The sequence below is a fragment of the Maylandia zebra genome, linkage group LG13 (genome assembly GCF_041146795.1).
Source record: "Maylandia zebra isolate NMK-2024a linkage group LG13, Mzebra_GT3a, whole genome shotgun sequence".
NCBI classification, from domain to species: domain Eukaryota; kingdom Metazoa; phylum Chordata; class Actinopteri; order Cichliformes; family Cichlidae; genus Maylandia; species Maylandia zebra.
This window is the reverse complement of record NC_135179.1, coordinates 15,012,636-15,156,814: the sequence shown is the minus strand read 5'-3', so window position 1 is coordinate 15,156,814 and position 144,179 is coordinate 15,012,636. Positions and strand designations below refer to the sequence as shown.

Genomic DNA, 144,179 nt, shown 5'->3' with positions numbered 1-144,179 from the left:
ATGTAGGAGCGGTGCTGAGCAGGATCAATGTCCACAAGGCTGCAGGCCCTGATGGCATCCCCGGGCGTGTTCTCAGAGCGTGTTCTGGGGAGCTTGCAGGAGTGCTCACAGACATATTCAATCTGTCCTTGGCCCACGCTGTGGTACCGGCCTGCTTCAAATCCACCTCCATCGTCCCGATACCCAAAAACTCCAACCCATCTTGCCTCAATGATTACCGCCCAGTAGCACTCACCCCCATCATCACTAAGTGCTTAGAGCGACTGGTCCTAGCACACTTCAAATCCTGTCTCCCCCCCACCCTGGACCCCCACCAATTCGCATACCGCCGGAACAGGAGCACAGAGGATGCAGTCTCCATCGCAATGCACTCTGTCCTCTCACACCTGGACAACAACAACACCTACGCCAGAATGCTGTTTATAGACTTCAGTTCAGCATTCAATACAATCCACCCCTCACAACTCATCAGGAAACTGACAGACCTGGGTATCAGTTCCCTCATCTGCAAATGGTTACTGGACTTCCTGACCAACCGCCCCCAACATGTCCGGCTGGATAACCGCTGCTCATCTACCATCACAATGAACACCGGTGTACCACAAGGCTGTGTGATGAGCCCTTTCCTCTACTCCCTCTTCACCCACGACTGCAGACCTGCTGATGGTTCCAACACCATCATTAAGTTTGCAGATGACACCCTACAGGGAGGAGGTGGATCGTCTGGCTGAGTGGTGCGACAGAAACAACCTGCTGCTTAACACCGAGAAGACAAAGGAGCTCATCGTGGACTACAGGAGGAATGCTGACCCACATCCACCCATCCACATTAAGGGGACGGCTGTGGAGCGTGTGAGCAGCTTCAAGTTCCTGGGAGTCCACATCTCCGAGGATCTCACCTGGACGACCAACTGCTCCAAGCTGGTCAAGAAGGCTCACCAGCGCCTCTTCTTCTTGAGGACTCTGAGGAAGAACCACCTGTCCTCAGACATCCTGGTGAACTTCTATCGCTGCACCATCGAGAGCATCCTGACCAACTGTATAACAGTCTGGTACGGGAACTGCTCTGCCTCGGACCGGAAGGCGTTGCAGAGGGTCGTGAAAACTGCCCAGCGCATCGCCGGAGCACCACTTCCTGCCATAAAAGACATCTACAGGAAGCGGTGTCTGAAAAGGGCTGGGAAAATCATCAAAGACCCCAGTCACCCATCACATGGACTCTTCACCCTCCTGCCCTCTGGGAGGCGCCACAGGAGCCTCCGGACTAAGACCACCAGGTACCGGAACAGCTTCTTCCCCACAGCTGTCAGACTCCTGAACTCTGCCTCCTGACATCTGACCCACGTTAAACTCATGGACTGAACATACACACACCCACAATGGACAACTGTACCCTCAAACACAATAATAACATGGACTGAACCACCACTCACAACCACTAGCACTTTATATAGCCTCTGTAGAAACTATCTACACCCTCACTTATCTTAACTGCACTACTGTATAGCTCTGTGTAAATAATCATTCTGTACATTCGATAATCTTTAATCCTACAACTGTTTACAACTTGCATAGTTCCCATTTCTGTATAGCTGTATATCCCAGATTCTGTAAAGTTATTTATTTCATATTCTGTATAGTTTTTCATATTTATATCCTGTTCATATCCTGTACATAGCTTGTACTCACTACAGCCTGTACATACTTATAGTTATAGAATATTCACAACATACTTCATACCGTGTACATTATAACATACCATAATAGACCCATTTCTGTAATATACTCACATATCTATATTATTGCTAATATATATTGTAATATATCTATATCACTAAAGCGCTTCTGGATGGATGCAAACTGCATTTCGTTGCCCTGTACCTGTGCATGTGCAATGACAATACAGTTGAATTCTATTCTATTCTATTCTATGTGACGACATAAATTAGACATTGTGGGAACACATTGATTTAAAGAGAAAAAAGACACAAACAAATGGACAAACCAAAAAACACAACGACACCCTGTCTTCCTGGAGTTAGTCAGCTAACATTAGCTGACTAACTCCAGGAAGACTAACTGTTTGGTCAAAGGATTTGTTCAATTCTGCAGACAATGATAGTCCATGTCCACTTTTAAATATGAAAATATTCACAAAACTTTATTTCCTATTCTACAGTGTATACAATGTATTCTTGACATATACCATATTTAGATAAGTGTGATTATCTCGATTCTTACATTTATAAACAATATAAGTTACTGTTTTTATATAACTGAATAACACAGTTTTGCAGGTGAGCCAATTTCATCCGAATTGCAATAACTCTTGAATGCATTATCTATTTTAAACCAAGGTCAGGTGTCCAGTGCATTAGAGACCTTCAGTGACCCAACAATATTTCATAATGTTTTAGGAGAAAACGTAAATTTAAAATTTTGTCAATTTTTCTGTTCTTGATAAACAGTTGCATTTGTTTTCATTCTGCAAAACTTTCATGTTCTTCTACTTCAGTATGCTTAAAGGCTGGAAACCCACTACTGCTTCTAGCAAACAGCAGCTTGTAATAATCCCAGTGTGTTTACTCCAGGAAATGCACTTTCTAGTTGAATTTGCTGTCTGATGCTGCTTTTAGAGTTTCAATACTCCTTCTAGTAATGACTTCAAATGAGGTCTTTATTTTTAATTGGACGTTTTGTAAACTTTATGCAGTGTAGATGCTGTACCAAATTCTGCAGGTCAAATGTAAAATGTTTGGAATATTTACTAGACTTAATATTTATTGAATACAATAATGTATTTCTATACATTTTACATAAGATGAAAACTTTGGTTGTAAGATTCAGATAAATATTTATTAAAAGCTAGACATTTTAAATGAGAATAAGAAAGAAAAGTATGGATCCTGGTGTTATTTGGCTCTCAGAAATGGTTCATTTCTTCCCTTCAACTTCCCTTCAACTCATTCATGTCACCTAAAATGTAAACCTGTTTCTCCATCACCTGTTCAGCTCTGATGATTCAGTAAGGACATCTCCTGGTTTCATCTTCATGTTTCCCCCTTACCACATATCCAAACCGATATCATGACCAGCAGCTTTACAGCTGTGGCTCCAACAAACATCAGCTGATACTAGAAATGAACATTAAATAAATTCTACCGACAGCTGATCAAGCTTAAACGTGCTGCTGTTGTTTAGCGCGACATCTGCTGGTTCCCTCTTTCTGGCGCAGAGAGAAAAGCCGATCAGCTGATCATTGATCAGTTTCATGATTGAATTAGCAACTTTCTAGCTGAAATAGTTATGAAATCGCGTTCCTTTTCACCTCAACTGTAAAGTTCGACCTCCTTTGCTGTAACTGGTCAAGCCCAGAGTCGATCATGACCAACTGGCCAATCCACCACAATTCATTTATATCGTAAAAAAAAAGAAAGAAATAAAACCCCATCGGCCCATAAAAACGAAAAATGACAAGCCCGGTGGGCCGGTACAGGATGATGTACAGGATGATGTGATTCATCCTGTACATGCCCAATTCAGTTCTTCTATCACATGTGAAAAATCAGCACATTTTGTCAAACACGGACAATTTAATAAGAAAAAAAGTAATTTGTATGCCAAAAAGTAAGTTTTTCTACTTTATTTCAATTTCTAATAGCATTATCTGCTTTGCAGTTAAACTCATCAAACTTAAATTATGTTTTTTGTATGTCTGTGGGGATATATTCTGTGTAGGTCTTTAGTGCTAATGTTTTAGCCGTTGGCTGCAATCTTAGCTAGTTCATGGCTATAGGAGTCTGGGTCAGTTGTAACAGCAACAGTCTGGGTTAGTTGTAACAATATTGCAAATGTTACAACTTACCACACTATTACTTTAACTTATATTAAACAAGTTGGGGCAACGACATCAGCAGAGAGAGGTTCACTGGTCACCTTTGTATATGCGGTTAATGCCATTGGCAACACAATTCCTCTACTGTTTGTGTTCCCACACAAACATTATACAGACCACTTTGTCAGAGATGGACCAGTAGGAAGTACTGGTAGTGGAAATAAATCCGGATGGGTGCAAGAAACAGATTTCCTCATCTTTCTGAAGCACTTTGCAAACCACACCAAGGTAAGCCATGAAAAAAAGTAATGGAATTGCGATGCTGGTGCTTCATTGTTATGTTCAAAAGTTGGTGCAAGAGTTGTAGGTTACAATGCCCACTGAACCACTGAAGCCAAACTCAAGGAAGACCAACCAAAATTAATGAAATATTCAGTTGCAGAAAACTCCATAATTTGTCTTTTTTGGGGGGTTGGAATATGTTCAAAAGCTAGATTTCTGCATTCTGTCACACACACACATAGCTACATAAATGGCATTCATTTATTCATGTGCTGAATAAAAAAAGATTACATGTTAATGTTTTTCATTGTGTTGCATTTCACCCCAGGATATGTTACAACTAACGCAGGCTATGGGGTTGGTTGTAACATTTTACTCTTTGTGTTTGAGACCATACCATGCAATGAGTAATTGTGCTGCAGAGAAAATAGCTGTACTATTTAATAGCAGAGACATGTAAATACTTTGCATTACATTTTGAATCCACTACCTTAAAAGAGCTCCAATTTACAGACAGAAATGTAAAAAATGTTACAACTATCCCCGTAGAGAGTGATATTATACCCCTTTCGTCAAAAAAAGTGACAGGTTGCTTCCGGAGCTCATTAATTATTCATGAGCTCCGGAAGTCCGGAAGTAGGAAGTAATTAAATTATCCCCTAATTAAATTATCCTCTAATTAAATTAGCTCCGGAAGTCCGGAAGTAGGAAGTAATTAAGTAATAAAAATATGATATTCATAAAAATATGATATTCATAAAAATATGATATTCATAAAAATATGATATTCATAAAAATATAATTGATTATTTAGAAAGTTTCTTATATATCAAATTAGCATTCTTTTATTTCTTTAAGCAATTAAAAAATTTATTTATTTTTTTATGCTCAAAAAACGCCATCTGGTGGTGGGTCAGTGTGTGCGCGCTCCCGCGCGCGCCCGAGGCTGTGTGTCTGGGCGCGCGGGGGCGCGCCCGTGTCTCCGGACCGTGCTCTCTCGGGCTCTGTGCTCATGTGTTTAAAAATGTATTAAACCATATTAAAATTGTTTAGTTAAACTTGTGCTTTTGTAACGTTCAGTATGGCCACAAACACATGCTGCATGCCTTGGGGGAAAACTTTATTTAGATTTATATGCATTTGTAGATTTAGAATAAAACTCATACTCAGAAAAAACAACTCGCGATCCCCGCAGCCCCCTTAACCTAATCCTTAGATACATAAGCAGGGAAAACTCCTTAAAAAACCCTCCGCTATTTCTCCAAAACCCTACAATAACTTGTTAGGGTACCCCCTCTATTCCCAAAACCTTATATTCGATAACAGGGAAAATCCTGAAAAAATCCTTAGTCTTTTTTTCTCAAATTCAGCGCCCCGCGGCTCCCTTCATGCTCAGCCAAACAAAGCCAAAACTCCTTTTAAAAATTTCTCCGCGATTTCTCCAAAACCCCTAGAATAACTTGTTAGCTACCCCTCTATTCCCAAAATAAAAAAAAAGCGCTATAATCCAAAAACATTGGGAAAGCTCCTTACTCTTTTTTCTTCAAAAACTTGCCTCTTGCTAGCTACCTCTAAAATTCTACGCAGAGTCTAAGTTCTACCTCGCTCTTAATCGCACCGATCCCGCAACAGCTTCCAGAGCACAATTTTTTCCTGCTTGTTCGCTCCCCGCTCTGGTCCCGAATGCGCTGCTTACCTCGTTTGAAAATTCCCCCCTTAGACCAACTCCGCCTCACTGCGCCCCGCTGCCAATCACATAACCCTTGCACCGCTCCCTTCGCACCCCGGTTAGCCAATCCGCTCCAGCTCTGATTTTACGATCTCCCGCTGATGTTAAGACTATCTTCGAACCCCAGAAGAGATCTGACTTCAGACGTATCAACAACTGGCGCCGCTCAGACTGCTTGCGAGCTCAACAGCCATGAAACCAGGGATCAACAACTACCTTCGCGTGCCCTATGTGTATATCACTCGGTAAGTGTTAATCTTGCTCTCTAACTACATTTTCGCATTTTCCTTTTTACCATTCTGTCAATCCTTTCATCTTCAAAAAAGCCATGCAAATAGGCTCTGTAACACTTGGAATACACTTTTTAAAACATATATAAGCTCCCCTCTAACACTCAGAGCTAAAAAGTGTGTTTGTAAGTTAAACTATAGCAGCGATCATGGCCTCATCAGGTACCTCATTTTTTCTCACTCTTGTTCATATAATGTTTATATTTTTACTGTTTTTTCCCCGTTTGTAAATACTCGATGTTATTTCTTTTCAGACTCTGAGATAAACCTGCTCAACTCCTCTTTTTTTGAGTCTCTCGATCGAATTGGTAGGTTTGGTTCATTCTTGTTCCCCTTCTTAACAGCTAATTGTACAAGAAAAACAAAACATTTACCCTCTTTTTTTCATTTTTATCAAACTTTCTAGATATCTCTGACTTGGACACCTTTATTTTTTAGACCCAGATGTGTTAACCTGATCCCTGCGAAACACCAGCTCTGCGTGGATTTTGACCGCGAGTGACCGGATGTTGTTTCTGGCCTGAGGTTGCCTGAAATGCCGTGAGGCTCGTTTGAAAGATTGCGCCCGAGACCAACTCCGCCTCCAAGGCATGCCTACCTTTAGCTGCCACCAGTGAGATATCAGAGCCGGGCTCCACATATCCAATCAGGAGCACGAGCAAGACAGCTTTTGCAGACTCTCCAGAAATATACAAGTCCTTACCAACTGCTCTGCAACCCAGTGTTTCTGGTCCCCTCACTAACATCGCTTTTTGAGATATTTTTTATGAACCACCAAAAAAGCAATTTTACCCCACAGACTGGGTCTGAGGGCAGCAGCGGGGACAAATGATTGTAATGAAGCGACGGACATTTCATGGCTGGTCTTGCATAATCGTGAGTTATTATGTCATATGGTGATAAGTACATAGTTTTGCAAGAGGCATACAAGCACTGTGGAAAAAGTAATCATAAAACTGTTTTTGTGAACACCCTACGTTATGCTTTAAAAAATGTGATACATGTAATGTGATCATCAAAGAACATGATTTTTAAAAAAAAAAAAAAAACTTTTATTCTTATGCTTTTAAAGTATGTCAGATTATCTTAAAACACTTATTTGTATGTTATAATGTTTTTCTTACACCATGTGTAATTTTTATAGACACCTTATTCATTGTATCAATGTGTAATTATGTATCTTTGATAAATAAATAAAATATTTAATCTTGTATTTGTGTACTTTCTGGTGATTCAATAAAAAATTTGTCACATATCGCTCTGATAAACACAGATGGCTGAAAGAAATGTTTGATTGAACAAAGGAAACAAGTGTCTTGCTGCTAAACTTTTAAGTCACCATGGTTTAAATGAGAAAGTCTGTATGTAAAACATGAAAAACTCCATATCAGTGATATCTACAAAGGTGTACTCATTTCTTTGTAATGGTACTTTACTGTTCCAATGAAACAAAAAGAAAATCTCATTTTTAAAGTACATTTTTCGGCCATCCTGACCTATTTTCAGGGGCAAGAATGTTGATGTTAGACTGTGTTTTAAATCAGGTTGTGATCTTAAACTAACTATCACAGCACTGATTTCAGTTGTAATGTCAATTAGAATCCCAATTTGGCTTTTCTCCAGTCAGTGTTATGGTGAAATTTAACTTGTTCTTTGGTGTAATTGCACATGGCCCAGCAAAGGACCCCTTAGTAAACTGTACAGCATAAGTTTTCAATTCACTTTTGTCAGAAAACTTCACAGTATGAGAAGTTACAGCACAGTTTCTCCAAACGTGTGGTTCTTTTTCAGCCAGCGTGCTTTTAGAGCATCTACATTAGCTCATGTAGTAAAAGTACAATCAGTAAGTGTACTTTAACATTTGAGATTCCGAGTCACTCTTGCTTAGATCATGTGAACTATATCATGAACCTTTTTTTGTATAATGCATCAAACGTGTTCAAATCAGTTTATTTTCAATTTATTTTAACTAATCTAGAGACAAGCAACTCCTTTTTAGCTTCTGTTATGTATTTACCTCTCTCACCTTAATCTAGATGTTAGTGTTCTCAGAGTTAACATGTCTCATGTTGCCATGTTGTATTTCTAATACCCAGCCTCAGTGTTCGCCCTGTTGACCCTCAAATCCAAACACCAATGATCTAGATATTCACAACATTCATAAGGAGATTCTTAAGGTCTTAAGTTTTGTTGTTTTTATGTTTTACAAAAAAAAAACTTCACATTTTTTATATTTTTAAACGAAAGTGACAGGTGAGAAACTTATGAGAAACTTATAATTCTCACACTGCCTTGCTATCTTTTACAGTGGAGAAAAGACAAAAAGACTCTTCCTGTGGAGTTGTCTGCTTCCCCCCAACTTCCTTACCAGACCCCACTATCTGTTAAACTGTTTAAATGGAGTGTGAGGCAGACATGCTAAAACAGTGACCTAAAAGCATTACCAATAAACAATGGGATCAATACATAAATGAAAGAAATGCAGCTGATAAAAAAGCCATAAACTACTTTCATTTGTTTAGTGGTAATGCTTTTAGGTCACTGTTTTAGCATGTCTGCCTCACACTCCATTTAAACAGTTTAACAGATAGTGGGGTCTGGTAAGGAAGTTGGGGGGAAGCAGACAACTCCACAGGAAGAGTCTTTTTGTCTTTTCTCCACTGTAAAAGATAGCAAGGCAGTGTGAGAATTATAAGTTTCTCATAAGTTTCTCACCTGTCACTTTCGTTTAAAAATATAAAAAATGTGAAGTTTTTTTTTTGTAAAACATAAAAACAACAAAACTTAAGACCTTAAGAATCTCCTTATGAATGTTGTGAATATCTAGATCATTGGTGTTTGGATTTGAGGGTCAACAGGGCGAACACTGAGGCTGGGTATTAGAAATACAACATGGCAACATGAGACATGTTAACTCTGAGAACACTAACATCTAGATTAAGGTGAGAGAGGTAAATACATAACAGAAGCTAAAAAGGAGTTGCTTGTCTCTAGATTAGTTAAAATAAATTGAAAATAAACTGATTTGAACACGTTTGATGCATTATACAAAAAAAGGTTCATGATATAGTTCACATGATCTAAGCAAGAGTGACTCGGAATCTCAAATGTTAAAGTACACTTACTGATTGTACTTTTACTACATGAGCTAATGTAGATGCTCTAAAAGCACGCTGGCTGAAAAAGAACCACACGTTTGGAGAAACTGTGCTGTAACTTCTCATACTGTGAAGTTTTCTGACAAAAGTGAATTGAAAACTTATGCTGTACAGTTTACTAAGGGGTCCTTTGCTGGGCCATGTGCAATTACACCAAAGAACAAGTTAAATTTCACCATAACACTGACTGGAGAAAAGCCAAATTGGGATTCTAATTGACATTACAACTGAAATCAGTGCTGTGATAGTTAGTTTAAGATCACAACCTGATTTAAAACACAGTCTAACATCAACATTCTTGCCCCTGAAAATAGGTCAGGATGGCCGAAAAATGTACTTTAAAAATGAGATTTTCTTTTTGTTTCATTGGAACAGTAAAGTACCATTACAAAGAAATGAGTACACCTTTGTAGATATCACTGATATGGAGTTTTTCATGTTTTACATACAGACTTTCTCATTTAAACCATGGTGACTTAAAAGTTTAGCAGCAAGACACTTGTTTCCTTTGTTCAATCAAACATTTCTTTCAGCCATCTGTGTTTATCAGAGCGATATGTGACAAATTTTTTATTGAATCACCAGAAAGTACACAAATACAAGATTAAATATTTTATTTATTTATCAAAGATACATAATTACACATTGATACAATGAATAAGGTGTCTATAAAAATTACACATGGTGTAAGAAAAACATTATAACATACAAATAAGTGTTTTAAGATAATCTGACATACTTTAAAAGCATAAGAATAAAAGTTTTTTTTTTTTTTTAAAAAATCATGTTCTTTGATGATCACATTACATGTATCACATTTTTTAAAGCATAACGTAGGGTGTTCACAAAAACAGTTTTATGATTACTTTTTCCACAGTGCTTGTATGCCTCTTGCAAAACTATGTACTTATCACCATATGACATAATAACTCACGATTATGCAAGACCAGCCATGAAATGTCCGTCGCTTCATTACAATCATTTGTCCCCGCTGCTGCCCTCAGACCCAGTCTGTGGGGTAAAATTGCTTTTTTGGTGGTTCATAAAAAATATCTCAAAAAGCGATGTTAGTGAGGGGACCAGAAACACTGGGTTGCAGAGCAGTTGGTAAGGACTTGTATATTTCTGGAGAGTCTGCAAAAGCTGTCTTGCTCGTGCTCCTGATTGGATATGTGGAGCCCGGCTCTGATATCTCACTGGTGGCAGCTAAAGGTAGGCATGCCTTGGAGGCGGAGTTGGTCTCGGGCGCAATCTTTCAAACGAGCCTCACGGCATTTCAGGCAACCTCAGGCCAGAAACAACATCCGGTCACTCGCGGTCAAAATCCACGCAGAGCTGGTGTTTCGCAGGGATCAGGTTAACACATCTGGGTCTAAAAAATAAAGGTGTCCAAGTCAGAGATATCTAGAAAGTTTGATAAAAATGAAAAAAAGAGGGTAAATGTTTTGTTTTTCTTGTACAATTAGCTGTTAAGAAGGGGAACAAGAATGAACCAAACCTACCAATTCGATCGAGAGACTCAAAAAAAGAGGAGTTGAGCAGGTTTATCTCAGAGTCTGAAAAGAAATAACATCGAGTATTTACAAACGGGGAAAAAACAGTAAAAATATAAACATTATATGAACAAGAGTGAGAAAAAATGAGGTACCTGATGAGGCCATGATCGCTGCTATAGTTTAACTTACAAACGCACTTTTTAGCTCTGAGTGTTAGAGGGGAGCTTATATATGTTTTAAAAAGTGTATTCCAAGTGTTACAGAGCCTATTTGCATGGCTTTTTTGAAGATGAAAGGATTGACAGAATGGTAAAAAGGAAAATGCGAAAATGTAGTTAGAGAGCAAGATTAACACTTACCGAGTGATATACACATAGGGCACGCGAAGGTAGTTGTTGATCCCTGGTTTCATGGCTGTTGAGCTCGCAAGCAGTCTGAGCGGTGCCAGTTGTTGATACGTCTGAAGTCAGATCTCTTCTGGGGTTCGAAGATAGTCTTAACATCAGCGGGAGATCGTAAAATCAGAGCTGGAGCGGATTGGCTAACCGGGGTGCGAAGGGAGCGGTGCAAGGGTTATGTGATTGGCAGCGGGGCGCAGTGAGGCGGAGTTGGTCTAAGGGGGGAATTTTCAAACGAGGTAAGCAGCGCATTCGGGACCAGAGCGGGGAGCGAACAAGCAGGAAAAAATTGTGCTCTGGAAGCTGTTGCGGGATCGGTGCGATTAAGAGCGAGGTAGAACTTAGACTCTGCGTAGAATTTTAGAGGTAGCTAGCAAGAGGCAAGTTTTTGAAGAAAAAAGAGTAAGGAGCTTTCCCAATGTTTTTGGATTATAGCGCTTTTTTTTTATTTTGGGAATAGAGGGGTAGCTAACAAGTTATTCTAGGGGTTTTGGAGAAATCGCGGAGAAATTTTTAAAAGGAGTTTTGGCTTTGTTTGGCTGAGCATGAAGGGAGCCGCGGGGCGCTGAATTTGAGAAAAAAAGACTAAGGATTTTTTCAGGATTTTCCCTGTTATCGAATATAAGGTTTTGGGAATAGAGGGGGTACCCTAACAAGTTATTGTAGGGTTTTGGAGAAATAGCGGAGGGTTTTTTAAGGAGTTTTCCCTGCTTATGTATCTAAGGATTAGGTTAAGGGGGCTGCGGGGATCGCGAGTTGTTTTTTCTGAGTATGAGTTTTATTCTAAATCTACAAATGCATATAAATCTAAATAAAGTTTTCCCCCAAGGCATGCAGCATGTGTTTGTGGCCATACTGAACGTTACAAAAGCACAAGTTTAACTAAACAATTTTAATATGGTTTAATACATTTTTAAACACATGAGCACAGAGCCCGAGAGAGCACGGTCCGGAGACACGGGCGCGCCCCCGCGCGCCCAGACACACAGCCTCGGGCGCGCGCGGGAGCGCGCACACACTGACCCACCACCAGATGGCGTTTTTTGAGCATAAAAAAATAAATAAATTTTTTAATTGCTTAAAGAAATAAAAGAATGCTAATTTGATATATAAGAAACTTTCTAAATAATCAATTATATTTTTATGAATATCATATTTTTATGAATATCATATTTTTATGAATATCATATTTTTATGAATATCATATTTTTATTACTTAATTACTTCCTACTTCCGGACTTCCGGAGCTAATTTAATTAGAGGATAATTTAATTAGGGGATAATTTAATTACTTCCTACTTCCGGACTTCCGGAGCTCATGAATAATTAATGAGCTCCGGAAGCAACCTGTCACTTTTTTTGACGAAAGGGGTATAATATCACTCTCTCTCCCCGTTCTCCCCTATTTGAAAGATAAAAGTAAATTTTGTTCAGAGTTGGTGGGTGTGTCTGTGGGACTATAAAGGCTGCCTGGAATCAGTAAATACCTCCTACAATACCTATTGTAGATTTGTTGCTTTTTGTTGCACTCTTTTCCTATTTCAGCAGTTTTAAAATGCTGTTTGAAGATTCTTTGACTGAGTTGTACTGAGGGAAGAAAGAAAGTGATAAAACTAAATACTTTTGATGTTAAGTAATGCCACGTAATTACTTTTCCAAATGAGAAATTTTTCAAATAACCCTTAGAATCACTAGTGATTGCATTGATAGACACAGCTGCAAAATAAGAAAATTGAAAAGTTCACGGGTGGCACAGTAGCGAAGTGGCTGGAACCTGCTGATCGTCTGGGGAATGTCTTTATTGGTTTCCGCCCACGTCACATCCATATAAAGCTAATCACTGATGTTAAATTGGCTGTAAGTGTGGATGTGAAAGATTGGATGTAGAAAGATTTCGTCATTCATCAAAAAACAAAAACCTATGAGTGATTTATATATGTACTCAAAAATAAGCTAATTATATATATTTTAGGTTAACACTGTGGCTTTACCATTTGTTGAGTGTGAATTAGTAATATATAAATGTGGATTTAAACATGCAGGCATGTCATTACCGAATGAGGAATCGGCTAATTGTTAGCATGAACTACAATCCAGTTTTCAACATCACCTTTGAAGTGTGTCTTACAAAATATTATCTACAATGCCTGAACCCTCGTTTCCATAACCCTGATTCTGCATCATGCTAATGTGTTTCTATGAACTTAACCATCGCTTCATAGCTAGCCACCAGGAATCACAGCATCATCAGCTAGCCCAACTTTTCACGTTCAAACTACAGCTATGGTTTCCAGTTTTATGGTATATATATATATGGTATAATATTATATAATATTATAACATCACTCACTCACTTGGACACTTGGACACTAGAAGGGGGAATTATGTTAAAATGCTCTTCATAGACTACAGCTCTGCATTTAACACCATAATTCCCTCCACACTCACCACCAAGCTGGAGCATCTGGGACTCAGCTCATCTATGTGTCAGTGGATCTCCAACTTCCTAACTGGCAGACCACAGGCAGTAAGGATGGGCGGACATGTCTCAGCCTCCACCACTCTCAGCACTGGAGCCCCCCAGGGGTGTGTTCTGAGCCCCCTGCTGTACTCTTTGTACACATATGACTGTGTGGCCACTATCAGCTCCACCACCATCATCAAGTTTGCTGACGACACCGTCGTGGTGGGCCTGATCTCTGATAACAACGAGACGGCCTACCTGAAGGAGATTAGGAATCTGGAGAACTGGTGCCAGAGGAACAACCTCCTTCTAAACGTCAGTAAGACAAAGGAGCTGATAGTGGACTTCAGCACTAAGCAGGAGAGGAACTACCAGACCCCCGTCATCAACGAGTGCCCAGTGGAGAGAGTGGACAGCTTCAAATACCTCGGAGTTCACATCACGCAGGACCTGTCATGGTCCTGTCACATCAACACCGTGGTGAAAAAGGCCCGACAGCGTCTCTACCACCTCAGACGCTTGAGAGACTTCCAACTGCCCTCCAAGGTGCTCAGGAACTTTTACTCGTGCACCATAGAGAGCATCCTGGCGGGAAACATCTTAACCTGGTTCGGGAACAGCACCATGCAGGACAGACGAGCTCTACAGAGGGTTGTGCGGTCAGCTGAGCGCACCATCCGCTCCGAGCTCCCTGACCTGCACTCAATCTACAGCAGGCGGTGCTGGACCAAGGCCAGGAAGATCGTGAAGGACCTCAGCCATCCCAACAACAGACTGTTCTCTCTGTTGAGGTCAGGAAAGCGATTCCGCTCCCTGAAGACCAACACAGAGAGACTGAGGAGGAGCTTCTTCCCGCAGGCGATACGGTCTCTCAATCACACCACCACACAGTACTGACCCACACATATGGTTCTTACACACACACACTGGACTTTCTGGACTTTGGTTTTGCACAACACTGGTCACTATATTCTTCATTTCCGGTTAATACTTGTACAGCTGCTGTTATTGTGTATATATTTATTTATATTTAGATTTCTTCATACATTCTTATATAGTTCTATATTGTGTATTGTGTATTTTGTTGTACAGTTATTTTATTTTCAACTTTAATTTATATATTTATCTTTATCTTATTCTTCCCAGTTAAATTTACCCTTCATTCTAATTTGTGTTGTACAGTTATTTCATTTTTAACCTTAATTTATATTTTATTCCTTCCTAGTTAAATTTACCCTTTTTAATTTTTCATATTTATTTCCTTTCTTATTCATAGCCTTTTCCTTTTTTGTTTTCTTTAGGTCACGAGCAGTTGTCCAAGCATTTCACTACATATCATACTGTGTATGACTGTGTACGTGACAAATAAAATTTGAATTTGAATTTGATATGGCCAGAGGGGCCGATGGCGCGATATGGCAGCCTCGCTTCTGTCAGTCTGCCCCAGGGCAGCTGTGGCTACAACCGTAGCTTGCCTCCACCAGTGTGTGAATGTGAGAGTGAATGAATAGAGGTATTGTAAAGCGCTTTGTGTGCCTTGAAAAGCGCTATATAAATCCAATCCATTATTATTATTATTATTAATATCTTTTAGTGGAAACTAGACTTTCGTGGATTCTGCAACAGCAACACTGATCATTGTTGTGAAGCTGAAAGAATTTGGATGATTTTTAATACACAGTAGTACCTCTGAGTTTGGAAGAGTGTTTGGACCCAGAAACTCCCAGTGACTTCAGACTTAACAAACAGATTTTCCCGTGTCTCACGTGTCAGTCCACCTCACACTATTTTTGTATCCCATAGTTTTCCCCTGCATTCTGTGCAGTGGTAGTGTTACCAAAGAAAAGTAATGTATTACACATTACTCATTATTTTTTCGTAAATGTAATGCAGTACATTACTTAATTACTCGCTGGGAAAAGTAATTTGTTACACTACTTGTTACATTGTTTTGTTGTTACTCGATAAAATCACCTGAAACACACCGTCTCATAATAACCAGTTAACTGTATAAACTTCATGGCTACAGCCGACACATCACTACCAAGTAACAACATAATTGTAACTGTAATGTAATTATTGAATTTAGTACAGTAATGTGTTACATTACAACATTACCGAAAAATGTAATGTGATTATTTTGTAAAGCATTACAGAAAATAATTTTTTTTCCTTTTGTTGTTTTATCACCTTTTGGATTTAAGTTAAATTTAACTGGTACAATGAACACATGGTCCACGTCAACTGAAACTTCTCTTTTGGGTACTATTTTATGAATCACACAATACTGCACATTTACTGCACTTAATGATTTTTTAACAAAAGAAGATGTTTTTCACATTTTACAAGCCTTGGGTCTTGGCTGAATTATCAGTAACTGTCCAGTCTGGCACTAAACCTGTCTGTTTCCAGCCTAATCCTGCCCTTAGGTTCTCCGGTAACCATCTGCTGGCAATACCTGGAGATGAAATTGTAGGTCACATCACAGCTGTACCTTGTAGCCACAAAGCTCCTTGCCTTTATTATCACTCAGCTCCTCCCTCTTACAGCTGCCCAGCTCATCAGCCCCCCAGCCTCTCTAGAGATTCTGCTGGTTAGTACTGTAGAGGTCATGATGTGTCCTTTTTTAAATCTGTTCAGTTCAGCCAGCCAAAGATCAACCACTATTTAATCAATTCTGTATTCCCTGTTGCTGAATCTGCTCCTGGTCTTTGGTCATCTGATTCCTTGTCCATTCATAGTTAAGCTGTCTCTGTTTCCATGCTACCATCATCCCTGTTCCAGAGTCTACTGGCCAGTTCAAATATTGATTCTATGACGGTTATTTCTCCACATAAGGCAAAGGAAAGTCTGTCCTGAAGTCTCTCTGATGGAGCTAGATTCAGAGTGACAAAATTTAGATTCTGTCATAATGTTTATCATCCCTGATGCCATGGGGTATAATGCATATGTCTATCTAGAATGCTCACAAGTTGCATCTGTCGGAAAACATAAAAAAAATAGATTTTAGCCAAAATATAAAGACCCAGAATATAATAATAACTTCCAGGGTGAAGTGGACAGGATGAAGATACGCACATACAGAGAATCCTTCATTTCAATAAAACAAACAGCACATACTCTCAGACCTGCTGAACTGTATTTTGCATGTGAGCAGAATGAGCTGTACTGATCCTCAGCTGCTTGATCATAGATTTCTTTTTTCCTGTGTCCTCCCTTGCATATCTTCAAAAGTGTTTATATTTTGTGTTATCCTAGTACATTTTTTTGCACATTTTTGTATGTGCAGTGATGCACAAGATATTTTCATATGGCTCTGTGCATGTAACATACAATGGCCTCTACAGATGAAAACCAAAATCATTTCTCACATCACGCCATGCTGGGCAGTGTAGATTTTTGATTAACAGCTGTAATCGAACTTGAGCCCCTCTTTCTGAGCCATTTCCCCTTGGCTGTCCAAAAAAGAACTGCGTAGGATTTCGAGCTGTCTCAGACTTCAAAAGGAGTGAGATGGGAAAGAAGTGAGGAAGTGCAAGTGGAGACACATAGACCGAGAGCGAATGGGTTGGGGTAGGGGGGTGGGAATGTACTTGAAAGGAAGACAGAGAAACCAAGAAACACAGGGAGACAAAAAGGAGAAATGTGTGTGCGCTTGTGTATGTGTGGTGGGAGAAAAAGTGTGGTTGGTGGTAAGCAATTGCCTGCCAATGGACCCCCCAAAAAAAGTACGGGAGCAGAGAACGCATCACCTTTGGCCGAGTTCTAAAGTGCTCATTTAAAAAAAAAATCTCACAAAAGTTGCAGAGGGGTTTAAGCAGTATTGACTTTCCTTTCAGCCTGTGAGGAAAGCCTAAAGGAAACCCACTAAAAGTCCAAGTTAGCCCACATAGCTGATGTGTAAATGTAGGACGAAATCCATAATGGGGAAGACATTTCTTTCCCTTGGCCTCTTTCTTGTCAGCGTAAAATATGACACGACAGTAAACTGATACAACCATTACTTGTTTATGATGCTGGAGCAGGGGAGATGGGATAGCTACTTAGATATTTATTTATTTTAATCAGTTGTCAGTCACAACACGTACTGGTTCATTTTAATTTGCTATGGTATACCACTGTGATAAATCTGTCTTAACATCATCGTGATACTAGCAAGGTGGGGAATGGATTTGGATGATGTCAAGTAGGTTTTATCGCTTCTATAGTCTAATCTAATCTTATCTTATCCTGTTGGTATTTAATCATATTTGAACTCACCTAAATAAGAATATGAAATGATTTCGGTATTTATACATCTAAATATATATATGCATATAAATATGGTCTGATTTCATAAGCAGTTTATTTGCCTACATAAAGATGACCTAAAGCTCAAGAGCATAGAATTAAATTTGAGTCCAGATGAAAATTATATATGAAAATGAAATGAGCTGCACATTGACTGCAATGTGCCAAGTACACAAAAACTAATAGTAGTGGATGAGCATAATGATCACAGATTCATCTGATTTATTCAGCATACTGTACTGCAATTATGCCTAATACAACCACCGTCACTGTGTTAAGGCCACTTCACTAATACTGGATTTCACACCCTTTTGCCTTCAGAACTGCCTTAATCCTTCATGGCATCAATTTCACAACACGCTGGAAGCGTTCCTAAGATTTTGGTACATATTGACATGATAGCATCACATAGTTGTAGGCTGATGTAAATCTCCTGGCTGCTTTTTAGAGCTTTTTTCCCCCTTTTGTTCTTGTTTTTTTTAACTATATGCTCCAAAGTCTGCCAAAAAATTCCCCCCGTGCAGTTACACCACCACTGTTGATACTGACGTTGTTACAGGCAGGATGGATCCATGATTTTACCAGACCAGACGATGTTTTTTTGCTATTTTCCAATTTTTTGCTGAGCCCATGTTTCCTGTTCTTAGCTGACAGGGTTCACACCTGGTGTGGTCTTCTGCAGCTGTAGCTTAAGGTTTGATGGGTTGTGGCTTCGAGAGACCCTTTTGCATACCTTGGTTGCAACCAGAGGTTATTTGAGCAGCTGTTTTCGTCCACATTGTTCACATGCTTGAAAGCATTGACTTGCTGCCATGTGATTGAGCAGGTGTACCCAATAAAGTGACTACGTAATATGAGGTCACTCCCTATGCCAGTTGTTATCAACTTCAAACTAAACTGGTAACAAGTGTGCTACGATTTAAAAGAATTCACATGTTAATTTGATCAAGTAGAACAGTATCTGCAGAAAATGGCCGGCTTTTCTGTAGGAGAAGGATCAGGTATTTACAGTGTGGGTCAAAGAATTTCTCTTTGATAACAGATGGTGTTCACTCTCCAGTGGCAATAAACAAACATGTTTAATAAGAATGAACAGACCAACTTTATAATTATCTGATTATGTTTTTGGTCATATTTTATAAAGGCCTTGAAGAGTATGGTGACATAATTAGGCAAAAAGAAGTATTCGGAAACATTACTGAGAGCCTCTGTTCATACACAGATTCTCCCCAAAGTGATTAAGCTGATTCAATAATTTATTCATGTATTTTCTCTTACATCTTGAAAGTTGTTAATCCGACACGTGGTTGGCAGAAAGTCACATGCCTTCCCAGTTAAATATGCTAATTTCTAGCATGAATTTACCAATATTGATGCAACATTCAAACTTAGTTCTATTAAGAAACAAAGGCATGGTATTTTTTTTCGACATTTTTACAACGATCTAAAAAGAAGTCAGGTGCTCAGATTTTAAATAATCCTTTAGTTTTTTTTAAATATATAATTGAGAATGCAGTCTTTCCTAATTGATTCAACTTATATTTATCATGGTAATTTGCTAATACAAGAAAAAATGACACTGAAAAATGTAAAATAAACATTTTACATTTTTCAGTTTTCCTAAAGAATGAATTTAAAAACGTTTCCTATATTTCAGGACTACTGTGTAGTGCAATTGATTTTGCTTTTTAAAAACATTGTGCAGCAAAACCTTTATCATTTTTATACAAGCAGCCTGTTGCAAACATGTTTGTCACATTGTGTTGAAGAGCAAAGATGGTCATACCAAATATTGGTTTTCAACTTTCTTATAAATATATTATCTCTTCTTGCCTTAAATGCTGTATTTCCACATGAGTTTAAAAATGTTTCAAAAGTTGTTGCACCTATGTCCCATTTTCCTAACAAACTATAAAGAAATGAAGGGGTAGCTCAGGACTTTTGGGCAGTATTGTGGGGATCATAAGAGCTACTGGTTTAAAACCTGACTGATAAATAATCAGACATCTTTTTATCCCAGTGTTCCGAGATACAATTTGATCAAGACAGGGAGGCACAATAGCCAAACTGATGTCAATCTAAGTTGTGATTAATTGGAAATGAACTGCAATGATGATGCATTATGTAAATGTATCTAGCTAAAGGAGTAACGCCAATAACTGACCCAACACATTTCTGCTGAAAGTAAAACATCACCGCTGTGCGTGACAGATGAACTACAGCTTTAAGAGATCAAGTAAATTGTATTGATATCCTGCCAAGCTGCTCCCTGTGTTCATCATGTACAGGAAAGAGGCCCAAGAACAAATATGTCAAAGCGATAATAGTAATACAGTGATTCACCATTGAGGCCCGTTTTCAGTGACAGGGCCAGTTTATAGCAGTGGCAAACTGTCCTAAACTACTACTCCCACTGTGATTTTAAAATCCCTTTTATTTCATCTAGACGATGAAGGAGGTACAAAATAAGTGTTTTGCCATCTGCAATAAAAGAAAGTTTCCCTTTTTAATGGCATGGGTATAGCAGTGTGGGGAGTGCACCTTGCTGTTCATCTCTTGCATGCGAGTGTGAGCTGTCTGGGTGATGGCCATTATGGTTCCTGCTACTGCCTGTGCGTCTGCTCCGCCGGGATCACTGAAGTGTTGGAACTAACAAGCTTGGGATGCAGACAGCGGATGCACAAATGGGATTTTGTCCTGAAAGCTTTAGAGTTTGCTCCCTGTCTTCGGTTGAAACAGGAGAGAGGATGGTACCGTTTGCAAGGATTGTCAGAGTTATGTGCCAAGAGAAATGAGATGATTACATCTGATAATCTTGCTAATGATCTACACTGGGGAGGGGAGCATATAAAATTAAATGAGCTCCACCGATGTACACAGTTTTCAGTCTTGTCCTCTCATCTCTCTTTTTGCCTATTCTCTTTCACTGTAGCTAAGTTTTATGCAGAATTTGAGATGTTCTCCACCCAGGAAGATATGCAATATTCCTTGTCATAGTGAAAGCACACACAGGATGTAGGGCACAGACACATTAAAAACTCTCCCCCTGATACTTCTTCATAAAAGTACAAATGCTCGCCTCTTCCTCTTTCTTCCTCTCTGTCTTACACAGACGCACACATGAACATGCACAATGAGGCAAACAGCGAATTCGCACAATGCTCCCTGCCCAAGGTTAGTATAGATTAAAAGATGTGTCATTGATAGAAGAGGCTCCTCCTCCCTCCCTGGCCTGTCACAGTGTGTTTGGGAACAACCCACTTCATTTTAGCAGCATAATGGGTAAACAGAGTGTGATCAGTCCAATTACCCCCTCATTGCAGGGGCGTTCTGGCGGGAATGGCCTGTAGAGAGAGTTAGCTGTCTGGCGTGCTGTGGAGATGCAACAGTAGCACCTGCTGCCCTGAGTACTCACTTGTATGAATCTCAATTTGTTTGTACAGCCGTGCCAAAAGCTGATGACCAAGAATTGAGCCCTCTGAGGCGGATGGGACTGCCGGCTTACCTTCTGATTGCTGTTTTCACTGCACTGTCTGTGAATGTGTGCATGATCCGAAGGTGCTGTTCTCAGCACTGAACTCATGTCGACGTCAGTCCTTCTAGCGAATTGTTTTGCGGTTGTTCTTGCTGCACAGTTTTCAAGGGCTGTAAATTTTCTCAACCCCCAATTCCACTATGTTTTACAGCTGAGCAGATGCATGATTTTGCTGCTGAGAGTTGTAACAGTAGAGTAAAAGGCTGCATTCCTGAATATGAAATCTGAAAATCGTTATGATTTGATTTTACTTGTTCTGAAGTACTTTGTTCACTATCAAATGAAGAATAAGATGGGACAGTTGGCTTTTTTCTCTATTTTTCATGTTCATGCAACCGTGGGATCCATTTTTAAGCATCTCATGGATTTTTTTTTAACCTTGACGGGTATTATTGCTCTCACTTTATCTCAAAATGTAAGTAACATACAAAAACATATCTGGTTACTGCTTTTGTGCTGTGCTTGTCGTCCTTGGAAAAGATGAAAATACTTCTGTTTATTGTTATCCTTTGGGCAGCTGTCTGGCAGCAGATGTAAACATAGGCCTATCACTGTGTCTCCATTTGAATACATCTGTGGACTACGCTTCCATGTAGTGCACTGTGTATATGCATATTTATTAACATAGTGCGCAAATTCCAACAAGATGGTGTTATTTCAAATTGAATGATGCAAACTGTTCACTTATCAAAAATGAAGACAGGAGAATCAGACTGTGATTATCACCACAGCTGTCATATTTTTGATCCTCTCATCAAAAATGTAGTACTAAATTCTTCTACACCAAAGACAGCTATTAAGACATGTAACATTAATAGCTGATGAAAAATGCCACCATTAATTGCCTAGATAGCACTGACGATCTCCTTTGCTACTGGCTGACATTTGGTTGGTCAGCCCTTTCTTTCTGTTTTGTTTCAATTCAATTCAATCCAGGTCTACTTATAAAGTGCCAACAACATTCAACATGCTTTATGCTGAAAGGTCAAGACCCTACAATTTCCAAAATTGCAACCGCTGAAAGGAAGAAGAGATCAGTTCCATGTTCAGCATGACTGTTATCAGAACTGATGTGCTGCATGTGTAGGCCAAGGGACAACCCCTGAAAACTGCATTTCTCTGGGTGCTTGTTTGAAGCTTGCTCCCCATAGACTTCCATGTTAAAGTGGCCAAATTTACAGAAATAAAAGGCATATATAAAAGTCTGTTAAAAAACACACACACACAATAGTTTGGACATACATAAACACGGTACTTCAGATTTTAAATCCAGCATTTTTACAATGTGATATCCCTTTGTTGGTGTGACTCCTGCATAGGGCTGCACGATTTTGCATAAAATGAGAATCACGATTTTTTGGCTTAGAATTGAGATCACGATTCTCTCACGATTTACTTTTCCAGTATAAATATTTATTGCACTTATTAACTTCACATCAACTTCGTAACAGTTGAGACTGAACATAAAAACAATAAATAAACATAAAAACAACAAATGTCTCACGTTTTGTTGTTGCCGCAAAATGTTGTACTGCTTGAAATTCCGTCTCCACCGTTGCTCGACGCTGCATGTATAGAGCAGGTAGTGCAACAATAGAAAAATAGTTGCGGGACGGCACTGTGTAGCGTTCGTCGTCGTCTTTTTTTTTTTTTTTAAATCGTTGTCATTTGGAAATGAGATCGCACATAAGTATGAATCGAGATCGCGATTTTCTAACAATTAATCGTGCAGCCCTACTCCTGCATCACTATAACAATGATGGTCCAGGATTAACCAGTTCAGTTAGCAGTTCAGTTAGCATTAGCCATGAAGTTAGCTAATGCTATTTAAGAGTAGCTAATGCTATTTAAAACCAACATGGAGCCAACCATACTTGCCAACCTTGAGACCTCAGAATTAGGGAGACATTGAAAAGGGCTGTTGGGGGTGGGGGGTGGTATACATATATATATATGTATATGTATACAAAAAACTTGAATTTTACAGTTTTTATTTATCAGATAAAATAAGTTAAATGTCATCGTTATTATTGGCTGGCCAGAAACAGCGGGGGCATCCAAATTCAGAGGCTGCATCCTCCTGAGGACCTCCGCGGTCTGTGGGCCGGGTCCTCTGAAAGCCGGGCAGGCCGGAAGTGAGCGACTGTGCATTTGGACGGTCTAGCCTTCAGAATTACGTCACGAGCTCTCTCGGTGGAGTGAAACTCTGCCGTCTGCTCCTTCTGTCAAAAATATAACCGGACGCTAGCATAAATTCTCGACCATCTCACACTTCTGTTTAATCAGTTTTCTGTTTGATGTTTATTCGGCTGTGTGAAAATCCCGGAGGAACCCTCCCAAGAGATTAATAAAGTTAAATTTAATCTAACCTGATCTAATAACTTTAATCTCATCCAAATCGATTTCTCGCCTGAAAATATATTAAAAGTTTATTTTGCGACCCAGAAAGAGTAATAAGAGTAATATTAAAACTAAGTAGCTGCCGCCATTGTTGGAAACTGGAATTGGCTGGGCCGCGCTATGAATTCTACGATATGGTTTTTCAATTTTGTTGTCCGGGTGAAAAATCAATAGAAATTTGGGAGAATGGTGACTCCAGGAGATTTTCGGGGGGGGCACTGAAATTCATGATTCTCCCCGAAAAATCTGGAAGGTTGGCATGTATGGAACCAGCATGAAACTTGGTTGAAACATACATGTCTTTACCACATAGCAAAGCTCCGACATCACAACAACATGATTGGTCAATTGCAGTGCTGATGCTGCAACAACATTATGATGATGATGCAGAAACAAGACCAACATGGAGATACACCTTTTATTAGTCTATTACTTTAGGACTAATTAGCCAATGTGTGTTTCACCACTCAAATGTAGGTTACTAGGAAACCTTCCTAAATAGCACAACTTATCACTCCATCCTTTCATCCATATAATGTAACTTCTGGCTTAAAAATCAAATATGGTGCCAGCCAAAATCCTAATGTTAAGGTTTCAAAATGCAGAGATCAAAGCTAAGGGTGACGTCACAGTGTGTACTTTTAGGCTTGCTTGTGCAACTGTGAATGCACTTATGCACTCAAAATAGCACAAACAAGTATTTCAGGAGTACTTTTTAAAATATTGACACACAATTTCAAGAACTGACAGACAGCTCAGTCAGCAGGAAGTTGGAATTGCCTTTTCGGGATTCATTTAGCTGCACTAATTGAAACTAATACCTTTTAAATTGCATATTGATTTGGAGGAAACTCAGTTTTCAAATGTACACTCTAAAAATGACGGAATAATAAAAACTGTCGAAGTGCTAAGATTGAAAGAGCTACTTGATCCTTCTTGCCTCAGTGGGAACACAAGTCATGAAGATGGTGCCAAACATATCATTATATGACTTCAAAGCTCTTCTTCTATCCTGGGCTGTTGTGCAGTAGAAGGCCTGAGGCACACCGTGTCTGTGGCGTAATTGGAAAAAAAAAGTTACAGTGTCAACAGACAAAGAAAGGTAGATAATTCCGAATCTCTGCTGCAATGCATTTTAGAATGATATCAGTCATGGATGTTTATCAGAAAGTCCATCTGAATTTCCCCCAAACGCACCCTTACTCTCGCGCGTGCACATTTGACAAGTGAATCCGGTGTTGATTGATGCAAGCAAATGATGTTTTTTTTTCCTGCCATTTCAAAGGCAAAACGTTGCCACAGAATGAACAGGGTACTGCAAAGCACAAATTACTTTTGCTGTCAACAGCTCTGAGTCATTCAAGCTCTGTTTTGGACAAATTGCACAGGTTTAGGCAACATAAAGAGTCTAAGATGTTACTGAATAAAACACAATAGAATTGTGGAATAATTTCGAAATGATTTCGGGTGATTACAGCGTTATAAATGTTTTCTTTCTTCAAACGTCCTCATGAACAATGAGCTCCAACCGTTCCCGCAGTCACTCACCGTCGGTGCGTTTGTCTGATGCGCAGCGCCTCCCAAACTGGTCCCTCACTTTGACAAATTCTTGGACGTGAGCGGGTCTCCTGAATGGCTTCTTGCTCATAAAGATGATGCCTTGAATATTTTAGAAGTTGAACAGCTCTGCCGCTCTCTGTATTTTCCCCCCACTGGTGGACTGTCAGTTTGGAAGACCACAATGGCACTTTGGTCATTTTGGGGGTTTTCTCTTTTGGCTTTGGTGTTGCTCTGCCCCTTTCACCCCAAGTTTGTGGCTCGCGCGGAAATAAGTTTTTCCACAAAACTCGACAGATTTTATCGACTGGATGTAACGCCACTGGACGCACGTGTGGCCAGAAAATCGGCGGAAATCAAAGTCTCACTGAAAATCGACAATAACACGAAAGTTTTTAGCGCGTATGAAACAAACACAGCCGGGGCTTTGAAACGAAACCATGGTCAGCAAGTGTGGAATGAAACACAGAGTGGAAATGAGGCACCGATCGACATCAAAACAAACTATAGCAGCGGTCTCAACATTCCCGATAAAAAGTATGATAACATTTTCGAGGACAAAGAAGGACGATTCAAAGCGAATATAATGTTAGAAAATACATTTTCTGCCGGAAGAAAGAAGGCAAAGAGGAGTGTGGGCGCAACATACAACGAAAACGTGGATAGGAGTATAAGTGGAGAAGCGTATTCAAGAGAGAGATTCGTGCAAACTGTCCAAGGTGTTTCCAGCGCAAGACCCGAGTATCGGCGCAGCGGAGAGGAAGCAAGAGTGTCAAACCCGAGACAGAACGAACCTCACCTGGACACTTCTACTTTTGCTCTGTCGGGAGACTCGGCACACAACCAGGCTATGGTGCACTGGTCCGGGCACAACAGCAGCGTAAGTTTCAGTTTTACAAAAATACACTTTATCATATTTTTAAAGGTGTAAAGAACATAAAAATGCCCCACACACTGGTGATATTTAACTTTGTTTCTACCTGATATAGACGTTTTTATTATTCAGTCGATGCGCATCAATCTGTCACATTTTTACGCACAGCTGATTCCGTGCGCACAAAAAGAATTCGTTCCTGCAAATAAATTCCACTCTAACAAAGCATTTAACTTGGAGCATTTAACCACAATTGTGTTTTCTTTTATTACCTATAAAGAGATTATTAGTGTTTGCGCATTGCGCGCCTGTTTGCTTGGACGCCAGATGGATATAAGTGTGCACTTGGAGGATTCCCTCGTGTTTTTTCAAACAGTAATGGAATCGGTTATCTCAACAAACTGTTCGCCACCTGAACTTTAAAATAACAGTTAACCCCTTAGGTAAATTTGATGTGACAGTGCCGTGGGAAGGTGCAGGCTGTTTGGCAGCAATCAAAACACATTAATAATTTATGAAATAATCAAGTAATGCCTTCCAGGAAGGTGTAGTAGCTACAATTAAAAAGGATTGTGTCCAACCTGGCCCTTTATGTGATGCTGATGAGACACTATCTGACATTTTTGGCAAGTTGAACATGCTTTTGTCACTGACATTTACTCACACTTAGCTGATACTTGTTCAATTGCCCGTCTAAATACTGTATTGCAGTATGATACACTTCAACACGTCTTGATGGGACTATGCACAATTTAAATGGATGACAAGACATTGCAGTAAACATCCAGATTGCCCGCATCACAGTCACACACCCTTACAAACACACACATCCACATCCTCACAAACGTGCACATAGACGCACAAATGCACACACACACCTACACCACAGCTAAATGCACATGCACTTTTTTTTTTACCATAACAAAGACAAAGCCATGGAGATTTTATCTCTCTTTACATATCCACCATGCAAAAATGTTTTCAACTGGCAGCATTTATCAGGAACAAAGATCTTTAAACTACAAACAGCCTTGTTCAAAAGAAACGAGCTGCTCTGCATTTTTTACTTCAGGTAATTTGAGTCACCTTAGTCTGCTGGGCAAACGGGTGTGCGGCTGAAACATTAGTCTGAGACCACATCTAAAGATCCCTGTGTCCCAGAAAAAATGCAAATATTCATGTGTTATCCCAAAATGCAGACATATTTCACTTGGTGAATTATATTATTTTGCATGTTCCTGATAAGCGTTTTCTTATCTGGTGCAATTTCTTTTGTGGTGTATGTCATAACATAAGAGGCATCACAGACGTTGGTCATTGAAGAAGGTCCTGAAATATAACTAATAATAACGTTGATTCATGGATTGCTATGTGAAATATGCTTCTGGTCTGAGATGTCTTCACCAACGATGGCCTTTGCTACTGCAGGACACTGTTCACTGGATTATCGCTGATGGGGTTGTCACTGCAGCTGTCAACATTTGAGATTTATACAGTCTGAACTCCTTTCCATGGTCCCAAAAGTATGACTGAAACAGTAGAGTTTAGATTGATGGCATTTTATGACTAGATGTTATAGCTCAGGCTATATTAGATGTAAATGACTGATAATAAATCCAATCTTACAGGGACATTTGAAGGAAAATTACTTCATTTCTGTGGTGTGGGGTAGTTCTATCAAATATTCACCTCAAGACTTTGCCTGTGATCTGACCAAGATGTAAAATTCCACAGGGAGTAAAATGAAAAAGATGTAGAAGGTGATGGTGAAAACTCCAGCGGGGTATCCTCAGAGTACAGATTTGATAAAGAATTTTATTGCATAAAACCCCAAAATCTGTCCACAAATCAGTCTCTCAACTATTATTAGATTTCAGTGATTGTCTGAGACATCAAAGCCTAAGTCATAGCTCTCTGGTCTCTGATTTTAGGAGAGATAACATTGATTGGAGTCGACCATGGGAATAAAACATGTACTAATTCCCTTTGAAATGAATGGTTCTTAGCTACATGTATCGATTGGCTGTGCATGTTTCTTACTCCTTAAGTCTGTGCTGAATGTGAATGGGGATGGTGATAAAAAAGATTCATGATTTGTAATGATGTGTGCCATAAAAACAGAAAATAAACTAATTAAAAACACTAATAAATACACTTGGCTGTTGATGGTCCTATATGGCAAATCAATATTTCAGTCTTCTCCTCACATGGGTGTTCAAGCTATTGGTAATCTTTCTAAACAGCCATTGCACCACATCCTACACTCAAGGGATGCAGAGAGCCCCCTCTCTACCCCACTGAAGGCAAAAGTCTTAGTGTGCAAGCCAGCTGGTGATCATGGAGTTATTGGCAGCCAAATGATTTTAGTCTCCTGATTGACCAAGCTCCTCACAGATAGCTGACCAAACTAGGACACTGTGTTGAAGCTGCAGACAGTAATGAGTATCTTTATTGACTTCACTTCGTCTGAGCATTTGCTTCAGAAATTATACTGTGTGTCATTGTAAATAAAGTAAATATATACCATGACAATAAGGAGCTGGTCATCTCTATGAAGCTACTGTTAAAAACTTGCTTTAGGACGGGCCATGCTCCCACTGGGCACCTTTGGACTTGTTAAGCTCTTATTTTATTTATTTATTTATTTTTTTTTTGGGGGGGGGGGGGATTGTTTCTTGTGAGGTGGCAAGGCTCAAGTCAATCTGTCAGCTCTGTAACATCATCGTCCATTGCAGCGGCTGATTGGGAATCAGACTGGCCTCCTGAGTCATGCTGTACGCATGCCTAACCAGAGAAAGGCCGTTATTGTTGCACATAATCTTATCAGAATAAATAGACAATAAAAAGGAGGAAATGGCATGGCCCTTGGGGACACCTGTGTTTAAAACTGGTTCATTAGATAGACAGCCATTCCATTTAACATGCCAAAGCTGGTTGCATGGGAGCTCCTTGATCCATAAAATCAAATGTAATGGGTTCCCAATTCACAGGGGAGTTTGACTGGAGTTTGGCGCTGTTACAGTATGATGAAAAGTGTATTAAAAAGCCGCCACTGGTGAGGTTCTCAGATAAAATAAAGAGGAAAGTTATAATGTGTCTTTTAAAATTTTCTCATAACTTGCAACATTTCACTTTCCTATTGTACACAAACAAGAGAACTTTTCTGCTTTTGCAGTTCTAGTTTCATGCAAAATTCCTCTATTAAAAAAAACATTACGATACTCAGTCAAAGAGACAGATAAAAGGCCTGTTTTTCATGAACTTTTCATCATCCTGCCCCCGATTGCTAGCTAAGGGGATTTTGATCCATTGAACGTTTGATGAAAATCAAAGTTGTCTGTTGTTCTCACATTTAAGTACAAATTATTTCCCTCCTGTGGTACACTTTGTATTATAATATTGGCAGCACTTCAATCTTTAATTTGTACTTAATATTTTCTTTCAATTATGTCTCTTTTTTCATTTTTTTCCTACTAATTGATTTTAACATAGATGGTATATTTAGAGTTTTAAAATGCACAAAAAAGAGAGAATAAAATTCAACATAAAAGAGTTTTTCGAACAGCCGTTTTTGTCCTTTACCTGCTTGTCCCTTGAGGTGTCAACACCACACGGCTGTTCATTAATCCCGCCCGTCTCAAGTCTTTAGGGGTGTGCTGTCCACTGATGTGATTGTAAGATGGTGATAGAAACTGCACCAGTCTTGTTGGCTGTGTAAAAAGAGACCCGTCTAGTTCCCACTGAAATACCGAGCCACTGGTTGTGACCAGAGCGTGTGACACAGTTACCTGGTTACTATGGTTTATGGTTTACTCGTACTGATGGCACAGAGCTTCTAGTTTATTGGAGATTGTTGTTGTGGAGCTATAAATAAAAGGTAATTAGATCCAAGTCCAGCTATTTCCCATGGTATTAAGACCGGTTAATAATGCCACATTTATGAGCTATTGACCATATTCCATTTTCCTCTGATGCCATCCTCTGCATTATTGCATAGAAAATGTGCTGCTGTGTTGTAAAAAAGAATATTGTGAGAATGTTCCTGGAACTAGTGATTAAATATGAGTAGCACTTAGACTAAGTAACTACTCTAAAAGAGTACAAGGAAAACATAAATGGGGGAAAAAAGGCGAAATTGAACACAATTTAATGCACCAAGTTAAAAATTGTCAAGAAAAAAAGCCCTACATTATTTTCATTTGAGAATCTTTTTTTAAAATCACATTAACCACATCTTATTTTCCTGTTGAGTGATGGCCACAACCACTTAGCAGTCATCTAGCTGACTTATTACACATCCCTAGGTTTAATTTGTATTAACAAAGGGAATAAAACTCATTCCAGATCGGTAGAGAGCTGAAATGACACTGGATAGTATAAATCCAGAGAGACATCATGACATTTTGCAAGGTAAAAAATATTTAATTTAGCTTCTCTTAGTATACCTGCATACAAGTACTTTGCCAGCCTGTGCAGAGGACTGCTTTGATGGCTTGAATCAAATTATCAGCATAGAAGTGCTTGTGCTACTGTTCAACCCAGCAAAAACCCATTGAAAACATACTGAAGATGACTTTGCCAAATTTCTAAACAATGTTAAAATGTGACCTCTAATCAACAGAAAATGTTCAGGAGGATAAACATGAATTCAAGTCCAGCAATAGACTGAAACAAATTACTTTTGATCTTTTACCTTTAAACCAACTTTAGACATAAAGGGTTCTCTTTTTAAAGATCATGACAGTCGTTTAGTCCAAATTTAGTCAAAAAAGCAATCTCCATGGACAACTTAGGCTGGGTGAGATAAATCCACAGTAATTATAAATGCAAAGCATGTCCGTAACAACTCATAACAATTACTGAAAGATAGCATTAAATTGCAGTGACAATGAAAAGATTTTCAGGAGTATTATCATCTGTAAAAATGTTTTGTTGTTGTTTTTTCCCTTTTTAAAACTTGTTATTTTGGATAGCACATTTCTGTTACTGTTCTGTGTGGAGTTTGCATGCTCTTTCTGTGCCCTTTGGCATTGTCTCCAACTGTCCAGAGATATGCATTATAGGTTAATGGTGTTTAATGAGTGTGTATGTAACTCTTGGTCTGCTGTGACAGGCACATTAGCCAACAAAGCTATGTTAGCTAAAACAGCTATGTTACTTATGCTGTAGTCACACCATGGAAAACGGTGGTTGGATACTACGGCATGATCAAAATTATTGCCAGCGTGTGCAATGAACGTGCAAGCTCATTATCTTTAAAATGGTTGCTTTAAACACAAAGGATTGGATCCGGATCACTTGCAGCTGGCTGCTGTTTTCAGAGTGATTTTGGTGTGTCAAGATGGTGCAATAAAAAAAACAGCAATATAATGGAGTCAGTCAGCAATCACTTGTGATAATATGGTGATTAATTGGGATAAATAAGGCAAAAAAAAAATTCTTAAATTGTCCTCTGTTGCAAAGTTGTTGTTGTCTGGATACACAGAAATTCACATTAAACAGAAATTCACATTCACTACTTAGTGATTGCAGACCACCACTGTTCGGAGACTGGTCGCCTTCTACCAGGTAACTTGTGCAGTTGCCTTGCAATCAAAAGTGTTCTCTAGCTGCAAACAGGTATGTTAGCTAATGTTAATGATAGAAAATGGCTCTCAAGTAAAGATCAAGGCCTTTTTAAGCACCTAACCATCCCCATACTTCAGAACATCTATGATTATGGCTGTGGTTGGAGCTCTGCCCTCTATTAGAGGCAGATTGATATCTGGCACACACAAAAAACAAAAACAAAAAAAACCAAAAAAAAACCCTTACAATTTCTCAGGGTTGGATGGGCAATTTTTAAACATTTCTGGAGAAAAAGGCAGCATTCGCATTGTTATTTCCTTTTGTCTCAGTTTATTTTATAGCGCACAGGCTACAAGTCTCTACCTCGATGTAGTAATAATTCATTGAAATCCCAGTTTTTACTCCACAAATGATATGAATGTGTGCCCCCTTTTTTTTCATGAATCATTTGTGCTCAGGGACCATAATGCATCACATCAACATATCCTCTCAGCACTTCCTCAGCACTCAGAATTTAAATTTGCCTCACAAAGTGCATTTTAAGCAGCAAATAAAGGCCTGCCATCAGTTGTATGTTCAAGCACACTGTCATTACTTGATTTGACCTCGCTCTCTCGTTATTTGTGCAAGACTAACACATGCACACGTTTTATTTTTCAGCTTTAATCAAAGAGACAAAGCGGGTGCAGAATCATACTTGACAGGTTTGCATGTGATTAATTAGCTTTAATAACTGCAGTGAGGTAGATATAACTGTGATTAGGTTATAAAAGCAAATTTATGCGTTTTCTGATTGGAGAAAATCATAAAATTGATATTCAGATTGGGAGACAAATTTATTAATTAACATAGAGACCGAGCTAACACAAACTGTGCCTTTTTAAAACTTTGTATGTCTAAAGGTCAAGGCTAATTTAGTCTTCAGTTTTATTCTTCTTGATACACAAAACAAGTTTGATCAAACTGTGCGTTGGGAATTGCTGGGATTTGCAGCAGCATATTACCAGAAGAAACACAGACGGTACTATCACGTTTAAAGATGACTGGGATTGCTCAGGTGGCACTCAGCTTAAATAATAGCTTGACTTGGCTGGTTACAGTGACAGGAATGCATTAGTTGCAGGAGGAAAACGTTTTTTTCCCGATCAAGCGAGATGCAAAGGACCCAACCCTTGAGCGCCACACACACTGTGCAATCAATGGAGATGATGGAAAACTTCCAAACACAAAATGACACATTTAGAAAACAGAGTACTCTCTCAATTGGTTTCCTGTAACAAATCATTTTAAATGACGCCTTGCTTTTGCAAAGAAAAAAACCAACAAAAAAAAGTGACTTATTGTCAAATTCGGAAGCTGTATAAATGGGCAAATAAATATGGATCAAAATAATGGCAGAAATGGTGACAAGACTTGACAGGATCTACACATCATTTATGTGAGTTAATGATTGTATTTGAACACATTTGAACTGCCATCATTATAAATGTCTGTGAATGAGACTAAATTATTTTAATAGCTAAATAAAATCTAATTATGTTCTAGCTTTACTATGGTGATCATTTCACATCCTCTGAAGCCAAAGCAAACAACTTGTAAGCCCTGATTTCTTACGATGATTTTGACACACACTTATAATTAAACAGTGCTGTTCAGAATGTTTAAATGACCATCTTTAATTTATAATCCTATCCATTTCTGTCTTTTTTTTGCTTCTTTTAATGGCTTAATTTGCCGCCCAGAAGTAATGGAAATTTTATTATATTGGTTGTATGTAGCTCTACTCTTGCTGCAGCAACAAGAAAAGTAGTTGAGAATGTAACAATAGGTCTTTGGTTTGAATTGGCTAGCTCAGGCTTTTCTGTGTGGAGTTTGCATGCTCTCTCTGTGCCTGTGGCATTGTCTACAACAGTCCAGAGATATGCATTATAGGTTAACTGGAGATTCTAAATTGGCCATAGATGTGTGGCTGAAGGCTGTTGTGTTGTGGTGAAATTATGGCTCACAGGTGGTAGCACATTTGCAGTCTGCTGGTAACTGTGGACTGCCCATCTACCTGCAGAGAACATCTATACTCAGATGGAGGCAGAATCAAGCCTGTGGGCTACTCTTGGTTGTGGTGTTTTTTTTGGTCCATCAGCCAGCCACAGAGAAGAGCAAAGTTATCATATAGAAAGAGATGAAGTGAAGCAGTGTGTTAAAAACAGTGAAAAAAAAAAAAAAGGAGCTGCTCACTGCAGCTGCTGTCTGTAGTTTTCATACTGTATTTTTTGATCTTTGATTGGGATTTTGGCACTTCTCTCCTTCTTGCTGAACTACACCGTGGGTCTCTTTCCTGTCAAATCATAAACTTTCAACAAATGCACAGTGGCATCCACATTCAGCAAAGTGCACTTGGGATTCTGGAGGACTGAAGGGGAGCACATTTGCATTGGCTGAAAACCTTTCTCTATAGCCTCTCTGTAGGCAAATACCTCAGCATGTGGACACAATCACAGTACTGTAAATAAATCATTATTCCTGCAACAAACTAACTCTCTCCTGTGACAACCCACTGTAACCTTGCATATGAGGAAGAAAATGACTGGATGGATGCATTTATACATGGCCAACATAATAGGCAAAACTGCCACTATGTTGAACCTTATGTTTATTTATAAATTGGTAGTGTGCTTTGAAACAGAAATAATACACATCACATGGTTTTAGTCACCAGCATGAGAAGAATTGTTAACCTATCTGTCAGCTCACAAAATGTTGACACTTTGAAATGACAATACATTGACCACACAATTCATTCTTTTCTTACAATGTACAAAATATGTACAAAATATCTACATGTTGCAATCAAAGCATGCTAAAACCTTTGCGTGGTGATAAACAGGCAGCTCCTTGTTAGTTTTGATGTTAGGAAAAAATGCTGTTCTTGGATTTTAGTTTTAGAAAAACCACCAGTCAAATCACCAGTGATTTGAATATCTCACTTGTTTACTCTGTTAACAGTTATCAGAGACTATGGCTATGATTAGGGGGTTTCAAACTGTTTGTATTGTCTATCAGAAAAGCCCAGTCTCTGGTGTCAAAGTCCTGCGCTTTGAACATCCAGATTCACGAGCCAATACTAAAAAGAAATTATTGTAAAACACCCGAAGTTTTCTCTACGGAAGAAACTGTTTTGGCTTACCTCGAGTGTTACACTCCACGGCTGAATATGGATGCAATTTTTAAAAAAGAGCAACGGGTTGATCTTTTGTTTTATTAACATAATTATTCTCAAATGAACTGGAAACAACATTTGGCGCTGAAACCCACCGAGCTCATCCCCCTGTCAGTCTTTATCATAATAATGAGGAGAAGGGCCTGATTTGCTAGACTGTATTTACAACTTTTTGTCAGGGTAAATATAAGCCAAATTAACACAAGATATTTACAACTAAACAGCTCAAACTATATTTGTACTGTACTGTATTACAAGCACTTCGGTACAGTATTTGTACAGGCAAAAAAAATAGGAAAGAAGAAAAAGAGGAACATAGCACATTACTTTCTGGAAAAGAACTTTCCTATCAAACATGATCTTGGCAGGACTTTATTCCTTAAAAAGTATCATTGGCAAAGAAAACGCGTAGTGTATGCATTTAATTTTTATTAAAACTAATGTTTACCAGTTTACTCTCTTTGCATTATGAAAAATGCAAATAAGCAAGAGGGGAAGAAAGACAAAATTATATGTGGGACACATTTAGCTCACGAGCTGAGTCTCAGCACTTTTGGCAGTGAAGGGGGTCATTTTAGGTGGAGGGCTTCTCTCTTCCAAAATCTCAATTTGGACTAACTACCGCCTTTGGCTCTAGCTCAGACCCCTCCAGGCAGAAGCTGAACCATTAGGAGCCAAAGCTGTGAGAGAACAGAAGACACTGGAAGAAATGCCTAGATGGCATTAGACTGTACAAAGTTCTCCAAAATGAAAATAGTAGTTTTGATTTTGGGGGAACTTTTCATTTAGTATTACATTTTATATTACCATATTTCATCTAATAATCATATTAATCGTCAGACTTGGTTGTTTTCTGTGGCTTAATGAATAAGATGATAATGCACAGACAACATGCAACTGTACCTTCAACCTATGAACTCTAAATCTGAGCAATCAAGAGAAGCACATGCCAAAACCCTGTAAGAGAAAAATGCAAATATCAGGGGTTTTTTTTTTTTTTTTGGCTCTCTACACCACTTACAATGCATCAAATTAATTTTAGATTGCATGGGATGGGACTAAAACTTTGTTAAACGTGTCGAAACATTTAAATGACTTCTAAAATTGCAATCAAATCTGTCCTTGAATGCTGTGTTCCTTGTTTTCCACCTTTTTAGAGGAAACCACAGTGCATCGTGGCATAACAACATCAAACATAAGGAAGAAAAAACCATGACAGTTTATATTTTCATATCCAGTCCATTAAACGTATTTCAATGACTTCTTACCCCAAACTTTCTTTTAAAAAAAAGATTGAAGCAGATCTATCACAACCTTTTATCTTATTAAGGACAAACAGCACAGTTTATTGTGTATTGTTGTTAGCAAGAAAAAAAGTACAACATGTTCACAAAATCTCCTCACAATAGAGCTGCATTGAAGTGAAACCCTTTTATATTCTGCCCATTTCATTCATTTCCCCCTTCTTAATGGACTGAATTGATTGGTGAAACCTCTCAAGCTCGAAGCATCAGGGTTACATGACCAAAGCTCAAAAGTCTAGTGGATAAGCAAACATAGAAACAGCAGACTAATGCACAAGGGACATTTTGCGGGGGTTTACTTGATGAAAGCATCATCCCCTGGAGTATGTTTTCCCCTACAAAAGTACAAACAATCAATTTGGTGCACAATTAAGATGAGGACAGAGTAAGGCCTCTCTTGGACCTCACAATTTTTCTTAAAAGACATTTGTCTCTACTAAGTGCTCTACTTTGGAGATGTCCTCCCAGAGCCACAATCAAGATGTTGTGTTTTTCTTCCCTCCACCCACTTGCAGTGCATCTTGATTTTGCCCTCATTGCTGTCAAGCCTTAAAGAAATTTATGCAAATTTGCAACCAATACTGTATTTCTTTTCTCTGCAGGTGTTTGCATCAGATAATTTCTAATGGATGCATGAATATATTAATCTTTAATCTTAGCCAAAAAAAAAGGAAAACGTTTTATGACTACTTTGTTGAATCTGTTGTGGAACAAAAGAGATGAGCTCATTTTGATACACGGATGACTTACTACAACTACACTGGTAGTCCCATTTGGCTCAACAAAAGACACAAAACAGCAATATTTTTTCTTGTGCTTTGATGGAGGTCTTTCCCCCCCACAAAGCACAGGAGATGAATGTTAAAAGCGATAGTCTGCAGCAAACCTGAAATGTGCTCAGTGTAGGTAGGAGATCAAGGATATTAATTAGGTAGTTGACTTAAAGAAAGCAGTCTTTGTCAAATTACTCAAATTACTCTTTGTTGCCCTTGGCTTTTGCCTTTATTTCCTTAATGAAGTTGAGAATCTAATGAGTTTAACAACAAATGAAACAGACTTTATTTTTATGTCTTCAAGATTGCATTTGCCTGAACAGGAATGGAGTGGAGTTAGGTAGAGCGGAGAGTTCCAGCTTGCTGTATTCACCAGTTTTTGGTGTTTGATAATAGCCTGAATGCATTAGGGGGTCTCTGTGGATCAGCAATATTGGTTAGATATGGCTCACCCCAAGGTGTTGTACATTTTTCACCTCTTTCAAACCACTTCCATTGCTTCTTATTTGAAAGAGCATAGAGAGTGCCTGTGGATGGGGTGACACGGGTATGAAATTATGTAAATGCTGAATGGGATTTTGTAAAAGCTAGGCATAGCTTACCCAGGCTCCATTTGCAGAAATAATAGAATAGAACAGACTAGAATAGAATACAATAGAGTACCCTTATTGTTCACATCAGTCACAAATCAATTTATAATTAAGAAAAATACTGATAATTATCAGCACACTTTCATACATATATAGTACATACATAAAACTTCAGTATAACCGAAATACACTGCAGTATCTTGTTGTTCAGTATACTTATTGTTTTTGGCACAAATGATTCCCTTATAAAGCATTTTACTAGCTCGAGGCTTCCTAGAACATCAACCTGAGGGCATCAGTTCAAAATCAGAATGACGAGGGTGTTCTCAGTCAGCAACAATAGATCAGGCTTTTCATTATGATACAGCTTATTTTATATTTGTTGTCAACCAGTGATTTTTTTCACCAGTTCTCACCTTTCTTGGATTTCTCTCTTTGCATGTCGTCTATTTTGCTGGAGTAACCTTTCTGCTATGGCTTGAATGATCCAGAATTTTTGGGACCAGCACCACCTGGTTCAAACAACTACAACATGAGACTTAAAACTACAACGATACTAATACATTTTTAGCATAAAGGCATATATCTATCTATTTGCTTGTGAAAAAGCTAAGCACTAACTGTTTCTATCTGTTGCTTGTGAAAAAGCTAAGCACTAACTGTTTCTATCTGTTGCTTGCTGCTGAGCTGCTGTGCAGGAGTGTGTTGGAGGTTTTTCACTGTAAACAGCTGCCCACTGCTGCCAAAAACGGTGCTTTGAGAGCTGTGAAACAAAACAGAAAAGTTGCGTGGTGTTGGACACTGAGCTGATACTTGTTATAAATCTCTATGTGTTGTTGTTCTATGAAAATATTCTTCCCTTGCTCAAAAAAATCACCTAAAACACTTAATGAATGAAATATTTAAGTTGAAAATCTTCAATGACACACACTTTGTTGAGCACAAAATAAGGTAAAAATGGTGAGTAATAGCCAAATCAGGAAGTCAAATGAAATCATGGCTCTTGACATTGTAGGGTAAAATATTACATAGAAAGAGAGAAACCCGATTATTCCCTATGACAAGCACTTTGTGTCAGTGTGGGGGGAAAAATCCAGTTTTAACAGGAAGAAACCTCAGGCAGAGCAAACCTCAGGCGGAGCAAAGCTCAGCGACGGCAGCCATCTGCCTCGACCGGTTGGACTGAGGCGAAAGAGAAGAGTGAAAAAATGAGTGAAAAAAAAGGAAAAAAATCACCAAACTCTCCAACGTTGACGTCATTCCTAAACGACCTCAAACCCAGTCTGACGCTTCTCAAGTCTGCACTGTCATATTACTTATTACAGCTGGACACATGAAAAGCTCTTAGAGAAGACTGTACACATGTATCTACTCGCATGCCAGTTAAGGCAAGGCTTGTCAGATTATGTCTTACTCAGTCACTTGATGGATTCAAAAACCACTTTTACTCTTTTGGGAGATCACAAAACTGACCTCCTGACAGCTGTCAGAGAGAGGTGGCATATTTTGGTTTTAAAATAAAATATCTAATGCATGAAAATAATTCCATTAGTGTTGAAATATTCCAGTGAGTTGTTAGACGTTTGTGGCTCAGATAGACGGGGGTCACTCCCAGGAGATGGCTCGCTCACTGTATGAATGTTTACCCTGCAGTACAATATACAAAGCTTATGTGTATTCATGAAAATGTAAATGTGTGTCATTGTAGCAGTGAACTTTGCAGAGGCTAAAGGTAAGTAACAAAATAGAGATATGTCAGTGCTTCGGTGAGCATCAGCCGCTAGCTGAGTTATTACAATGAACCTTACATCACTCACTGGTATCAACTTTGGGGGTCCCTTGGAAATTAATTTAGCTCCTTGTTGTCCCCTCTAGTTATGTTCAAAAACAGCACCAGATCCACATGAAAGTGGATTCATTTCTTGCATTTCTAAAGATTGTTTCTACTTCCCGCGATGTGTTACTCCTGAGCAGAAAAATAACAGTCTGGAGGTGTGATGTTTAGAGTAAGGGTTCCTTTGCTTCCCTTGACTACCCAATTAGGCAGAAATAATATTTGAGGGGTGCCAGCCTAATTATGCTTTACTTGGGGCTGAATAAGCAACAGGTTCCATTTGAAGCTTGGTGCTAGAAATCACAAAATAACTGTGTTGATGTGCAGCAACAGTCTATTTTATTTTATTTTATTAATAGCCATTTTTCAGTACAGTACAAAGAGATGATTCATACCTAAATTGCGAGTTGTGTAGAAAATATTCTGCCCACCAACTATGTTCAGATGCCTCTCATGTCCCACTGAAGCACATTCAAATTTGACCATTTCGCTTAAAACAAAAGTCGGATTGATATGGAATTTGTAGAGACATGATTCAGTCCACAGGCTGTCATTGCATATGCTGTCTGGCCTGCACAGATGTGCAAGTTGAATGCGTAGGCAGGGTTTTTCCTGAGCAGAGAAATTTTTGGTGGCATCCAAAGATGCATTATTTCAATTGCGGAAAATGAACTTTTGATCTGATGAGATGAGGACCAGGTCTGTGAACACTCGCAGTACATTGCTGTCTTCGAACCTTTTCTGATTCAGGCAATAACGTGGTAGGACAGAGTCAGTCTGCTATCAGTCTGCTTTAAGTTTGAGATTGAATGTGGTTAAGTTGGGAGCGTTAAGTCTGTTGCCATCTACAGACACAGATATTGACATTCACAGACACTCCTCACATTCAGACTCCACCAAGAACCTCATAGTTGTGAAACTTCAGAAATCGCTCCACAAATAGTGACATAGTTGCTGCAGGATGGCTGCAGGATCAGCAAAAATTACAAAGACACTCAGTAACCTTGCTTTTATGTAGGAATATAAACAAAAAATATCTAAACAATCGACTCAAGTAGTTAGTTGAGTTGAGTGCTCCATTGCAAAGAGATGCTTTGCAGACGAGTTGAGCTTATCCGTGCATTACTAAGATTGATTGCATCATGTGAGCTATTTCCAAACCTTCACTAATCTGTCTGAAAGTCATTGCAGTACATCTGAGTCGGGCCATGATTGTCACCTTGTAATCAAAAATGGTCACCCAACCCAGAGGTTGACGGTGTTGCACGCTCAACGTCTGAGCAAACAGCTGGCTGCTACTACATGCAATCGGCTTCTGACAGCAAAAAAACTGAACGAAATCACAAAGTAACCCACTGATTTTTCCAAGTTGAAATGAGGTTTCTGACCTATTTCTATTTTAGAGTGACTAAACCATTAGGCAGGAAAAACTCTGGTGGATCTGTTCGCTGCTAAGTCTTTTGAATTAAGCTAAAAAAAATAATCACAATTAAATTATGGCTTTTAACACTTGTTGCCATGGAGGCTGTTTACTCAGTCATCTAAGAGTTCAAATCTTTGGCAAAAACGACCTGTCTGTGTGTGCCTTTTAATGTTTTCTTTTTCCTCTGTCGCCAAACGAAAAATGCTGGATTAAAAATAAAGAAAGTAATTGGAGAGTCTGTTCTATAAGGAAGAAAGAAACAAATGAGGTGAGATTGAACGAAAGAAAGAAAAGAGGAAGCAAAGAAGGAAAAAACTGCGACAAGAATAGAATGTTAGGATAAAAGGATGACTAAACCCAACTCCTCGGAGGGTGAGAGCCAATCTGAAAAATGATTGGTTGACTTTCCTGGGGCAAAGCTCTCTTTGCTCACATCAATAAAACATAAACATGAATAAATGCACTGCTTTTGGCCTTCCAGGGTCCTTACTTAATTTCATGTATGCAAGTGAGCAATGATATGCATGGAGAATTGTATTTACCTAGAAGGCTCAAAATAATTCTGGAAGCCATTTTGTGTTTGTTTGTTCCTGGTATTTACATAAATGCAAGGCTGCACCACAAACTCGCAGAATTTCGTGTTTAATGCACCTTCATTCTCATACTTTAAGTCACACATCTGGTGTGCAAGTCATGTGCTGTCCCTACTGGTCTCGGCATTTGCATGTATAGTAGTTGCTCCCTATTGACTTGAGTCACAGATGCACAGCCTATCAATAACGCTGAAGATGTGGGAACGTGCAGTCTACAGTGATATACTCTTGATGTATCCACTTAGGGACAAATCATCCAAACAGTCAGCTGCTTCACTAGTCTGTTGGTCCCTGAGGTAGATCTTCACTGACCCATTTCAGTGGGTCAGCTTTTGTTAATGAGCCAACCACACAAACACGTTGACAACAGTTAAGGGAGAGCTCCTAATGGCAATTACAGCTTGGGTGCAGAGAGGCTTTTCGTTATCAAGTTTTGCCATTTGGGGCTATTTTTATCAAGGTTATTTTACATCACCAGCTACATTTATGTACATTTGGTTCATTTGGAATTCACGTGCAAGACAGCAGAAATGATTGAAACCCACGAAACTGTGAACATCTAATCGTTGTTCACTCGATTCGTTTGCTGTGCTGGATGTTTGAATGCCGGTGGTTAAGAATGAACTGCTCTAGTTCTGACACTGATAAAATCAAATCCAGATTCAATTTACCTCGTAGTATTTATAATATCCCGTGACACAGATTCATTGTTGTTAGCAAAAGAGAACTGAAGAGACAAACGATCAACAGTTTGGCTCAGTTTTTCCTCTTGTATCTATTTTTCAAAGCAGGCAATTAGGACTAACATCACAGCCATTTAACTAAGTCTGCGCTCCAAATTGATTCTGACTCCAGCGTTGGACCTTGCAGACATGGTGCATTTAGTTATGCAAATGCTTATCTCACTGTGTGATTGGTTAATTAACCTGCAATGCAGATAGTCCCAGCCATGCACAGTGGCCATTTGATGGCTAAATTGTGGGTCAATTGGGTTTTAACATTTTCAAAGCAGACTTAGATACGTGTCATTGTTCCTCTGAGTCTTGTGTGGCTTTTTACGGTTTAATGAGTCGTTCCATGGGTCCCATAAGGTTAATACGTTTAAACTCACTGTAATTGAGCTTTTGACCTATCTTTCATGGCTTTTTTTAAATAAAATCACAATATTATGTCATCTTTCTAGTCTTTGATTGTAATTATCTACCATTCCTTCTCCCACAATTCATACAGCACCCCAAGCTCTCTACCCTACCCCTCTTTCTATCCTGAGTTATGAGCATCCCCACGGGAAGTCATTTATAATGCCATTGGAGTGACAATAATGCGTTTGCACACCATTTCACTCTGCCCTCTGTGCCTTGACAGGCTTTTATGGGCCGCATTTTTGTTTCCCCAGAAACACATTGTCCAACCATCCCCAGAGAACAAATGTTCCACCTAAACTGGAACTGGACGTCTTCCAATGAGTAAAAAGAGTAAAATAACAACATGTAACATCAGCATTTGAGATTTGTTGGTGCTTTTGCAGCCAAGGTACTTAAATGTTTTGAAGGTAAAAGCAAAGCTGAAGTTTAAAAAAAAAAAGGAAATGAGAGAGGATGGTGCATTGCAGCCACTGACTGCATTTCTTTTCATTGTTCACTGAACAATTATGTTCAGAGTTTTCTGTCATGTAGGTATCATTCCACATGAGATACAGACACAACTCTTGACAGCCTTCATGGATTTCTTTTTTCAGATCCTGCCACTAGTCGACTGACATTTCCTGACAACATGAGGATCACTTGTCATTGGGCTAACATACTGTATGAGCCTGATATTTATTAGCAAAGAAAAGACATGTTGTATTTATTCCAAGTCATTAGGTGGAGACAGATAATGTGCGCTGCCGAGCCAAAGGTTTTTAATGCAGATCTTGACTTGTAATTAAATATGTCTGTTGTGGTTACGTTGCAGGTGATCCTGATCTTGACTAAACTCTATGACTTCAATCTGGGGGGTGTTACCGAGAGCTCACTCTGGAGGTAAGTTTTCCTTTTTTAATCTCTGCTATCTTTTCCTTTGCATACCAATATTAAGGTTGCGGTATCACTGCAGGAATTTTATAAAAATGCAAAATCACAAGCCAAGAACAACAACAATAATATATTCATCGAGTGCTGGATACTGTAAGCATGATTTATAGTGTTCTCCCTTGCTAGGATACGAACAATCAAGTTTCACTCGAAGCCAATATGAAGTATGTTTTAATAAAGCATCTTGAAGTACCATCCTCTTTTTGCTTGCTGGAGTTCTATAAATAACACAACTAGCACCACAACAACCTTTTAAAGAAGGCCCAACCTATTTTCTGTCCATCATCAGCAGGACTATTTCTGAAAGATAAACCTTAAGAATGATCTGAGGGATTCTCTGTTTGGATCTGTGGTGCTTTTCCTCTGACCTAGAAACTTTGTGATGGAGTTTTTGATTGATTGTCATCTGTAACCTTTTGTTTCAGAAGCAATTGACATGCAATTGCTGCTATATAGCCGTAGTAATTTCATTCAGTATGTATTGAGAGGTGAGTTACAGTGCCCTGTCAGGTCATAAATAAGAATGGAATTCATTAAGGATTATACCATAGAGCCCAATCCAGCCTCTGATATGCCTTTTCTCTCACCTCTGCCATAGCCTGCAGAGAACTCATTTCATTCTGAAATACACGTGAAAAAGAGACCATCAGTCCGCCAAGCATAGAGTTTCAAATTAATATCTGTTTCACCAGAGGCGGCACTAAGATTTACACCCGACTTGACACATTTTGAAATCCCATATTGTGTACAGGAGGTCTTCCATCATCAAGGTGTCTGCTTAACAATGGCACCACGAGTAAATTAGAGTGTTCCTCCGGGGATGCACAAAGGTTCTTAGTATGAGTATTAGAAAAGCAGAGATTTGAATGTTATGAAAAGAAAAGGGAGTAAATGATTTCTGTGATAACACAATAAATGATTTATGACTACAGATGCAGGCCTCTGTTGGTGGCAAGACGCAGTGTTCGGATCAACGGATGACTTACAGAAGCCATCTAAACACGCATCAAGTGCCTTTTGTGTTTTGAGACGCCTGCCGCTCCTGCCCAAGAAACATCACAATATAGTAACATCGTTTAAGAGGCTTACTTCCACCACTGCAATCAAAGAGCGATATGCCAGCTGAAAGCAGTACTTAAGCGCAAATACAAATGCGTTTAGGGTAAGGCTTTGAAAACAATGTCAACAGCAAACGGAACGATTCAAGTTAATGCACAGACAATGATAGCAGACACTGGGTGTCTATCCAATTATACAGTGAAATTACATTTGGAGGCACTCAGGTAAAACTGAAGCTTGGTTTGGCCGTTTGTGCTGAGGAGAAATATGAGAACCAAGATGATGAACACATCTGCCCCTTTTTGTGGATAGCAGTTTTGTGCAAGTGTCTTTACATGCAACAGATCTAAATTTCTGATTGCGTTTAAATACAGCTGGTTGTTATTTACATTTATTTTAAAATCTGTCTCATTAAATTTTTAATATTAAAAGAAAACACTGCTTTTCTCAGGCTGTACTGGGATACTCATACTCATAGAGCGGGGATAGCTCAGTAGGTAGAGTGGTGGCCCCATGATCGGAAGGTCGGGGGTTTGAATCCACTGAACGGCTACCCTGTGGTACCCCTGAGCAAGGTACTGTCCTTACACACTACTCCCTGTTCTACAGCCCAATGGCTGCCCACCACTTTACTGCGTGAATGGGTTAAATACAGAGAGGAATTTCCCCACAAGGATCAATTAAACATAGATTATTTTTATACACTCTGCTTTAGCTCCTGTTCCTTTTAAACTACCTTTCAGGAAGGATTGGTCTGATTGGTCAGTTAGCTAGTCCAAAGCAAGGTAACACTGGGTTACATGTAAAACTGTCGCCTGTTAACAAAAAGGTTTAGCTTAACCAATAAATTTACATGTAAATTAAAAAAAAAACACAGCATCACTGCTATTTGTAGCTTGCTGCTACAATTCTTTTAGATGCACCGAGTAGCAGGTTAAAAAATTGCTTCAAAATAATGTTGTGCGTTGGTCTAAATTGGCTGTGTTCGTGTCACTGTTTTATGTGCATTCTGTAGCTTTATTGGGAATTCAGCAAAGTACAACATGCAAGTGCAAAGAGATTTGCAGAGAAACAAATGCATAAAACAATAATGTTAACCACACTAGCTGTGCACAGTGCTAGCACTTATAAGGATTTTCTTATTGTTGCGGGTTAGATTGCCACCAAAATAAAAGTAATCCAGTGACTTTTTATTTCTTGCATTGTTGGGTATGCATGTGTTCAGCAGCAACAGATAATTCAGAGTGTTTTGTCCATTTTGTTTGAGGGTGTGCCAAACTTGCCTCCATGTGGGCAGTATAACAGTCTGCTGTGTAGTGGCACAGATAAGTAAGAGAAGAAAATCCTGAACTACAAGTGTTTCAAACCGTTCAGAAGCACTATTTTCCATGGGAGGGAATAACTACATTTGTCCTCTCTTACTTTGAAAACCTTTTACATTTACAAAAAAATGCCATGTAACAGACTAAAGGGTTAGAGGAGAAACTCAAAAAGCATAATGTGAGCACTTTAAGTTTTCCCTACTGAAAAGAAAACCTAATGAAAGAGGATGAAACTAAATATCTAAATCAGTTGAAAGCACAGAGAATAAAAGGCAATTCTGGCTCTAATTTAAGATTAAAAGCTATATGAAAGGGGATTTCATCACAGCACTTGAAAGGAAGTCTTCAAAATTCCTTCCTCACAGCCTTCAATGTACAAACAGTATGAAAGGAGAGTTATTACTCTTATACTGTAAGCTTGCAATGTGTCCATTACGCAGAATAATGTTGTATTCAAGGACTGTAGTCATGCTGGATGATTTAGCCCTTCAACAACAAACAGCATATTCTATATTTACTGATTAACATTTTCCATTACATACCTGGACTTCATTAATTGATTCCGTACCTGGTTTTATTACATGTCAGTGTATCGTTTAAATCAGCTTGCAGAGACTTGTTTGACATGCAGGGAATTGATGTTTAGTCTGCATGATGTCTTTGTCAGAGTTAAATTATTTCTGTTGCAGATTTCTGTGAGAACTGCCTGATTATTATCCCAACTTTTCACTGCAGAAATCTGCCAGACTTGGCTCTCATAAATCATATTCCTTCTTTTGACGTTCATGTTATCTTGTTGGTTGTCAAAAAGCTTTAAAGTGTGAGCTTTCCTTAATGATTTCGAGCGCGCGAGTCTTCAAATTAGCCCCGGTGTGAAATATACACCATCTTACAGCGATGACAAATTTCCTGATAAAATCCCCAAAACGCTAAATGTATCTTGTGGAATTTTCTCATAAAAATAATTTTCTAACATTTGATATTATTCACCAAAGTACAGTCTTGGCTAGCAGTCTTGAGTCACACCTCATTTCTTTCTATTTTGCTAGGAAAATGGAAAAATAGGTTCAGCGGTTTATTGAAATGTGCACATGCATATATAGAAATTCAGTATTAGGAAGAAGCAGAGTTTGCACCAATCTACAAAGTTTGTAAAAGTTCATATTTCAGTATGACTATCTTCATTCTTCAACACACATTTTCAAAAAAAAATCCCTTAGGCGAGTTTTCTTGTTATTTCTTCAAGTATTCCTCAGGAATAGCTTTCCAGACTTTCTGAAAGTCATTCAAAGCTCTTCTTTGAATGTTGCCTGAAGTTTGCTCTTTAACCCACACTGCTTGAACAATGTTGAGGTCCGCTATCTCGGTAGGATAATCCATAACTGATAGTGTTCCATTGTGTGTTCTTCTATCCAGGTATGCCTTTACTGCATTGGCAGTGTGTTTGTTTGCCAGCAATACTATATAGAATACTATATGTTAATTATAACATTAATTTTGAACAGATCTTGAACAAACAGTGGCTGAAATGCAGACCTAAACCGTGACAGTGTCCACCATGTTTAAAGACTACTATAAAACACTCATATTAGTACCTCTTCATGTCCTGTGTCAGGTCTTTGTTGGATTTTTGCTTTTAGATACTCTTTCTCTGCTGTAGATAGTTTTGTAGACCTGGCACTTTTCCTTTGTCCTCCATTTCTCCAGTTTCCTCAATTTTCTTGAGGAAACACTGCACAGCATGTCAAGATTTTCAGCTAAGAGCTCTTTGCAAATCACCTTGTTGGTGCAAAAATACTATTTAACGCCTGTCAAACTGTGTTATCTTTGCCATTGTTTGTAGATTCAGCTAAAGAAATGGGAACAAATCATGTGTTTATGGAACAGGCTGCTTGTAACAAAGTGCCTAAAGATACAATTTAAAACAGTTTTTTCTGCGAAGCTGTCTGATGCAACACCTTTTTTTTATTTGAATGATTGATAGATCAGTATTAAGAGGCTTAACAAACAAAAACAAAACAAAAGCTACACTGTAAACTGTCAGTTACAAAGACGAGAATCAGTGAAAAAGCAGCCAATGTCCAGTTTAAATTAACTTTAAAATAAATTCAGAAAGCTTTGAGAACTATTGCTCAAGAACACTTTAACAAATACAAGAAAGTCTGGGTAAAAATGTAAAGGAATTAGGCTGTGCTAAAGTCTTTTGCACAATATTGTACGTTATGTGTATTCCTGAGGCCAAACAACTTTGTTCAAGAAATGTCCTATAAGGTATGGGTATTTCTTTTAAATATTTGCACAACTAGCTTTTAAAAAATATGTTGCAGTGACTTTAGTTAGCAATCTTGTGTTTCTTTACTAAAGCAATATTTCCTAGTAATCTATAATCTTAATCCTTTTTAGATGTAACATGTCTGTAATTTAGTCCACAGCAAAATATCTACCTCATACAGAAGTGCCATGGCATAATAATCGAATGCATGGAGACATCACAGTGATGTCTGTCTTTTTTCTGTGCACCTGTGTTTTGCCTCTTTATGTTTCGTTGCTTTTTGCATGCAAACTCAGGTATCAATTCTGCCACACAGCATGGACACCCACTCATACAAAATGCAAGCTCAAATGTAGTTATTTGGCAGTCTATAGTAACATTAGTTTTGTAGCTGGCTAGCAGACATGTTATTCAATTCAAGCAAATCAACAGTTTACATGCCGTGTTTTGGGTAAATGTCTAAGTCACATAAAGCTCCCCTGACAATACAAATCCTATGTGAATAGTGTTGTCTGCTCTTTCCTTTGGCTTTATTGGAACCAGTAGCTGATCAATAGAATCAGCAGTGTGATGTCATACACTAGCCTTGCTTTCACTTTATTGGCAAACTAATCATTGAGCCAAATGTATTAATTTGCTTCGACAGTGGCTTCACCTTCACTAGCTGATGTCATCCTTCACTGCACCTTTTTTGTATTTCAGCTGTTCCTTCTTGTTTTTACAGCTTTCATGCAGCATGCATTTGTATTGCCTACTAATAGCATGTTTGTCAGCAGTGATAATACATATCCTGTCTCTTGCATACTTGTTTCTGTGCATGTGAGTCCTCAAGCTACACGATTGTTGCTAAATTACATATCATTCTTCATATAACTACACTGCATGCACAATCACTTGGCAGGTTAGTATTCATCATATAATAATTTCTATGCACACTATTCAACTCCAAAACATATAAGCCTAAAAGCTTGTTGCTGTTTATCATTTTCAGGTGATGTTTCTGTAATATGAGAGGGAGCAGGCTAAATTGATTCACACTGTTTATTAAGGTGTTCATAATTACTGGACAAATTAATTATCTCAGGTAGCCCATGACGAGATTTAAATAACAGGGAAATATCAAAAACCATGCAGTGACTTTTAGATGTTTGCAAAACCTCTTTGAGTGACTAACAAATAATGAAGTGTTTTGTTAAAAATGGCACAAATTAAATGCAGAAGAATGTGGGTAACCCCTCCAGTTATGGCTGAACAAGAACAAGATGAAATGACAGTGACTGTTTTTGGAGCAGACGGATGTGTCCGTGGCTGGATTACTAAACACAAAGTGCACCGGGCGGAGGTGGAGGTGGAAAAGGGGTCCTGGTAAGAGCTGCTATAATTAAGGATGAGCTATTTGGACCTTTTAGGGTTGAAGGTGGAGTGAAAATTCCAAAGTTACAAGGAAGCTTTTCTAAGATTCTTTCTTCACATTGTGATACGGGAAGAAGTTGGCAGTATTTAAGAAGGAAAATCAGAAAAATCCTCTATCACATGCATACAAATCCTTCAACTGCTAGCCAGGGAGGCCTCAAAAATGACTTGGCTGTCTTCTTCACCTGTCCTAAATGCTGTTAAAAACCTTTGATAAGTTTTGATGCTTAAACAAAAGTTGATCTTAACAAAGGGCCAAAGAAAAAACAGACTTTTCCTGCCTTAATTCTACTGGAAACACTCCTCAGAGATTGTGGTCCATACTGACATGATAAGCTCACACATTTGATGCAGATTTCTGCCACATCCCAAAGGTGCTGTACTGGATTAAGATCTGGAGACTATGGAAGCCATTTTTTTATGTTCAGGAAACCAGTTTGAAATAATTTGAGTTCTGCCACTCTGCTGGTCAGCGACAATACTCAGGTAGACTGTGGTGTTTAAATGATTGCCAATTGGTACTAGGGGGCCCAAAGTGTGCCAAGAAAGTATCCCTGACACCATTACACCATCAGAAGCTTGAAGCATTGATACAAGGTAGGATGAATCCATGCTTTCATGTTGTTTACCCCAAATTCTGACCATACCATGGGAATACCCAAGTACTCTCAATTTTTTAAATATTCAGACCAGCCCGTCTGGCACCAACAGCCATGCTCCATTCAAAGTTACTTAAATCAAATTTCTCCCCAATTCTGATGCTCAGTGTGAACATCTCTTCACACCTAAATGCACTGACTTGATCGGCTGATTAGATATTTGCTTTAACGAGCAGCTGAACAGGTGTAACTAATGAAGTGGCTAGTGAGCGCAATTGTAGAGTAATTAAAACGTAGCTTCCCCCTTGGAACACAAGTGATGAGTTGCCAAGTTATCTGCAATTTAGACTCCACAGTCTGGAGAGCAAATTAAAGTTTTGGAAATATTTATATAAATACTGAAATTGTATTTTCAAAAATAATAGGCAGATGTTGCAGCTAGTTAGAGCAAATTAAATTAAAGCTGACTTCAAAGCTTTAACTTTTATTAATATTTATTTATATGCATGTACACTGCTGTGCAAATTTGTATGTGACTCAGCATCTTGCTTTCAAAGCTGGGTTTTGCTACTTACCACTCAAAATACTTGGCGTGGCTGCCTGAAGCCTAAGATCTCTCTGCCTGGGAGGGATGTGAGATGGGCAAATGAACTGAATCATTTCTTCAACAGATTTGACTCAGCCATGAGGCAGTCTGCAACATCGGCTGCAGACTCACCCACCCCCACTGCTGCTGTTCCACCTCAGACACTTCACACCTCCTCTATTCACCCTGCTCACTCCCCCCCACCCCCAACAACAGCATCCAATACACACTCAACACAAGGCTCCAGCCTGTCTCTCTCAACCACCCAGGTTAGGAGGGAACTGAGGAGGATTAATGGCAAGAAGGCAGCGGGTCCAGATGGCATCAGCTCGAGGGTCGTCAGGTCCTGCGCGGACCAACTGTGTGGGGTGATGGAGCACCTCTTCAACCTGAGCCTGAGGTTGGGAAGAGTCCCACAGCTCTGGAAAACCTCCTGTGTTGTACCAGTGCCAAAGACTTCACGCCCCAAGGACCTCAACAGCTACAGGCCGGTGGCTCTGACATCCCACCTGATGAAGACCCTGGAGCGGTTGGTCCTGGCTCAGCTTCGGCGCCTAATAAGCTCATCACTGGACCCACTTCAGTTTGCCTACCAGCCCGGCATTGGAGCGGATGATGCCGTCATTCACCTCCTACATCGTTCCCTCGCTCACCTGGAGACCGCTGGAAGCACTGTGAGAATCATGTTCTTTGATTTCTCCAGTGCCTTCAACACCATTCTTCCCTCGGTTCTAAAGGACAAGCTGGTGAACTCTGGAGTGGACCATCACCTCACTACCTGGATCCTGGACTACCTCACCGACCGACCACAGTATGTGAGGACTCAGGGCTGTGTGTCGGACAGGGTCGTCTGCAGTACGGGGGCCCCACAGGGAACGGTTCTGGCTCCGTTCCTCTTCACCATCTACACTGCAGACTTCTCCCACAATTCCACCCAGTGCTTCCTGCAGAAGTTCTCTGATGACTCTGCAATAGTCGGCCTCATTACTGATGTGGACGACAAGGAGTACAGAGGTCTGACCCAAGACTTTGTGGACTGGTGCCAGCTGAACTACCTCCAGATCAACGCCAGTAAAACCAAGGAACTGGTGGTAGACTTCCGCAGGCACAAGCATTCTCCACTGCAACCACTGAACATCCAAGGTATGGACATTGAGGCTGTGGACAGCTACAGGTACCTTGGTGTTCATCTGAACAATAGACTGGACTGGACTCATAACTCAGACGCCCTCTACAGGAAAGGGCAGAGCAGGCTGTACCTGCTGCGGAGACTCAGGTCGTTTGGGGTGGAGGGCCCACTCCTGAAGACCTTCTATGACTCTGTTGTGGCTTCTGCTATCTTTTATGGCGTGGTCTGCTGGGGCGGCAGCATCTCTGCTGGGGACAGGAAGAGACTGAACAGGGTGATCCGAAGGGCCAGCTCTGTTCTAGGATGCCCTCTGGACCCAGTGGAGGTGGTGAGTGACAGGAGAACGGCGGCTAAGCTGTCATCTCTGATGGACAACATCTCCCACCCCATGCAGCAGACTGTGACAGCACTGAGCAGCTCCTTCAGTGGGAGACTGCGGCACCCACGGTGTGGGACGGAGAGATTTCGCAGGTCTTTCCTCCCCACTGCTGTCAGACTCCACAACAAAGACTTTAACTGATCAAGCACACACATCCATACATATGCAATAATACTAAGTGCAATAATCCTTTCTGTCATCGTTGTATTTTTACTCAGTTGTATATAGTATTTGTATTTGTATTCTATTTTTATCTTATTGTATATTTATTTTATTTTATTCTACTGTATATAGTATTTTATTTTATTCTATTCTGTACAGTTGTGTACTGTATTTATTCTTATTGTATTCTAATTTTTGCCTCATAACTTTTGCACTGTCCACTTCCTGCTGTGACAAAACAAATTTCCCACGTGTGGGACTAATAAAGGTTATCTTATCTTATAAGATACAAACAAACAAAATAGACGCCCGCTCACTACTTGCTAAAAGCACCGTGGGGTTACTTTTAGCAGTGATTAATTTTATCTTTTTATCCAGCATATTTCTGTAAAAATTAGCTCTACAGTTACTACTTGAAAGCCCTGCTTTTCAGCCAAACACCACCCTCTGATTACATTACACATTTAGTCCTTTTATAATCTGAGCTGCAATGAATGGCAGTTTTTAGTGTAGCAGTGTTTTTTAACGCAGCACTTTGCAGGAGCAACAAAACCTACATTAGCATGAATGTAGACTGTGCAAGTAGATTTTCATCCCTTAAAGCAAAAGGCTGCCCGAATGGTAGAAAATCAATCGAAAAAAGTATGGTATACTCTGGAGTCTTCTAAAGAATAAGTGATTTGCAGTTAATGGGCTAAAACATCCCAACACTCTGCTATGGGGCTTTCAAATTTGTCTCTAATGGATTTTTTTCATCAGACATGAAATGTTTTTTGTTTGTGTCCAGATCCACTGATTATGGGAGCACCTACACCAAACTCAACGACAAAGTGGGTTCAAGGACAGTTTTAAGTTACCTCTACGTCTGCCCTACCAACAAACAGAAGGTTAGCATTTACCTGTTGCTTATTACATCTTCCTGGCGTGAAATTTATTATTATTTTTTTTTAAATGTTGTTCTCTCTCTCTCTCTCACCTACACATACATGTATATGTGTGTGTGTGTGTATAAATACACATCATCTGGCCCTTTGTACTTTAGATAATGGTGCTTAGTGACCCAGAAGTAGAGAGCGCTGTTCTCATCAGTTCAGATGAAGGGGCGAGCTTTGAAAAGCATCCCATTAACTTCAACATCCTGAGCCTGCTCTTCCATCCCGCACAGGAGAACTGGATACTCGCCTATAGTCATGACAGCAAGGTATCTTCTGAGTGAATCCACAATGAAACTTAAAGTGGGAATAAAATAATGTTCGATGCTCAGTAACATCTTATTCCTGAAAATTTTACGCGTGATGAAGATCAGCCTGTTTTTGTCTTGCAGCTGTACAGTTCGATGGACTTTGGGAGAAAATGGCAGCTTGTTCATGACAACGTGATGCCAGGCAGATTCTACTGGTATGATTATGTCGACCCCCGTATTTCTTTTTAACTCCTTCTGTACAGTGATTGCAATTTGCATCATCAGAGTGTTCACGACTCTATAGTCTTAGAGGGATCCTGTGACCTCTAGTCAAAAGCAGATCTCACACACAGCAGTCGAGCTCGAAACTGATTATATCCACGTCACGTAGACCTGAAGGAATATGTTTCTTTGTCCATAGCACAAACATGACATGCTGTTTTTGTTGTCGCTGTCATTTAGTAATCTTGACTGTGCGGGCACAAGGCAGTGAATATTGATGTGAGGCCGTTTATCCCTGTTTGTCATAGTATGTGTCAAACCCAGTGGGTTTTTTGCTGGGAAAGAAAGGACATTGGTTGGAGGACATCCTCTCCACATGCATGAACAGTTAGATGTTTGATAAATAAGAAGAGCGCAGCGGGTGAAGCAGCACTCGAAACACTGCATTATTTGTCCACTTGAATACTATTTCTTCATGCACATTATGCCAAATAGTTATTTTTCAAAATAAGGCTGGAGCCTCCTACAATTTTGTAAAAACACACATTTGCCATGGTATGTGTTTATGGGAATGGGGGATGTTTTGCCAAGCCCCCCGCCATGCCATACTACTCTTCTTTTGCCGTTTCCTTTGTTTTTGTTGAATTGAGATTAATTGCCGCTGGTGGCACAGATCGTACATTAACCGATCTACAGGAAATAAAAACATATTGTTATGGGTTTCACAGAATAGTGATGTCCATCTGAGCATTTTTTTCCTTTTCTTGCCCACCAACCTTTTTCCGCTCCTCTTTATTTTCTCCTCCTCTTCTTCTTTCAAGGGCGGTAATGGGGCTAGACAGAGAATCAGACGTGGTCCACATTGAGACGCGCATCGGAAAAGGCCGTGAGTACTGCACTCCAGTTTGCTGCAGTAGCAAGACCCACAGGACCCCTTGCCTCTCATTTAGAGCGAGGTCACGGGCAAGATGAGACCTGTTCTTCTGTTCAGATTGGTCCCTGAAGTCTAGTAAAGCAGAATAGGTGTCTCCTGACAAAAACGGAGAATTTTAGTGGGCTGATGGATGTTTCTTCTCGTTAATCTCCCCCCTGAGTTTCATAGACAAACCTCAGCTTCCCCTTTCTAAACAGCGTGGTCTATTCTGTCAAACCAATTAAAGGAATCTCCTGCATTAGAAATGATGCTCATATTCCTCCTGTGGTGAGAAAATGTGTATCAGAATTACCATACAACCTCTCCTTGTCTGGCACAATAACATCTTGAAATTTACTTTGTCGTGTAACGCTGCCAGAGCTTTGACTCTAATAGTCTTGAATCTAATTTGGATTTTAAAAGTATTTGGTGACTAGTGTCAGTGTTTGACTGTTACACAAGCTGAAAATTGTTCCAGAGCGATGAACTTGGAGTGGATTTTGGATTTACATACTGTATAGCAGCTCCACTGCATACAAAGTACTGTTTGAAGATAAATGGTTGTAATCAACTTCTGATTGATTTCCTTTTGTCTCTTTCCAGGTGCTCAGTATGTGAAGTGCAGAGCCCAGCGATGCACAGAAGGCAACAGACAGTACCTCTTCCCTGGACACGTAGACACCAACTCACTCGTCGTACAGGATGAATACGTTTTCACACAGGTTTGCATAGTAATAGATTACTTTCATCGATTAAACTAAGCCAGTCGTCGGCATCTTTTCATGCAAAGGTTGCTGTCTATGTGATTTTTGATTTTCTTTTTCTTTTTTTCATTGTCGTTTGTTTTTATTTTGCTCTCATGTGCACCCAATTCATCCTTTTCCATCAAAACCCATGTAATAGCTTTCTCCAACACACCTGTTCCCCACTGGCCCGATGTGTGTTTTGATTATGTTTTGTCTCGTTCATGTCAAGGCACGCTCAGTCTTTGAGTTTCCACACAGACATACTCCATGCCTGAAAAAGGAACTGTGAATAGACAGGTTGGTGTCCGTATTATCATTCACTCTGACTTTGACTCCAATTAGACATCCACAGTCAGGGTCATTATTAGAAAATTTAATTTTCAAATGCCCTCCACTGTCATTGATTTCCATCCACAGCTATGCAATTTTCTCTTGCTGGTCAGGCTTGATGCATTTTGGTCATCCTTGACTGTACTAACTAAATTTGGGGAAAATAAAAAAATCAAATTATACTACTTTTCTGTGGCTGCTTTCATTTTAAATAAACACCCCTAAATATTTTCTGTTCATTTTAATTTATTTATTCACAGATTTAATCTTTTGATATGATATGATGTTGCAGCAGCAATGCTAGCAGTGACCTAGTTTCACTTTCAACACATTTAATCCACTGACTTGATTGGAATGGCTACAGTGTAAGAATGAAACTGTATGAAAAAAAAAATCACAGTGTGATTCAGAAATGGTGATTCAATAAAAAGCCCAAATTGCATTTAGCTGAGATGAGATTGACCGTCAAGGCTGAGGCAGACACGAGGAAGATGCTGGTGAAAATAACTGGACATACAGGGAGTGTCTACACGGAGATCTGGTGGCACAGATGACTTTCTTGTGACTTTCATTGCTTGGGGCAGTTGGATTTAACTTGACAAAGAGTAATGAGGTTATCGATTGGGCTACAACGAAATAAGCAGTCTTCAACACCTCCAAAGTCTCTTGGGAGGGAAGGAACAGCCAAGTGCAACATCCTCAAAAATGTGGCCTGGGAAAATGCAGCTCATTGATTTTCGATAGATTATTCCATTAGGGTCCTAATGTAGTGTGTTGGGGGACAAACACCATCCTTCTAGTTGATTAGAAAATAAGCAATCAAGTAGTGTTGCCCTGCCTGTAAGTGGAAGGGAAAGTGGTAGTGCATTAAGATCTCCAAGAAACACTGTAGATAAAGCCAGCACAATTTTCAGTGCCTCTTAGCTTTAGACTAATTGAGATAATGACAGTAATTTCTGTTGTGCTTAATTTTTGTCTGCTTTCAACACTCTGGAAAGCAGTGTTCATATACCACCTTCGATAGAAGTCTAGGCATGCCCTCTTTTCACAACAGAGCGGGGTGCTGTCCAACTCTCATGCATTGCTGTACAAAATATTAGGTACTATAATTTGTTTGATATCTGTGTGTCGTATAGTACAGTCGAGGAGGCTTTTGATTGGCTCCAGATTCAATTTGTAGCATTATGGCAAACTTAAACATATAATCAGAGAGAGGTTGAATTTAAAATTCGATACCCAGAAAAATATTTTTATTATATATTTATATTTTTTACATATGCAGATGTTACTATTTTTATTTTTAAAAATAGTGCTTTATGCAGATGTATTCAGCTTCAAACCTGTTTATTTTACGTCTTTCAGGTGATTTAGAATCATGTTTTTATTGTCAGTCAGAGCTAGACTGCTACTCTTTCTATCTGTTTCCCAGCTTCAGTCTGGGACTTTTACAGAAACACAAGTTTTTCAGACACAAATAATTGCTATCCTGTTACAGATAGGCAGAACTGATGAGGTTTGCTAAAGATAAGGTTTTAAGCATTGTTTTACTGTTGACCATAGCTGCTAGCTGCTAGCTTATTGATGTGGGTAACTAGTGTTAGCTAAACAGCTGACGTTAAGATCTGTTAACAAGTTCAAATTTATGATAACTGTTCAATAATAAAGTGCTGTTGGAACAGGAGCTTCACTGACCTCCTGAAGAGTGGGACATCAGTCTTTCAGATGCTTTCCCAAGTTTGTTATGCTATTCATGTGTTTAGCTGCTAGTGAGGGGAGGGGCTGTGTGAAGCTCTATGTCACCTGAAGGAGGCATAGGTGACACTATTGATATCAATACTGCATTAAAGGAGTATGTAACCTGATAGTAATTATTAGTATCAATTAGCATGCACGTGCTATTTTTTTGACAACCCTGCTGAGTACATATGCTGCCTACTGAAAAAACAGCAAAAAAAAAACAAGTAAGTGTACCATTGCATTTTTTCACAATTTCCACTAGGAGATGGTTTGGTCCAGGATTATACAAAGAGATATAATCCCCAATGAAAGAGAATCCATAGGAGCAATGTTTGACATGTTCGGCAACATGCTTTGAATAACCTTGTACCTTGAAAAAGTGTTTGCAAGCCTAGGAGAGTGCTGTTTTAAAAGAAAACGATGGCCACAGTAAAGGGATTTTTTTCCTTGTTTTTTTTTACGGCATTTTAGCTACTGATGAAAACGACTTTCACTTTACTTTCTGCACCTTTTTCACTGTACTGTATGTCTTGTAAACACCTCCCATCTCAGTTTGGTTTTCATTTGTCTGATGGTCTACATAGGCTTTTCTATGTAGGAGAAAATCATACCAACAGCAACGGCTATAATGGGAATGTGCAAATAAATTCCACTGAACTAAATTTCTTTTCTTTTTGTATTACTGTGAAAAAGTAGCTTTCAAATATGATGAATCTTCTTGACACAGGGGTATATACAGTGCATGTGATCTGATTACAGAGTGACAAAGCTTTTCTGCCTTCATTGCAAAGGTAACCAAGTCAGGACGAGCCAGCTACTTTGTCTCCTACATGAGAGAATCATTCAAGCGGATGAAATTACCTAAATATTGTCTGCCAAAGGTGAGCAACAGAAATAACAACTCCTAAAAGTGTCTGATATTTAGGAAAAAGAAAAGATATTGTTATTGTTTCAAATCACCTTTGTTGCTTTTTGTTTTAAGAGTTAGGTCACATGACTTTTATGAAGAAATGTCACATTTAAGCCTTTTAATGCCATCTCTTCTGAGACTATTTTGTGTTTGTTTGCCTGCATCTGTCATTCTCACCCATTCTGTCTTTCCATCTGTCCATTTTTCTCTCGCACACATCCTACTACAGGACATGCATATTATCAGCACAGATGAGAAGCAGGTATTTGCTGCTGTCCAAGAGTGGAATCAGAACAACACTTACAGCCTGTATATCTCAGACTCTCCCGGGGTCTACTTTATCCTTTCATTAGAGAACCTGAGAACCAGCAGAGGACTTGCGGGTAATCTACTAGTGGACTTTTATAAGGTGTGTAGTTAGCCTTGTTTATGGACTGATGTTGGCACTCCACCACTTACTCCCTTTCCTGTTACTGTGCTGGAGAACTGTTAATTTATGAAGCTGTCGTTATATAGTAGGTTTTAATCCATTAACATTAATCCTAATAATACATTTTTATAATGAAAAATCAGAATTTTGTTGGCAGTATATTTTGTCTGAACAGCTACTAAAATATGGTGCATCGTTACACAGTAAACTATTTAAAGCTGTTTTGAATTATTAACAATAAAACTTTACATATTTTGCTCATGATGCTGTACTTTTAAAGAACATTTTTCAAAACATGAAATATCCTTTCATAGAGTTTTTTTTTTACAGTGCCATGTATTTTCAGCCTGCTTCCACTGAGGCTCAAAAGACGAGTCAATAATTATAGATTGATTTTCTAAACTAGAAGTGAAAAGGGCTTTGACAGTAATGAATGCATTTTTGTTGTTTTCCTTCTTAGGTTGAGGGGATAAATGGCATGTATCTTGCCAACAAACTGGTGGATAATTACATAAAGACTTTCATCACATACAACAAGGGGCAAACATGGTCCTTGCTGCCAGCTCCTGCCACTGATGTGGCTGGAAATAACCTTCACTGCATTCTGGTGAGCTTGAGCCTTTGGGCAGGAGTGAATGAATGCTCTTATTCATGCAAAATTAAGCCTATGACATGAAACATTCCTCAAATGTTTCAGCCTCATCAGCTGTGTTTTGGATGTTCTTGGAGACGAAGCCATTTTTGCACCAGGCCAGGTGCCAGCCTCAGCATCGACTTGTCTTTTTAGTCCCCTAAATGACTGAAAAGATGCTTTGTTGGAATATTCTTATTATCAGTTTAAGTCACAGAGTGTCATTGCATTACATTTTAGGGGTCTAGACTTTCCATTAACCTCTGAAACTGTAGTCAAACAGGACTAATGAAAGTTAGATTGCACTGAATTACATTATGTGGCTGTGGTGTTTTTCAGCAGGTATGATGTTCACCTAATCCAGTCAATATGTTCTTCAGAGACCATTTAAAATCATGTACATTCCTCAATTAATAGCAGGCTATAGTCTTTCTGTGTGTCTTACAAATGACCACTATGCTCTCTTCTGTTTCCTGACCCCCTCCTCCAACTTCAGCCGTATGAAAAGCCTTATTGATGTTTTTCGGTACGCTTTATTCGGGGAGATGAGTGAAATGATTTGAATCAATTTTGCCATTTTTATCAGTGCATCTTGGGGAATTTTAATTACATGCCTTGTTTGCTTTAGAATGAAACAATTCAAATGCCCTCTGTGTCCCCTCAGCCATTTCTTTTTTTTTCTCCTAGCAGAGGAGATGAGAGGAACAAAGTATCTTTGTTTTATAAATGGTGTCTGAAAATGTTAACACTTTTCGCTCAACGGGAAGAATAGTTTGAAAGCCGAACTAATTATAATTGCTGCTGTTAAGATCTGAGATATATATTGTTTCAACTTGTGCTGTATTTGAATCCGTTTTGTTGACAGCCATTTTGCTCACTGCATCTTCAACTGGAGATGTCAGAGAATCCTTACACATCCGGACCAATCACCAGCAAAAAGTCTGTTCCAGGAATCATTGTGGCTACAGGTAGAGTTACATTAGGACATGAATTTAAGGTGCTGTGCAAAAGGCTTGAGTCTCCTCTCATTTTTTAAATAATTTGATAGAAAAATAGGAGATAGATGCACTGGAGAACTGAAACATGTGCACATTTATATGGAAATTAAATATAGAAGCACAGAGTTTGTACAGTTCATTTGAGCTTGAAAGTCAGTAGTTGATTTGAACTTCAACAAAGTCTGAGCTCTGTTAGGCAAGCTTCCTTATCATTTCCTTAAGTATTATAGAGGAATTCTTCTCCAGGTTTCTTCTTTGGACGTTGGCTGCCTTTTGTTCCATTCTCTGTCAAGATGATCCCACATGGCTTCACTAATGTTGAGGCCTAAGATTTAGGGAGGCCAATCCATGGCTGATGGTATTCCACGGTCTGTTTTTTACCCAGGTATGTTTTTTTTATATTGACAGTGTGTTTGGGATCACTGTCATGCTGAAAAATGAAGCCGTTGTTTTCCAGACACTTTGCGGATGGTGTTGCATGGTGAATTGAAATGTGTACTTTTCTGTGTTCATAATTTCATCAGTTTTGAGAAGATCCTCAATGCTGTGGTAAACCATTACAGAGTCTCCACCATGTTTTACAGATTAGTATAAGACACTCAGTGTAGTACCTCTCTCCTGACCTCCTCCATACATGTTGATAATATTGAGAATTTGAGGAGATGAGAGGAATTTGAAACAAAAACTTCATATCACTCAATTTCACTGGTAAGTGTCATTGCTATCCAGACCCATTCAGGTGTCGTGTAATTTTGACAAACCTCAGGCTTTTCTCCCTTTTTAATTTACTACTTTATACCTGTCAAAATGTGTTATCTTTGACATTTTTTGTAGATTCAACTAAAGAACTCAGAATAAATTGCATGATATTGTGACAAAATTGCTAACGATAATAGTTTAAAATTGGTTCCTTGCTTCCACTGATGTGGAGACACAACGGTGGTTCATGTTTTGGGTAAGATATTTGTTTTATTGCTGAAAATGGTCAGGCACAAAAACTGGACTGAAAAGGAGAACGATTGCAGCCAATGTCCAAAGGAAATCTATGAAATACCTTCAGACAGCCTGGAGAACTATCGCTGAAGACCCCTATAAAAATTGCAAGACAGTCCCGTATCCTCTGCAGCCAAATATAAAGCAATGAGCCATGGCTCAAGACTTTTGCACAGTATTGTAGCTATTCATTTTTTTTCAGGTAAATACATTGTAGCAGTTCAGCTAACACACAATTAATCACACAGTGCCCTCTTTATGTCATTGAAGTCAAATATGAAAACTTCTCAGGCTAAATCTGATATTTCAGGTGAGATGATTAGATCAGGCTAAATCGTAAACTGTCATTTTCCTGCAGTGGAAAATGAGAACGTACATAGCTTCTGAGTGATTTCTATCAGCTGATTGTGCACATAGGTGAGTTATGAGCTATAGTGAGTCTTTGCTATGTAAATGCTGACTGAAATTATGCATGTTTTTGGACTCAGGGAATATTGGAACACAGCTGTCCTCCGCCAACCTTGGGATGTTTATAACATCTGACGCAGGAAATAGCTGGAGACAGGTGACATCCATGACACGCTTTGCATGGTTACCTTAAAGAATGGTGCTGCCTAATAAAATGAGCAAATGTGTCTCTTTTTCAAATTTACGATTCAGATTTTTGATGAAGAGTACAACGTTTGGTTTCTTGACAATGGAGGAGCTTTGTTGGCGGTATTGCAAGCAGCGGCGCCAATTCGACACTTATGGTAGGTATAAGCTTCTTCAGTAATCTCTAATCCCATAAATACTGTAGATAGAAACTGTAGGTGTTGGGGTTGTAGTGGGAAATTACACGAGTGCAATTTTGTTTGGGGGGGGGGGGGTGCTGCATATGATTATATTTAATGTTTTAAAATGCTGATGGGCCAAGTTTGCATGATTATTGTATCGGTGCTGCAGCTTCAGAACCGTCAGAGTCATTTCCAGCGGAAGAGAGTCTGTTACAGCTTTGTACTCGTAGTTGGATATGATGGTTTGAGTGCTTTTATGTAAATGAGGAGTAGAGCAGGGTGGAAATATGAGACTCAGAATGCCCTCATAAGTCCCTCATATTGTGGGAGCTCTGTAACACTATCTACTTTGATGTCCCTGCACACTACAGCCCTGTCAAATGTGATTAAGCTCCGAGAGAGGTGATTTGAAACCCCCCAAATCTATTTCTAATGTTACAACCTGAGTCATATCTCTCTTTTCTGTTGTCACCTTCAAAAATCTACCTGGGCCAAGGAACATTTGTTCTATTGTTCAGTCTGTTGTCAAGATAATTTTTCACATTGAAGAGAATTCAAGGTGCTTCATTTTTCACCCGCGGCAAAAGCTAAATGAACTCAAATCTTTTATCATATTTCTTTGTTCTTGCTTTTTGTTTCTGTAACCTGTGTGCTTGTGATGTTTAATGTTACACGCACAGAGAAAACAATGATTTTATCTACTACAGCTAGATAAACAACGGTAGGTAGATATTCGTCCACTGACAGTTGTTGTCTTCCTTTACGCAGGATCAGTCTAGATGAAGGAAAGAAATGGGACCGCCACAGCTTCTCCTTGGCTCCTCTGTATGTGGATGGAGTTTTAATGGAGCCAGAGTCTGACAATCATATTATCACGTAAGGAGACACATGGGTAGCGTCCAAGAGGAATAGAACAATATCAAATCTGAAGAATTAACTCTTGTGTTGATATAAACAAGGAAAGGTTCAACTGATTAACTTAGACTTCTAATCAAGAGGAATTTTATGTTGCCTGTTAACATTAATGACAGACTTCAGATTGCAGGTGCTGAATATGATATCAGAAAACTGCGTGTCTATGTCTCAAGATAATCTTGCTTTTCTTATGCATCATCTTTCAGTTTCTTTGGGCACTTCAGCCATCGGTCAGAGTGGCAACTGATTAAGATTGACTACAAAGGCCTCTTTAGCAGGAGATGCATGGATGGAGATTATCAGACATGGTACCTGCACAACAAGGTAACAGGATTATTAATCACTTCTGATTTATTAACGATTCGAGCGCGTGTTTGCACATTTGTTTCTTTCAGACTTGTGAAAAAGAAGACAAGCTTTTTTTCTTTCCTTCTTTGCGATATAGGGAGAGCTCTGTGTGATGGGTGAGAAGCAGATCTATATGAAGCGCAGGCCAGGCAACCGTTGCATGCTGGCCCAAGACTATTCCAGGATCTATTCCTCAGAGCCATGCCCCTGCACAGCTTATGATTTCGAATGGTAATGGCTTGTATTCAGTGTTCCTAGCAGGGAATATATTGTAACTCACTTTTTTTTTTTATCCCCAGTGACTCTTAATTTCTTTCATCACATGTTTACCAAACAGCCTCTCTACTTTGAACATCTAATTCAGTTGTGTGTAATTAGGGCTGTAATAAAAGAACAAAAGTATCAGTTTGCAGAACTTCATAAGGCTTAATATCCCTCTTACACGGCATATTTACAGAATAACCAATATGACTCTGTTCATCGGATATAATTATAGTTTGAAAAATATGGATCGGAGTTAAGAACTTTTCATCGCGCTGCTGTGATTTGCATAATATCAAGTGACTTATTAGAATTCAATTAATAATGGATCGTTAAATGAATTTTAAATATCTTTTATCCATCTGTCTGAAATTCTGTTTGATCCCACATGTCTGACAATCATGTCTCTAGTTATGGTCTTAAAATATGCCATGAAGCTCCAAATGCAAAGCATTTGCCCCACTACAAAAGCGTGGATAGCTAGATTACTCTGAGTAGCAGTGTTTATCATTTCATGAAGTTTTTTTTGCTTTGTTTTGTTTTGCTTTGCTTTGGCAGTGATTATGGATGGGAGCGCCAGGCAGATGGGAATTGCTCCCCTGCTTTTTGGTTTAATCCAAACGGTGCGGCTAAAAGCTGCAGCACCAGCCAAAGCTTCCTAAACAGCACAGGGTAAGTGGCCCCCAATGTTCAGTCCATCACAAAACAATATCCCATTACACCTTTTTTGTCATGTTGTGTAGTACATAAACAGAAAATAATAGTTTACTTCCTATTGGTTGAGAAATAGGGCTCGGAGGGCCCAATCTGCATTATTTCCCAATTCTAAAATATATAATAATTCATAATGTATAATAATTCAAAACAGGTTTTTGGTTATGAAGCTTTTTTACATTCAGGAAACTGACAAAATTAAGTGTGCTCATAGAGGTCTGTATTTCAGCCTGCCAAATGCACAGTATGTGCTGTTGCTGGGTGCTATTTTCCTGCACTAAATTGCAGAAATAAAACTGAGGAGCATCTTCCAAGCGGAAATAAATAAAAAATAAATGTGATAGTGGTGAACAAAGAAAAAAAATCTTTTGGGAAAAACATTTTTTTCCCCTCTTTTTGTAAATAGCTGTGAGCTCTATGAAAATTTACTGGCACTTAACAGTTAAGTCTTTATGTTTTTTGAAAACTGGTAAAACATGTATCTAATGCTGGGTTCTGTTATGCGATGTGACAATGCTCTTTACTTACTCTATGCTCAAAAGGTATCGGAAGGTTTTGTCCAATAATTGTAAGGAGGCAGGGAGGAATGTGTACTCGCCCAGGAGGCAGCCGTGTCATCCCAGAGCACCCCGGGGCCTCCAGCTGTCTACCAGTCAGGGAGAGCTTAGTTCCCCTGTTGGAAGCAACGTTACTTTTATGGTCTCCCTCAATGAGGTGAGTTATTACACCTAAAAGTCACTGCAGTGTAAGAAGAAGCAGATATTGCATAATGAACCAAACCCAGGCTAGTGCTCTCCTGCTTTTTTTTTCCTAATTCCTAAGCTAAATGAATGACTCATTTACTTTTCTCTTGCTGTTATATAGAAGTGAGGATGTTATGTTGAATACTTTTCCATTTGTGTGTGGTAGGAGGTGGTAGGAGCAAATTTTAAAGAAAAGATCTGCTCAAGTGCCCATTAAATCAGACATGCTATGTCCTCTTTTTCAGCTACTATATTTTGTTGTTTAAATATAATTTATGGTGACAAACTGAACCTCCTATTAAAACCTGTAAGAAACAATGTGCCTTGCTGGAGATGGACACATTTACAAAGGATGTTATTCTCAATTAATGATGGCCTACAGGCTAGCATAAATGATCTGAAATAATTAGGGACGTAAAAGATGTAAAAGAAAAATGTGAAAACTGGTTTCAGAGTTGATTGTAATAATAAAAAACTTTACTAAATGGCGCTGACAATCAAGGTCACCTTACAAAACATAATTAATAGTAAATTATGCAACAGAGAGGACAGCAAATAGAACAACTGATGTACAGTTGATTCCAGAAAGGAAACGTATATAAGCTTGTTTAAAAAGATAAACAAAGCAAAAAACGGAGGGGCTGGGAAAGCTGCATGTTACAATATCATGATGTGAAAGGCAATAGGATCTGCATCAGTTCAGATGAGTTTAAGAGATTGAAGAAGCTATTTGAGCTGATGTCGTCATCGTCTGCCAGAAAACAGCATCGGATTCCAGATGTCGTCCATCGGTCTGGCTCGCTCGGCGGGAACTGGGAGCCTACGAGGAATCATCATCCAGTTCTCCATGAGGCACGACTGAGATTCATTTTGGAGGAGAGAGAAAAAAAGAATATAATAGCCAGTGATAGAAAAGACCACATAAAAGGAAGGAAGACGGTTTCTTAATTTCTTCCGAGGTGTTCATTGTTTCATTTTCCTAACCCTAACCCAAAGAAAAGAACGTCGATTTAAGCCCCCTCCTCCACTACCCAGAATTGGATAAGCAGTTACAAAAATGGATGGAACTGGAAATGATGATGGTAGTTATCAACCTCATTTAAAAGTAATCTGAAATCTCAAATTATTCTCAGGAATATTTTGTAAGACTTCTCTTCTGGGAAATATGTATTGATTTTTTCAAAAGACAAATGCAGAAAAGAGAAAAGTGTGATATTCAAAATACTAATATATACAACGTTGATCTATTTATGACTAATATATTCACAGCAGCACATTACTGCACCAAAAACCAGATCTGAATGCAATGTGTGTACCTTGTAGGATTTACATAGATTGCCCAAAAACTTGAACGGCTTTAACTCGAAGGTTATCAAAAAAAACAACCTTTAGCCTGAAAAATGGATGTATTTATGAAATATCACCTCAAACATTGTTTTTCCTTGTTCCCTGTTCCACTCAAATTTACCTCTTTTAACATAACATAGATTTGCACCTCTTTGTAAGTTCATTAAATGTAAGAAAAAGAAACAAATTGAGGTTAGTTAAGGAAGAAGTTAGTCCTGAGATCTTATTGTTAACTAATTTAATTGGAACTAGATTCTTCTGAAATGCCTGACAGGGTGTTGCTGAATGTTTTTAAAGTGCAATTTTTCATAGCTTTGATCACCACAAATGAAGTTTATTTGATCTTTTGTTTCAGCGTGGCATCTCACTACAGATAGCTCAAAGCCTGAGTAATAAAACCAAAAGTTTGTTGTTAAAGTTTCTGTAATTTGTATGAAAAACACTTTGGTGATGGCAATGTGTCTGTTTTTGAGTGATCAGCTGGAAAAATGACACCAGATTATAAACTCCTCCATCTTACTTTGGGACTCTTTCATGACCTTTTTTGCTTCTGCGTCTCTCTTTTCACATTTCTGCTTGTTTTCTCTGCTGAATTTCTGTCTTTTTCCATTCATATTCACCTTCAAAGTTTTTATGACACAGCCTATATGACATCTCAGCTCCAGCACTTCAGCGGCAGACTGATCGTTCTTCCCTTGCATGTGGTCCAAGTGAAAGTATCCTGACCTAAGCCATGATGACAGATGCTATGTAATACCATCTGTCCACAGGGAGACTCGCTGAGGACCAGCATCCAGCTAGACTTTGGAGATGGCATCAAGATCACGTACTCTAACCTGAGCAGGGCGGATGATGGCATCAAGCACATCTACAAAACGACTGGGATTTACCGCGTGACAGCTACTGCAGAAAACAGCCAAGGATCTGACAGCAGCACACTGTTTTTACACATCACCAGTATGTGAATAAGAAACATCATTACTGATTCCTGAGGCTGTGCAGATAGCATAAACCTCTTTTCTTTCATAGATAGTCACGTTCCCGCTGAATTGCATTTCAGTCATGGTTTTACTACTTTTATGCATTTTAACCTTGGAAAATGCAAAAGCACACACCTGAAGCTAAATGTACATCAACTGCGATCACAATAATACTTTTCTTGCTGGCTGCATTCATTCGATGCATGTATGGATATATGATGGCGTATTTGTCATCGCCGCAGGTCCACTAGAGCGGGTGTATCTCTCCGCTCCCATTGTAGCCGTCAGAGGGAAGGAGGCTAATCTGACTGCAGTGGTTTGGCCGAGCCACACCAGAACATTGACCTTCTTCTGGTGGTTTGACAACAGCTCTGAGGTGAGACGCTTCTCCTCCTCCACCTCCTCCCACCATTCTTCTATACACACAAGGCATTTATCCTTTTTACTGCTGCTTTTTTCCCCATCTTCCCACTCCTCCCTTGATGTCTTTGTGCTCTTGTTTGTAATCTGAAAGTGTAAATCTACACAGATCTCCCCACAAATCATGGAAAAAGTGACAGTATGTGACTGCCCTGTGCCATTCTGGAGGATCCAGCTTGGATGGTTGATTATATTTGCCTGAGATTGATTGTGTTCAGCGCAGCATCCCCTCATTATACAGTAGATATACGTAGTGTTCTATATTCAGCCATGAGGATGCAGCTTTTTCTGTGCATTTCTCTGTGTTTTTCCTTTTGAAATCCAGCCCATTATAACCTTGGAGGGAAGCATCTCACACACATTTCAGAGCGAAGGAAAAAGCAAGGTCACGGTCCAGGTTGCTTCTGGGAGCACTGTAATGCAGGATTCAAAAGTTACAACTGTTAAAGGTGAGTGGGGGAGACAGTCTTCAAAGCACTTTAATTGGAGAGATGCCTGTTACATGAATATGCAATATGCTATCTCAGGGAAAGTGTGATGCCTCTCGGTCAGCGCTGCAAGCTTCGCCACGTTGATGTCAACGTGGACTTATCTAATGAATAAAATGTCACGGTATGCGAACACGAAATCTCGAGGAGCAATTAACTTCAAGGCAGATGTTGCCAAATGAAAAAGGACAAAACTGCACATCAGATTAATCAAAACCTAAACTAGAAGTAGCGTTAATATTCTAACAGACATCACTTCACCTTTTTTCCAGAGTTCTTCAGGTCACTGCTGTTGTCGTTTTCGCCAGCGCTTGATGAGCACAATCCTGACATCCCCGAATGGAGGGAGGACATAGGCCGTGTGGTGCGGACAGCTCTATCACAGGTACATCAGTTCCTAAGAGATCTTTCCTGCAGTTGACAGCGAACACCAATGGCTTTCAGGGTCATTACTATTTTATACGGGTGCGCTAAAATGACACAGCAGTCATGATGTTTTGTAACCCATGTGTTCTTCTTTTATTTTGTTTAGGAGACACATTATTTAGTGTGAATTTAGCCTTCAGAGTAAAGCCATACCTGGCTGTTGTGTTTTCGCGTCACTGCAGGTGTCTGGGATTCATGAAGATCAGCTGCTGGTATCTCTGTATCCAGGGCTTCCAACTACAGCAGAGCTCTTTATTCTGCCTGATGAGCAGACATCTACTGAGCACAAGAGTGGGAGCGAAGCGGCTCTTGAGATGGTAAGAGCCACAATAATGTAGATCATGTCAGCTTTTATGTAGAGCTGCTGTTTCCTGGACATTAAAGATACATTGTATTTATATTTATGCTAGATATTTAAGAGGACCTAAAGGCTGTTAATAGGATAATAAGACTGTTTGTTCATATGGCATGTTTCCATAGTTGGTATTTATTTCTTCTGTTTTCCTTCTTCTTCTTTTAGCGTATCCCTAGCATCCTCCTCTGTCACAAAAGCACTTGCACGTCCTCCTTCACTACATCCTCAGTAAAACTCTTAACATCTTCAGTTCTGCCACTTCCATCTCAGGCTCCTGTCTTTTTGTCAGAATAGTTGATTTTTATTTCTTTTTGTTAAATGATCTTGAGCAAAAGCTTTTGAGCTCACAAAAGATCCGCAGACTGCTTATTTTGCTAGGACTCAAACAAAGTAAGTGCAAAACGCAAGACAAATGCACTGAAATGTGTTAATTATCGGGCGAATCTTTGAACAATGGAGAGAGCCAGTCAATGGCGCCACCGGCCATTATGCTAAGCTGAGCTAATTATTGTATCAATCTTTTCTTTTCCAAAAATGTCTTGCTTGTTCATGAAATTTTAATGTAAACCTTTGTGTTTTCTGTGTGTTTTTGTTAAAATCCTGTGACAGATATCAAATATTTTTGTCACTGCACTGAACCAAGGCCTGATCCAGTTTGAACTGAAAGCTGACATTCGCATTATTGTGTACATGACTCAGCAAACTCTGGGTAAGTTTTCAGCAGTCGTTACATTGAAACCCTTTTAGAGATATGTGAAAACAAAACACTCAAACAGGCCCTAGGCTTATTTTACGGCAGATTAATACAGCATGTCTACAGATCCACAGAGCATTAGATAAGATGTGTCTTCGTTAGACTGGTTTGACATTGAATTTTAACAACGCTCTGAAAAAATAAAGCAAGGCAAAGACAAAGTGTTTCCTGAGAGACGGACAATGCTGTATATCACAGGATTTAAATATCCTTCACAGAGTGCCAGTTTTGCACCTGAGGCTATGAGACAGTAGCTCTCTTTGAAGTCAGCCAATCAATCACATGATTGACAAAGCAGGTGTTTGATATGCACGGGAAATTCACAGGGTCACCGGGTCATTAGCATATCGTAAAAACGTGTCGATCACCTCGCGTGTCTTTACCCTTTTCATCCACCAATGGATCTGTCTTCATTTGTGTCTGCATACAAAGGTCTGGGTTGCCTTTAAAATGATCGGGAAAGGTCAAAGACTTCATAGGCTTCTCTGTGACGGGGAGAAAGATGGGCAGTGAGAGGAAATACTTTGAATATTGCATCTCAGCATTTATAAAGCCATGACTATGCATAAGCTACTGCTGCATGCAGTATGAACCCTGGAGAGAAGCAGTGGACCTCCTAAAGGTGCTTTTTATGCCCTGAGGGGATAACATGTAGGGATATGCTCTTCATGACATTGGGTAATGAAGTAATATCCTTGGAATAGGACATGGTTTAGGAAAAAGTAATGAGTTTAACACATATTATGTAAAAAGTTTGGTGCTCATTTATGGTGTTTGGCTTTCAGCACCACTTGTGGACTCAAACTCACTTCCCAGTGGGTCGGCCATGCTGATGCTGCTCATCGTGGTGTTTGTTGGTTTAGCTGCATTCTTCATCTACAAGTTCAAAAGGTATGTTTACTGAGATAACGAAGTAAATACTGTTGAACTCACTTGATAATCAAAAGCTAATCATCTTTATTGCTCTGCTGTCTCTTAGGAAAATCCCTTGGGTCCACGTTCAGACTGAGGACAGCCATGAGAAGGATCCAGAAGTGATAAGCACAGTCGGTCAGAATGACACCATGTCCAAGGTCAAGCTCAGTGAGTTTCCCTCCCAGAAAGAACTCATGGAAAAAGAGCTGGAGGCGAGGAACATAGGTAACCCTTTCAAAATGCCTTTACTGCAGGCAAACTGTGACTGTGTTGTTGAAAAATGTGCTGTAATTATTACTAATGGAGTAGTGACATAAAATCTACATTCTAATGAGGCTGCACTACTGTGCAAAAGTTGTGAGGCATCCCTCTTTTCTATATATGTTGCTTCCAAGTACCCATGCTATGTCTAATTTTTTTTAATGGTCAGGAGCAATAATTCTCCAGGCTTTCTGAAGGTCTTTCAAAGTTTTTCTTTTGACATTGGTTGCTTTTTTTACTTATTTTCAGTGCAGCTCTTGTACCTGACCATTTTCAGAGTATTTTTATGAACCACTTAACACTGAGGTATAAATCATTTAACCTTAAAAAGGCTCTTGGCTTACAGAATTAACAGTGTTGTATCTACACATCACAGAAAACCTAACAAAGAACCAATTTTAAATTGTATTGTTTGGCACTTTGTTAGCCTGTCAAAAAATGTAATTTGTATGAAAAATGTTAACAATATAGATTGAAAAACACAAAATATTACTTTTTGCAACAACAAGGTGATTCTTATGGTGCTATTAGCTAAAAACCTGGCAGATTGCAGCGATCTGTGCAGTGTATCCTTAAAAAAAGTTGAGGAAACTGGTCTCATGGAGTAATCAGTCCACATTTGAAGTTTTCTGTTCAAATCATAATCAATATGAATGGAGGAGGTCAGAAGTGAGGTACAACAGTGAGTGTCTACAGGATAGAAAAAGCACAAATTGAAATAGTAGCAGTCACAGATTGGCCTCCTCAGAGTCCAGATCTCAACATTATTGAAGGATTTTGGGATCATCTTGATAGAGAACAGGAACAAAAGGCAGCCAACATCCAAATAAGAGCTTTGAAAGTCCTTCAAGAACCCTGGAGAACTATTCCTGAAGACTACTTAAAGAAATTACAAGAATGCTGCTAAGAGAGTTAAAGATGATCAGGTCAAATATTCACTTTCAAGCTTGTTCCAATTGTGCAAGCTCTGTTTCTGCCTTACATACTGTATTAACATGTTAGATCATATATTTCAATAAAATGCTGGACCTACTTTATGTTAAAACATAGTGTGTAAACATATAGTATAAATGTCAAATAGTCAAGTACAGTATAAGTTCCCCACGAATGTACTTTGTTGCTTTCAATCATTGAAGAGACAGTGTATCATGATGCAAGCTTTTATTTCAGGCCCACATTAAGAGTATATGAGAACCTACTGTGATTATTTTTTAATGTAATAATATGTATTTTATTAATACGGGGTTTAAAGGCTGAATGTTATTGTAAAAGACAGATGCTGATTAACTTTTTATTGCCCTAAAAAACATCACTGAGCATTTGAATAAATCTGAAATTTAATATAGCGTAGACTCAAAATACGAGGATGTTCTTTTTGCTCTTATTTAAAATGGCATGTTTTTTATTTTTTTAGTGAAACTACTCAAAAATACATTAGAATTCAGTGCGTGTCTGAGGTGCTGCGACGTCTTTATCAATGCTGTGTGTCATATTTTTGCAATTTGCACAGCCCGAGCACAACTGCAGCATCTGCACAGAAACCAGATATCACCATGACAAGTTAACTTTTTGATTGCTATGCTTGACATCCGCTGTGATGTCTTTTAGATGAGAACTATTCAGTCCCTGCAGACGGTGTGGACTGTTTGACAAAACTAGCATTGCAGTGCTCCTGACACAGACATGTGGGCTGCAGGCCTTTTTTCTGGTCACTCAGCACTTTGGCTGTTCTTCATTTCTCAGCTGTTTCAACCAAGTCCTTGCTGATCTGAAACAAATTGACTCCTTTTTAGTTGCTTTCGAGAGTGTTTATTTAGAAAAGGGCAGAGCAGCATGGTGCCTTTAATCTGTGGCTCGCTATGCTAAATGAATTTACAACCTGCTGCTTAAAGATTTCATTAGTACTCATCAGCTTGGTTTGATTTTCATGTATTCCAATTCTGGCTGAGATATAAATGTTCCCAGAAAGCTGAGTCTGCTGTATTCGGTTTTCACTATTTTACAGGAACGTTATAAAGTCTACCATCTGTTAGTCCAAGTCGCCGTTCAGCTTACTGCAGGATTAATATGATTGTTCATCTGTTTTGAGTATTGCCATCGATGATTTACCTACACAATTTTGTGAACTCTTTTTAAAAATGTGGAATAAATAGAGCACATTTGTTATACAGTACTGAACCTTCCATGTCTTGTAAGGCAGGTCTTCCACCAGCCAGTGGGAAATATTTCCTTAGAGAGTTTAATTTAATTAATGTGTGGGTTCAGTGATTTTATGTGTCCTCACTTTAGTCCAAATATCCTTACATGCTTTAAAACGAAGAAGAATCTCTTATCACTGGTAGCTGTCACAATGCCGCTGAAGCTATTAAGTAAAATTACAGTCAGAATTCATGAAGGTTAAAAGGAAGATTTGAATGTTTCAAGCAGTATCTGACAGACTTAAATGAACATTTTTTTGGCAGCTTAGTTAAGGACTTTCATTTGATATATGTTAATACTAAATGATTAAAATGACAGCTCATATGGGCTCCGTAGAAAATTACAGTTGAGTTGAAATGGGGATTAATTATGCTGGAAAGGGGATTCATGTATGATACATTATACAAGACAGGAAGTTGTCAGGACCAGTCTTCCTAGCAATCAACTAAGGAAGACAAGTTAGAATTCTCTGATTAGCATTTGTACGTACAAAATTGATGCTGTATGTGGAAAAAGGAAACTGTTTTTGAAAGGAGGATGAGGCTTGTACTGCATGTAACCTCCAAAAATTACACCTGAATTCACTAGACTCAGTGTAGGAGTATCAAATGTCATCTCTTGGTCAAAGAGACAAAACACTGAAGCAGTAACTTTTGAAGAGCACCTCTCATTCGGCTACATAATTGGTCACAGCTATCAGTCTCGGGTGTATCCTGCATGTGCTCCATTGATGGTTACTCTTAAGTGACATCCTTAAATCGATTCTGAGTTGTTTTCTAATAATAGTGTGTCAAAAGGCAATGTGACAGGACAGCTTGAAAGGTGTTCTTATTGATGAACCTACAGAGAATTAACCTCTGACTCTGCAGCTCCCCTCAGCTTTGCAGGGCTTTACAGTGGACTTAACCTTAGCTATGCAATCTGCAACTAGCATGTTGAGTCCACTGTTATTGTGAAAAGCTCTAAAAACACCAGCAGCTCAGCACCAAACAGCAAGTAGTCAAGATTAAAAGTTAGATGGCAAAAATACTGAGACATTTTGCAGCTATAAAAACTTTATAGGAGACCAAACACAGAGCTGAAAGAGGGGATCGTGTTATTTTGTAACAACTGGTTGTGCAAAGTAACATGTTTACTGAAAAACAATTGGCCACATAAATCTGAACAGATCTGTATATTAATTATTTTTGCTTTCCAAAGCAACCACAAAAATGGTTCATTGCAGCTTCATTAGTAATGTTTGTTATGTATTGGTCTGAAATAAAATAGAACCATCTAGATTTGAAACAAAACCTAACTAGAATAAGAATCATTTGATATAGAAATGGAAGTTAACATGTCTGAAAACATATTAACTCATTTCTGTCTCTTTACAGCAGCCATCCAGACAGAAGGAAATAAGTATACTGCTCAAAAAAAATCCATGAAACGCTTAAGTCAAACACCACATCTTGATGAATGACATATCTAAGTTGTAACTATTTACTGATGTATAATCTATAATTTGTTGCAAACAAAATGATGCAACGACATCAATTGTAACCAAAATCATCAGCCCTGGCCTGGTAATATGAGAGCCAGTCAGTGTATCACTGCCTTAAATGCCCTCTGGACACATGAGAGCAATGTAGACCGGCATAGGGTCTGACAAAAGTTCTGAGGATTCCCTCCTGGTACCAAACAGCAGTCTGTGTATGCAGGTCTGTATGACCTTGCAAGGATAAGGATAAGATCATCACTGACCCACGTGAAAACTTGTAATGCCGGATGATGTTTCAGACATCATAAAGTTTCCCATGGTGTCTCCAGACTCTTTGACTCATTGTCAGAGCGAACCTGCTTTCATCTGTGAAGCCAACAGGGGATCAGAGGTGGATACTGCCAATTTTTGCATTCTTTGGCTTATGCCAGCCAAGCTGCACGGTGGTGGGCTGTGAGCACAGGTCCCACTAAAGGACTTCAGTCCTTCATCCCAGTCTCCCGTAGTCTGTTCCTGACAGTTTGGTCAGAAATATGCACAATGAGCCCACTAGAGGTCATTCTGTAAGGCTCTGGCAGTGCTCCCCCTGTTTCTCCACACACACAGGAGCAGAGGCCGATCCTGCTTCTTGGTTGATGCCCTTCTTCGGTCTTGTCCACCTCTCTGCATGTATTAGCCAGTCTTTTGGTATCATGTCCACAATCTTGAGACTGTCCTTAGACATACACCAAAGTTTTTGTGATGGCATGTATGGATGCGCCATCCTGGGGCAGCTACCTGTGCAGCCTGAATGGGCTGCAGGTATTGTTTCATGCTACCAGTAGTGACAAGGACACTAATAAAAAGCAAAATAAGAGAAAAATCAGTCGGGGGGGATAAGGAGAGAGCAACTGTCTGTGACCACCTCCTGCAGAAACATTCCTTTTTTAGCAGCTGTCTTGTTGTTGCCTCTCCAGTGAACCTGTTGTCACTTTCACTGTTACCAAAGCAGGTGAAATGGATTTACAATAGTTTATGCTTCCTAACTGAACAGACTGATAAACTTGATGTTTAACCAACTGTGTTATACTGTGACAATCAAGTGTTCTGCTCATTTCTTTGAGCTGTGCTTTTAGCTTTATAGAGGTGAAAGAGCTCCCTTTAGTTAATATTCAGTTACTGTTTCTGGTTCATTTTAAAAAGCACTAGAATTCCGATCTCAATTTTAAAGCTCATTTTATCTTTTATATTAAATACTCAATTTGCTGCAGGCTACACAAGTTGACCTCTTAAAACATCCCTCTTATAAGATTAATTTAAAGCTAAAAAAAATCTGTATGTCTTTTGTAAATCTGAACTGACAGCCAGGTCTCCACCTTAATGAATTTATTGCAGGTTATTACTTATGAGAATGAACATGAAATTAGGTTCAGGCTGCTCTATACAAATGGCTGAATTTATTGAACTGAGATGTTTGAGACGCTGAAGTTCAACTTTCGAATAAGCCAGTGTCTGCACGATCTGAATGACCGCACTTGTCACGGCGATTGTATCTTATCAGCCTACCGTCATCACCAGCTCAGCCCTGCTCGGATAAGCCATGTTCTTTTAGTGTGTTTCAGGCAAAATGCATGAATGATGCAATTAAATATAAAAGCCTCTACAAGCCATTTAATTAAAAAACACAAAAAAACCAAATCATGCCACAGCAGTCCCCTGCTATTTTATTTACTCAGTTTAATAATTTGTTCACCTCTTCTTCTTTTTTTCAGGTGGAATTGGCAGAAATATGGAGAGAATTGTTACAAGGGAATTTCCTAACTGTACTAATGTCTAAGACATGAGCTCTGTTACAGAGTAAGTACTGATTGTTGTGTTTCAATTGTGCTGATATAGTTTTATTTACTGGTCTTTTTTTTCCTTCTTTGTTTTCATGCCAATAGCTGCTATCGTTCCGAGACATGTTTTTTTTTATTCATGTGGATAGAATAAGCATCTAGTTTACAATACCAGATGATAAAGATGAATCCACTGAGCCAGACTACAGGGCCTCTAGTTTGGGGACAGTTAATGCTGAAATGTGTTAATAAGTGCAGCAACAAGCAAAAAGTAAGTGGCGTCAAGACTCCCTCGCTCTTTACCACATGCCATGGATCCTACATTGCTAATATGAACATTATTAATATTATGAATACTCAGATGATGTTGTGCTGCTTTAAATATTGTTTTACTCCTTTTGTATAGTATTTGGGAAATACATGGCCGGGCACTAGAAAACAAATACCCCGGAAGCTTTGGTAGGTGCCCTTCTAGAGAAAACAGTGTTAGGAATATATGGGTATAATGTTAATAAGAAGGAGGATATTATTAATGGAGAGGTTAGTACTAGAGAGAGGATGGATAGGCTTTACTATAGTTTGTAAACTCGACATTGATTTCTCAGTGGTTGTCGTAAGGAGACAGCCCTGTGGGAATATTAGAATACTACTAAACAAGGCTGGAAAATACTGATTCCATCTAATAAAAAGGTTCTGCTGCATTCATATTTATCTCTATCATACTAATTTGACTAAAAATGATAAACTCTGTCAATTACAATATTTTACTTTATTCATACTTTTTGTTTACTTTTTCCTCTTTGTTACATCCTGAAGAGCCGTGTCCACACAGGGAGCAATTCATGCATCTGAAACCAACAGTTGGTTGCTAGCGACCATTCCAGGCTCTGGTTGCCTCGGTTATGCTCTGTATTGATTACCAGGTTGTAAGTCAATCACCAGCATCTCTCTGGTAGTCACTTCAATCGATTGCCTCAATTTTGAGAAAAGTTTATCTTGGACTTGTCCACTTTGCTTTGTTAGCAGTTTTTTTGATCTATAGTCACTTGAGGTTGACTTTGTGGTCTCTGGTCACAGCACTGCTGAGAATCACTTGTTGTGCGGACACAGCTTTAATGGATAGTCAACCCATCCAACAAAGACTTGCATGATGGGGCAGATTACATTCTGCTCTTCCTTCATAATAGCTCAGTTGCACTAGTATAAAACTAGCACTGCAACCCCATTATGACTATGAAAAATGGGTGGTGGCCTTGTGATTGCATCAGATTTTTTTTGCATTTGGCGACCAATTGCAAATAAGAAGCAGAAGTTGAGCATGCAACACCTTCAACCTTTGTCTCTAAACAATCATGGCCTGACTCAGACTGAGTGCAGTCACCTTCAGACAGGTTAGCAAAGGTTTGCATAAAACTGCAGTCTCATTTATAAACATAGATTGCAACACAATGCAATCAATCTGAGTCAGTCTGCACCAATGAGCACAACTTATCTGCGGCGCATCTCTTTGAAATAGGAGACATGACTCAACTGGTTGCCAACAAGTTGTATTCTGGTTATATCTCTATATGAAAGCAAGGTTGCTGACTATCTCTGTCATTTTGCAGCAATGATGTCATTATTTGTGGAGGAAATTCTGTTTCAGATCTATGAGGTTCTGGCTGAACTCTGTAAATAGTTTGTGTGAATTTCCATTTGATGTGAATTTCTGTGTATGTAGAGCCAGCTACATTCAAACTGAAAGCAGACTGACCGTTTTATTGCTGTCTTCATCCACCAAAGGCAACTGACTGCGAGTGGTTGCAAACCTGGTCCCTGTCTTTGAAACAATCATTTCAGGTGACAAGATCATCATTGTACACAGTCTCAGTAATTTTGGCTCACGTCACTGTTTTCCTGAGTGTGACTATAATATAAGACAAAAATATAATAGATTGTTTGATTTTTTTTTAAATCATATAATTTATTCTATTAACCTCTTAAACTTTATGCTCAAGCTAAACGTTACCATCCTAAAACTAGAGGTCTTTGAGTTGTAGATATAATGCTTATGCATACATATGTGACTGTTGGTAAAGAGTATAAGACAGGGATGTATGTTTCTGCTCTGTTAGATAACATGGTGCTTTCAATGACTGTTTCTCAGAATATGGTATACAACATCATGAAAGTCTGGCCTTACAAGGGGAAATATCGACAACATGTACATAGAATAAGATGGAATTTAAATCTGTACACTAGCATCGTCATACATTGTCGTTAAGGCAGCCCACTGAGCAGGCAGTTGTGTCTTTCCTTGATTTTAAGTCTCACAGCAAGATGTATGTCCACTTTTTTAATTTCATTGGGGTTTTTTTTTTTCATTTGTTTTTTTTTTTTTTACAGTAGCATGCCCTAATTATCTGTGATAAAAGACTATAAAAGACTTTTATTGGGGTGAGCCAGTACTGTATATATAAATATATATATATAAATATATATCATTGTGATTTTAAACTTTACTTGACACATTAAACAAACTATTAAACACCTTGTCTTATAGTCTAGTTGTGCATTTGCCCAGAGTTGTGCATGAAACATGAAACTTCTATGATATTGTTCCTTTTTGTCGATTATATAAAATCGTCTTGTTTGGAATCACATTTCTTACTGTGAACAAATTGCCATTTTGAAATTGTTCAAAATAAATGTATTTTTATATGGAATTATGTTTTGTATTATGCATACACCCACAGTAAGCCTAACAGTGGAACATGTAAGATTAAGAAATGGCTCGCAGTGCTTACAAAAAATGTTGGGGTTGTCATGACACAAACCTAAAAACCAAAGGGTTCGAGAAGCTTCTCTTTAACAGCACTACCACAGCCTTATCTGAAACACAGGTGCCATGTAGCAGCCAGTGTATCAGGCTCACCACAGCACTTTTAATGATCCCACAGAGGCTCTGAAGTCAGATTTAATGGGCAGAAGTGTGATAACACCCATGTGAAGATTCCCATCTGACATTTAGACTGAGCTTCATTTTACCTCTAACACTCTATCATTCAAGTTGCCAGTTATAGCTGGTTTCTTTTTAATGGGAACAATTACTACGGCTGTGGTCAAGTGATGAAAAGCAGATGTTAGTACGGGGGTATTAGTATGATTTCTTCTCTGAGTTACAAAAGAAATGTGAAAGACAGTGAGATTGGAGCATAAAACACTGTGGTTGATTGGCTGAAATATGTCTTCACACACAAAGCTGCAGCAACCAGGACCTTGTTTCTGTGTTTTGCATTTTGTTTGCCACTTCAACGGCTTCATATCGCACACCAATCTTCATCACTCCAACAGCCATCAATGCCCCGAGAGTCTTATTCTCGCTCCTGCTCTCAGTCTGAATTAACACCAAGGCCTTTCTCTAACTGCCCTGGGATGTTCGGCAGTGCACAATCAAATTGAACGGTGACAATCACTAATGGATGATTCGCTGCAGCCAGACACTGTAATGTAGCACTCAATGAAAGGAAACATGCTCATCAATTTCACACTGTGGCTAACACAATATTGCTGTGGGTTATTGTTGTGGGACATTTTTCATTCAAGGTGCTACCCAGACTGGGAAAATCTTCCTTGTTGATTTTGTGTGTGTGTGTGTGTGTTGATTTCCTGGAGAGGGGATAATTAATTTGTTGCACAGTGGGAGAGCCAAGGAACTATCCCATTAGAATCACTCCAGGCTACTTGGTGCTTTTCATTGTCCTCTCGCTCTGCCCCATTGTATTATGCAAATGGCTGCACTGAAACTTCAGGCATGCTAAGCAACACTTGTTAAGAGACAAAGAAGAAGAAGCAACTAATTCTACAATGTGAGCGTGCCTATCAATCAAAAGTACCAATTTGTGATAGACTCACAGTCGGCTAGGGTAGAGCCTTACTTTTGCTCCTCATGAGCCTTGCTGATTGACTTTGCATAGCCTGCGAGTTAACTACGTGGTTTAAACAGCAGAAATATAGCAGCCACACTGCAATCCTTTTGTGTTTCTTCTTTATTATTTGTGTAATTATGGTTACTTCTGCAAGATCAAATGAAAAACACAGTAACAACCCACTGAATAATCACATCACTTATAATGAATGATTAGTCTAGCCCGTTGAGAAACATAACATTTTCCAGTTCACATTGTTAACATTTCTTTTCTTTTTTTTTTACCTAAGACATATTTAGGTAGCTTGAAATAGAAAAAAAAGGTCATGCAAATATGTTCACAATCGTATTCACAGGTTAATTATTCGGACTTAACAAAAAATAGTTGTTAAATAAATAACAAGCACAAAGAAAAAAAAATCTTCAGATGACCATGTGGAGAGATGAGAGTTTGTCTGAAGACGAGTTTATTTATGCTTCAGGCTCAATTGGAGGATTGGAGGGAAGAAGTATGGAGAAGCCTCTAGTCAATTTGTCTTACTGACATATGATGCTGACAACACTTAAAAAGAAAAGTTTGATGAAGAAGAACTTTAGTACTTATCCCAAAGAGACAGCAGCTGACCAAAGCAGTGTGCGTAGGCTGAGCCTTGTTGACAGGAGATATGTCTTCTCTATCTCTGTGTCCCTTGCAGCGAACGAGATGAACAAATCTGCAGGCTTTTGTCCGCCGAGTCCTTGGGGGTAAACCTTAAACAGACTGCAGGCTCCCGTGCATTGCAGTAAACCGAGGAAATGCTATGTGTAGATGTCGGTATCATCTTAATATCATAAACAGTCCAGAGTAAATAAAAAGTGAATTACAATAATCCAAAAATCCACAGTTTCACTCTTTTCCTATAAAAAGGCACCACATCCTTCACAGTACCAGCAGTTCAAAGAAAATATGAAAAGTAAGTAATAATTGTGTCAAGGAGGCGACAAACTGAAAATAAACCTTGATCTAATAACTAAAGTGTAAATTTAGCGCTTTTTTACTGCATTACAGTGAGTGTCTGCTGCAGTGTTATTATTCTGAAAATTTACATTTTGTTCTCTGTATAGAAACCCGAATACACCAGAAATGCTTCTGGCAATGAATAAATACAAAGTGTAAAAGTCACTGTTTTGTGCAATAGTTAAAGTTGACCGTATGACAATCAAATATAAGACTACCGTTGCAATAATCGCCCAAAACAATGATTTAGAGCACTAATGTGTTGTTCGCGTTAAAGCAGGGTAACATTTATGACGTTAGCATTCATTCCGCTGCCTTCATTGTCACCAAAATGACTTATTTGAGTCTACTAGACAAGAGGGATTGCTCGGATGTTCATCTGCTGTGCATACCCATCTACTGTAATCTTCTGTTCTTATTTTTGTTATGACACATATTATAACATTTTGAGCGGCACAGAGGCAGGCTTGATGGAATACACAGATCTGGGACTAGGAGCTCTCCTTCATCTCCTGGATATTGCAAGCTTTCATTTGATGAGAATCTCCTGATAAGATTTACTGATTGTACAGAGCTTAATGAATCTGCTTCCCTCACTGTCTTACTCAGATAAGCTATTTCCACATAGTTAAATAAAGTAAACTCCACAAACACAAGTCCAAAAACAGAAACGGTAGAATATTTTGAGATATGATTACACATCACTCCCATTTGATATTTTCATATTTGGGCAGGCGCAGCTGTAACCAGCTGAGACTTCTTCCATTATGGATGTACATTATTTACATAAAAAGATCAGTGTCCTTGCAAAAATACAAGTATTTCAGTCAAAAAGTGTTCCTTTTCAAGAAGCAAGTATAAATCTGTACAGTCTCCTCAGAGGGATTAGGCAGCACAGTGTGAACTGGTCCATCCATGCATGGGTAGCAAAACACTCGAGACCATTCATTGTGACCGTGGTTTCATAGCTTGCTGGAAGTAACTGCCAAAGAAGATGTATTGCTTTCGAGTCGGTCATAGACTCTCAACATTAAAACACATGGGGTGCTTCATCAGAGAGCTTGATGTCTGTGTGAGATGGCAGGTAGCCTGGCGAGGGAGAAGAAAGGAAAGCGACACGGGAGGAATTTTATGTATGCTATTTGCATGAGGGTGTATTTTTGCAGGCAAACACATTTATCTTGGATGGGTCGATTGTTTAGCTACGCGTGGAGGTAAATCAACCGGAACTTCATATATATTTCTTGATGAAAATGCTTTCACCACTCTGCTTCTTTGCAGCTGTACTAATTATTTTATTGGGTCAAATAATTCACCGAGACATTCTCATCACTTTAGCTCACACTTGGTTGTGCTTCGCTTACCTGTGCGTGCTAATACCTCACTGTGCCAAAGTCAGGCTGGCAAATACATAAATACATAACACAAAATAATAACTCTGTCTTGGCAACTCGTCTGACAATACACGGGGAGGAAAAATAGAATTGGCACTTAATAGTAAGCGAATATCAAGTCAGCGAGCTTTAACTTGTGGCCAGTGCTCCTGACTGCGACAATTTTCTTTAATGTTTCAAATATTTATTATTTACAAATAAAGACACGATGCCTTTCAGTGAACACAGTTTTAGCATGTCACGATTAAGATATAGCTTTCTGATTTCCTAGCACATGGCAAGTCATTTTTTTTGCCAAACATTTGGTTCGTCTTTACTGAAGACACTGCTACATACAGTATCAAACAAGACGTCTTCTGGGAATCATACAATAAAAATGTATCAGGTGTAGCATCATGCGTTTGTCAATGTACATGTTCAAAACTATGATTCTTAATGGAAGAGCGTACTAGTCAACAAGAAATACCAGATTTATGTTGCACAGTTTCATTATTTCAGTTTCTCTGTGAATTTCCACTTTAAGTAACTCTCACTTTCGCTCCTGCCATGATTGTCCAGAAGATTCCACCAGGATAATCCTCTTTGAACTCATTATCTACATTTGCTCCCTTCAATTATAGCCCGTAAAGTAAGTGTGCCCTTTTTGGCTTCTTCACAGACACTGCTGTAAACCGTGTTTTATAGTTCATTCTGAATAAAAAAAATTTAAAAAACTGTTGACAGTGCTTTCTGTGGGATCTCCAAATTAATGGCGATAATGTCCCAGAAAAGAAACAAATCTTCTAAATGTCATTTTGTTATTGCTCTTAGCACTACAAATAAAATTCCAGTTACCTCAATTCTATCAGGTAAGTAATTATGCAGTTTTAGTGACAAGTACACCGCCGGCTTGGCTGCCTGGGAAGATGACACCTATTTTGTTGCTTAAAAAACTGATACAAGCTGAATAAAGCCTGTAGCTTTAACAAAGCGCTACACACCTCTGCTTTTTGAGTCCAGCTGTACATCCACGTGATCCAGTGCGGTCAGCTTGTCCCCCTCAGGGTTTGGGACGGCTATGGAGGTCACTGACGGGATGACCTCTTGTTCTTTGTCAGGCTGCTCTGCCGTGTATGTGTTCATGCCTGGGACCTTCCTGCAGGTCGTGCACAAGGTGGGGAAAGGGAAGCAAGTTAATGGAAACCTGCCATCAGGTCTGTTTCACTAATGCCTTCACTAGGCATAATGTGTCACGCACTATTTTTAACTGTTAAGGATGGGAGAGGATTGCTTGAAAGCTGGAAACTAGGGCATTTTGCATTCCACTGGGCATTGCTCTCTCACTTTTCGTATTGTTCACCTCACTTTTCAATCAATTTTTCATCCCCTCAGATGCATCCCCAATTCTGCTTAAAACTAACATCTTGCATTTCTAATTTCAGATTCACCCCCTTGTGTTTTTGTGCTGCAGCTGGTGCTGTGACATTTGGGGGAGCTTAAGAACTCCAAGTTGATTTCTTAATGTAGTAATTACTATCCATAAAGTTCAGCAGTGTTTGCTTTATAATGAGTAAAATTCCACAAACTACTGACGAACAAAACCATCCCCCTGTGATTGGCATGGGATTACCTCCAGCAGAGGATGCTATTTACTGTATGTCCCTCACTGTATAATGTGTGTTGTCTCAGGATTCATCTTCTCAACCTTTCCTGCCATTCTGCAGAGTATGCCTCACCTTGGATAGCTGTGTTTAGCATTTCCGAAAGGTCAACCCTCACATTGTCAGATAGATGAATATTGATAACTGCAGGACTCTGACACCCATTCAGCGCTCTGGGAGAATTGATTAGCCTGTCATTCCCTGTAATATTCTGCAGATTGAGACAGAGGGGAATTGTCTTATTTCTCAAGCTATTATTGTGTCGTGGATGTCCATAACTCAGAGATATATGGAGTCTGAATACTTCTGGAAAGTTTTAGGAGTTCGGCAGTTAGGTGCTTGCTTCTAGATAATGGGAGCAACCCTAAATAGGGCCGTGCGAATACACACAAACAAACAAAGCAATAACGTATTTTATCGCAGACAACTTCATGGATGCGTCTGCAAATCAGAGGGCTTATTTTTATGACTCCGCCTAACTTATCTTTCTCTGACTGTGCTCTGTCACCCAAGTATTTTGTACCTTTTAAATTTATATATAACAAAGGCAGCCAGGCCCATCAGGACAACTGACACCAGCATGATGACCGCCGTGCCGCTGTGGCCACTATCACTGCTGTCCACGAGAGGAGCTTTGAAGCAGAAAGATGGAGAAAATGAGCACATATGCAGGCCAAGATTATATAGCAATTCTGTTAAATATCAGTCAGCGCAGTATAAACAGAGAGAACATGGAAAACGAATACAACAATATGACAAAATACATAAGCTGTACTTTCCAGACTTCTGTTTAATTTTTAATAAGCATTTGAAAAGCTGAAAGCTCGTTCACATGTAGATCTCATTTTCAGCCTCAAACTAGAAGAACCGCACACAGTCTGGCCCCAACACGACCCCAGAAATGGGGTCTGGAACACATCTCTAACAAAAATGGATCAGACTGCCTGCCATTTGTTCAGGTAGGTGTGTGACAGACGCAGCAGGCTCACCTGGAGACAGCCGTGTGGCGTACACGTTTACCTGCACCCCCGGTTTGAGTGTGAACTGGATGAGGTCTTGGTTCAGAGCACTTAGCAGAACCTGAGAAAGCTATGACGAGAAGTGGCAGAGCGGAGAAGGCTCAGTTAGCGGCAGCTGTATAGGAATATTTCACAGTCATCAATATTTCAACCACAGCCATTCCATCCAACAGCTTGAATTATGGATCAGAGTTTTTGCTTTCTTCTAAAGAGGAGCAAATGGTGATGTGACACAGGGAAAACCAAACCTGCTGCACTGAAACCTAACAGGCTTTAATGGTGGGGGAAAAACCTTATCAGGTAACCAGGTGTTCTGCTTATGGTGTGGCAGTGACATTAAAAAATAATCTTCTGCCATTTCCATCACAGCGGGGAGTTTTTCAAACTATTTCCTTGTCATGCTTCCTTTTAAAGGGAATGTGATTTGCCCATTTATAGGTTCAGTGAGGCAACATTATTGGAAATCAAAGTGTGTTCTAATATCTTTAAATTGCTGTTTTAATTTTTCTCCCTGAAGAGACTCAAGTTCCCCTGCTTTTCACACCTTGATGAAGCAGTCATTTAGCAAGAGACCAAAATGCCTTCCCAGTGCCCATTTGAGTCCTTAGCCATGCCTCACTAATTCCATCTCGCTCTTTCTAAAATCTTTCCACTGGTTAAAATTAGACCGCTCTACACAGTATGAATAATTACTTTTTGTTCTAGTGGCATATCAGGGTCAGTAAATCTATTACACATTTTAATAAGCTCCTCCACACATGCACTCATCGATGCACATGTGTATGTGTTGGCGCTCACTCAGTGCCTCCACATTGCAAGTCATTCACTGGAGATGAGAACAGTGAACTGAAGATTTATTACCCTATTGTCTGTGAGGTTCTGCCAGGTAATCAGACAGGCTTTAGATAAATACATCTCTTTAATTCCCAATCCCAGCCGCCTGCCCCAGATTGTCTCCTTTCTCGATGGTGCCAATTATATGATGCATCAATGTAATTAAATACCTATTAACGTAGTTCAAGACTGACTGTGAGCCAGCAAAATTATGTTTACTTGTGATACATTGTAGTCTCTTCCGTTATGAATAAATGAGCTTGTCTAGCTTTAAAAAACATCTCTGTTTTATTGCTTTGTTTACCTATTTGATAGCTTTTCCGAACATGATGCACGATACATTTCCAGGAATATTATTTCACAGCAAGAAAATAACAACCACGAAGCCCGGGCGGCTTAAAATAAAGTTGTTATCGTTACCCAAAGGTTTATGCAAGTCTCAAAACCTCACAGAGGTGACTGTCAGTCCAATTACACATTCTGAGATACTCTGAGTGTTATTTCAGTGCGCTGATGGATGCAGCAGTGCTTTTACACGGGAAGGCATTGCCCTCTAGTGTTGACATAAAGTATTACATTTTAGGAGTGCCTGAAATACAATATGCATCTGTGGAAACACTGAAATAATTAACAGTTTAGTGATACAGATTTAAAATCAGTTTGGAGGTTCTGTGAAATAATATGCGTGATAAGGAAGAGAAATACTGATTAAATAGGGGTATACTCAAAAAACAAGAAAGTACATGAGGACAGACTATTGAGACGCTACTGAAAGATTGGCTCGTGTAAGAAAAGAGCCTATGGGGTCTATATAATAATAACAATGAGCCTATATGGAACACATTCCTCTTATTCACTGAGTTCTCACTTGATGGACTACACCAGAGTTTGTGCATGCTTTAGCCCAATTACCACAAAAAATGTACAGTCCTCATTACGGCTGACCTTTTCCAAGGCATAACATCATATTTTTCCTCACCACCAAGCAGCCAGTGGCATCCATTCATTTCACAATGGTATGAAAATGCATTTTCAGAGACTTTAAACTTGGCTGACTTCGGTAATCCATCACAATGAGCATCACGTCTGCATTTATTTTTGTCAGAGTTAACCTTAATGTTAGGTGGTGATGGAGTGCAGACTTTCCAAGTCAAGCTGCACTTAAAACTGTGTTACTATGCAACTATAATGTAACTCTGACAAAAATAAGAGCAGACATTATGCTCGTTTTGATGTATTGTCTTGCCAGAACAAGTTTCAAGTCTCCCCAAGTTGATGATTGGAATGGAAAAAAAAGGGAAACTGTGGCACCAAAGAAGGCAGAAGACATTTTAAGAAGTAATAAATAAAAGCATAAAATAATTGGATAATAATTAGGTAGTCTCTCGCATAACAGACTCTGTCTGTCAAACACATAAAAGAAAAGAAAAACTGGAAACAGGAAATAATAGTCAGTAGTCAGAGATAAGAGAGGGGGAATTTGTGCAAATACAATTTCATTTCAGCGCACACATACTTCCAGTACTGTGGACAAACAGAGAGAAAGGGAAGTTAAGATGTAACTCTCCTTAAAACACTTCTCCAACACATATAACCAAGGACTCTAAAAACAGCTTGATGCTCCACATCAATCGGAAATTGGAGAAAGAATCTTAGATAATTAGGGATGATTGCAGCAATATATGAGAAACTGAAATTTATGCAAAGAGTTTCTCAAGGGGGGGAAAAATCAATGCAGGAGGCAGTGTGGTGAAAAAAAAAATTGCAGACCACTTTCATTTTTATCCTTTAGCTTAAGACTATGGTATGGTAAATACAATGTTCTGTGTATCTGCAAAGCAAGATGCAACCCTGTGGTGACAGAAACTGTTCTGAGTTTTCGTCTGGGTTTGTATTTTTTGAAAGCAGGAGATAATGATGTCTGGTTTCCGAATGTTATTTTCTAGTTTATCAAGAGTTTTGTGATTCAGCCTCAGTCTGTCTTGTCCCCGGTCCCGGTGTCAAGCCTGTGAGTCTTAGTTTTGTCTCTGTGGTTATCTTACTTCCTGTTTTACTTCAATAGTCTCCTAACACATTCAGTTTTGCTTCCCTTGTCTCATTTGTCTAGATTAGTGTCACCTGTGTTCACACCTGTGGCCTGTCCTCTTGTTACCTCATGTGTATTTATGTCCTCAGTCCAGTCAGTGAGTTTATGTGGTGTTTTTAGAGTGCTACTTTTGGGTCCTCTCCTGCCTGCTAGACAGCTGCAGTGATAGAAAGATATGTTTTTAATACTTAGCTTATACTGATAGCTCAACAATCCTGTATGACACTCTGAAGGAAAGGAGGCATTCTCCTGAGATGTTCTCTCCTGAGATGGTCTCTTAACTCCTCAACTTCTTGTATTTATTTATTTTCTTTTGTGGATTACAGAAAACCAAAGTGTACTGAGTATCTGTCAAGGACCGTTATAGTGATTTATGAGACAGTACCTGATCCAGGTGTGCCCACTTTTCATCCATGGCTCTGTCACTTGGCCTCTTCTCAGGTACAATGAAAATCTCTGCTGTAGTTGGTAGCCCTGGAAGCACTGTGACCAGGAGCTGATCCTCACTGATTCCAGTGACCTTTTATAATAACAACAAAACCTCATTAAAAAAGGTTTTTGAACTGACACACTTTGAGGTGATAGTGTGCACTACGGCCCTGAAATACGATCCTTGGGGGTCATCTGTATTAACGAGTAAATTCTTTCTGCTTTCTGCTTCATATATCATTTGCCTAAGCACCAGTCACTGTCGAGGTATAATGCACGAATCAAGTTAAACATGCAAGTTCAATATGACAGTCTTTGGTAAAGGCCAGAGTTTTTAGTGCATTTGTGCCGTAACCAGAGGTCTGCTGTCAGTTTCTTGGTGCAAACTGTGGTCATATCTGACAAGACAGAAGGTCAAAGTGAATGTTTCATACTGAGGGCTACTGTCGGATATATATAGAGCTCAGTATCCAGGTCTTTTACATAACCCGCTGCTTTGATGACATCCCCACAGTGTCTGAAAGAGAAAACCAGGCACATTTAACCACAGTGTGGCTCTTTTTTACTAGAGGTTGTGGTGTTCTCTCACCGTCATTCTCTTCTTCACAGAGGCAAAAGGCAAGTGTCATAGCAGCACTTTTACTGCCCTTTAGTGTTTTGACATGTTCAGTTGAAAGCTTGCGCTCGTAATAATGATTTCGAGTGATGCGCTATGTCAGCATTCAGAGCGAAACGACTAATTACACAGCTACTGAGGTTAAAGACACTGCAGCTATTGGAGTGAAACACTTGACAAGATCACATGCATACATTACAAATGTAGCGTAACCAAAATCTTAAGTGTTATCAGCTCACTAGACAGTGACTAGAGTTTTTTTCCCTCCTCCACACTAGTGTAAAGCTGCTAATTGCCAGAATCTAAATGAGATTTCTGAAGTTTAGTTTATTCCTACTCATGTTACAGCCTTTATAACACCAGCAGCTGAAAAACTGACCTGAACCATGCAGTTTTTCACAACTCTGGCGATGTCCTCTCTCCACTCAGACACCCCGGGGTTCAGCTCATCCAAATTAGATGAAAATGCCAACACGTGTGAGCGGAAATAATCTGAAATATAGGCAGAAATCTTCTTACTTCATGAAAAAAAAAACTCTTTAAACAATTATCCACTTCACACACTTCAAATAACCCTTACACTGACTGGCAAAAGTGTCGTTTCTTGCATATATTTTTTGGTCTGGTGACCTTCTTATTTCATTTTAGAATACATTGTTTATTCCTGTGCATGCATCATTAGCTGCAGCTAAATCCTCGACTTTGTTTATTAGCTGCTACAAGAAAAGACAGTCGGAGTGCCAGTGATAAAATGTATTGATTGTACTACTGGCAGAATGTAAAATGAACTGCTTCACACTGGAGATCTGCTATAGCGCTAAGTGTTTCATTAGATTCAAAGAGCAGCCCCAGGACTCCTCAAAAATTGGTATTTTCATTAAAATTTACATCTTTTTAAATGTTAGTAAACAATTTATATCAAAAAGAAAATAAATAGAAATTCTGTGCAGAGTTTCTGCTGTCTTTGTCTGTGTTACATGTATTTTTATTGTTTATGGTGAGGGTGGCACAGAGGTGCAGTGGTTAACACTGCTGTTTAGCAAGAAGGGCCTCGGTTTGAATCCACTGTGTGTCTGTGTGGTGTTTGCATGTTTGCCTTTTGCCTCCATAAGTACACTCCAGGTATAATTTCCCCCCACAGCTCATGACATGCATGTTGATTGGAAATTCTTTGTAAAATTGGCCACAGGTGTGAGTGTGAATGGTTGGTCCTCTCTGTGTTAGCTTTGCGATATTCTGGTGGCCTGTCCAGGTTACACCCTGCCTTTCACCCTGTGATGGCTGGGATAGGCTCGAAACTTTAATTGGATAAGCAGAAGAAAATGCATGCATTTAAAGTTGAGTGATGGGTCCTGTTCATGTGCCAGTTCCATATGTGGTACAATTAACTTTGCAAACTAGCATAAAAAGTGAACGAAATTTAAAGAAATGCTCTGTCATTATTTATAATTACCTTCATTTATACTAGAAAAAAATAGCAGTGTCCTGGCCAAGAAAGACAACAGTGCAATCATAAGTTGCATAATTTAGTAGCACATACACATTCAAAACTATACACACATTGTTAATTGCAAGCAATAAAAATAAAAATAAAACACAGAAACAACCAAAATTCATAAAGTTGATTGTCTGTAAAAAATGAATATCTTTGTAAAAGTAATTGTAATTCCAGAAACAACAGGCAAAACATCTGGAGCCTGAAGTAAATGCCCCCAAGTCATTAAAAATAGAATTAAGTTCATTAAGTAAGAACAGTTCTTACTTAATGAACTGGTCTCACTTGCTTACCCAGGCTTAAACTTGGATCATAGAAACACTGCAGCAATGCTTTTATGTTTTCTGGCACATCTCATAACCCCTACAGAGCTTTCACATGATCAAAACTGTAGTTACTAAACTAAACAATTTCTACTGCAACACAGCCAGCGTCCTTCACTCATGAATGGCACGAGATGTGGCTGAAAGAAGCATCACTGAACCCTTTTTTTTGTGCTGTCAGAAGCCATAAAGTTTTCAAGTTATTCACTCTCAATTTCTAGAGGCAAAACAATTATCGAATGGCTACTTAAGTGCATTAGGTGAAGAAAATGATGGTAACATAAAAAAGATACATACCATAAACTGATACCCTCTTTTGATCTTGATGGACAGTGTTGCCCACTGAAGCCTGAACAGTAACAGTGTGAGTTCCCTCCTTGGAGAAAGTGAAGGGCATTGCGCCACTGAGGGTCACAACAGGCTAAAAAGGCATAGAGGCATGAGATGAGATGAAACTGTCTACTATCTATCATGCTGCTCAGTAAACAGGCGGCATGGTTTAGTAGGAGAAAGTATGGCTTACCTCCGTTTTGTTATCAAACCACCAGTAATAAGTGACTGTTCCCACATCACTGGGCTGTAGCACTGTGGTAAGGTTTACTGCTTTGTTCTTGATGACCACTGACGGAGCAGAAAGCTGGACCTGCTCGAGTTGACCTTTAGAGGGAAAATACAGAAACTCCAAAGTCGTACCTTTTGTTAAAATGCGTAAACGTAAAGCTTTCATGGTGCTCCAAATTTCAAGAGAAACCACGTATTTGATCACACAGTATTCTGGCACAACAATGGCGGCCTGGAACACATTGACAGGCAGGATGGAGCTGAATGCGCTTCAGGAGTGGTTTGACAAGTGTCTGCAGATGTTTTGATGTTTTTGCACCCATGAAAGTGCCACTATTGGAATCTGTTATAATGAGGTAAATTCAAGCTGACCAGTGGCGCTCTTTTCTGTCAACAAGGAGACAACAAACAGCTGTCTTTCACACCCACGCTGGATGAATGACACTCAAAGCTTTTTTTCTTTTTTTTTCGGTGAAGTCTTACTTTAATGAGCCGATCTGAACCCGCAGAAGGAACGTGAGTGCATTTTCAAACCACTTTTTCACTCTAAAGGTTCAAAAGTCCAAGTGTTTTGATCTATTTGAAGGCTGGTGCAAAGTTAGCTGTATTATATACGTGTATATTCCAGCTCCATATTTTTATTTTTGGACATGGCTTTGCATGATTCAGATTTCAAAATAATCCTCATTTATCTTACACTGGGCCATGGTGTAGACCCTCAAGCTGTTTTAGCTCCCTTTAAGCCAACTTTCGTCTGATGTAAACAATTAACAGAAGGTTTGAACAGCAGGTGGGTGGGGCATCTGTGAGCTAGAGCTGTATTGCCTGAGCTGATTGTATTAAAGATGTCACTGACATCATACAACACCAAGATCAGAAAAAAACTGTGTGAATCATGTGAACTTTTAAGGTTTAATATGAGCATTGCATTATGAATGATGCCTATAAATCTAGCATGGAAGTGGAAGTGTATGCATTATATGATTTTGTATGCTTTAGCAGGAGCTTATCCAGGACAAGTTACTTTTTTTCCACTCACAGGAGACATGGAGGTAGAGCACGATCCTTTCAAAGCCCAGAGCGTTGTTTGCTGTAGCAGAAACTTGGTAGATGCCAACTTTACTGTAGATATGCTTGACCCCGTCGTCGATGGAGCTTATATTCACATAGGATATAGTGGTTCCATCACCAAAGTCCACTGTTATACTTGTCATAGAGCCAAGACCCTTGCAAAAGAAAAGAAAGAAAAGAAAATAATGTTCATGACAGCATCTTGGTATACAGTACACCAATAAAAGAGCATGCACCCTAAAAGCTTCACCCTATAATGTAAAGTACATGGGTTTTTTTTTTCTTAAGTGAACTCAGCACCTCTTCCAGAAACACCAAGAAGGTGACATTCTTTCCCAAAGTTGCTACCAGCGTTCCCTCATTGGTGAAGAGCTGGAGGCCCTTGGGAGCCTGACTGGGACACTTTTGTCGTCTGGGGCTGTACTTTAACAGGTTTCCCTCGGTGCAGTTGTTAGACAAAGCTCTGTGATATCTAGAATTCGTAAAAGAAAAGAGAGGACTTCTAAAATAAAGGACTGTCAGACACGGCATGAGCATAAAAGCAGGCACAACCCATGTAGACAGTGGATACGACTGTTTGTCATATTTAACTGCTGTATTAGGTGAGTTTAATTAGCCTGTTATGAATAGATATTAATGCAAACAGATTTATTACTGGATATTTTTTTAATCATATTTCCCACATATGTTGGCTGGTTTAGTCTTGTTTAATGACTAGTTTTTAAGCAGCATGTGACGTGATGTTCAGTGTGGTGGGAAGCCTGTGCTATACAGCTGGCTTATTTTGGCTGACAGTTAAATAGTGGCAATAAATATAAGCAAGCCTCGCTCTTAATCTGAAGTAAGAAAATCAGAGGTTTGATCTTTTTAATTACCTAAACTCCACACACGTCTCTTTCAAGCATGTTTTCCATCTGTTTTTAACCTTGGAAATTACATTGTATGAAAACTACTATTTTAACACAACAACTGGTGATTCATGAAGGCTGATTTGAAACTAACTAAAAACATTTGTGCATCTGCTGCTTGTTTTTCTGGCATCATTTCAATCTGGTTCTACCAGAAATCTCATCCTGTGAAAACTGCCACCAAGTGCTAGCTCGGTGGGGGATATTTGATCTCTCTACTATTGATGGTCTTTACTGTGCAATGTAAACTGCATTGACAAATAAAACTGAATTAAATCAAAAACATAATGAACAAGTGACTCAAGCATACCCTGTGGTGTTGAGAAAGCTGTCCCCTGCGATGCAGTCTCTAGATGTTGCTGAATGAACAAACCAGAAAGCTGGAGCACAGGTGCCATCGATCTGCCTCTCGAACCCATAGTCGCTGTTTCAGTAGGGAAAAAGACACTATTATCAAGATTACGGATCGTTTATTTATATATTAAAAAAATACCCAAACCCCACACCAAAAAATAAAAATAAAAAAATCAATAACTACATGCATCCTTCAAACAGAAATGTTCTGGGCTAGAGAAAAGTCCCCACAGCAAAGCAGTATTTGAAGTTTTGATGTTTTTGGGGGGGTTGCATCAAATTTCTGAGGCAGCAAAAGCATTGTCTGTGTTAACACAAACACACAATTATAACACCTCTGCAAAGTATTCATCAGTAAGACTGATCTGTCAGAAATCTTTCATCATGATCAGGGAAACACTCTCTCAGGAGCCAGAAGTCATCTAGTAATAAAGTGGTGTTAAGCTTGTGTTATATTAGTTTGTGCTGCTCAATCATCTCGTTAGATGAGAAAGACAAAAGAAAGGATGAGACAGTCTGAAGTGATAAACAAGTATCGAAGCAATACTTGTTAGACATACAGAAGTAGCTAATAATAGAGTGTAGAGTGAACCACTACTGCTATTCATTATGGAAATCTATTCAAGGGCACTTGAATCATGCAGCAATGAACCTGCTTTCATGTGATTGCGAAGGCTGGGCACCCACATTTTTCTTTATCTCGTGATCATGTGGTGTTTAAACTTTTTATAATTGAGATTTTTCATACTTTTGCGATGCATATTATCATAAATATAAGTTTGGGTAACACCGTGTGGTAAAAGTGACATGATAAATGAACTGCACAATATACTAGGAAGCAGAAAAACATCTGTGTTCGTGAAACTTTTTTTTATTATTATTATTACCAAGTTATGTCCTAAATTTACAAAAGAACATGACTGAAATAGGAATAACAAGTAGTGAATTATAAAATAGATCTTTTCAAATACTGTTCTTGTTGTGCCTTAGGTTTACTTCACAGACTCTGCCTCTGGAGATTGATAAAGTGTTGTGCATTGGATTTAATGAAGTGAAAAGAGTGTAGCTGCAGAGAAGGGAACTCACCACTCAAAATCCGCCTCTGTGCACAGGCAGGAATCTGACATCTGGGAAATATACTGATCTCTGGCCTTGACACATCGAACGTTTGCTTTCAGTTTTTGGAAGATTCTCTTCATTCCCATGATGCACACTTCACCCTGTGATTAATAATGCATCATAAACATTTCAGAAATTCTTTTTTTTGTTTCTTTTTTACCATCTTGCTTTTATTGTACAGCTAAATCAAAGTGATTCTCTTGGCTTTAATCAATGGATGAATCTTCGCGTTATCATTAGTCAAATAGCAGAAAGATCGCCTTACCTCATTGTGCAATTGCCACGTCAGATAGTCGTCAGATGTGCACCGCTGTTGGAAAATGGACCGGAAGTCGATCTTGACAAGTTGCCACTCAGATCGATGACTGAAGTGACCGAATATTCTACACAAAAAAGTCAGAAAAGCAAGAAAATTAATCAAATGTGGGGTAGATTTGAGAAGAAATATGTGAAAAACCTGTAACTCCACTGATAATAATAATAATAATAATAACAATACACTGACTCTAACCCATGTTCTGCAGGAGCAGAGAAACCCTTCTTCTACATCTTGGCTGATGAAACCCAAAATCCATATCAAATAAAATCAAGAATATTGTGAACTCTTCTAAGTCTTCATCTGGGTAAAATATAATTAGCAAGGACGGTAATTAACTAAAATGAAACACATTGAGTCTTCATGGTTCCTTCAAATCTTACGTCATTATAAGGGTGTCCTCTCCAGGCTCCCCCAGCACCCCATCAACATAGAGCGGAGAGGAGGTGAAGCTATATTTGTCCCAGTTCCTGCCCTCATCAAAACTCAGCCTGAGGGAGAGAACAATGGTTGGATCACAGACAGACCAGCCACAAATAGAGCTGAATTCTGTATGAAAAGCATCAGAGGGGAAGCAACCCCCCCCCCCCCCCAAACTCCCTTGTTTTGAAGATTGAATACAGTCTCTAAAAAGATGTGGTGCGTCCTTGGAGAGCCTTACCATATGTGTCTAATTGGCAGAGGTGTGTGTCGGATGGCCACCAGAGATCCTCCTTGATTCAGGAAAAACACACTGTACTCTTCCTGAAAAACCTGCAGACATAATCAGCTCCACTTCATAACTCCAGAGAAAAATTCAAGTCTGCACAAAGTACAAGAACATGCATGTTCACACCTATACAACGAACAAGCAGGAACACACAAGAGTCTCAGCTGTGTGAATAAAGGAAAGCGTCAAGCGAGCGTTGCTCTTATTGTTGATATTTTTTTCAGACTTAAGCCAATGGCAAAAAGTCTAAATGCGCCTTTTGTTTTATTTGTTTTAAAGATCAGATATGCACAAGGCTGGCTGTCAAACTTCACGCCTTTGTTTTTTTTGTTTTGTAGGGGGGTTTTTTGAAAATGTGACTGCAGCAACAGCAGCTGAAAACTGAGGAATAAAAGTTGGCAATGAAAGCTCAGATTCCCTGTTTTGTTCTCTTCTTCTTTGTTCAGATAATAGCTCACTAAAGTCATATGTTTTAAAACTTTTGTTCCGTATTACACTCAGTGAATAGTCATGGGGAAGACATTACTGGTTTCTTGAATGGATAAAAAGACTCAAAAGGAAAACCTGATTATACTCAACAGAGTAATACATTCAGAAAGCACTACCTATCGAGATGAAGACATTGTACAGGTACTAATATCACAAAATGTACCCATAGCCCTAATCTAACAGTTAATGTAATGTACCTCTCTCCAGGTGTTCCCAGCATCAGATGTGATGAAGATGCTGACATTAGCGTTGGTCAGCTCAGGTCCAACCACGCCTGAATACAAAAGATTTTTAATCTCAATTATTTTAAGCATGTCACGTTTTCAGAGCCGATCGTTAATTCAGAACCAACAAAAAAGTGCTTTTGTTAGTCGTTCCACTAAAGAACATGCAACAGATGTGCAGGACAAACAGATTTCCTTTTATATTCTAAATTGTTGTCAGCTAAGAAAGACAGAGCTGGAATTGCATCTAAAAAAAACCAGATGTGACTGTGTGCTGAAGGATGTGAGCAAAGACCAGCATTAAGGCAGAGCGTAAACAACAGTATGGATGTGCAAAATAATCAAATATCGTCTCACCTGATGCTATTATGATTCCTGGAGCTGAGTCTTTGCTGACAATGTTTCCCGAGGTGTAAGGATTCTCTGATACGTGAAGGTGCAGGTGCAACGAACAGTATGGCTGCGAAACGCGAAGGACATTAGTTTTCCAAATCAAAATGAAACGTTAATATAGATCAGATCTATGCGCAGGAGATGATGTGAAGATTTGATTGTTATATACATGAGTAACTCAAAGCCCATATTTGGGCTTTTGTCTGTTGTAAAAAGACACAACAAGCATCAAAAATAATTACAACAACTAAAAAAAAACATTTTAGTTGCAGCTGTAGCCCAGTGGAATCAAAGCTTATGAAGCAATATGAGTCCCAACTAATGCTATTTCACATAGTGAGTAATGCTTAGTAAATATTGTCTTATTACAGTTCCCAAAATTAGTGGAAAATGGCTAGAGATAGAGATGCAGCAGTAGAGATAAATCTCTTACGAGTGTACGCTTGGTAGATTAAAAGGCAGTTTGGACGACAGAAAGTGTTTGTGGGACCTTTTTGGATTAAGTGCCTCTTTAGATTTAATTTATGGGCCTAGAATCTCTCTAAATTAAAAAAAAGTTTTAATTTTCCTTTAATTTGTCGTTGACTAAGTCTGCCACTTATGCTTGTGCTCCTTATCTTTTATGATTTGACTTTACCTACCCTGGTGGAATAAGAAACAATGTGAAGCTTTGTACTGATTTTTTTTTTTTTAAAGAAAAGAAAGAAAAATAAAGCAAAAATGCAATAATGTGCTGCATTTTAGCACACAAACAAAAAGCTATCCAAAAATCTATGGTACAGAGCAATACAGTAAAGTCTGGTTTTCAAAGCATGCTGGGATGCTATGCAAAACGTGAATAAAAATAAAATCCAGTGATTTTTAAATCATTTAATCACCACATGTTTAAAGCTAGAACTTGATGATTAAATCATCTTCATAATATTATAATAACATGTGACTGACATGGAAAAGCAGGAAAATGTCAGGAAACACCAAAGGTTAGGCAGCAAGTAAAATGTCTATGTTGCACATTCAGTACTACAGAAATAATACTAAAACTTATATTGAATTTACAGAATTTACTCATGTCGTAGTTCCATCATCCAGTGTTTTACACCCTATTCGTTGCCACTGCTGCTAACATCTTGTTGCATGAATAATATAAGCCTCTACGGGACACAGACACACTCTAAAATTCAACATCTGAGTGCAAAACTGGAGTTTTTAAAGGGGATTAATGTAAAGAGTGGCCTGAAAGTGCATCACAATTTTTCGTTCGTGATTTACGATGATCAAGTGCTCATGCCTGCAGTCATTCCCCAGTCCCGTATAGATTTGTGCAAATGTTGCACCCCTACTGCGTACGCAGTGCTGTAGTAATACTGTCTAGAGAGAGTGCGTACATACATGTTTGACTTCATCTAAGTTCTGTGCCAGGAACTGAGCAACACATAAGACGAAAATATGAACCTAGTACTCAGAGCAGTCTGGAGCCTGAGCTTTGGCTTATAGGGATTACATTTACACGTTTGAGTATGACTTAAAATAAGGAAAGGTATGGTATGTTCCCTTTACTTGTAGTAATATGTATTGAATATAAATGAATACTGGAAGGTAAACCTAATCATAACAGGTCTCTTCACTTACTGCCACATTCAGAACTGCGTTGCTATGGCACATAGTTATCAGCAGACTTTGACCATGGTCTAGCATGATTCACTGCGGTATTTTTGCAAGCAGATAATGGAAATCCAAATAACCAAATGTACCTCTTGTCAGTGGCCCACTTACTTGTTCACAATAGACCTTGTTTCCTTGGAGATCGGTTGCTGGAGCCTGAAGAAGACGCCAGTCTCTCCCCTTGTTGTATGTGATATAAGTTTTCACTTGGTTCTCGACAACTTTATTTGACAGGAACACCCCTTTAATCCCGGCAACCTGAGAACATGAGAGAAGGAGAGCAGTGGGGGGAAAAGTAACAAAAAAGGGAGGAAAAAAATAACCGTAAATTATTCAAACTTAAGTAAAGCTGAAGACCTAGTTTGGAAAGGAAGAGATGTCTGAAAGTGATAGTTTTTCCTGACATGGAGCACTATTTTGGACCATCTGTAGGACTCTGCAAAATCAAAACAACATATGGCACAGCCCTGAGATATGTCTTCTTCTTTGTATTTATGTGCAGAGAGATGCAGACTCTCACCTGCAGCTATCACTTGAGCTCACATTTCTCTTTCATTTCCACAAATCTTTGTCAAAGTATGAATGACCATTTAATATCTTCTACTGGTCACTGCAGCTAAGTGTTTCTGGGCAGAGAGCAGCATAACTACTGCTGATGGCTATCTTAGCTTTCAACAACATGATGCTTTTACTGCTGGCTAAGGATGAGGATAATCTAGGCTGATGTATACATGTGCAGCTGCTGCAACCTTGTAGTAGATCTGTCAGCACAGATATAATATGTTCAGGGCACTAGTTAAAGCCAGTATTCTGCACTGTGCCAATGCACCATCACTGACTGTGTTTTCGAAATGTGTATATGAATGATACCTTATCTAATGACTAAACCTGTTAAATGATTTCTTGTGAAACTGTAATGTTGCATGAAAAAGATGATAAAGCAGCCATAAAGTAGATATGAGAGAAGCACCCAGATGCTGCAGAATGAATGCAGTGTAACATCTGTTTCATTATAGAAGGGGCATCTAAAACATCTCAGTGCACTTAAGGAAAACACAGCAGAAAATCCACAAGAACTCTTATGAAAGTTTTTGTCCATCTGTTGGTGCTTTACTTGTCAGAGTCTGTTATGTTGCTCAAGAAAGATCCCAAACCAGTGATTTGACTTTTGTATGGTACTCTTAGAGACACATAGTGTCTCCGTTAGCGCTCCCCATGTTGCCATCAGAGTCCTCTTATAGTCAACAGTTTCAGTATATGGGTAAAAAAAAATTCAAGTGTTTTTCTGATTATTCATCTAAAAAAAATTCATTCCTAAGCAGCATCAAGTTAATGTTATTTCATGTAATTTTTTATAATTTTTTAAGGACACAAATACAGTCCCAAATTAGAAAACAAATTAAAGAAATCTAACTCGGTAAATATCTGACATTTTGACTTGATGAATGTGATGAAAGTTTGTGACTTTTTGATTTTCTGTCAAGCAAACCCTCTGTTGGGGCAAGGAACCACATTTGGTAACTTAAATAGACGTTAAAACTGGCTTCACTGTGAGGTTGTGGAACCATATAAACGTCTCCCAGTCAGTCAGCAAACATCAGGCTAATGTATGTGACACATAGTGATAAAAGTGCATTTGAATGCAATGCTCATTAATGCATCCAATCAGCAGTGGCTGGGAGTATTTCAGACTTTAGTCTTCTACATTATGTATTTCAATAGTTGTTCTAAATGTTGAGATAGGTGTTGTCTCTAGAAATTAGTGGAATTTATGGCTAAAAGTGGTGGCACTATATTTGATCATATTTCCATAAGTCCACTTTGAGACATACACCAGATGCATCTAGAGAGCCATATTTGTGTTATTAAAAAAAACTCTTATAAATATAGGATAGTAGTAGTGAATAATACACTGAATGTTGCCACAAGTTCCTATAACATCATACAGTGATCCAGTGAGACATTTATCCCACTTTTAGTCATTTTCAAGCTGTGAAATGTGTGATTTTGGTTTTTTGATACCCTTATAGTATTTTTATTATACTTCAGTTACATAGTGTTATTATATTTTATTACTGCTAAAATTGATTTAGTAATTCAATGTTTATGAATTATTTAGTTTTCCTTGATTTTCACATGGTTTCACCATGCTATTTATTTTTTTGTTTGTAGTAGAGATATACTTCACTGCTACTGTTTTTCTTCAAAGTGGGCTCAGTATTGACTCAAAAAAATACTGTTTTTTCACTTGAAGTATTCTGTTCGGGCACAACCTGTATTTGTGTGTATATGCATGCTCAGTTCAGTGTATGAACTCAAATGAACTTAGACCTTTGAAGAAAAGTATATATTTTTAGCCACATTTTGCAAATGTTGCCACCTTACAGCAGCCTGTGCCTGTGACTGGACAAGACTCCAGTCAAGAAAATGTTCAGAAAATAAAATGAGGAACCATATATGATACCTTCATTTACCTTAATTTGGAACATAAAATTAAAACCATATACTCCAATAACACTCTGGGGTTAACATTTTGAAGGAGCTCAATTAGTGCTCCATAAAGCATTCTTAAGTAGTAATGCATTAATGTCAACACACACACACAGACAGACTATAATAAATATATGAAATATATAAAAGGAGAAACTACAAAAAAAGCCACTGCCCTAATATTACAAAACCATGTAGTCAGATAAAAGCACCACCCCTGCAGCACATTCACTGCCTACCTCATAGAGGTCTATCATTATATTTCCCTCGGGACCTCCACTGCTCACAACGTCCTCCAGCATCAGGGTGAAGAATAGCCCTCTGGACTCAGACATGTACAGGTTGTAGGAATCATTCTGGTGCCAGTCCTGAATCGCTGCCACCACCTGGTTATCGTCTGTGCTGATTATCTGTAAGTCCTAAATAAGCAGAATTCATGAGTGGATGCCTCTGTGTGGATTACTTAACTACTCATTTGCCAATATGTTTCTTAGGAAATGGCTTAAAGAACAAGTAAGTGTAAATCCGCTTAGCGATGTGCACAAAGCTGCGAGCTAACAATTTGTCACTTCTTGACATCACTCAGTCTGGGTCTGTAGCAATTAGACCTAAGGCATTTCACGCTGTGCACTAAAAATGAAGCCAAGCTCCTTTTAATTTTACTGAATCTCTTATCCAGCATGGTGCACAAGATGTGCCCTTCCCAGAAAAAATGGTCACAGAATACAAGGCAGGATGGATAGATTTATTGAAACAACACTGCTGGAACTAAATCTCTCCTGTTGTTCTAACACAGTCTCTCAAACTGCTAAGCCACCCTGCTGTGCTTGCAGTAAATGGAAGTCAGTGCATTTTTGTGCAGATGCTAAATTGACATTTTCTACTTCAGAACATTTTGGGGAGCCCTCGGGAACTCCAGATTTGCTTTAAGTAAATGTAATTTAGGCGAAGTAGATATAGATGAGAAAACTGAAAATCAGTGCAATGCTATTAAATAAACAGAGACATAATTATGCAATCCTATATCATTTTTCAGGAGATTAAAGCACAGAAAACAATTTAATGGATCCGTCAGTAAATAATACTGGAAGCAAACTTGATGAAAGTATTTGGAAATAATCACCCAACTAAAACTTATAATCATAGAACAAAATATCCCAGAGGAATAAATGTTTCATAGTTAAATTAATGTTACTTGTTCTTCTCAATCAAACACTGCATCCTTTCCAGTTACCTTACCTTTGGCAGAGTGTACTTGGGAAGCTTCATCGGGTAGAAAGCATTTCGTTTATAGGACACATAATGGACAGACTGGCCACCTACTGGCACCTACAAAAGCAGAATAGAGTACATTTATCCATAGTAAACATCCATAAACATAAATGAAGACACTAACTGCCCGAAGCTCGGGTCAAATAATTTATGCAGCCATCAAAACTCTGGGTTTGTTGCTAATTAGGCTGTTGTGCATCATGCCAGAGTGGCATTGTAGTAATACACAACGCTGCAATTTAATTTTTACCCCATCCCTTCACAGGATAATGGCCCCTTTTAGTTAATGAAAAACATGACTGTACATTAAGACAAGAGTGAACACATTGGTTTTACAGCATTTAATTGTCTTTTAATGAAACCAGACCTCACAATAAAAACCCACCTGGATAAAAACGTATTCATCCTGAACCACAAGGGAATCAGGGATGATAAACCCAGGAAAAGGTTTGCTCTTGTTTCCATCAGAGCAATTCTGAAGTTTACAAGTTATGTACTGCGATCCTGTGGGTAAGCAAGAAATTAGTGCTAAAAAGACAACATAATACAGGAACAAACAACCTTCTGTAGCCCACAGTAAAAGCTTAGCAGTGCCTATGCTCATAGTATTAAGTGAAGCATAGAAGCAAAAATTTGGAAGCCAATATTCTTACTAATAGATAAAGTAGAGAGAGCTGTCCCAGTTTGTTAACATCAGCCAAATGAAGTACTCTCTACAGAGATAGGGCATTAACACACAAGGCCCTTATGGAAGTGCCCCCCTCTCTGCATTGTGGCCAAGAAAGTCGAGCCGAGTGCGCCAAGTCACAGCCCAGCCCTTCAAAAATGAATAAGCTCGACTGTATGAAGACTTCATGTAGCCAGATGGGAAGAAGAATTTCAGCACTGACTACTTTCTTTGTTTCTCACTATAATAATAATATACTTAAATGAAATTATTCATATATATTTATTATATTAAAAAAAACATTGTTAAACTAAATTGTGATAAATCAATTTTTTTTTCTGTGTTGCTAAGGTAACATGTTGTTATTACTCACGCCCATCAGAGACGCTGATCTCCAGATGAATCATTCCTTGTTCTTTGTCCAAGCCCAGTCTGGACCTGTAACATCATGATAAACATTACTTTTTGTTTTATAATCAGTGTCTGTCCCGTGACCCTTAAGAAAAGTGAACGTTTCACATTGTCTGAAGAATTCCTCATTTATTTCTTACTCTGAAGCACATATAAGAGCTACAGGCTGCCTAAAAGCCCACTTTCGTCTGATGTATGGGCTTTGCTGAAGCCTCCTCGTGAAAAAGGTGATATTAGCTCTGGGCTCATTGAGCCCCACCTCTTCTCTATAAGCCTACTGTGCTCTGACTGGCCAGCTTTCCGGTGCCTGTAGTGAGTTACCATCCTTTGCTTGTGAGCACTGCCTCCTCCTGTTCCTGGTGAGGAGATTCCAAGAGCAAAATGTAAAAACAGAGATGAACACAAATGTCTTGTTCTTAACTACAAATGGCAATTTCTCCAATCTACTCTCACATGTTCAAATTCAGTCTGGTATATGAGAAGATCTGCAGCAACAAGGACAGCAGCAGGGCATCTATGCTTCAAAACAGACTGGTTAAGCTAATTACCAGCTGACTGTATGATATAACACTGAAGTTTCAATCACAAGCAATATATGGAGAAATCTATATAAAAGAAATCTGTGATAAGCTTACTTAATCTCTATGAAGATGCAGGAAAAAATGTTCATGTCATGTTTGTAGCAATGGGTTTTTTGATTAATCATATTTGATTCTGGCTCTGACATGAATATTAAAAAGTTGTAAATAACAATGTACATTGTTTAGAAGGTTTACAACCTCCAGGCTAGAAAAAAGAATCCAACACAAAAGTGTTTAAAAAACTACCGAGGCCACTTGAAGCGAGTCAGTCCCCACAGACTGCTATAGCAAAATGGCCAACTTAGAAGCAATAAAAACCTTGTTTACAGCCTGGCACAGAAAATACATAATACACTGTTTTTTGTCTTTAGAGGTAGTCTCCTCCATCATAACAAATATATACTGGGTCTTTATAACTCATCCTTCTGGATTCTGGGCGTGGCTGCTTTGACTGATGTGTGCTGATGCAGTCTGCTGAACACTATAGTCACAGACTCAAGCCCTCCACTGTCTGTTGCTAGTGTCTTCTGGAGCATTTTCATGAAATAACCTGACTGACATTATGGCTGTGGTACAGCTTGTGCAAGAAGGTTTAGAAATTTGCCCTTTAGTGTTAAAGAGTTAAATTCTGGTATTTTACTAGTGTGCTACAAAACAAATTAGCAGGTACACATGTCTGTCCAGTAAGTTTGTGGTGGTGGTTTGTTAAACTTTTGCTTTCTTCTCTAAATCTGGTCTCTTCTGGGTCCAAAAACTAACACGGCAGCAGCCAAAATGAGGCTTCAAAACACAGAGCACAGAAAACAATGACATGCTGGGTACATCTATCTTTTATACACACATATGTGTATTTGGAAACTCCACGCTGCCAAACAGATGTGATATTGCTCCAAAGCACCTGGAGCTGCCCAGGCTTCCAGTTGGCCAATCAGAAGACAACAGGCTGTCTGAGATGAAGGACTTAAAGAGTTCAGAAGTAATATCAGCTTTTATATTATTTATATTTTATCAGATTTTTTTGGTGTGATTCCTCCAAAGCTATACAGACTGACAATAAAATATAAAGCAGCAAGCATTACACTGCATGCGAATTTAAGTTATGTATTAAACAGTTATTCCCAGTTATTCCCAGTAGTTCCAAAATCAAGAAGTTGTTACATTTAAATTGGAGTATTACTATTTTTTGTCACCACTAGTGCTGATAGTTGCTGCATATGTTCATGCAGTTCATGGTTTTTTTCATAAACTGCACGAGAACAACTAATGCCAACTGAGAAATAACTTATTTACATATTAATATAATTGTACTGACTTGCATACATTTGCAAAGGATTAAAAGTTAGTTTAACTTAAAGAACAGGCAGAATTTTCTTTTTTTTTTCATTTTTATTTTATCCCCTTAATAAATTATTTTGGGACTCCTGAAGCCCTAAATTAGGCTTTCATTGTAGGTCCCCCAATTTTAACATTCAGTGTTTTGTAACAAGTAGCTTAGTAAAATAGCGAGACAAAAAGCACTGAATATATTTGAATAAAGTGGAGCCTTGTACATAATCAGGCTGTAACAGAAACAAAGAAAACTGAGAAAACTCCTTAGTAAGCGCATTGAGCTCACAGTAATTGGTGGGGGGTTTTTAATGCTCTTAGAAGTGCAATATTTGTCTTAGATTAGTTGGTTGTCATTTAAATTTCATTAGTGGTCATGAGAAATAAGAGAAGGAGCAGTGGCGATTTTTAGGGTTTCATTTTCCAGGAGCAACAACATAGCAACCATAACTACAGACCTGATGGGTCGTTTGGCCTGTACCACTCGTTATCTGTAAAGTATACTTAGCTATCTTACTGTCATGGTCTCCGCTCCTCGACAGCTGACAGCTGTCAGGTGCTTTGTTTTTGTTTCCCCTTCTCTCTCTCCCTCTTCCATTCTCTCTTTCTCCTGCCGGGGCGGAGCTCAGTATGGGCTCCTGCCCCTGGCCTACACACCTGGAGGTGATCAGCACATCTGTTGCTGATCATAAGAGATTGGAACCCTTCTTAAGAGGGCGAGTCTGCTCTACTCGTCGCTGGATCGTTGAGCCATCAGCGTCAGTCGTCCTGTATTTTGTAAAGTCAGTTTGTGAGCCTGTCTGAACCAGGAAACTAATGGTTTTTTTCTGCCTGTGTATAGATCGCCTCTGGACCTGTTCTTTCCCTGTGCATGGCGACTGAACGGAAGCAAGAGAGATAGAGGAAAGGAGAGGAGATGTGCGAGGGCTGAATGAAAACCTTCCCTTCCTGGACTCCTGCCTCTTTCGCTCCTGGACCCTGGAACCCCGGCCCCTTTTCCCTTGACACCATTATATGTATATATGAATTCCACTGTAGAGGAACACTGTAAATAAATGCACCTTTTGAAGACACTAGTGGTCTGCGCGTGAGTCCGATCTACGAAACCTGACACTTACTCACTTTCACTACAGATTCTTCACGGTAGCGGTTAAGTGAAGAGTGGCTGGAGTGACCACTTCTTGTATTAATAGCAGCTGTTGTGACAGAAGATGGGTTTTCTTCTCATTTTCCATACTGTGTCTGAACTACAATATAAAAAGCTCCAATCCTGCTTCCCTCAGCACTCTGTAATTGCCTCACAGCTCCATCTCTTTTAATGGACTTTCTGTCAAATACTTCATCCAATTCTATCAGTGAACAGCAGCACTTGGTCTTAAATAACCCCTGCAATGTTACACTATGTTCCCCAATAACTAACTCCTTTTGGTAGCATTTTACAGCAAGGACGCAAGACCTTTCAGGAATTCATAGACCGCTTTGTGGTTGAGTAAACACATTTGATTAAAATATTTGATTAAAACCTTCAGAACTATAAGTAACATACCTGAATTAATAGTATCTAACGCAACAACTTAGGGAATTTTAATGGCAAAGATTTGTGAATTATCAAATCATGTTAATGTCTTCATCATGGTGTAGGATGGGCTAAAGAAATTGAAGTAATGGCATTGAGCGATTTTGGTTGAATTCCAAATGTTATAATTACATATCAGAGCTTTCATTCTTCGTATCTTTAGCCTGGCCTTTCCGATAAAGAGGCAGCCTTGTCCTTCTTTAACACAGCGAAGCAAATGATAAATAGCAGCAGAAAATAAATCATATTCAACTTTTCATATCAGTATGCAAGAGGTCATGAATTCACGATAAGTGTTAACATATGCTTTTGTAAATCATCTTAAACTGAGCAGTGTGGGATGCTTTTTTCTTGCATATTTGGGTTTATGTATTTCCTTAAAGACAAAAGGATGTGCTTACACATTTGAGCACTGTAAATTAGATTTTTGATTAATCCTTTGGCATCACTCACTGTTCCAGATGATGGGGGGAAAAAAATCAAACGTATCTTTAAAACTAGGATTTGTTGCATTGACGCTTCTGTGTTAGTGAGGTGAATTCTTTATTTGGTTTTTGGTTTTTATTTTTTAAAACAAACAACTGTTATGAGTGATTTTCACACCAAACCTTTGGTGATTTGTGAAGAAAGACCATCTGCTGATGTCTTGTACAAACCTAAATTATGAACACATTCTCTGCTGAAGAGTAGCTGCAGTCTCATGTAAGAAAGAATTTGAAAGTCAAACATGTGTACTTATATACTAATCTACTGTGCAAAAATGTTCAGCTGCCCCTCATTTCTTTATATTTTGCTAGGGGATGTGGAACAGGTGCAGTAAACATACATGGATCTACAGTGTATAAGGTAAACTGCCTAAAAACACATTTCTAACAAGCTTGAAAGTCAATATTTGGTAGGATTACATTCACCACAGCCTGAACCCTCTTAGGCAAGCTATCTTGTAATGTTTTTGAATAGTTTTCCATGCTTATTGAAGGACATTTAAAGCTTTTCTTTGAATATTGGCTGTTTTTTGGCTGGATCTGGGGAGGCCACTCATAACTGACCGTGTTTCACTGTGTGTTTGGGATCATTTTAATGCTGAAAAATTAAGCTGTTGTCAGTCAGATGCTTTCTAGATCATAGATTCTGCATTTCATCATTTTTTAATGTCTAATGGGAGAGGGCCCACCCACATCTACAATGAGCCCATTCTGACTGCCCATAAGAATATTGTTTTTAATTTTTAATGATCAGAATAACGTATTTAAATGCACAAAAGGCTAAATGTGAATTCTATGAAAACACTGATAATTGAGTACATACAGTGAGGATAAACTTGCTTTCTTTCTTTTATTATATTATTTATTTAGTTACAATTTGAATGTCAGTATTTAAGAGAGTGAATACTCTATGATGGTCTTCACAATGGTGATAGATCAGGTATTGTTTTCATACATTATGCATGTGCATGTATTCACTCGTAATAAACACAAGTGGTAGAATAGTATCAAACACATGCATTTTATGTGATTACAAGTTCCAGCCCAAATTAGTTTGGCCCATCCTTGCACTACACCTGTACACACTGCACACTACATCGAGATATGGCAACTTTTCAGCTAATTTGGCAATCAACTTGGTGCAAACATACAATTTCATTTGTAAAACTGCTTTATGTTTGACATGTATCACATATTTAGCTCAAGAAATGGGAACTAATGTGTTTGAGAGAGGATTTAGTAACAAAGTGCCTAAAGATACAATATAAAATTGTTTATTTGTCAAGTTGACTGGTTCATCCCTTCAGTTAGTTTTTTGGTATCCTTAGATGATAATTAGGTCAGTGTTACGTAACATTTCTCTAAAAGTACTGGACTGAAAATGAGTGAAAAATAGCCTATAGTCTATAGGAAAATTATGAAAGACCTTGTACAGTACTGGTGTAGTTCATTATGTAGGTTACATGGAAAGATCCAGTCTACTTTATGTTTTACACATCATTATAAAGGGATTATAACCTACTCTTGTAGAAGGCTGGTTAATATAATGCTGTGTTTTAGCCCTGAACATGGGACAGGATTTCTGTGTTGGCAATAAAATGTTTTTGTGTGACAAGCTCCTTCACCACTGCAAATTGTATTTTTAGTGTATTTTAAGTCCTTGTGGGCTGGGAGTTTGACACAATAAATACCGAACTCACACACACACAGTAAATCCTGTGGGCTTACTTCATGCAGCAGTTTTAGCTTATGAAGATTTTCCAACCTAGCTGCAAACTGAAGTACCTTTAACCCAAAGATGTCCATCGTTCTGCATTTAATTGTATTGACTAGAAAAAACAAATTAGAAAGTTAACTATTTCTCCTGAACAACCATAAGCAATGAGGCTTGAGGATAAAAATATCAGCATCATTAAACAAGGCACTAAAATGCCTTTTTCATGACTTTCCCTGAATTCTACTTAGTCATTACCTCTTCCCTACAGATTTGTATTTACCATAATATTGTCAACATGATTTAAGACTAACAAAAACCTGCAGATCACTCCACTGTACGTCATTTCAAACTTCCTGATTAATATGGCTTTATTTATTTAGAGAAGAGTGTGAAGCCAGCTACTATAAAAACTGTCATAAATTTAACACATATCAGCGACCATAGTCCCTGTATCGGTTCCTAAGAGAAGCTCAAAAGCCCCAGGACACAACCTCAGTCCTGACTCTATGCATCAGGTACATGCATGCAAAAAAAGAAAGAAAGAAAGAAAGAAAGAAAGAAAGAAAGAAAGAAAGGAAACCAAAAAAAAGAAAACCTGATGGATAATGTTCGGGTAAGCCCTGATTTGTAACATAATATGGTAATCCAAAAATATGCCAAAAATATTTCATGAGGAGACTGTATTCGGTGGATCAAATATTTATAAGTGTGTGTAAACTAGACACAGCGCATTATGTAAAAAATAAAAAGAACGACAAGCAAATATAAAATATTTATAAATACAAGCCAAGCTCTGCCTTCCTGGAAACCTTGCTTGGCATTTGCTATTTAAAGAAAAAGGCTTTAAGTTTAATTCATTTTTACCATTTCTGAAAGGACAAATGCAAACATGTTGTTTTTTCTATAACCCAAGGCACTTCCTACAAAGAACTTTATTTAAAAAAATGCTTTACATGGCACTTTTGAAAACAAAGCCACAAAGTGCTTTACAAGACAAAATAAAAATGGCAGGCCCGAGCTAAAACTTTAAAAAAAATGGCACACTTAAGACTCTAGATGTTAGGTTTAAATCTGACTTGATAACATTAATGTTTTGTTTTCTTTGTCATTACTGAAAACAAGCTGCTGACTGATCATTCCCCTCTGTACTACTGTTGTGAGCAGAGTGCTAAAAATGCACACAACTCAATTTACATATTTTGTGTGAAAATAATGCAGCATGTTTCTACCAGAATGACAAATGACTGGATGTTGATCTCACCAGTAGAATCTGTTGGGGACGACATTGTCATGCACAAGCTGCCATCTTCTTCCAAACTCAACGGAGACATAGAGCTGAAAAATGGGAAGGCATTAATCAAATGTCTACGGCATGAGGTACAGTATAAAGATGATTTTTTTTCAGAATCTCCAAAAGGATTATTTCAAGATTTATGTCCAACTTCTTTTCCAAGCAGCTGCCAAATCTTTAAATTTTGTGGCATTAAGATTTTTAGTTGTTTTTTTAAAAAAATACAGCACTACTAAGTGCATGCTTTATGCGGAGATCCACCAGTTCATGTAAAAATGCAGCAACCCGTAGAAGCCAGATTTTAAAAATAAAACAGGGAATGGTGTATATCTACTGTGATGGCTTAAATAAGAGGGAAGTGATATACAAAGTGGTCTCTGAGTTAAAAACCACAGCGTCTTGTTCTTAAAGTAAGACAGCAGGATTCCTACCTGACATCTTAAAATCCGTCTTGTAGCTGTCATTGTAATTTTTCTTCATAAAGCCATTTTACTTGTGTTCAAGCAGTCCGAAAGCCTGTCATCTCTCCTTAATGACTGAGCAGCGTGCATCTTAAGCTCTCAGCCTTACAAGGATCGGCAATATCATTTTTGAGTTATCTAAGTACTTACAACTTTTAAAAGACATGACAGGCAATCAATAAATGTAAAATGAAACCCAGCTATAGCTGCGATAAAAGGAACAAGGAAAACCACTGAAATGTAGCTTTACAAAGACATACAGAATGACCTAAAGGCAAACGTCTCTGGAGCATCTTTATTTTGACCCATCTGTGGCTCTCAACTCAGCTTTCATCTTCCTCCCTGCATCATTTATCTCACTTCTCAGACCTTGACTGTTTTTCTCTCTGAAAATCAAGTCTTCCAATAGCAGGCTGGGAGTCCGAGTTTGATGCCTCTGGTTTTGAGTAAAGCAGACAGCAGGGTTCTCACACAGAGTAATGGAGGGTGTGTGTTTATGCTCGCTATTGTGTGTGACTGAGTTTGTGCATTGTTTGGGCGTGTCTAACTTGTTAACTTTCCCCTGTGCTTTCTGAGGACACATCCATTCAGAGCTGTCTGTAGCTGCACCTTATGACCTGTTAAGGGCTGCAGAAGCGGCAGATATCTGTGCTTGTGAAGACCATGTTATGAGAGTTAACGTTGGCATTAAAATGAATGCATCTGACCATGAAGGCAACCTATGTTCTGTATCATTTTATAGAGAGATTACTTGCAATGTGACCCCACGGTGACTTCAGTCTGGCAGAACATTCAAGTAAAAGTAACAAAAGAATAAAAAGCAGCAAGTAATCTGTATACAACAGCCCACATTCTCATATGGAGATGTTTTTCTGTCACATTTTCAGATTTTATTGCAACTATTTCATGCCATCTGACAGCTACACTCTACCTTTTGGTCATGGCTGTAAGCCAGGATCCAGTCTTCCTGCTCGGGGTGAAAAAGCAAGCTGAGGATATCAAAGGCTAAGCTGTATTTTTGATAGGACGCCCCCTCGTCAAGGCTAATGAGCAAGCTGCTCTCCACTTCTGGGTCGGTCAGTAACATGATCTAAGACAAGACAAGAGAAGAGACAGGGGAATCAGCAGCCCACCATGACAGCATCCATTCCACAGGGCTTAAAGAGTGCTTGTGCAACAGACGCAAGGCACAGACTCCTGCAGGGCTGTGTAGGGTAAAGATCATAATAACCCTGCTGACAGACTTATGAATCCACGTACACGACATGCACGTTCACACTTACCTTCATCTTGTTGTTTGGACTGACATACAAGTAGCTCAGTATGGTTTTTGTCCCGACTTTCTCATTGAGCTTTTCATACGTGGTCCCATAATCAGTTGACCTAAAATTCAATTACAGGACAAAGTAAATGGGTTTTGCTGGAGAGAAGAGAAGAACAGCGCAACACCTACTAGTTAAGATGCTGATGGTATCATTAAGCATTTCAGGGAAGCAGAAAATTACCACAGCAGAAGTCGTGAAGCAATTTGCTAAATGAATGGAGATTTTTTTAATTATTAAAATAAACAATAAATCCAGTGTTGCATGTGTGGCTGGGGCATGATATTATTATTCCTTTTAATTAGTAGTGGTATTATAAGTGTTATTATTGTGTTATTATTGATGCTTACATTTAATTTCCACTCTGTCGTGTTTTAGAAATCAAATGAAGGACATATTTGCCTGAAAGCTTAATAATGGGGTTTTGAAGTCATTTTTTCATCTCAAAACAAAGGCACTATTTCAGATTTCATTTTGAATACCTATTATTTTCACCAAAATAGATATCGGTTTTAGGTGGTTGGTGACATTTCAGTAAAAAATAGCCGTTGCACTGCATAATACAAAAAAAACTTGTGGATTTAGGATGTCTTAGAGGATAAACACCAGTATTTGATATCCTGGCAAGAGAATGCACTGAAATGTTGCACAAAACTTCATGAACTAAGAATGATAATAACTAGGAAATCACTTTGTTTCTTCAGTTCTTGATGACTGTATTAAACACCAACATAACATGCTGTATAGAAATGACATGTAACATGTCTGAATTGTTAAAATTCACTTCATTTGCTGATGATTAATTTATATTTCCCTAGGAACACTTGGAACAATATAGTGGAAAGAAAACTGAAAGAAAATGGCTGAAATTAAAAAAATATATTATCACTAAATTAAAGCAAAATAAAGCAGAGGATGTTTTGTAACAGGCAAATAAAAAAAGTAAATTTATAAGTATAAAGAGGGCAAGAAAAATGTATTTCCGGGCATGATAATTGTATATAAATGATGTTGGAAGGTTCATATGAAAACCACTTTTGGCTGCTCCATTATCCACAAAGGAGTCGCCACAGCGGGTAACTCCACATGTCAGATTTGGCAGATTTGTTACGACAGATGCCGTTCTTGACACAAGCCCAAACAGATCTATGTTCCCAAAGTTGAAAGGGATTGAACTTTCACTTGTTAGGCGAATATAAACAATGTAAAAATATGAAGGTCTAAAACTAAATATACATAAAACTTTACATAAATCAAAATCATTATACATACTGTGCATTACTTACTGTGTGGAGGTGTGGAGAAACACATTCAAAACAAGAGCTAATACAGTGCGTATGGTACAGGGGAAAAATACTACAGGACTTAAAAACCAACCATAAACCAACCATGCAACTATTCATTAAACTACATGCCTTAAAATGTTACTATTCAGTCCATCTCAACACTGCACTGGTAATATACAAAGCACAAAATAATCTACCTCCAAACTGTATTCAAAGGTTAAATCAAATAGGTGTAACCATTGTGGAATAGGTATGACAAGGAATTAAGATTGTGTAGTTCTCTTTTTAAATTCCAAAATCCAGGTGATGAACAAATGTAAAACCTTATTACTATTGTCTGTGAAACATTCGCTTTTGTCCTTGTTTACCATTTGTTTCAAATGTATTATTTTTCATTTGGTTTTTGTTTCAATGAAATCGAGTTAGAAAAGCATTGCCATTTCAAATTTGCTCTGTATAAAGGATAGGCACGATAAGCTAAAGCTTCATCCTTCAACTATTCTGTCAGTAATTTGTGTTCCTCCCATTTAATTAAATTCTTTGTTGTCAACATTTATTTTAATGGGCACTTCTTTTAATAACAACAAAAATTTAAATGCTTGTCATAAATATGTGGAAATGGATAGATTCAGCATTTGATGACAAAGTGTAGACTTTACCAACTTCTATTACACGAAATTAAATCTTTCACCTTTTACTGACAGGAAAGTAACTTGCGTCACTGTGGACACAACAATGACATTAAGTTAATGATTCAGTGTTAATGCTTTTGTGCTGATCTCTCCAAGGGTCCAAACAGTGTGCAACTACATTAACATCAACATAACAGTAACATCAATGTGTCCTGCTGTATAACTACAGAGCGTAATATCAGAGAGGAGATCTTACCTCCATAAAGAACTCTCCGTTACTCTGCCAGAGTTAAAGTCGTAGTATTTTGTCAACATGAGAATCACCTAGAAAACAGATCAAACAGATTACCAGCTGTGAAGGTGTGTATCATCAGTTTTCAATAGCAGCCACAAAGTGTCAGATAGCGAACCAAAAGCCGCCCATGCATGTGTCTTTTAATCTCCCTGACAGACAATGCTTTATTAAAAACACAACAAAACCGTGATGCCTTGTCAACCCACTACCCCCGTACGCCATGAAGCCTTGTGCATATTCTCAAGGGAAAAAATCTGATCACATATGTATGATATACTGCGTTTTATATACCTATATATTGTTAAGACAGAGTAGAGGACCAAGAAATGCAACCACTGGTGAACAATGACTAAATGAATAAATCAGTAAACACTATAATTTATTCTTGGCATAGAAAGGCAGACCTTAAAAATATATAGGACATCCATTCTGTAGAGAGTCATAAAAAATGTCACTTACATGTGTGGTTTACAGTTCACAGGGCTTTACCGAACACATAAAAACTACAGATTTCCTGCTGTCTTTCAAATTAATATTAATAAACGGCTTGCTGTGGAATATCATTTGCCTGCTTTTCTCAGAACGTATCAAACCTTAATCAAAGCCAGTGTGTTTGTATGTGCATGTAATTACTGATGCATGAAGGCGTGTTTACATGCTCTTTACTTGTTTGTTTTTTTACTTTTTTTTTAGTGAAGAAACGGTTTTACATATAATTATATATATTTAGCAGAAACAAATGCAGAAATAAAAATAATGTCTGCTAAACAGTCATTGTGAGCTAATGAAGGGCACCACGTGAACAGCAGTTCACGTGGTGCCCTTCATCCTTTACGCAAATTAACTGCTCAAGCAGTGCCCTTTGTGCACTAGGGAATCATAAAACCAGCAGCTCATATAACTCTCTCGGGAAGCCTTTTGAGGCATCTTGTTGAGCTTTTCACCGCTACCTTCTAATTATCAAGTGTTATGAGCATTTGGGGTGACATTCCCTATGATGACTAAGAACTTCATCATATTAACAGGAATTTTTAACTTTTTTTATTAAACTTTTGCATATAAAAAGGCCAAACAGAACTCATTTTCCAGGTTAAAATCAAACAAATCCTTTTCATCTCTATTTGATAAATGTGCACTTTCAGGTGAATCATGTACCATATTTTCTGTAAAAAAAAAAAAAAAAAGTATTTTTCAAAGCTAAATTATTCAATATGAAGTCAAATCAAGTTTGTTCTCTATATGCTTATAATTCCTAAATATACTGTAGATGCAAAGACGTGTCACAGCAAGCGAGCGAGACCATAATTAGGTTGAAACAACAAAATAAACAGAGAGATAGCAAAAGGTTTGGGAGAAAAGCAACTTCAGAGCATCTAACAAGTCAAGAACACTCGAGGAGGTAAGCATATTATTGCCGAGGTTTACAATCAAGACCTGCCTTCAAAAATGGGCATACAGATGGTTTAGACAATCAAAGTGCAAACCACTGGTTACACTCAGGAACAGGAAGGCCAGATTGGATTTTCTGAGAAAACACCTAAAAGAGCAGGCACAGATCTGAAAAACATATTTGGACAAATGAAACCAAGATGAACTTGTACTAGAATGATGGGGAGAGAAAAGTATAGAGAAGGAGAGAACAGCAGCTCCTGTTCTGAAGCATACCACATTATTTGGTGGATCATGGTAATGTTATGGCATGGGCATATGAAACTGGACTGCTCGTGTTTGTTGATGTGACTGCTGATAGAAGCACCAAGATGAATCATGAAAAATAGTGCAAAACTGATCAGGTAGTGCTTCACAGTGCAAACGGATAATGACTTGTAGCATACTACAAAGCAACCCAAGAGTTTCTCAAGGCCATTTTTCAATAGCCGAGTCAGTCACCTGATCTCAACCCAGTAGAGAATGCTTTCAGTTATTATGTACAAAACAGACAGAGCCACAAACAAGCATTAACTGAAGGTGGCTGCAGTATAGGCCTGGCAGAGCATCTCAGAGGAGGAAACATAGCATTAGACAGGCAGTCATCCAGTCCCTGTTACTTGAGTCTGTGCAAATGGAAGACTAAGTATTCAAATGGCTGCGATTCGTTAACAAAAATTAAACAAATAAATCAAGCTAAAAATCTGCATTTTGGTTACATATCAATTGTTTTAATTAAAATCCACTGTGGTTTACATATTTTTAAAAAACTACAAAATTCATGTACAGTAGTTATGTTTTCAACAAATTTTGGACTTTTTTTCAAGTACATATTGTTATTGTTATTATTGTGTTATTATGCGATTGCAGTTTACTTTGGACATTATATGACTGGGGTTGAAATCAGTGATCATTTGCTTTGATTAGCTGTCTATCCATCCATCCATCCATCTTCATCCGCTTATCCGAGGTCGGGTCGCGGGGGTAGCAGCCTAAGCAAAGAGGTCCAGACCTCCCTCTCCCCAGCCACCTCCTCCAGCTTGTCCGGGGGAATACCAAGGCGTTCCCAGGCCAGCCGAGAGATATAATCTCTCCAGCGTGTCCTGGGTCTGCCCCGGGGCCTCCTCCCGGTGGGACATGCCTGGAACACCTCACCCAGGAGGCGCCCAGGGGGCATCCTTGCCAGATGCCCGAACCACCTCAGCTGGCTCCTTTCGATGTGGAGCAGCAGCTGCTCTACTCTAAGCCCCTCCCGGATGGCCGAACTTCTCACCCTATCTCTAAGGGAGAGGCCAGCCACCCTTCGGAGGAAGCTCATTTCCGCCGCTTGTATCCGCGATCTCGTTCTTTCGGTCACTACCCACAGCTCGTGGCCATAGGTGAGGGTAGGGACGTAGATCGACCGGTAAATTGAGAGCTTCGCTTTTACACTCAGCTCCCTCTTCACCACGACGGACCGGTGCAGCGTCCGCATTACTGCAGCCGCAGCCCCAATCCGTCTGTCGATCTCCAGCTCCCTTCTCCCATCACTCGCGAACAAGACCCCGAGATACTTGAACTCCTCCACTTGGGGCAGGAACTCATCCCCGACCCGGAGTGGGCACTCCACCCTTTTCCGGCTGAGAACCATGGCCTCAGATTTGGAGGTGCTGATCCTCATTCCCGCTGCGTTACACTCGGCTGCGAACCGCTCCAGTGCGAGCTGGAGGCCCTCACCCGATGAAGCCAACAGAACCACATCATCCGCAAAAATCAGAGATGAGATTCTGAGGCCACCAAAGCGAAAGCCCTCCGCCACTTGGCTGCGCCTAGAAATCCTGTCCATAAAAATTATGAACAGAACCGGAGACAAAGGGCAGCCTTGGCGGAGCCCATCACCCACCGGAAACGAGTCCGACTTATTGCCGGCAATGCGAACCAAGCTCTTGCAACGGTTGTATAGGGATTGAATGGCCCGTAGCAATGGGCCAGACACCCCATACTCGCGCAACACCTCCCACAGGACGCCCCGAGGGACACGGTCGAATGCCTTCTCCAGGTCCACAAAACACATGTAGACTGGTTGGGCAAACTCCCATGCACCCTCAAGTATCCTCGAGAGGACAAAGAGCTGGTCCAGTGTTCCGCGACCGGGACGAAAACCGCATTGTTCCTCCTGTATCCGAGGTTCGACTAGCGGACGAACCCTCCTCTCCAGCACCCTGGCATAGACTTTCCCGGGGAGGCTGAGGAGTGTGATCCCCCTGTAGTTGGAACACACCCTCCGGTCCCCCTTCTTGAAGATGGGGACCACCACCCCGGTCTGCCAGTCCACAGGTACTGCCCCTGATCTCCACGCAACATTGCAGAGACGTGTCAACCAAGACAGCCCTACAACGTCCAGAGCCTTCAGGAACTCGGGGCGGACCTCATCGACACCAGGGGCTCTGCCACCAAGGAGTTGTTTAACTGCCTCAGTGACCTCGCCCCCGGAAATCGGTGGGTCACACCCCTCATCCCCAGACTCTGCTTCCTCCTCGGAAGACGTGTCAGTGGGATTAAGGAGGTCCTCGAAGTATTCCTTCCACCGCCCGACAATTTTCTCAGTCGACGTCAACAGCGCTCCGCCAGCACTATACACAGTGCAGGTAGAGCACCGCTTTCCCCTCCTGAGACGCCTGACGGTTTGCCAGAATCTCTTCGAGGCAGTCCGAAAGTCTTTTTCCATGGCCTCTCCGAACTCCTCCCACACCCGAGTTTTTGCTTCAGCCACTGCCCGAGCCGCATTCCGCTTGGCCTGTCGATACCTGTCGGCTGCCTCCGGAGTCCCACAGGCTAACCAAGCCCGATAGGCCTCCTTCTTCAGCCTGGTGGCTCCCTTCACCTCTGGTGTCCACCATTTGGTTCGGGGATTACCACCACGGCAGGCACCAACCACCTTGCGGCCGCAGCTCAATGCAGCAGCTTCGGCAATGGAGACGCTGAACATGGTCCATTCGGACTCAATGTCCCCAGTCTCCCTCGGAATGCTGTTGAAGCTCTGCCGGAGGTGTGCGTTGAAGATCTCGCGGACTGGGGCCTCTGCTAGACGTTCCCAGCACACCCTCACTACGCGTTTAGGTGCACCAGGTCTGTCCAGCGTCCTCCCCCGCCACCTGATCCAACTCACCACCAGGTGGTGATCAGTTGACAGCTCAGCCCCTCTCTTTACCCGAGTGTCCAGAACATATGGTCGCAGGTCTGGTGATACGATTACAAAATCGATCATCGACCTACGGCCTAGAGCATCCTGGTGCCACGTGCACTTATGGACACTCTTATGTTCGAACAGGGTGTTCGTTATGGCCAAACTGTGATTAGCACAGAAGTCCAATAACAAAGCACCGCTCGGGTTCAGATCAGGGAGGCCGTTCCTCCCAATCACGCCCCTCCAGGTCTCGCTGTCGTTACCCACGTGAGCATTGAAGTCTCCCAGCAGGACAACAGAGTCTCCAGGTGGAGCACCTTCCAGCACCCCCCCCCAGGGACTCTAAGAAGGCTGGGTACTCCGAACTGCCACTCGGCGCATAAGCGCAGATGACAGTCAGGACCCGTTCCCCGACCCTAAGGCGCAGGGAACAAACCCTCTCGTCCACCGGGAAAAACCCCAACGTACCGGCAGCAAGCCGAGGGGATATAAGAATACCCACCCCAGCCCGCCGCCTCTCACCAGGGGCAACTCCAGACTGAGACAGAGTCCAGCCCCTCTCCAGGAGACTGGTTCCAGAGCCCAGACAATGCGTAGAGGTGAGCCCAACTATATCTAGCCGGTACCTCTCAACCTCACGCACCATCTCAGGCTCCTTCCCCACCAGAGAGGTGACATTCCATGTCCCTATTGCCAGTCTTGGCAGCCGGGGGTCGGTCCGCCAGGGCCTCCGCTCCTGGCCGCCACCCGGCTCACAATGCACCCGACCCCTATGGCGCCTCCTGCGGGTGGTGGGCCTGCGGGAGGATGGGCCCATGTCTCCTCTTCGGGCTGTGCCCGGCCGGGCCCCATGGACTAAGGCCCAGCCACCAGACGCTCGCCCTCGGGCACCCTCCCCGGGCCTGGCTCCAGGGCGGGGCCCCGGTAACCCTATCCCGGGCAGGGTAAACTGTTCCCTCGATATTCTTTTCATGGGGATTAGCTGTCTACAGATCAGTTAATATTTTATCACAATTACTCTGAGCTGAATGAAAGATCCTCTCAGAGATATCATATTTGCAATTACTGTATATAACCTCTAAACAGCAAATTTATGTTTCTCCAAGAGAAAACCCCATTATCTGATATATTATGAATATTACCAATAGCCCACTGCTTCTACCTAACACCACACCGTTAATGCAGTAAATTGTAAATTCACGGTTTTACTTTCTTTCCAGACTGTATTCCCCCTATGCATAGGCTGAGACAGAAAACTCTGACTCTGCTCTTACCTTGTGCTGAATGTATAAAAATTCTCTTTATGGGAGGTAGTTCTAAGATAATCCTCACAGCTTGTTATAACTTTGTGTCCAGACTGGCTTGCAGAGATTTATGGTCTTCCAATAAAATGGCCTTTATGCCTTCCAAAAGTCATAGCCTCATGGACACTGTCATACACAATAAAACAACCTGCAGCAGTCTGAAAATTAGGACAAATTACGCTCCCACCCCCTCTTCTGTATGGCAATTAGCTTTATGCATTTCCTTGGAAAGACTCCAGGATTACAGCAAAATGTCATGTGTATCTACCTTCCTGCTGGCTGGAAAAGAGTCCTGTATTCTGAGTGATGCTGAAAGTAAGGTGAAACTTGATGGCTGCAGTTAACACATCAATAAAGTGATACAATATTCACTTTGTTGGCATGTCTGTGTCAGAAAGGTGCTTAACATGTCACAGAAGCTATTAAATTGCTTTTTCAAACCACCAGATGAAGGCTCTTCTTTTAATGAATACACCACATGGTAATTTATCCTCTGAAAATGGTAAAAGAATCTGTTTTAGCACATTTTTACCTTTCAATTTGAACAAAGGTGTCAGCTACCTGGGGGTAAAACAACTCTCTAACTCACTGTTTGGCTCATATTGTACTCTGGCTTTGGTTCAGTCCTTTCCCTTGTTTTAAAGGGGAGAGGGGGTGAATAAGAAACAAATGGTGAAGAATATTTTTTCCCATGGATATAATAGAAATGCACCTATAGATTAACAGATGGATAAATGAAAGAAAAATAAACTGAAATGCTAGATCCTGAACGCAGCAGATCTTGATGTACTCAAGCCCTCACATTATAATAACTATTATTAAGTAACAGCAAATTGATCATAAATAAACCTAACAAACAACAAAATAAAAATGGTGAATAGCTGAATAGTAAACCAGCTTCAGCTTTACAATAACCATATAGATAATGTTACTGGACTCTATTTAGGTTTATGACTTATGCAGGTTGGTAGGTGGAATGGTTCATTTTGGTTTTTACCAGCTTTAAAAAACAACAACAACTGTATACAACTGTATATAAGCACAACATCAGTGGCCTTGAGGTGACTGTTGTTGGTACAAATAAAACTGAATTGAATTGAATTATTTTTGAGTAACAGATAGACCACATAACCTCCTTGGAGGAGATAAAGAAGTATCAGCTCTATAGTCAATATTCAAACCATTCATGGTCATAAAACTGAATCTGTTGTTATAAATACTTTTACAACAGTGGCTGGATGCTGGAATCAGTTTTTAGGCCCACGTGGACCAAGACAGCCAAAATCAAAAATTGGATTTTTGCAGATAAACAAATCTTGCTTCTCATTCAGCAGTCGTAAAATCATTAAGCAATCTGTCTGCACTTGACTATGGGGATATTGTTTACATGCAAGCTTCTTCATCTACCTTAATTCCTCTTGATTGTGTGTATCACAGTGGGGATTGTTTTTTATATATTTTACATGAACAAGCTTAGAAAAGATAGCATCATTCTATGATTGTATTTACTGTCCTACTGTAAAAACTCCTTGCTTGCATATGCTCTTTAATTAAATTTAAACACTGTAATTACGATGTCCAATCCCAGGACTGCTAATAATTTTAACATTAGCTGGACTTCTTGTTCACATACTGCACTGGAAAAACTGAATTTAAATACTTTGCTGTCAATAAATGGAAAGAGCTGCAAAAAGCTAGGAAACTACATTCCCCGATTTAATAGAAACATTTTAAAAGGTTATATTTATTTATCTTGAACTAACCTTGCATTTGCTTTTCTTTATTTGTGAATGAATCACGCGTGATGTGTAAGGTGAGTGTCTAAATAACAGATTTAATAATAATAATCAAAACCTTTTGCAGAGTGCTTATCGAGATCGTGTACCACCAGACAAACCACGCATATTTACACTGCAAATCAACCTCAACCTACTCCTGCAGCTAAGGTGTGGCACATAGGCTGCAGTAACTCCAGCATGTTTCCAAAGTGGATTACTTGACATCCAAGTGCAAGCAAATTGATTTTTCAACTCTTAATCCTTTGTAAATCTTAAACCTTGAAGGTAAATGGCCTGGGATGAATTTGATCATTATATAAGAATGAATGGAGGCTTAATGGTGACTTAAAGAGCTTAGGGTGAAGAGATTACTGGTGGGAAATGAAGGCGTTGTATGCGGAGGGGTAGGGGCGGTGTGGTGGTAGAAAGCAGTGTGAGGATTCGGTTACTGAAGGATGAACACTTGAGACAAATGAAATGAGCAACAGAGTGCACACTGCAATTCATTCCTACTCTAACCAACCCGCTGATCAGGCCTTATCAGCTGTTGGAATTAAGACGCCTCATCAATAAAACTGTCATCACATTTCGCCACAGCAATTAAACAGATGGATGATTCCATAAAAGCAGTTGTTACAGGAGTTACTCACTGGAATATTAATAATAAAGACAAATATTACACATCAAAAAGTGGTCACTGTCGAAGCCTTTTTCCCTGCTGCATGCTCAAATGTAACACATCCGCATCACAAGTAAGCATACGATCCGCCGTTAACACAAATACACAATTTAAGCAAATTTAATTACTGCATGTTGTCATAGGGCATCAAGATTTTGCGTAATGATGACGCTTAAAGGTGTGACAACTGGTGGCACTGATTTTCACAAATAAGGCAAACTAATTGGGAGAAGAAATGTGAGAACACCTAGATATCCACACCACAGAGGTGATAACAATGTTAGAGTGCACGCTGTTTAAGGAATGGAAAAAAAAAACAAAGCTTAGCAAGCAAATTCAATGCTCCCAGAGGAAGCACAGCAGAAATTATGAAACTTCACTTTATGAAATTACCACATTAAACAGCATCATTTAACACCTTCAAAAAAGAAAGCATTGTCTAATTTTATTAGGGTGTTTATTGCCCTACGACACACTGCGTGGCAACAAAAGCCTGCAGGAGGGCATGCCGTCATACACTTCAATACCACCTGAGTGAGACACACAATGTACAGAGCCTTTTGTCTGCCACATCAATTTATATCATTTCATTAACAAAGGCAACATTTCCTCGTAGAGCAGATGTTGCGCTGGAGCTAGGTTGTTTGAAGTCAGGGCTGTTGGCTTTCCCATGGATTGCAGGTCACTGCAATCATAAATTATGAAGTAACTGCTCAACAGCACTTTGCACAACATAAACTATCCGTGTCCTGATGAGAATGATGTATAAATACAAGAAGGTGTTAATCGGAGTAAATGTGCTGCTTGGGAATTTAAGTAAAGGCTTTCTGACCGCTGCTTTAACAAGGATGCACATTTTACTTTCATTCTTGCAGAAATAAAGTTCATCTACGATGTGCCTGATGGCAGTACTCTGTTCCTCTGGCAGACAGAAAACATCAAATAATCAGCATTTTAAGTGCAGCTTCACATTACAGCTTCGGCTTTTGAGCAGAGCAGCAAGTATGTGACTTTATTGGACTTCTCTTGCCGAGACAACGGAACTGTGTCGAAGTAGAAGCTCGGTTGGCAAGTCATCTGAAACGGCTTCCTTACTCTTTCAGCTTACGCTCTCGCATCATTTGCTTCTTCACCATAAATGAACGCCCAGGCTAGTCCAGCAGCTGGGTTGCAGCAGCATGCTAAGCTTGTGAGTCAGTGTGCACGAGGAGGGGGTCTGATCAATGCAAGCAAGATTAGACAGCAAGTGGGTAGGTTTCCAACTCAGCCAAAAAGTTACGCCCGCTGTGCGAGGAGGATTTGTCTTTTTCTTTTTTCAAAACTCTCTTTAAATCTTCAGCACTCACTTTGAAATTTGGAAGTGCTGAGTGAAAAGGTAAAAAATTGACAGTGTGTTGACAAACCTAAAAGCTCCCTGGACTCTTCAATATGTTTCCTCTGACGTAAATAAAGTAAAACAGCTGATCCTTCTGTTTGCCAAAATGCATCACTGTAAATCCAAAACGGAGAGCTCGAGTGAGCAAATCAAAGTTATGGTTTTGATTATAAGGCTTTTCTTGAAGCAGCCAGATGGTATATGAACAAGTAATGCAGGTGGCCACTGTAAAATGAAAGTGTTCTGAACCACAAAATGAGGTGCAAACTGAGCAATGGTCGACAAAAGAATATTGACAGCAGCAACCAACTGGCAGAGTGTTTGAGCTGGAGCGCTGAGGCGCTGAGGCACACCAAGCAGCCGACAACTCAAATAGCACTTCAACAATATAGCGGTAATTTTAACATTAATTGTGAAGATATCTGTGCAAATGAATAGGCCAACTCTTTGCTTACCAACTGGTACTCCAATTATTCTGAAGCTTTAGCAGCTGCTCATGAAACAACACTGAGTCACAGTGGAAACAGCCAGAGCACACATAACAATAGCATGGACCTGCACAGCATAAGTTGTATTTAAGCAAACAAAAAGAAGTGCAAACAAAAAGATGTGTCTGTGACAAGAAAAAAAAGGAAAAAAATAACAAAGAAAGAGGTGAGATCTCATTATGCATTGTTCCCGGCAAATTAACTTTATCCTTGTCTAGAATAAGATCGTTACCTGATTTGAATTTGGAATTTCTGCTCTGTTAGACCACACTCGGTGCAGAAGAAAGGAAACCCAGGAGGGGAACGCAGCTTGCCAATAAAAAAAAACACACTCAGCAGGATTTCAAGGCGTAAGAGAACCTCACCACAGGAAGGCTTGGTGGCTCGGCAGAGCTGAACTCATCCTGCCAGTAGTTTCTGTGCAGTGCTGAGCTTTAAAAAATCAGTCTCTCTGTTTATCCATGCAGTACAGGTAGTACTACAGCCATAAATTGTCAGGAAAAATGAATTTGTTGTCTTCGGTTGTCTTATGCTAAGTCATGGTGTTGCGATTCCTATCATTATGTATTTCATGAATTTATTTATGTGTGTGATATTTCCCTTCCCGAAATGTTACACCAAGCCCCTCGGGCTCCACATCCCAGCCAGGAGTGAGCAGAGCTGGTGGAGGTCCGTTCTGGCTGCGTCGGTCAGTGGGCTGTCTGAGGATGTCTGAGCATGTCAACAGGCTGTTTGCTGTTTGTGATGCTTTGCTGAAGAGACAGAATTTACATGAGATAAAATAGTGGAAAGGTGTTAATGACCGGACTAGTTTTTGAACCCAGCACAAATAAAAATGGCAGAACAGCAGCAATATGATCCAGATTAGAGTTTGCTGCAGAGAAAGCTGCACTTTTTTTGTAATTACTTCAATATGGCATTTGATAGAAGTGGGACAGGAAATTGTGTCAAACTGATCAACAGGGAGATGTGAAGTCATAAATCCCTTTCATGTCACTGTTTATTCATTAAGATTTAATTTAGCATTGACTTATATGAGTATAGATTTAAAGAAAGAAAGAATGACAGCATTATTTTTGCTTTATTACATTTATTAATAATGAGCTAATTTTGGGTAAGGTCCAAAGACCTCTGAATTTTTTCTGACCCGTGTGCTCATTTTCTTAAAAACATGGCATATTGTATGTTTGCTGTGCCTTTCCTGTCCTTTACATCAAACCAAAAATGCAACATCTTGGTAAATATGATTATTTACTTTCCTTCCAACACTTTGCACGTCTCACTTATTTTTGACTGTTTTTTCAGGTCCACACAGCAGTTTTTTTAACCATATACTGCTTATTTCATCCAATTTTATCCTGCATATTCCTGGTGCTGATACATTAGCATTTTCTTTGAGTAAGGCCAGCTTTGTACTCAAAATATCGCACTTTGGGCAAACACAGTATTCTCGCTGTGGCTCCGGGATGATGGTATATATGGGAAAACAGAGAAGAAGAGGCCTGGAAGTTAGAAAGGAAAGAGATATGATTTTCACGTTTTTCAGCACCCTCAAGATTTATTTGTTTGTTTTATTAGCATGAAGTTTCCAGCCTTAATTTTGATGTATTAATTTACATACCTCCATAGTGCTCTAACATCAACATTTTGCTTTTGATTCCTTAATTATCTTGGGAAATCACATCATTTTGTTCACACTGGTAGTATGACTGAAACCACATAACCTCATCTTTAACTGATAATTTATCCTCAAAAAAACAGGTGCTGGCAAACTTAAATATATCTGTAACCCTAAATCTTATCTTCCGTTTTCAGGTTTATGTAGTTGGGGTGCGGTAGACTCACGCTGTTCATGTAACAGCAGAGATTTATATACATATAAAAGTGAATTATAGGACAGATGTTTGTATTGACTGTGAATACACAAATGGCTTGCTCATCTCATCATTCTTATAGCCCAAACCTAACATACACAAAGACTCAGCTCAGGAACATTACAGTTAAAAAGATACTGTAGTGATGCTTACCCATATTGACTTTCAAGGGCACAGAAGACAGTCATAAAGTGGAACTGGAGAATGACAAAATTTTATCTGTGATTCAGTCAGTGAGTCATAGAAACGACTAAAAACTCGGATGAAACTGGTGACTGACTGCATACCTGGCCAGCCTCCAGTTTCGCAGTAGCGGATGAGACAATTCACCAAAAACTCAATGAGGCAGATGAGGAGAAGCTGCGCACCAAGCTATCAAGAACGTGATCTATGAAGAGGAGGATGGCCTCTACAAAAATGGGAAAGCTGAAAATATGGATTGTCATGAACTGCGAAGCTTCTCCTCGAGGTTGCTCAAAGCAGAGAAGCACAGAGAAATTCAACACTACATGCACAGAAGGCTTCAAGCTTGACCATGATAAAATAGTTATGAACCACGTTAAATGTCTTAACCCCTGAAAAGCTCAAGGACTGGGAGATTTATTAGGAGCCTCTCTATCTATCTACTAGTAATTTAAGCATTCTTTTGGACAAAAATGTTTGAGAATTTTCCTGGACGTCGTAGCACTCTTCCCTATCCTGACCTTGAAAATATGGAAGGGTGGGGGGAAAATGTGTTTTCTACTAACAATACTATCAATAATTTTCTGCTTTTAACTTTTTCCTTCACAAAACAAATAACACAATGTGCATCCTGCATTCTTCTTCTTCTGTGTAACAGCTGGATAAAGTGAAAATAAAACGGAACAGATGTTTTCAAGGTCATGTGATGCTGGATCGTATCCCAGTGTAACCTGGGTAAGACCTGGGACAGGTTTGACAGCCTCACAGGGGAAACAGAACGACAAGCACTTTCACACCTGCAGGCAATTTAGACTTTCCGATTCACCTTGCTAGTCTTTGGACTGTGGGAGGAAACTAGAGCACCTGAATGAAGCCATTCGAACACAAGGACAACACGCAACCTGAACATCATACCCTCTAAAATTACAACGTTCAACATTAAACTAACACATCGTTTGTTCAGATAAATTGGGTGCGACCCACACAGCCCAATCCTGCAATATTCTGCAGAAGTAATTTGCAGTGCTGCCTCTGTCGCACAGTTTTTGTGATTTTTCCACATCATTTGAAGTTAAATGTTTAGTTGATGGGGACTCACGATGCCCGATTATTTACCTGATTAACTTCTGGTCACCTGTCTTGCACTTTTAGCAACACTGCTCACCAAAATTCCAGTCTGATTTTCCACATGGCTGCCATGAAAAGATCCATTATAAATTACAGCAAGCATGTTTTTAAAATAAGTATTTTATATAGTGTGACTAAAACTGCAAGTTTTCATTGATTTACCTTATATATCGCTGGTTTACCTGTGCTCTCTGGATGTATACGTTTTGTCCAATTTATACATGTTCTATAAGCCAGTGACCTGAAATATTTGCTGTAAGCCTTACCCACAATTTTTCCATCCATATTGTAGATTCCAAAATTCAGTCTAAGCTCTCAGCTAAGATGCTTTTTCTATTTTACTGAACAGAGGAGAAGAGACAGTCCTCCCCTGGAAAACAGCTGTTAAATGAGAGAGTCGCTACCTTTAGGCACCCTTATAACCTACAAAATGAAACTTTGAAATATGTGTTTAATGTTTTAAAAGGCTCTATTTTAAAGCAAATTCTGAAAATTAGATAACAGTCTTACTCCAGCGTCCCTGTCTCAAGCCAGGAATGGTGATGACTTGTGCTATGACGGCTGAAACAACAGATTGATCACAATCGTTTATCCGGAGGACGTGTTGGAAGAGACCCAGTGCACTGAAAAAGATGCAAGCAGACTATAAGAAGCAGCCTGTTGGAGATACACACACCTCGTTTGTTCAAATAAAGAGCGACAAAGTCTAACGCAAATATGGTTTATCAAACACTATTCACCTGTGGATATTTAAGCTGTTATAATTCCTCCTGCAAAACACGTTGTGCCCTTGGCTCCACTCAAAAACCCAGTGCTGAAGAGTTTATTGAAATAATCTAATGCAGGTAAACCATTGAAAGTTATTTAATGCTACACTACAATTCACCGTGAAGCAAACATTCAAATATATCTCAATTTATTGCAGTTTCTTCTTAATAGAGTCCTTGAAGCTTGCTAATTAACCGCTACAGTTAAATTGTTCAACTCTAATGAAGGCAGCCTTGGTATTGAAATGCTAAATGTGACAGACAACAACCACATGAATTAGCAGCGTGGACTGAGCACTACTTTTGATTTTGTCTGTTTTTTTGTGTTGATTGAAAAGCTGAAATGATGTTGCAGCTTCGTTTGTGAACCGTGATAATTGGACAAATGATAAATGAATGGCACCATCCATCAACTAGGCTTCAGCAAATAAGTACCAAAGCATCTGCCTGAGCTGGACAGAAAAACTAGATATCAAGGCATGTCGACATCAAGCTCGGACAATGTGTGTAACAAACCGTACAAACTGACTGAATTTCTTTAGATGTAATGCTTCATCAGTTATTATATGTCAGAGTTTTCAAGCAAGCACAACAAACAAATATCTACATCTTTGAGCACTACTAAAAATATAATGTCATGGACAACAAATATAATGTGATAACTGTGTAAATTCTCAAAGCAGGTTCCCATACAAACTGAGTTACACGGGTCCCTAAACGGTTCTTCTTTCTTTGTATGACAGTCAATAATACAAAATGTGTTATTCAGCCTGTAAGACAAGGTTGCTTAGGCCTGTGATGTGTGATACTAAATGTCTTCTTGTTTCCAGGGAATCTGATTAAAGCCCTTATGACTAAACTGTAAGTGTTAATAGATTAAGCAAAGATGTTTAATTAGGACAAGGCTTCATTTTGAAATAGATTACTGCTTTAAATAGATTTATTTTAAAAAGTAGACCAGCTGGAAAATGTACACGTTTTCTTACTGACCACCTGGCCTCCACTTACACACATGGAGAAAGAGAGAAAGAAGGGGAGAGGGTGTGGCAAGTAACACACACACACACACAAACACATTAGACTGTGAGTAGGCGAGATGAGATTCTGCATAAGGGGGAAATTTGTTGAAGCAGAAAGTTCGCCATGCAACTGTGAAGACGATAGTGCCAAATCCTGCTGAAAATGACTTAATACAATAATAGGTTTTGGAGTATAACTAATACTATTAATTAAAAGCAGACAAAAATACACAAAAAAGCACTTTAATCACTTTTTATTACTGTGTGACTTTTGGATCTTTGGTACCCCAAGATACTCCCCATCTTATACTGTAACTATACTGCATTATGGATGATAAGCTTATTTACTTTCCTGGCAAGAGGTAGAAAACTGTGTGCTGTGAGGCTTATAGCTTAGCATAATGAATACAAACTGGGGGGAAACTGTTCAGAAATCACTCTAGTCACCCCACAAAGCAAAAATATTCTGCTGTTGTTGTAGACAAGATGTATCATACCAGTTACTTTTTGGATAAGCTGGGGAAACAGTTTCCCCCGTTTCCAGGCTTACTGCTAAACTCGGCTAACCACCAGTTGGCTCTGGCATCCTAACTAGTGTTTATGTGCAGAGGAGAGAGGATCCTTATCAGAACTATGAGCAAAAAAGCCAATAGGTGTAACTGCCCTAAAGTCAAAGCAGAGCAATACTGAGGTAATGTATTCAAATAGGAACTTTCCACAGCTATGCTGATGACACAGAATTATGCACACCCGTGCAGCCAAATGATACAATAAGTCTGATGAGTAATAACTTTGTGAGACTCATGAAAGACAAGCAAGGTAAAAATACTTCTGCTTTGCCTCAGGGCCACAAGAGATGTACTGTCCAAAAATCTTAGCTCTCTGCTTCCACAGTTCAAGCCTAAGCAAAAGACATTAGTGAGAGTGTGTTGGACTTTGATCATAGCATTATATTACACCATAAAATTGTAATTCTCTCAGCTGAGTAATATTGCCATATCAAAAACCCAGTTTGTGCTTAATTCTCAGTAGACTAGACAAGCCTACTGTGTATTTCAGTGGTCTTGCTGAGAATTTGATTTGTCAATTATAAATCATTCAAATCCGGGTTCTTGTGATATTGACCAGAACAAGAAGAAGAGAACACTGAGTGATTCTGGTTTTAGCTGAACTCGGTATAGCTCCATATATATTTTACAGATATTAAATAACTTGTTTGTCTATAAAGCACGACAGTGTTTCACCAGCTTCCATCCTCAAGGCTCCCTGTTGTTTTAAGTGTCTTTACATTTACTCACATCCTCCATGTAGGTTGTTTGAAGTTCAGAACCACAATCAGACCCAAGAAAATTGGATCTGTCCAAACTGTAGAAAGTATGTCCCTCTGGATATCAGGGAATAACCCCCACTGAGCATTCTGTTAGCTTTCAACCTGTAAATCCATTTGTCTCCAAGTCCTTATTTTAGCATGTCATTGTATTATGATGTTATTTCATGCTTCATTTATCCTTAATTTGTCTTTTAGTCTAAAGGACTCCAGGTTTAGGTTCTTTGCATGATTGTAATTATATTGATTCTTAATTATTACGCTATTATAACTTTCGTCCTATACTTTATCTGAGCCATTCTTATATAATGGGTGGTAGGAGAATTATAGTTTAATTGATTTAAGCTTGCAAATAATATGTATGCAGAGAACTTACAAATGAGTGACTGACCAAAACGGGGAAAAGCAAAATGAGCTTCTGTGAGTGACTAAATGGGAGAAACACGCACAAAAGAGCAAATGGGGCATAATCCCCTTAACATTATTTTCTTTTTCTTTACCATATCTGCCAAGTCAGCCGATCAATAAACAACAGCATAAATAGGGTGTGCGTGCCCGTGTATGTGCGCGTGCGCGAGACAGACAGAAAAAGAGAGAGGGAGAGCAAGGGAGAGGTTGAAAGGCAGAGACTGATTCCTTTAAAGTCTGCAAGCTCTCAGTTTTAATCTTTCATCGCGTTTTTCAGACGCATCTGAATGAGTCTTACTGCCACGTAAGACCTGTGGATGAATGATGACCACACTGCGTCAAAAAGAGGTCCGTGCGTACATCTGGAGCACATTAACTACTTACGCTACTGTTTTGTCCGGACCAGTGCACCATCGCCTGGTTATGAGCCGTGTCCTCGGTGAGCGCAAATGTCGAACTTGTGAGGTGAAACTCCTCCTGGTCCGAAACCGAGGCATCCTCCCCGCCCTCGGGTCTGAATCCGGACCAAGTCTCTGTGCTCCTCGCACTGCGTCTCCAACTGGTCACATTCCTGTCCTCGTTTTCCGTCACATCACCAATTTTATTTCCCCCATCGTCTGTGTTATTCTCGGTTACATTGCTGAGAAAGGGGGAGGACACGCTTGAAGACACTTCAGATTGGGAAAGTTTCTGGTTACTGCTTGGGGCGCCTTTATGCAGAGAACTTGAGATATTTCCCCCAAACCGTGGCTGTACTTTGGACGAACTTTCTTCGCTCGCGGTCAGTTCTGCATCGTAGTGCCTTTCGTTTCGGGGGGTGACCGACCCCTCGGTAAATCTAAGAAACTCTTCAGCTGTTGCCTCTCCAAAATTTGTCAAATCCAGCGCCGAGAGTTCCCGGGGAAATGCTGCGGAAATGAGCGGCAGCTGGCAAGACGGAATGCACCTTACCTCCGCTTTTGTTCCGCCCAGGATGGAAGTTAGGGTAAAGATCCAAATCCACTCAGAGAAAATGATAAAAAGGCAGTGACCGAGGCGCGTCTCCATTCTACGTTGATTCCTACTTAAAAACATATCATTTTTTTTAGTCTTGAGCGAGTGTCTGTCATCACCTGGTAAAGTGGTTGAATGTACTGTGAGGAGGTGCAGCAGCGCGCGGACAAGTGCTCCCAAGTACTGATGCAAACGATGCATCAGAGGAGGAGCTGGAGGCTGAATCCTGCACAAGAGGGGAGCGGGGCCGATACCCCGCATCATCATCTCAACCTGGATTAAAACAAAAAAAAAGAAGAAGAAGAAGGAAGGAACAACAAAATAATAAAAACAAGCATAGGGGTTGGGTGTAACTTAAGTTTATTCCTGATCAACAGTGTGACAGATAGTATGTCATTATAAAACATTTGATTTAATAATCATCTTATATCTTGGTAATTATGCACAGAATCAAAACAGCCTGAAAGGTGATGTATGGGGTCCCTGGGGGGGAAGTCTGGAAACATTAGTGGGTCTGCCACTGGCAGTCTTTGTGAGGAAATGTTACTGACAGGAGCTTTATGGAAGATACAATGAGGCTTTGCATTTTCCATTAGCAGGTCTGAGTAATCAATTAACAAGATTGCCTGTGTTCACTGTCAATTATGTCATGCAGGTAAAGTCCCGGCTGTGGCCTGCCTGCAAAATGGGCTGGAAATAGTTTCACTTAGGCTTTGCTCCTGTATTATCCATTCAATACACCCGAATGGAGAAAATGCATATTCCCCAAATTTTACCTGCTGTTTTCTGTGGCCCTTTCTTGGGGTTAATGGAGGCTTGAATAACAGAAAATAATGAGAAGAATTCAAAGCAGAGGTGAGTGAGTAATCAGTCTTGCTACATCTCTGATCTCTGCTGTTGAGTATAAGTACAGAAGAGTGCGCAGGTGTCACGGCAATAATAACGATCCCATTATTGCCATGCAGTGCATACAGCAAAAATATATTGTTATATTTCTCTATACTTTGGGCTTTGTTCCAGTCAGCTAATGGTGGACCATTAGGAGAACTAGAGCCTGTCCAAACTCTGTGATTAGATTCTATTTCTGGGCAACATTTAGTCAATAGGATGAGGATGCTGTTGACTGGTGAGTGATGCCGAAGAGACTCCCTATATTGAGCTGCGTTCTCCCCATCGCTCTGAGCTGCGACGTGATCCTGTTCCACATACGGGTCAACTGCACAGAGACGTCTTTCATTGCCAGCCATTAGTGATGCAGTGAGCAAGAGCTGTCTCAATCTGTTTCAGTTAGCCCCCACCAGACAAGGGGAAACCAGTCTATAATGCAGATTGATGGCTGACTGAGAATTTCAATCACAGAGAACACTGGCTAAAAACCTCAACTTTCGACTGTAATGAAAACCTCAAGCAAAGTCCAACTGTTTCAATACAGAACACCTTTTTTAAAAATGGAAAAAACTGGTCTCTTTTTTCTCTAGGTACGAGTGTGTGTGTGAGTGACACTTCCACAAGTTTACACATGTGTGTTTCTGTGCTTGTTCTGCCTTTGTCGAGTTCACAGTAATAATGCAGTGATCATAATGCCTGACCTATCTGCATAGTTCAGATGTGGATAAGCAGTTCCTGCCTTTGTTTTGCTTGTAACGTCTCTGTGATAGATGATGCTAAAAAGTCATCCTCAGCATCACCACTTTAGCAGATTTATTACGTTTACTGATTACTTTGTCATATTATTCAAAAATGTTTTAATCAGAAAATAGTGAAAAGAGGCCATGACAATATCTTAGTCTAAGGTGACATTCTGAAATTACTTGCTTGATCTCAAAAAAATCTCCCAAACCCAGGGGTCATTTGATTTTAGCTCATATAAATGAAACAAGCAGTTGTGTCACAGGGAGAAAGTCATTTTCTGTGGATAAACCAGTAGCCAACTAATCATTAAACCCTGAGCTGCAAGTCTTGTTTTCTTTACGCATTGTTGAAGCCACGGTAGGAGGCTGAAGTGTAAAAAAAAAAACTTGTAGATGTCTCAGAAAAAGAAAAACTGTGGTAAGTACAAGCCAACTTTGTGTGAAAGAGAGCAAAAATAAATTGTGCATTAAAAAAACAATATCCGCGGAGGATCTTTTAGACTTGTTCGCAGACTTTAAATTTCACTGCAAGGTGACAGATTTCGGGACTGATGTCGTATAGCACATTTGTGTGCACAACATGGCAGCTGAGTGGAATCATTGTCTTTCGACAGACAAGATTGCTGCTTTGCTGCCTGTCACACTGACTGAATACAAACTGCGTATGCTCCCTGAGCTCCTGCCTTTATGATGGGAACTTGTGAGCCGGCAGTGTGAGAAGCACACAAAGGAAAGAGGTGACAGCTATCTATGTTGCTGGATTAGTCTGTGTTTTTAATTACGGTAAATAGAATTCAGCAGAAGAAGAAGAGAGCACTGTATAGGGCATCTCTGAAATTAGTCTTTTCCATGTTGACGTCTGGTTTACTTTCACAACTGTCCTTATTACTCCAGTCCTCATAATAGCTTTAAAAAGGGAGCAAAGACAGTCAGGACATTACTCATGCACAGAACATTGTCTAAAACCTTCTGCTCAAACTAAAAGGTAACATCTGCCTTCAGTGCTGCAAAGTGTTGGGTGGCAGCAACAGTATCTGTATATGGCAAAAGTCACACACGGTTGCCATAGAAAAATAACCTTTTTTTGCATACAGTAATTCAATGTACATAATGAAAATGTGATCGTCTAAAAATAAAAGAGAAGGGGTGAAAAAAAGTGTAGCTGCTGTGCAGACGTGTTATGCAGCAACTCGTGCCTCGCTATAAGGTGTTGCGGTAGGAATAGCCGAGCTCAGTTCGATGACGGACACCTGAGACATCCACTTTAATTAATGCTGAACACACCTCGGGGGCACCAGGAAGAGAAAATCACCTTTTCAAATAATGATTTCAATTACAATATTGAGAGATAAGGTAAAACGCTGAAACAAACGCTGAAATGCTACAGGCTATGTACAATTGATAGCTCAAACCTTTCAGTGGATCGTTCAAATATATGATTTGATGTGTCTGCTTTGCTGTGAGTGAAGTGAAGCAGTGTGTAAAATGCTGTGAACGTGTAAGTAACAGAAACCTACCACATGCATACTTTGTGTACTGAAGTCTAGTTTCTGCTTATTTCAGGTAAGGTGGGTGCAGCTTTAATTAACTGACCTTCGGTTCTTGCATATGAGGTCTAATTTAAAACCATTAGTTATTCAGCACAAATTTAGTAATCAGTGAGCTGGATTTCCCTATTATCATACTTCTTCACCATTATGTTAATCTTCATTCTTCCTAATGTTTTGCTTAACCTTCAGTGGGCAGAATCTGCCTTATTGGAGCTCAGGACAACAACAGCAGCCTAATATTATCACAAAAGCATCATTAATCCACATCTGAAAGAGTTCATTCTTTTCACAGTTTGAGGAAATGCTAAGAAATAAAGGTTTTGAGCTACAGGGCATAGAGTTTTCCTCATTTTACTCCCGCCAGAGAGCCAGATGCATTGATGTTATTGCTTAACTACAGTGTGTTTGATCTGACCCCATTATTGGTCTCAGGAAACTTAGCTGAAAGCTACAGTTAGGACTAGGAGCAGAATAATTTAAATTACAAAAAGAATAACATCAACAATTATGTAGCTTGGACTACTTTTTCATAAGTGGTTTGGGTAGTAAAGGTATTTTTACAGTGTGAGACAAATGTACTGAGTAAATGTTTACCTGCTTTATCATTGCATTCATTTTTTGTTGGAGAATCATGCATTAATTTGAATATTTTAACATTACAGGCCCAAACTTGAAGTACTTAGAAGGACTTGAATAACCACAAAATTTAAAAAGACAACAGAGCTGCTTCCAGCTGCTCCCTTATTCACAAGGGGTCACCGCAGCAGGTAGCTCCACATGTTTTTGATTTGACAGATTTTCACATCCGAAGGGATTTATGTTTCCTCCCATAGGAAACATGGGAGAATCTTTTGCTTGTTAGACGAATGTTAGGCGAATGTGTAAACCACTACACTATGGAGGCACTAAATATTAAAAGATAATGCAAGTGCTAATTAGCATTCAGAAACTGATCGAGGAGGATAGCAACTGTGCAATATTGAAGGCGTTCATTATTGACTGCATCATTTCTTGTACAGTGAAAATGTGTTTACATTCAGGTCTGCTAGTAAAAAAAACAATGTAATCAACAACACCTAGAGTTATTTCTGGATAAGATGTGCTTTAGACACGGACTCAGTAATTTGCTTCTGTGCTGACTGTCAGTGTAGTCTTTGAAATGTAAAGAATTTTTTACCGTAAGTGATCCATAGTGCACGTTTACTATTGCAGCCATGATGACAAAGGTGTCCTCCCCAGGTTATTTTGGAACAAAACCCAGCCAAAGATCACATTATGTACAAGCCTAATATCCCGTTTCAATAGAATATGCATCCATTTTCAGAAATGAAATATCTTTTAAATTATGTTTTTGCGGACCTGCCTGTTGGAGTTAAAGGAAATGTTAGCAATGAATGAGAGTTCTCTCTGCGTGAGTGTATAGCCTTTAACAAATGTCATCTTTATGTGGTACACTTCATAAAAAGGCAGGAAAAAGAGAGTTCGTTTTATGAAAAAGTTCATTTTACGATAGCAAATTCATGCATGTTTGCAGACAATGGCCCCATGGTTTTTTTCCTTCTGTCTTTTTTTTTGTCTTTTATAAAAATGGATTCCTTGGAAACTGCTGTCTAGGTGATTCAACCCACCATTAGATTAACAAATTTGATTCCTGGGGGATGACTTTAGGTGGTCTGAGGAACCAGAAAGTGGGAAAAGTAAAAAAAAAAGCTGAACCTGTAGTTGAGGGCACGCTGGCTGTAAACATTAATATCTGAGAGAAATATTGAAATGTTGGCACAGCAGGTCTGGAGTTCTCCTGATGTAGCTTGTAATTAAACTTTTAGAAGTATTTCATGTCCACTTCACTTTGTAGTGACAGATGTCCAGGCGTCCTGGTGAGCATCCCCTCCTTAAAGCGATGTGTCTTTTTCTTTTTTTGTTGCTTAATTTAGACATCATCATGGTAATTTACAACTGGACAGAAGCTCTCAAGTAAGAGAATACCACATGATTTTTATACACCAACTAGATAAACATTTAAAACTGTTCTCAGAGAATGTTTAAGCTAAGCTTGATCGCTATTCTTTAGCTGGGTGAAGCAAACAATTTCAACACAGTGGGAGTCACGGTTTTGATCAGCTTTTCATCAGCCTCCAGCTGCAGAACCACAAACTGTGACACACACTTGTAATTATCAATTATATATGCTCGCATTCAAACTGTTTCCTAGGATTTGAATAGTCTATCTATCTATCTATCTATCTATCTATCTATCTATCTATCTATCTATCTATCTATCTATCTATCTATCTATCTATCTATCTATCTATCTATCTATCTATCTGCTTCTTGTATTATATATTTAATATACAAATGAATACACGCAGAAAAGATACGCTCTATTTTTGGAAATTGGCTCATGACAACAGGCCCTCTAAATCAATGAAATACATCCACGGTTTGTCTATGACCTCTAGAATGGCACGTAAGCAGTTTGTTTCATCTGATACCTCTTTTGGCAAGACAATGTCATTTCACTTGACTTTCTTAGGAGGAGACAGCATGTCTCTCACTCTCTTTTTGCTTTTACACAAATAAACACATTAGCTATAACATGTTCAAGTATGGGATTCCTTAGGGGAAATTCCTCATCAGGGACATTTCCAGATTGTTTTAATAGGGTTATAATGAGAGGGACAAGAACAGGATGACATCAGTGTTTTATCAGAGAATTTAATAGGAAATAAGTGTAAAAAAAATGTAAATGATCTAAAATGATGTCAGGCTCATGTGTTGTGTTTTGTCCTATCAAAGATAGGATTAATACATGAAAAGAAATGCCGCACATGAGTTGCACATAACTAACACTGTTTTGGTTATTTGTTTTACAAAGTCGAATTTCTTTTCTTAAAAAAGCTTGTTTACTTGAGTTATAAATCTACTAGCAGTGCACAACTTGTATAACCCTATCTATCTAAAGTTAATATATTCACTATGTAGAATGGCACTTGATGTTGATGGCTTTTTAATGACTTCCTGGGTAGCTTGATCTATAATAATGTAATTTGTCTCATTTGTTAAAGTACAAAGTACAATATTTCCATTCATGCCTTGAGAAAACCTAAATATACTACATTACATCTATACTCTAGTAAACTACTCGAGTAAATCTATAGTTACATTCATTCTGCTCTGTGCTGTCAATGAGTGGTGTTGGGCACAGCAAAATTAACAGTACAGGGTGGGCCATTTATATGGATACACCGTAGTAACATGGGAATGGTTGGTGATATTAAAGTCCTGTTTGTGGCACATTAGTATATGTGAAGCACACCATTGTTTTTCTTGTGACATTACCAATAAGTTTGATGTGTCACATGGCCTCCTTCCTATTGAAAAAACAAAAGTTGTATCCAAGATGGCCGACTTCTAAATGGCCACCATGGTCACCACCCATCTTGAGGAGTTTGCCCCCTCACATATACTAATGTGCCACAAACAGGACTTTAATATCACCAACCATTCCCATGTTATTACGGTGTATCCATATAAATGGCCCACCCTGTACTTTAGTCCAGTGGAATTGGTGGGGCGCAATCAAATACTAGCTAGCAAGCTGGTTAACATGCTAAGCTACACAGCAGCAGGAACAGGCCTTCAGTAATTTCATGTCATCTCAAATTAGAACGTCTCTTGGCCCCAAGATAACATATCTGGGCGTAATTGTCATAAATGATCTGTATTTGTGTATAATATTAGGATTTTAGCTGTTTATATTGCTGACCTCTCGGCTACCCGTAGGCTCTTAGGTATCCTGAGACTCCACTTCAAGAATCCTTTTTTAGATGCATTGTTTGGTGCAGAGAGACACATAGCTGTTTAGTGCTGCTTCCAGTCTGTATGCTAAATTAAACTAACAGACTGCTGGCTGTTTCTCTTCAGTGGGGATTACACCACGTTTGGTAGCAGCTTAGCTTTGGAAGCAACATGCTGTTCTCATGTTTCACCTTGCAGAGCAGGTGTCTTCTGGTACCACCTTCTCCTGACATTAATTAACCATGGTGAGACACATAAGAGAAAATGAGAAGGTCATTTTTGATGTTTAGCATACAGATATAAACTTCAGGGCACACATTACTAGCTCCAGGTGCTAGCCAGTAACCACTAATGAGGTCATCTCAACCTTTTCTTACTAGTCTAAAGGCCATGGCAAACTTAAAAACACTGAACTTTGCACAATAATAAGGTAGCAAGGAGGGCGTAGGAACTCCCACACAGTGCATCAGTGATTCATAAAGTGAACATTTTCATCCTGCAAAAGACCCCTTCTTATTTTCAGGAACGTCATTTTTGAGTCATACGAAGTAGCTGGAGAGAGACATTCTTCCAGACATCAATTATTAACCAAAGCTTATATCACAACCTCATAGATCAAAACGGAAAGCTTGTACAATACTAGAGGGCATCTCATATATTTAGTGCTGCCACAGAAACACAAACCTAAAACAAAAAGGTTAGGCGTTTGAAAATTTGACATGAGCTCACGAGTCTTTGTAATTTCCCTGACAGGTACATGATATGGCAGAGGAAGACTGTAGGGTATGTGAGTCTATCTTTGTACTTCTCTCTCAGAAGCGGAGGATTTTGCACCACCATAGAATAGGATTCCTGTAAAAAAAAAAATGAATATTTTATGACATTGCTACCAGGCTATGATTTCTAGCATAAGAGAAGATTTGCATTCTAAACTGCCTGTTGTGCAAAAAAAAAATCCTACCTTGGATATGTCTTAATGTACCTGGAAGTCCAAAAAACATGTGATGTGGTGTTTTCTGCTGTTTCCCCTGAGGTTAAAAACTACAAGGCAGGTAAAAACATTTACTCAAGGTTAAAAGCCCACAATTCCCGGTCTCATTAGAGTCATGCTTATTACTGGGAAGGCTAGATTTCAGCTCATGTCCTGTTTTATTATGCTGCTAGTAGTGATGATAAAGCTTTTTCCCTGCTTGCTTCTAATCATGACAAGACACCGTTAGCACAGCACTTTTTATTGCATATTTCCAGCAAACAAAAAAATCCTTTTCTAGCTGTTTTTTTTTTTTTTTTCAAAGCACCAAGTGAGCTTATCAGATATTTCTAGAAGCTTCCCATTGGAAGTCTCAGAGTCAAGGTAGTGGTACTGCTCTGCTTCAGGCACTGTTGCGAAACAAAGACATTAGAGGTGAAATGAATAATGTAGAGTCATTTCTCCGTAAGAAGTCTGGACACTTGCCCCAAGGGGCGCTGCGTCATTCTCTGCCCCTGTAACCTATATTAGTTGGAGTCGGTTTTAAAAGCCCATCGGGGAGCAGAACTTTCCTATACAACAGGCTTGCAATGTTGAAACATATTATTCGTTTTTGTCCTTGCGCTCTGATTTATAAATGTGACACAGTGTTGTTTCAATGAATCATTTAAACTTTATTGTTAGAAATTTGTTATTTGAATTTTTTTAATAGATTTTGGTTGCTGTCCCAGTTATACAAAGTGCTCTGCAACAAAATCTGGGGAAGCAAGGCTCTGTGTATTCCTATGTGTTAGAAAGTCTAGACAAAAATAGCCTAGCTGTTTCTGCATTCCTTAGCCTACTCCATCCTGATCCAAAGAACCTGTCACTCTCCACCTTGTGACACAAACTAAATGGAACCACCTCAGGTACTGGATGCTGATTTGCATTTTGTATCAGGTTCCTTGGTCCAGTGCCAGCACAAGCAGAAAAAGCTCAGCTCGCCAGATATGGAGGCCCTGATTGAAACTGTAGGCAGAGTTGAGCCTCTCTCTGTATGCTCTCTATATAGAGAGCTCATTAGTTGGAGAGACCTGTGTGCATTGTTCCAAGTCTGCAGAGTCAGCTAGAGAGCCACTCATCACTCCACACAGTCCAGACTCCTGCACATCTGGTCTGGCAGCTTCAGGGTGACCTGCACGCACTCACGAAAATACACACATGCACACGTAAATGTTGGCATAAAAATAAGCACAAACATACAGCAGCGCACAAAGTACCCTGATACCCGAAAGCACATAATCTCCTGGCTGATCATGCATTCATTGTGGAGACGGGACTCTCAGGATGAAGCGCATTGAAATGCGAAAGATTACACACATTCTCCGCTCAGTCACACACACACACACACACACACACACACACACACACACACACACACACACACACACACACACACACACACACACACACAGGACTCACACAATAGCACTGTCCTGTTTTGCCTGTGATTTACTGGCCATTTTACACCTAGTTGAGGTGGCCACCTCCAGCGCTGACCCTGCACTGCAGCTCAGGGACACAGGTATAGCATTTTGCAGCACTTCCTCAAGAATTCCCCAAGCACAGAAGGCAGCTGAGCTGTCAATCTCCACTTATGAAGGTTTAATTTATCAGCTTGAAGGTCTAAAATGCACAGCTCCTTTCATATAACTCAGTCCCTTTACTCCAATTCCCAGTTCTCCAAGGTATAATGGAGTGGTCTGCACTGCAGCATAGTTTACCACGCTCCAACTGCATCGCTGTGTACTTACATCTAAAATCTTTTGGCATCAAAAATCTGTAGGAGGACGACAGTATGATAAAGGTGATGCTCATAAATGGCATCAGAAGAAAGAGTAAGTGAAATAAATTGATTCTATTGTGAACATGCCAGTGTGCATTCTGTTGACAGACTTTTTTTTTATCTGACTACATCATTTCCAAGACTCAATGAAATCTGAGTGGAGGAAGAAGTTGACTGAAGGAAAAAAAACCAGTACAATATTACAAAGGGCCATATATCGATTCTCTGTATCAGCACAAAAGAAGTATACTTACTGGACTCAAGACCACTATTTCAAAAGACAAAATTAATCAATGGAGTTCATTGTAGCTTCTTTGAGATAATGGCACTCACAGAGACCTGTCATTTAAGATTAAAGGCACCAATAGAAATCGATACTTTTGAGTCTTTTTGTTTCCGATGCCACTGGTAAGATGCGATAGCGGATAGTGGCGCGCAGAGTAGCCAAGAGAGAACAATGAGTTCAGTTTCATGAGTCAGCCTCTGTAGGATACTGTCACGTTTCCCTCTATTTTCTTGGAAATTTGGGAAACATAAATGATGGGATACAGCAAAACGACAGGATATTGTGATCACAGCTTCATCTGCACAATGTGAGAACAACAAGTGTCTTTAGATAGCCAACAATATGTTAGCGTACGTATAGCCATCTCCACTTTACAACAATAAACAATAAAAAGTCATAAAATCTGCAAAGCTTATAAGTAATGCATTATAGAACAAACTAATGACAACTTATTAAAGGAGTTACAGTAGAATCTTGTCTCTTTCTCAATGCAGACATGGAGCCAAATCTTAATATCCCTCACTGCTACTTTACACAGGGAGGCCTAAGCCTTCTGTCTTAATGCTATCTGAGGTCACATATTTAAAGTTTTAAGTTTAATGCCAGTGATATAAAATGTTTGACATTTAAAAATAAGCCTCTTTGCTGAGAATCAGACGAGACTATTTCCATCTTTATATCTCTGTGTTAGCTAAAATTGAACTTCCAGCAATGATGTACCCATCTGCACCTCTAATGTTATAGCTTGAGTTTTAAGTCCATGAAAAACCATCTTGTTTTTCAAGATTTTGCTTGTCTGCGTTTTCTGATAGGATTAGCCAAACCGTTGGCTTTACTGTACAGACAGATTCACACACTCTGAGACCAGCTAGTAACCCTGTTGTCAACTACAGATGTTTAGTGCAACGCGAGATTTTCTGAACAGTTGGCGAGTAGTTACCAGAGG

General features: G+C 39.3%; 2 protein-coding genes across 2 annotated transcripts; one reads left to right on the top strand and one right to left on the bottom strand.

Moving 5' to 3' along the window:
• The first annotated feature begins 25,486 nt into the window (after window positions 1-25,486).
• Window positions 25,487-79,597, top strand: sorcs3b (sortilin related VPS10 domain containing receptor 3b). Its single transcript, XM_004551546.3, has 27 exons — window positions 25,487-26,314; window positions 43,567-43,634; window positions 53,394-53,493; window positions 53,649-53,807; window positions 53,931-54,004; window positions 54,833-54,897; window positions 55,528-55,646; window positions 58,529-58,618; window positions 58,877-59,056; window positions 59,538-59,684; window positions 60,574-60,676; window positions 62,188-62,264; window positions 62,360-62,451; window positions 63,244-63,351; window positions 63,597-63,714; window positions 63,836-63,969; window positions 64,558-64,671; window positions 65,256-65,427; window positions 67,574-67,760; window positions 68,026-68,159; window positions 68,529-68,652; window positions 68,964-69,076; window positions 69,300-69,434; window positions 70,082-70,181; window positions 71,012-71,117; window positions 71,206-71,366; window positions 76,833-79,597. Exons 1-27 carry the CDS (start codon window positions 25,619-25,621, stop codon window positions 76,895-76,897), a joined length of 3,741 nt encoding a protein of 1,246 aa, XP_004551603.3. The 5' UTR covers window positions 25,487-25,618; the 3' UTR covers window positions 76,898-79,597.
• Window positions 79,598-80,914: 1,317 nt separating this feature from the next.
• Window positions 80,915-133,440, bottom strand: LOC101464788 (VPS10 domain-containing receptor SorCS1). Its single transcript, XM_004551767.3, has 27 exons — window positions 132,565-133,440; window positions 115,218-115,285; window positions 113,005-113,104; window positions 112,653-112,811; window positions 111,231-111,304; window positions 104,247-104,311; window positions 103,592-103,710; window positions 103,174-103,263; window positions 102,174-102,353; window positions 99,556-99,702; window positions 97,747-97,849; window positions 97,363-97,439; window positions 96,629-96,720; window positions 96,351-96,458; window positions 95,917-96,034; window positions 95,619-95,752; window positions 94,489-94,602; window positions 93,571-93,742; window positions 93,239-93,425; window positions 92,162-92,295; window positions 91,936-92,059; window positions 90,200-90,312; window positions 89,161-89,295; window positions 85,826-85,925; window positions 85,360-85,468; window positions 84,177-84,331; window positions 80,915-82,891 (listed from the first exon to the last, which is right to left on the bottom strand). The coding sequence occupies exons 1-27, from the start codon at window positions 133,438-133,440 to the stop codon at window positions 82,833-82,835; spliced, it is 3,912 nt and encodes a 1,303-aa protein (XP_004551824.3). The 3' UTR covers window positions 80,915-82,832.
• Window positions 133,441-144,179: the final 10,739 nt, after the last annotated feature.

Coding starts and splice junctions, on each gene's coding strand:
- sorcs3b (XM_004551546.3), top strand. CDS start 25,619: ATGGCACTTTGGTCATTTTGGGGGTTTTCTCTTTTGGCTTTGGTGTTG. Junction 54,898..55,527: donor GACGCGCATCGGAAAAGGCC/GTGAGTACTGCA, acceptor GTCTCTTTCCAG/GTGCTCAGTATGTGAAGTGC. Junction 58,619..58,876: donor CTAAATATTGTCTGCCAAAG/GTGAGCAACAGA, acceptor ATCCTACTACAG/GACATGCATATTATCAGCAC.
- LOC101464788 (XM_004551767.3), bottom strand. CDS start 133,440: ATGATGATGCGGGGTATCGGCCCCGCTCCCCTCTTGTGCAGGATTCAG. Junction 97,850..99,555: donor ACAAGGTCTATTGTGAACAA/GTAAGTGGGCCA, acceptor CGCGTTTCGCAG/CCATACTGTTCGTTGCACCT. Junction 93,426..93,570: donor TCTTGGTGTTTCTGGAAGAG/GTGCTGAGTTCA, acceptor TTCTTTTGCAAG/GGTCTTGGCTCTATGACAAG.